At 40.2% G+C, this 114,553-nt stretch overlaps 1 protein-coding gene across 1 annotated transcript; it reads left to right on the plus strand.

Annotated features, from left to right (window-relative positions):
- Positions 1-40,138: 40,138 nt before the first annotated feature.
- On the plus strand, positions 40,139-113,670 carry LOC122154666 (contactin-associated protein-like 2; the record flags this gene model as incomplete). Its single annotated transcript, XM_042805009.1, has 3 exons — positions 40,139-40,315; positions 51,396-51,545; positions 113,499-113,670. Coding segments are annotated over exons 1-3 (359 nt in total), but the record flags the coding sequence as incomplete, so codon positions are not given.
- Positions 113,671-114,553: the final 883 nt, after the last annotated feature.

The following is a 114,553-nucleotide window of genomic DNA, read 5'->3' on the forward strand; positions in this document are numbered from 1 at the left end:
ATAGCAGAAACCAAGCATTTCCTTACACCAAAGATGGAAGAAGAACTGGAGACCCAGTAACTTTCCCCAGCTCTTGGAAATGCCTCATTGATTCAGTGCTAAATGTCAGAGGTGCTTTCCAGCACCTAACCCAGGGACTGCTCCCTTGGCTCACACTGTCTTGATGGCTAAGGTCAGTCTGTAAAGAAGTCAACCAAACATTTAAACTTGCTAGTTCACCAGCTGAGTTTAAGCAACCCTCAACCCTGGTTTTAATCTAGGAAAAAAAAAAAAAAAAAAGTCTGTGGCTCCCTGTTGCTCATCTCTCTACTTAAATATACTTCCAGCCCTTCAACCTCATTCATACACAGAAACACAATCATCTCACAAGCCATAAAACCCTCAGCAACCATTCTTACCGTCAAAACCTTGATTTGTACCATTCTAGCTTATGAATTATACTTGAAGCAATTAAAACAGTATTACCTACCTCCAGTACACAAAACCCCGGACACCCTGCTTTTCATGAACTGTAAGGTTTTTCAAAGATGTAGTAAAAATTTATATGTGCCTTTTAACACGCTCAGCTTTTAGGATGACAGTTGCAGGACTGTCACTTCTGCAGCTGTTGCAAAACAAAGGATGTTTGGGTGCTCCCCTCCTCCCCACACCCCCTTCCAGTCTTTGTATGTTGAACTGTTACAAAACTATTTCCAAATGTAACCATGCTGAATCGCCTATGTATCCAGGACACAGGCTGAACAGTTCATAACCTTCTTATATCCTGCTTAGCACAGGATATAAGGGACAGTTAAGCTGTGGGTAGTGGCAAGGCTTGAAAACATCGCCGGAGATACACTGTCATTCCAAATCCCTCCTAAGCACTCAACACAAGCAGCTGCCTTGTTCAGCACTCACACTCACTCCAAGAAACCTGACTTCCCCTCTCAGTTGTTTAAGGAGTTCAAACGCTTCAATTACTGCAGTTACACTCCAGGGCCAGGGTGACTCGAGCAGCATTCAGTTCTTTTGAACGTTAGCAATTCCTATCACAGGAGCAATCTCTTAAGAGCAAGCAGCTTGCAGACACTGGAATTCAAGGAGAAGTTTCAAGTAACATACTGAGAGCCAAAAAACAGGTGGTTCCCAGATACGTCCAGCAAAGTATCACCATGAATTTTAAAGACTGCAAAGTCTCTAGTCATAAGACACATTGCTGACAAGTTGTTGAGTGACAAGCTGAACGTCCTTCCTAGACTAAAACCTAAACAGTAGGTGAAATAGCAAGCTCCTTCTGTATACCAAGAGGACTTAAGAGAGCCTTCTCCCAGGTTTCCCCCTCTCTAATTGTACCTTCTCACACATAATTTCAGGGAAATTGCTCCCAGCAGCAGCAAACTAGCTCATATACATCAGCTGATTATGCATTACCATCCAGTACATAATTATTTAACCCAACAGGATGAGGGTGGTAATCACTAGGGGTGTCAGGAGCTCTATCTCCTGGGGGGGGGTATACCAACAGAAGAGCCCTTGATAAATTTGAAATTAAGTCCCAGGAGGAAGATTATGTAAAAGATACAGCCTGGGCTTTATGGGCCAAAGGCAAAGGGTTTTCAGTCCCAGTTATAAAGAATGTGTTAATACAAGGGGAAGATCAATATGCTGTTAATGATCTGCTGTTAATGCCAGGGGTAGGATGTAATTTGCTAGGTAGAGATTTACAAGTGAAGTTAGTAATAGGTGTGGTGCTGGATGAAGGAAAACTGGTGGTTAAATTACTAGAATTATGGGAGGAGAATCAGGGAGGATATTCAGGAACCAGAGCGTAAGTGTTTGGATTTTATAAGTTATCAAATGAAAATAAGAGAAGATCTGTTAGATGAACCTTTGCCCTATAGGGAAAAACTATTATTGATGGGTCCTCTCGATGCCTAGAAGGGAAAAGAATATTGGGTTATGCAATTATCGAGGGGCAGAAGATGGAAGTGTTTGAAAAGGGGAAATTACCTGCTGGGTGGTCAGCACAAGCCTGTGAAGTCTATGCCCTAAAACAAGCATTGGTATATTTGAGAGATAAGGAAGGGACAGTGTACACAGACACAAAGTATGCATTTGGAGTGGTCCACACATTTGGAAAAACATGGGAAGGAAGAGGCCTTATAAATACAAAAGGGAAGGAGCTAGTACACGAGCGGCTGATCAGAGAAGTTTTAGAAGCCCTGAAGCTCCCTACAGAAACTGCAGTTGTGCATGTGAAAGGACATCGGAGGGGAGCATCGATGGAAATAAGGGGGATGATTTATGGATGAAAGACTTCACAACTAAGGGTTGTAAAGCAGGTATGTTTATTCGGCGCTGGGCACATGGGGGATTGCTCCGCCACAACAAGCCTGTGTTCCCCGCCCCCCCCCCCCCCCCCCGCTGCTCCCGCCTTGCTTATATGTTACAAAGTGTTGCATATTCATGAGACATCTATACATATTCATAACCTATCCCCGCCTGCCCTCACTTCTTATTATAATTAGGTCTCCTCCTCCTTGCGGCTGCGCAGTGAGTTCCTTTGGTCCTGGCAGGGGTCGTGGGAGGAAGTATCTCCTCTACCTCAGTGCTGAACTTTTCATCTTGAATTCCTGCGCAGTCTTTGTCGCTCCTGGACCCGGGCCAAACCACAGAGCTAGTTTGTGCTGGTTGTGAGGTGATCTTTTGCTAATACACACTTATTTAAGGAAAGAAAATGGGGGGGGGGGCGAACAGGTAATAGAGGTAGAGCAATACAAACAATGTATCTTGTCTCGTGCAAGCATAATACCAAATTTGGTTAATATCCCATTTCAGGGAATAATTTAGCAGATGAAGTAGCCAGAAAAGCAGCTACAGAATCATCATCAGTAGTTTATTGGTAATAACAATGGGGGATTATGAGAATTTAGCCCCAAATTTCACAGAACAAGAGAAGGTTATACTTAAAAATAGTGGGGAAAAAGATCCAGAAGGAAAATGGACTTTACCAGATGGAAGGTAGATGTTAAACAAAACATTATCATGAGAAATTCTCTCATTAATACATCAGAAAATACACTGGGGAACGCAATCGCTTTGTGATCATTTTCTTAGACAATATGGGTGTATAGGAATATATACGGAGGCTAAACAACTAGTTGATCGATGTCTGATTTGTTAAAAAGTGAACCACAAGGTAATGAGAAAAAGGTGGCTGGGGAACAGGAGCTAGCCATACAAAGCCCCCAGGTAGACTTAACAGAGCTACCTCAAATACAAGGGTGTGATACAGGGCCTAGATAGGAACAGGGGATGTAAGGGTTAATATGGGAATAGCAAGAAGGGGATGACAAGGGAAATAGTCGAGATAAGAGTTTGCTTAGATCGAACAAGATAGATAGTGCTGTGTTTGTGTTGCTCGACCACTATCTCCTGTTTAAGTAAAAAGCCTCCTCCACCCCTGAGTAAGTGAAGATTCCCCACAACCGGCACAAACCTGCTCTGCGGGTCAGGGGGTGACAGAGACTGCGCAGGAATTCGGGGTGAAAAGTTCAGCACTGAGGAAGAGGAGATACTTCCTCCCACGACCACCGCCCAGTCCTTCACAACCCTGCCCAGGACCAAAGGAACTCACTGCGCAGACTCAACTGGGAGGAGACCATGGAAATGCTAATTTTAATACGAAGGGGGATAGGTGATGCATATGTATAGGCGTATTGCGAAATATTATGAATATGTAATCATTTGCTCTATAAATCTAAGGCAACGGTGCCACATGTCAGCATACACATTCGGGAGCGATCCCTGTGTGCCCAGCGCTGAATAAACATACCTACTTTACAATCTACCAGATTGTGGAGTCTGTTTTCCGCACGTCAGGTGGAAGTATTGTTGGTATTAGTGGCTCACTTAACTCACTGGGTGGAAGCAATCCCCCCACCGAGGGCAATGGCAACCATGGTATCCAAGGTGTTACTGGAAAACATTATCCCAGATATGGATTAATAGAAAGCACAGACTTGGACAGAGGAACACATTTCATTTCAAAAATTATGCAACAACTACCTGAAGCCTTACGGATCGCATGGCCGTGGCACCCCCGATGGCACCCTCGGAGCTCTGGGAGAGTTCTGCTCTGTGTCCCGGCAGGGGGAGAGCGCAGGGAGCTGCTCCCCCGGGGCATGCCGGGAGCTGCAGTCTGCCGGCACCGGACGGCGGGCGCCATGCTGTGCTTGCCCCAGGGCATGCCGGGAGCTGTAGTTTTCGCGGGCCCGGCCGCCGGACAGCTGCGCTGCTCTCTGTGGTGCGTGGCCCGGCGCAGCCCTCTCTACCGCCGCGGCCCCCGCAGCGGCTCGAGGTGCAGTTTTGTGCCGGTTTTGGGTGTTTTCCTGCGGGCTCCCGGCTGCTCCCCGAAAATGCGGTCCTGCAGCCCCGGGCCGCGCATGCGCGGTGGGGGCGCCCTCTGCAGCGATCGCTGCTGCCTCCGCGGTTACCGGCACCGTGACGCGGCGGTGCTTGCGGAGCGGCGCCGCCTCGCCCGTCGCTTCCTCCCGGTAAGGAGCCGCCGCCGCCGCCCCGTGCGCGGTGCCTCCGGGCGCTCTGCGCGCCGATCGCGGTCCTGCAGCCCGGCGTTCGCGCGCCGGCTCTGGCCCCTCCGGCGCAGGCGCGGTGCGCGGGAGAGAGAGGGGCGCGGCGGCGGCGGCGGCGGCGAGGCGAGCGAGCCCCTTGGGCTACATGGATACATTACCTGTAGTTATAGAGAAGACAGAGCAGGTAGAGGCATGTCAAAATGTCATGAGGAAAAAAGTATAAGAGGTTGCATGAAGAGAAATTTCAATTGGCCTTAGAATAAAAAAAAATACAATTAAAGTGTTTAAACAGCAGAATATGTTGCCTACAAAATGAAAATATTAATATCTCCCTTTCTGAGGATATTTGAAATTTGACTGGATAAAGTGTTCAAAACTCAACTGAAAAACTCCTGAGCAGCCTGAGCTAATTGGACCTGCTTTCAGTAGGGCTTTGGATTAAATGACCCTGGATATTCCTCTCGATCTAAATTACTCTGTGAATCTACAAAATAATACAGGCACTTAAGATTCTTCTTACAAAAAACACACATGGTATTATAATGATTCTTTCTTCGATGCTCAAACATGATCCAGATCTGGAGAAGGAAGACACATGCAACAAAATATTTCTAAACCTACTAAAATAACTTTTCTATCAGACTATCTAAAAAGATTTTAGAAAAAAAAAAGGGGTTAGAAATGGGTTTCTCCTTCCATAATGTTTCTTTATTCACTGACACTTTATTTTATTGATTTCTAGCCTTCCAGTAATTTGAATGATTTTTTCAGCGGGCCAATATGACATCTCACTCCAAACAGCAATTTTTTTTACTCAGGAAAGAGAAATTGAATTAGCAGTTAGATCAGATTTCAAAGCCTAAAGTAAACGATACCCCATTTTAAGGTTTAGGTTCTCAGACAATGCCCAGCTGTAATTTATTGTCCATGGTTAAACTTCAGTCAAGACTTAGGTAATATTTTGCCACTTCAGGAATTTTCAGATCAACTTAGGTGTTGGAGCCTTTGTTCCTACAGAGGGGACGTTTCTGCTGAGTCAGGGACATAAATCAGACTTTAAATTCAGAGCATTCTCAGGACTACCTGTCCTCCTGAAAAGATTTATTAGCTTTTAGTACTACCACACAGTTAGCCAAACTGCATTGGCAGTTACTTGAGGAAGTGCAACTCTGACGGACAGCCTGCATAGAAGAAAAATAATGGAAATTTGATGAATTCAGGTAAGATAAGTGATCTTAACAGATGAAGCAAGATTGTAACAAGTGATCAAAAGGGTATGTTAGCTCATACCTGAAGGAATATACTTTAACAATTTGCTATATTTTTTGGAAATAAGTGTTCCCAAGGTGTCTGTCCCTTTACAATGAATGGGAGATCAGGGTGGTTTCCTTACAGATACCATTTTAGCATAACAGAAGGTGAGAATTTGAAACCAGCAAGTAGTTTCTCTTGAATCAATTTCTATTTTTTATCTTATTTATGGTTACATGTTTCCTATAGTTTAACCTTCTAAAATGCCTTTTGTTATCTACCAAAAAAATGCTGGTGATAAGGCTATCTTCTACATTCAAAGAAAAAAATATTCTTCAGAGAGAGGTAAGGAGAAATAGTTCATACAGGCAGGCAAGAAGGGGAAGAAAGTAATGTGGGTTGACAACAGTAATGCAGGAACATGGAAGGCTGCATGATTGATCCATTGCATTTCTTATCTGACAACATTAAGGTTTTGACCAGAGTACAGAGGACACAATTCTGAGAGCTGCATAAAAACTGCAGATATTTTGAGAAGGAACATTTACCCAGATTATGGATATTTATTTATTCATACATATTCAAATTGATATATTTAAGCAATCACTGTAATGTGCTAGTATGCACAAAATATAGATACTTAAAGGCGGCCCATGCTTTTAGGAAAACACCAGCATGTTCTGCAACACACTTTATTTCATAAATTGTCAGTGTCCAGCAGTGAGAATAGCAATCACTTGCTCTATGAAAGATCTAGAATGCACTAGTCAAACAGGTTACCCAGCATGATACTCTAGTTTTTAGTGCAAGAAAACAGATCACAAATTTTTGCCTGTCATATTTGTTGTCATTTCTAAGATTTGAAGTTCCTTTTTTCTTAAGACAAAACTCTTGCATGTTAGTGAGAAGTAAATGTTTTGACCTGAAGCAAGACATAATAATCAAACTGGACTCATATCCACAGTTTTGAAGTTGTGTTGCATTACTCGAATTGTATTTTTTCTGTTGCAGTTTTTACATGACCTATAGCTACCAGCATTTGCATCACTGCAGAAACTAATATACCCTCTCTGTGCATGATCAGTGCTTCCTGCAGCAGAACATAGTCTGAGAGTGCTTAGTGCCTGAATGGGTAACAGCAAAAAGGGAGTTGGAAGACGACACATTTATCACCCCTGATTCTTAGATGGCACAGAGGTATTTATCAAAGGTCATATAAAAGCTCCCTGGGGGACGAAAAAAACTGAACTCATTTAGGCCATATGCTGAATTTAATGCTTTGCCAACACAATACCTTTTCCTCAATTCAGTAAGGAAAATTATAACCTTTAAACCAGTGACATGAATATACACTGGACTGGGAACCATATAAACATCTCCAAGCATTATGTATATTCCTGTCAGAAATGGTGTAGTGACTTGTTGGAGAATGGCTCAGAGACAAGGGTCCTGAGCCCACCGAGCAATTGTATGATCAGAGCCTGCTCTAGCTGCTGATGCTGAGCCTCACTAGGGTTTGCCTGCAGCTGCTCGCAGCTGCTGATACATGAGGAATGTCAAGGACGCTTCAGCCCTGTGTACCGTGGTGTGTCGAAAACAGGTTAAGGGGGATTAGGAATAGTGGTCTGAGAAACCTAGTGTTACGATAACGGTGGTCTGAGAAACATTGTGTTACGGTACTGTCGTGTATCGAAAACAAGTCAACAGGAATCAGAAATAGTAGCATGAGAAACTTAGTGTTATGAGAAGCTTGTGCTGTAAGCTAACTGCAAGTAGTTGGACCGTGCGAACACGACCTTTAGAGCTTAAGCCAATCAGCTAGTGACTAGTAGGCATAATAATTATCATTGTCTGTATAAATATATGTACCCTGGACCAATAAAGACACACCTAGATTGATGCTCTATCACCCACACTGAACCCGTCTCGGCGTGTCGTTCGTCCGCGGCTCCGCAAGATGGCGCCCGAACAGGGACCTGCATAGAAGAATAACACAGACGGAGCGGCGGACCCAGAAAGAAAAAACAGCAACGACCGAGGAATTTGAGAACGGACCCGGAGAAACACCAAATACAGCAGCGTTCAGGGTCCACGAGCTGAGACGGAGAGGTGCCGGCCCCAGCAGCCCCGGGGGAGTACGCGGAGAGAAGCCAGGCTGGACCGGCCCCGAGAGCCGAGGTGGAGCGGCCCCGAGAAACGGAGGCAGAGCGGCCCCGAGAGTGGAGGTGACCAGCCCCGCAGAGCAGAGGCAGACCGGCCCCGCAGAACGGAGGTGATTGGCCCCGGAGAGCGGAGGCAGAGCGGTCCCGAGACCAGAAGTGAGTGGCCCCACGAACGGAAGCAGAAAGACACCGGAGCTGACGTGGTAAGGAGCCGACTGCGGCAGCCCCGGGGGTGGATGCGAAGGGATGCCACAGGTGGACACTGAGCGGCCCCGGGGGCGGACGCGAGGGGGCGCTGGAGGCGAGCGCAGGGTGGCCCCGGAAGTGGAAGCGGGGGGGCGCCAGAACTGACGCAGAGGGGCGACGGAAGCTGACATGGAAAGGCACTGCAGACAGCGGCGGCAGAAACAAACACGGGGAAACATCAGAGACAGCAGCGCCTAGCCGAATCAAGAACGATTGGACAGTGGGCCTCCGACAGGTCGTTCCGAGGACGTGAACCGAGACAGAGGGTCGCTCTCTGCAAGGACTGCTGGCAAGAGCTGCAACTGGTGCCTTAGTCACGGAGCATCAGCAACATATCAAAGGGAGTATTTTAGTGCCTTAAACAGGGAGCACAAGCCGGCGGGAGTATTTTTTAGCGCCTTAAACAGGGAGCACAAGCCGGTGGGAGTATTTTTAGTGCCTTAAACAGGGAGCACAAGCCGGCGGGAGTATTTTTTAGTGCCTTAAACAGGGAGCACAAGCCGGCGGGAGTATTTTTAGTGCCTTAAACAGGGAGCACAAGCGGCGGGAGTATTTTTTAGTGCCTTAAACAGGGAGCACAAGCCGGCGGGAGTATTTTTTAGTGCCTTAAGCAGGGAGCACAAGCCGGCGGGAGTATTTTTTAGTGCCTTAAAGAGGGAGCACATGCCAGCGGGAGTAATTTTTAGTGCCTTAAACAGGGAGCACAAGCCGGCGGGAGTATTTTTTAGTGCCTTAAACAGGGAGCACATGCCGCCGGGAGTATTTTTTAGTGCCTTAAACAGGGAGCACAGGCCAGCGGGAGTATTTTTAGTGCCTTAAAGAGGGAGCACATGCCGGCGGGAGTATTTTTAGTGCCTTAAACAGGGAGCACAAGCCGGCGGGAGTAATTTTTAGTGCCTTAAACAGGGAGCACAAGCCGGCGGGAGTATTTTTTAGTGCCTTAAACAGGGAGCACAAGCCGGCGGGAGTATTTTAAGTGCCTTAAACAGGGAGCACAAGCCGGCGGGAGTATTTTAAGTGCCTTAAACAGGGAGCACAAGCCGGCGGGAGTATTTTTTAGTGCCTTAAACAGGGAGCACAAGCCGGCGGGAGTATTTTTAGTGCCTTAAACAGGGAGCACAAGCCGGCGGGAGTATTTTTTAGTGCCTTAAAACAGGGAGCACAAGCCGGCGGGAGTATTTTTTAGTGCCTTAAACAGGGAGCACAAGCCAGCGGGAGTAATTTTTAGTGCCTTAAACAGGGAGCACAGGCCGGCGGGAGTATTTTTTAGTGCCTTAAGCAGGGAGCACAAGCCGGCGGGAGTATTTTTTAGTGCCTTAAGCAGGGAGCAAAGGGCCGACGGTGCCTTAATTAGGGGTGGGTCGGCAGTAACGGTACTGTGCCTTATCCAGGGAGCACAGGACCGGAGGTGCCTTAAACAAGGAGCACCAGGTTGCCGAGATGGGACAGGAGGTAGCCCTGGATTTATTACAGCGTTTTTTAAAAAAGCGGGGAGTGGATTGTATAAAATCACTCGCAGGTTTAGTAGCATTAGGATGGGTCAAAGGATGTTTTCAGGACCCTAATTCTCTTTTTGATGTCGGCGAGTGGAGATGGTTAGGTGATATTTTATGGGATATGGCAATTGATGAGTATAAAGCTGCAAGGAAAATGATGAAACCATGGCGGGAGGTGGTGAATAATAGTAAGCGGTGTCAGCTTGAAAAGAACCTTGCAGCTGTGGCAACTGCAAAGTTGGGGGGGGAAAGTTCCACTGTTACCCCAGATAGTGAGGCATCCGGATCTATGCCTTTTGACAGTGATTGTATTCCTGTACCATCAACAGGAGGGCCAGTTACAGTTAATGTGAATAGGGAAAGTCCGGAGGCCAGCCCCCCCCCAGTATCTTTACAGTCATGCCCCTCCCCCCCCCCCCCCCCACCTCAGAGGCAGAGGGGGAGAGGGACTATGACCCCTCGCTAATATGTAGCCAACAGGATTGGCGCGAAGTAGGTGATTTATTGTGGGACGAGACTATCACTGGAGGCAATAAAGGCAGTGAAGCTCGACAGCACAGGGTGGTCTGGTGAACGATCGTAAAAGCCCTGAGGGAGATGCAAGCAGAAAAGAAAGTAGCTGCTGCTGCTATTGCAGCTATCGGAGCTATACCATCCCCACCGGTACCTGCCGAAACCACTTGTCCGTCACGATTAGCCACCTTCTTCGGGTGTAATCAACAGCTCTGCTCTATTAAGGGCATGTCACCAAGTATTCCTGTTTGCTCCACCGCGCAAGAAGCGGCAGAGAAATCAGGCGGCGCGGGGGGACAGGGGGGAGCAGGGTGCCACCATAAACTCTGCCCCCCCCCCCCCCCCCCTTCGGATGGTTCCGCCCCTGACGGCGCGTCAGCGTCTGGCTCAGAGAGAAAAGCGGCGGCTCTGTCCGAATTAAAGCAACAGGGTCACACATCGGTAAGGGACAGTGACAGAGTCCAAGAACTTGAAAGAAAATTACAGAAGTTGAGCTACAGAACAGAACTCTGCATTTACAATTACAAGATGAGGAAACGCTGTCGGCAGCCCCCACCACACCCACTCCCATCACCTTTATCAGAACCAGCTCTGCTTTTAGCTCAGTCCCGATGGAGTGTGGTGATTCGTGATGCCTTGTTAGAAGGGGACTGGCATGCTGCTGGGGCGTTGGCCTGCCCGGTAGTGACAACAAATGGGGGACACCTGGGAACTCAAGATCACAAAATTCTCCTCGGGGGGTCTGGAGACTCCTTACGAACTTTACAACTCTGAACTGTCATTGTATGTTGTTCAACATCAACACTGGTATCAAAAACTTGTTCATGTAGTATCAGGTTCATTGTATGTTGTGGGTTCATTGCAATGTTTAGAACATAGCATGGTGAAACCTGTATTACATTCTGTATTGCATATTCTGTTGTTACAGTTGCTGACACTTTTAAAACTGTAAGGATGGTTTTCTTGCTACATAAGACTGCATAAGATTGGAACACGGACTGACAGACTGGTTACGAGACTTGGGAATTTGGATAATGGACTGATAATGGTTGCAAATCTACAAAACTTGGAAATTACTGGGTGGCTGAAAGCTTTGTTGATGCATGGACTGGTAATGCTGATTGTCATTATGATTGTCATGATGGTATTGGGGTCTGTGTGGAAATGCTTTATGAATGCTATGATTCAAACGTCAAAAGGAGTCTGGATTGTCCAAAAAAGAAAAAGGGGAAAAACCTGGTAGGAATTTTTTTTTGTGGGGGGATCAGGGTTATGCACTGATCCTACAGGGTTTGGACAATCCAGGCTGGGTCTCTGATCAGAAAACTGCCACATGGTAATCCTGCCCTTGGGGTCACCTGGAAGGGCAAGAAGGAGGAAGTCAATCTAGTGCTTCCTCCCTGTTTTAATGCCTGGATGCACTAACCATAAAGTAGATTTAGTTTGTTCACGCGTGCTAACGATGCAGACCTATCACAGCACTTCCGGGTGCGTGATAAGTGCCTTTAGCCAACACATTGTAAGCTTCCATGCTTAAGTTGTGCCTTGTCATGTATTAAGAATATCTTTGAATGAACGTTAGCGCAGGCTCTGCTCATACAAAAAGAAAAAGGGGGAATTGTTGGAGAATGGCTCAGAGACAAGGGTCCTGAGCCCACCGAGCAATTGTATGATCAGAGCCTGCTCTAGCTGCTGATGCTGAGCCTCACTAGGGTTTGCCTGCAGCTGCTGATACAGGAGGAATGTCAAGGACGCTTCAGCCCTGTGTACCGTGGTGTGTCGAAAGCAGGTTAAGGGGAATTAGGAATAGTGGTCTGAGAAACCTAGTGTTACGATAACGGTGGTCTGAGAAACATTGTGTTACGGTACTGTCGTGTATTGAAAACAAGTCAACAGGAATCAGAAATAGTAGCATGAGAAACTTAGTGTTATGAGAAGCTTGTGCTGTTAGCTAACTGCAAGTAGGTGGACCGTGCGAATACGACCTTTAGAGCTTAAGCCAATCAGCTAGTGACTAGTAGGCATAATAATTATCATTGTCTATATAAATATATGTACCCTGGACCAATAACGACACACGTAGATTGATGCTCTATCACCCACACTGAACCCGTCTCGGCGTGTCGTTCGTCCGCGGCTCTGCAATCCCCCTTTACCAGACAGTCGTCCTGCTCTTCCTCCATGGGATCATTTGACTTGATGGGGTACACGGCCGTCCCTTCTTGGGTCCTTTGAAAGTCTGGAGGCCTCTGCCTCTTGGCCTGCTGTTCTCCTCTTGGATCTTTTGAAAGTGGCGGGGTTTCTAAAAAGCGGTTCTGTTGTTCCCAGCAAGAAGCACGCTCGTCTATATTTTATGCTTGCATATTCTCAATTTGATCCCAACATTCATCCCAATTATTATACAGCTTATAGCGATCACACATCATTTCAGATCCACACAGGGTACAACAATTACACTTATCACACCATATACTATTTTGACACCAATCATGCCTATGTTTTCCACACCCACAAATATCCCTGCCCAGTATGGAAAACTGAAGCATGTTACTTGAGATTACATCTGAAACATTCATTAAGACAGCACAGTGCTCTTCCTTTGACAGCAGTTAAGAACTGACCACTGCTATTAACACAGTGGTGCTGCCTCCACCATCTCATCCTCTTGTACCATAAGGAGGACTGTCCCTTTGCAAAGGGCTTAGAAATTATACCCTAAAGAACCTCTTTGGCCATTTAATAATTTACTCATTCACATAGGACATATATTTTCCTAATTCAGTACACCAAGTGACAACTTCCACAAATATTTTTTGAAAAACTGTTTTGACAGAGAATACTTCTATTTTAAAGCCATACAAACTAGCAAAGTTAATGGAGGTGAACAACTTCCTTAATAAAAACATGAGCTCTAATGTTAGATGAAAACTCTCACAGACTGTTTTGAGTTGCCACAGTTACTTGTACAAACTTCTTTGTATCCTGAAAGCTCCATCCACGGTGCTATACATGAAGGTTTTGGTTATCTATAATCCAGTTTAAAACTAGTGATTGAAAACCTAGGGAAATCCTTCAAGCTCCACAACTAAATTGTAAAATGGCAATTCCTACCTCGTACTCAACCACAATTTAGTAATCAGAACCCATACATGTAAAGAGTTATGACTAGTGTGGTACTGAAAATCTGTTTTCTGAAATGGCCTATTCCTAGTCCAGTTCCTGAACCTTCTTCTGCAAGCACTGGGAAACAAAAACAGACTTCCCACCCCATCCCCAGTCTTACTTTGTGGAAGTCTCATAAGAATTAAAGTCCTAGTCAATAGCGCAGAGAGAGACAATTTTCAGGACTAGCTGTTTCCTAAATTAAATTAAATTGTAAATTAGGACAGATAGCTTCAAGTCAAAACCAAAAAAATCAGCTGATTAGCTTATCCATTGCTGCAATATAGCAAAGTGCTGACTTTTGACATGATGAGATAAACTGCAGCACATAATCAGACATTCAAAATGACATACATAAAGCTTCACAGAAGACTGAAGCACCAAAGCCCTGTTACAGCAGCTTGCCAACTAGGTCATGCAGTGGACTACCACCAGTCCACTTAACTGGAAAAACAAAGTCTGATACACGTAGCAAAAAAAAGCTGTAAATATCTACACAGTGATTTCCTTTAAATGTTTGTTTTTCTACCTCTTAAAAAAAAAAAAAAAAAATCAGGAAAAGAGCAAATTAAGAAAATGGTATTTCATTCCTTGCCTGGAAAGAAGCTCCTAGAAAGTTACTGGAATGGCAAGAAGAAGGTTACTCCTGAAGACATGACAAACTTGCCATCCCCAGGCTTACAGAGCATCACATTCACAGCTGGCATGACTTAAATTGACAGAAATACTGCAAAAGTCAGCTACTTCCTGCCCAGCTGGTATAACCTGTTTATCAGGTAGAAGGTGAATGGCACAGGGAGGGAGAGGGCGTGGCAATAAAAATAGCCAGGAGGAAAAGGACCATGATAGCAGAAACCAAGCATTTCCTTACACCAAAGATGGAAGAAGAACTGGAGACCCAGTAACTTTCCCCAGCTCTTGGAAATGCCTCATTGATTCAGTGCTAAATGTCAGAGGTGCTTTCCAGCACCTAACCCAGGGACTGCTCCCTTGGCTCACACTGTCTTGATGGCTAAGGTCAGTCTGTAAAGAAGTCAACCAAACATTTAAACTTGCTAGTTCACCAGCTGAGTTTAAGCAAACCCTCAACCCTGGTTTTAATCTAGGAAAAAAAAAAAAAAAAAAGTCTGTGGCTCCCTGTTGCTCATCTCTCTACTTAAATATACTTCCAGCCCTTCAACCTCATTCATACACAGAAACACAATCATCTCACAAGCCATAAAACCCTCAGCAACCATTCTTACCGTCAAAACCTTGATTTGTACCATTCTAGCTTATGAATTATACTTGAAGCAATTAAAACAGTATTACCTACCTCCAGTACACAAAACCCCGGACACCCTGCTTTTCATGAACTGTAAGGTTTTTCAAAGATGTAGTAAAAATTTATATGTGCCTTTTAACACGCTCAGCTTTTAGGATGACAGTTGCAGGACTGTCACTTCTGCAGCTGTTGCAAAACAAAGGATGTTTGGGTGCTCCCCTCCTCCCCACACCCCCTTCCAGTCTTTGTATGTTGAACTGTTACAAAACTATTTCCAAATGTAACCATGCTGAATCGCCTATGTATCCAGGACACAGGCTGAACAGTTCATAACCTTCTTATATCCTGCTTAGCACAGGATATAAGGGACAGTTAAGCTGTGGGTAGTGGCAAGGCTTGAAAACATCGCCGGAGATACACTGTCATTCCAAATCCCTCCTAAGCACTCAACACAAGCAGCTGCCTTGTTCAGCACTCACACTCACTCCAAGAAACCTGACTTCCCCTCTCAGTTGTTTAAGGAGTTCAAACGCTTCAATTACTGCAGTTACACTCCAGGGCCAGGGTGACTCGAGCAGCATTCAGTTCTTTTGAACGTTAGCAATTCCTATCACAGGAGCAATCTCTTAAGAGCAAGCAGCTTGCAGACACTGGAATTCAAGGAGAAGTTTCAAGTAACATACTGAGAGCCAAAAAACAGGTGGTTCCCAGATACGTCCAGCAAAGTATCACCATGAATTTTAAAGACTGCAAAGTCTCTAGTCATAAGACACATTGCTGACAAGTTGTTGAGTGACAAGCTGAACGTCCTTCCTAGACTAAAACCTAAACAGTAGGTGAAATAGCAAGCTCCTTCTGTATACCAAGAGGACTTAAGAGAGCCTTCTCCCAGGTTTCCCCCTCTCTAATTGTACCTTCTCACACATAATTTCAGGGAAATTGCTCCCAGCAGCAGCAAACTAGCTCATATACATCAGCTGATTATGCATTACCATCCAGTACATAATTATTTAACCCAACAGGATGAGGGTGGTAATCACTAGGGGTGTCAGGAGCTCTATCTCCTGGGGGGGGGGTATACCAACAGAAGAGCCCTTGATAAATTTGAAATTAAGTCCCCAGGAGGAAGATTATGTAAAAGATACAGCCTGGGCTTTATGGGCCAAAGGCAAAGGGTTTTCAGTCCCAGTTATAAAGAATGTGTTAATACAAGGGGAAGATCAATATGCTGTTAATGATCTGCTGTTAATGCCAGGGGTAGGATGTAATTTGCTAGGTAGAGATTTACAAGTGAAGTTAGTAATAGGTGTGGTGCTGGATGAAGGAAAACTGGTGGTTAAATTACTAGAATTATGGGAGGAGAATCAGGGAGGATATTCAGGAACCAGAGCGTAAGTGTTTGGATTTTATAAGTTATCAAATGAAAATAAGAGAAGATCTGTTAGATGAACCTTTGCCCTATAGGGAAAAACTATTTATTGATGGGTCCTCTCGATGCCTAGAAGGGAAAAGAATATTGGGTTATGCAATTATCGAGGGGCAGAAGATGGAAGTGTTTGAAAAGGGGAAATTACCTGCTGGGTGGTCAGCACAAGCCTGTGAAGTCTATGCCCTAAAACAAGCATTGGTATATTTGAGAGATAAGGAAGGGACAGTGTACACAGACACAAAGTATGCATTTGGAGTGGTCCACACATTTGGAAAAACATGGGAAGGAATAGGCCTTATAAATACAAAAGGGAAGGAGCTAGTACACGAGCGGCTGATCAGAGAAGTTTTAGAAGCCCTGAAGCTCCCTACAGAAACTGCAGTTGTGCATGTGAAAGGACATCGGAGGGGAGCATCGATGGAAATAAGGGGGATGATTTATGGATGAAAGACTTCACAACTAAGGGTTGTAAAGCAGGTATGTTTATTCGGCGCTGGGCACATGGGGGATTGCTCCGCCACAACAAGCCTGTGTTCCCCGCCCCCCCCCCCCCCCCCCCCCGCTGCTCCCGCCTTGCTTATATGTTACAAAGTGTTGCATATTCATGAGACATCTATACATATTCATAACCTATCCCCGCCTGCCCTCACTTCTTATTATAATTAGGTCTCCTCCTCCTTGCGGCTGCGCAGTGAGTTCCTTTGGTCCTGGGCAGGGGTCGTGGGAGGAAGTATCTCCTCTACCTCAGTGCTGAACTTTTCATCTTGAATTCCTGCGCAGTCTTTGTCGCCTCCTGGACCCGGGCCAAACCACAGAGCTAGTTTGTGCTGGTTGTGAGGTGATCTTTTGCTAATACACACTTATTTAAGGAAAGAAAGGGGGGGGGGGGCTTTGTTTTGAACAGGTAATAGAGGTAGAGCAATACAAACAATGTATCTTGTCTCGTGCAAGCATAATACCAAATTTGGTTAATATCCCATTTCAGGGAATAATTTAGCAGATGAAGTAGCCAGAAAAGCAGCTACAGAATCATCATCAGTAGTTTTATTGGTAATAACAATGGGGGATTATGAGAATTTAGCCCCAAATTTCACAGAACAAGAGAAGGTTATACTTAAAAATAGTGGGGAAAAAGATCCAGAAGGAAAATGGACTTTACCAGATGGAAGGTAGATGTTAAACAAAACATTATCATGAGAAATTCTCTCATTAATACATCAGAAAATACACTGGGGAACGCAATCGCTTTGTGATCATTTTCTTAGACAATATGGGTGTATAGGAATATATACGGAGGCTAAACAACTAGTTGATCGATGTCTGATTTGTTAAAAAGTGAACCACAAGGTAATGAGAAAAAGGTGGCTGGGGAACAGGAGCTAGCCATACAAAGCCCCCAGGTAGACTTAACAGAGCTACCTCAAATACAAGGGTGTGATACAGGGCCTAGATAGGAACAGGGGATGTAAGGGTTAATATGGGAATAGCAAGAAGGGGATGACAAGGGAAATAGTCGAGATAAGAGTTTGCTTAGATCGAACAAGATAGATAGTGCTGTGTTTGTGTTGCTCGACCACTATCTCCTGTTTAAGTAAAAAGCCTCCTCCACCCCTGAGTAAGTGAAGATTACCCCACAACCGGCACAAACCTGCTCTGCGGGTCCAGGGGGTGACAGAGACTGCGCAGGAATTCGGGGTGAAAAGTTCAGCACTGAGGAAGAGGAGATACTTCCTCCCACGACCACCGCCCAGTCCTTCACAACCCCTGCCCAGGACCAAAGGAACTCACTGCGCAGACTCAACTGGGAGGAGACCATGGAAATGCTAATTTTAATACGAAGCGGGGATAGGTGATGCATATGTATAGGCGTATTGCGAAATATTATGAATATGTAATCATTTGCTCTATAAATCTAAGGCAACGGTGCCACATGTCAGCATACACATTCGGAGGAGCGATCCCCTGTGTGCCCAGCGCTGAATAAACATACCTACTTTACAATCTACCAGATTGTGGAGTCTGTTTTCCGCACGTCAGGTGGAAGTATTTGTTGGTATTAGTGGCTCACTTAACTCACTGGGTGGAAGCAATCCCCCACACCGAGGGCAATGGCAACCATGGTATCCAAGGTGTTACTGGAAAACATTATCCCAGATATGGATTAATAGAAAGCACAGACTTGGACAGAGGAACACATTTCATTTCAAAAATTATGCAACAACTACCTGAAGCCTTACGGATCGCATGGCCGTGGCACCCCCGATGGCACCCTCGGAGCTCTGGGAGAGTTCTGCTCTGTGTCCCGGCAGGGGGAGAGCGCAGGGCGAGCTGCCTCCCGGGGCATGCCGGGAGCTGCAGTCTGCCGGCACCGGACGGCGGGCGCCATGCTGTGCTTGCCCCAGGGCATGCCGGGAGCTGTAGTTTTCGCGGGCCCGGCCGCCGGACAGCTGCGCTGCTCTCTGTGGTGCGTGGCCCGGCGCAGCCCTCTCTACCGCCGCGGCCCCCGCAGCGCAGCTCGAGGTGCAGTTTTGGTGCCGGTTTTGGGTGTTTCCTGCGGGCTCCCGGCTGCTCCCCGAAAATGCGGTCCTGCAGCCCCGGGGCCGCACATGCGCGGTGGGGGCGCCCTCTGCAGCGATCGCTGCTGCCTCCGCGGTTACCGGCACCGTGACGCGGCGGTGCTTGCGGAGCGGCGCCGCCTCGCCCGTCGCTTCCTCCCGGTAAGGAGCCGCCGCCGCCGCCCCGTGCGCGGTGCCTCCGGGCGCTCTGCGCGCCGATCGCGGTCCTGCAGCCCGGCGTTCGCGCGCCGGCTCTGGCCCCTCCGGCGCAGGCGCGGTGCGCGGGAGAGAGAGGGGCGCGGCGGCGGCGGCGGCGGCGGCGAGGCGAGCGAGCCCCTTGGGCTACATGGATACATTACCTGTAGTTATAGAGAAGACAGAGCCAGGTAGAGGCATGTCAAAATGTCATGAGGAAAAAAGTATAAGAGGTTGCATGAAGAGAAATTTCAATTGGCCTTAGAATAAAAAAAAATACAATTAAAGTGTTTAAACAGCAGAATATGTTGCCTACAAAATGAAAATATTAATATCTCCCTTTCTGAGGATATTTGAAATTTGACTGGATAAAGTGTTCAAAACTCAACTGAAAAACTCCTGAGCAGCCTGAGCTAATTGGACCTGCTTTCAGTAGGGCTTTGGATTAAATGACCCTGGATATTCCTCTCGATCTAAATTACTCTGTGAATCTACAAAATAATACAGGCACTTAAGATTCTTCTTACAAAAAAACACACATGGTATTATAATGATTCTTTCTTCGATGCTCAAACATGATCCAGATCTGGAGAAGGAAAGACACATGCAACAAAATATTTCTAAACCTACTAAAATAACTTTTCTATCAGACTATCTAAAAAAGATTTTAGAAAAAAAAAAAGGGGTTAGAAATGGGTTTCTCCTTCCATAATGTTTCTTTATTCACTGACACTTTATTTTATTGATTTCTAGCCTTCCAGTAATTTGAATGATTTTTTCAGCGGGCCAATATGACATCTCACTCCAAACAGCAATTTTATTTTACTCAGGAAAGAGAAATTGAATTAGCAGTTAGATCAGATTTCAAAGCCTAAAGTAAACGATACCCCATTTTAAGGTTTAGGTTCTCAGACAATGCCCAGCTGTAATTTATTGTCCATGGTTAAACTTCAGTCAAGACTTAGGTAATATTTTGCCACTTCAGGAATTTTCAGATCAACTTAGGTGTTGGAGCCTTTGTTCCTACAGAGGGGACGTTTCTGCTGAGTCAGGGACATAAATCAGACTTTAAATTCAGAGCATTCTCAGGACTACCTGTCCTCCTGAAAAGATTTATTAGCTTTTAGTACTACCACACAGTTAGCCAAACTGCATTGGCAGTTACTTGAGGAAGTGCAACTCTGACGGACAGCCTGCATAGAAGAAAAATAATGGAAAATTTGATGAATTCAGGTAAGATAAGTGATCTTAACAGATGAAGCAAGATTGTAACAAGTGATCAAAAGGGTATGTTAGCTCATACCTGAAGGAATATACTTTAACAATTTGCTATATTTTTTGGAAATAAGTGTTCCCAAGGTGTCTGTCCCTTTACAATGAATGGGAGATCAGGGTGGTTTCCTTACAGATACCATTTTAGCATAACAGAAGGTGAGAATTTGAAACCAGCAAGTAGTTTCTCTTGAATCAATTTCTATTTTTTATCTTATTTATGGTTACATGTTTCCTATAGTTTAACCTTCTAAAATGCCTTTTGTTATCTACCAAAAAAATGCTGGTGATAAGGCTATCTTCTACATTCAAAGAAAAAAATATTCTTCAGAGAGAGGTAAGGAGAAATAGTTCATACAGGCAGGCAAGAAGGGGAAGAAAGTAATGTGGGTTGACAACAGTAATGCAGGAACATGGAAGGCTGCATGATTGATCCATTGCATTTCTTATCTGACAACATTAAGGTTTTGACCAGAGTACAGAGGACACAATTCTGAGAGCTGCATAAAAACTGCAGATATTTTGAGAAGGAACATTTACCCAGATTATGGATATTTATTTATTCATACATATTCAAATTGATATATTTAAGCAATCACTGTAATGTGCTAGTATGCACAAAATATAGATACTTAAAGGCGGCCCATGCTTTTAGGAAAACACCAGCATGTTCTGCAACACACTTTATTTCATAAATTGTCAGTGTCCAGCAGTGAGAATAGCAATCACTTGCTCTATGAAAGATCTAGAATGCACTAGTCAAACAGGTTACCCAGCATGATACTCTAGTTTTTAGTGCAAGAAAACAGATCACAAATTTTTGCCTGTCATATTTGTTGTCATTTCTAAGATTTGAAGTTCCTTTTTTCTTAAGACAAAACTCTTGCATGTTAGTGAGAAGTAAATGTTTTGACCTGAAGCAAGACATAATAATCAAACTGGACTCATATCCACAGTTTTGAAGTTGTGTTGCATTACTCGAATTGTATTTTTTCTGTTGCAGTTTTTACATGACCTATAGCTACCAGCATTTGCATCACTGCAGAAACTAATATACCCTCTCTGTGCATGATCAGTGCTTCCTGCAGCAGAACATAGTCTGAGAGTGCTTAGTGCCTGAATGGGTAACAGCAAAAAGGGAGTTGGAAGACGACACATTTATCACCCCTGATTCTTAGATGGCACAGAGGTATTTATCAAAGGTCATATAAAAGCTCCCTGGGGGACGAAAAAAACTGAACTCATTTAGGCCATATGCTGAATTTAATGCTTTGCCAACACAATACCTTTTCCTCAATTCAGTAAGGAAAATTATAACCTTTAAACCAGTGACATGAATATACACTGGACTGGGAACCATATAAACATCTCCAAGCATTATGTATATTCCTGTCAGAAATGGTGTAGTGACTTGTTGGAGAATGGCTCAGAGACAAGGGTCCTGAGCCCACCGAGCAATTGTATGATCAGAGCCTGCTCTAGCTGCTGATGCTGAGCCTCACTAGGGTTTGCCTGCAGCTGCTCGCAGCTGCTGATACATGAGGAATGTCAAGGACGCTTCAGCCCTGTGTACCGTGGTGTGTCGAAAACAGGTTAAGGGGGATTAGGAATAGTGGTCTGAGAAACCTAGTGTTACGATAACGGTGGTCTGAGAAACATTGTGTTACGGTACTGTCGTGTATCGAAAACAAGTCAACAGGAATCAGAAATAGTAGCATGAGAAACTTAGTGTTATGAGAAGCTTGTGCTGTAAGCTAACTGCAAGTAGTTGGACCGTGCGAACACGACCTTTAGAGCTTAAGCCAATCAGCTAGTGACTAGTAGGCATAATAATTATCATTGTCTGTATAAATATATGTACCCTGGACCAATAAAGACACACCTAGATTGATGCTCTATCACCCACACTGAACCCGTCTCGGCGTGTCGTTCGTCCGCGGCTCCGCAAGATGGCGCCCGAACAGGGACCTGCATAGAAGAATAACACAGACGGAGCGGCGGACCCAGAAAGAAAAAACAGCAACGACCGAGGAATTTGAGAACGGACCCGGAGAAACACCAAATACAGCAGCGTTCAGGGTCCACGAGCTGAGACGGAGAGGTGCCGGCCCCAGCAGCCCCGGGGGAGTACGCGGAGAGAAGCCGGCTGGACCGGCCCCGAGAGCCGAGGTGGAGCGGCCCCGAGAAACGGAGGCAGAGCGGCCCCGAGAGTGGAGGTGACCAGCCCCGCAGAGCAGAGGCAGACCGGCCCCCGCAGAACGGAGGTGATTGGCCCCGGAGAGCGGAGGCAGAGCGGTCCCGAGACCAGAAGTGAGTGGCCCCACGAACGGAAGCAGAAAGACACCGGAGCTGACGTGGTAAGGAGCCGACTGCGGCAGCCCCGGGGGTGGATGCGAAGGGATGCCACAGGTGGACACTGAGCGGCCCCGGGGGCGGACGCGAGGGGGCGCTGGAGGCGAGCGCAGGGTGGCCCCGGAAGTGGAAGCGGGGGGGCGCCAGAAACTGACGCAGAGGGGCGACGGAAGCTGACATGGAAAGGCACTGCAGACAGCGGCGGCAGAAACAAACACGGGGAAACATCAGAGACAGCAGCGCCTAGCCGAATCAAGAACGATTGGACAGTGGGCCTCCGACAGGTCGTTCCGAGGACGTGAACCGAGACAGAGGGTCGCTCTCTGCAAGGACTGCTGGCAAGAGCTGCAACTGGTGCCTTAGTCACGGAGCATCAGCAACATATCAAAGGGAGTATTTTAGTGCCTTAAACAGGGAGCACAAGCCGGCGGGAGTATTTTTTAGCGCCTTAAACAGGGAGCACAAGCCGGTGGGAGTATTTTTAGTGCCTTAAACAGGGAGCACAAGCCGGCGGGAGTATTTTTTAGTGCCTTAAACAGGGAGCACAAGCCGGCGGGAGTATTTTTAGTGCCTTAAACAGGGAGCACAAGCCGGCGGGAGTATTTTTTAGTGCCTTAAACAGGGAGCACAAGCCGGCGGGAGTATTTTTTAGTGCCTTAAGCAGGGAGCACAAGCCGGCGGGAGTATTTTTTAGTGCCTTAAAGAGGGAGCACATGCCAGCGGGAGTAATTTTTAGTGCCTTAAACAGGGAGCACAAGCCGGCGGGAGTATTTTTTAGTGCCTTAAACAGGGAGCACATGCCGCCGGGAGTATTTTTTAGTGCCTTAAACAGGGAGCACAGGCCAGCGGGAGTATTTTTAGTGCCTTAAAGAGGGAGCACATGCGGCGGGAGTATTTTTAGTGCCTTAAACAGGGAGCACAAGCCGGCGGGAGTAATTTTTAGTGCCTTAAACAGGGAGCACAAGCCGGCGGGAGTATTTTTTAGTGCCTTAAACAGGGAGCACAAGCCGGCGGGAGTATTTTAAGTGCCTTAAACAGGGAGCACAAGCCGGCGGGAGTATTTTAAGTGCCTTAAACAGGGAGCACAAGCCGGCGGGAGTATTTTTTAGTGCCTTAAACAGGGAGCACAAGCCGGCGGGAGTATTTTTAGTGCCTTAAACAGGGAGCACAAGCCGGCGGGAGTATTTTTTAGTGCCTTAAACAGGGAGCACAAGCCGGCGGGAGTATTTTTTAGTGCCTTAAACAGGGAGCACAAGCCAGCGGGAGTAATTTTTAGTGCCTTAAACAGGAGCACAGGCCGGCGGGAGTATTTTTTAGTGCCTTAAGCAGGGAGCACAAGCCGGCGGGAGTATTTTTTAGTGCCTTAAGCAGGGAGCAAAGGGCCGACGGTGCCTTAATTAGGGGTGGGTCGGCAGTAACGGTACTGTGCCTTATCCAGGGAGCACAGGACCGGAGGTGCCTTAAACAAGGAGCACCAGGTTGCCGAGATGGGACAGGAGGTAGCCCTGGATTTATTACAGCGTTTTTTAAAAAAGCGGGGGAGTGGATTGTATAAAATCACTCGCAGGTTTAGTAGCATTAGGATGGGTCAAAGGATGTTTTCAGGACCCTAATTCTCTTTTTGATGTCGGCGAGTGGAGATGGTTAGGTGATATTTTATGGGATATGGCAATTGATGAGTATAAAGCTGCAAGGAAAATGATGAAACCATGGCGGGAGGTGGTGAATAATAGTAAGCGGTGTCAGCTTGAAAAGAACCTTGCAGCTGTGGCAACTGCAAAGTTGGGGGGGGAAAGTTCCACTGTTACCCCAGATAGTGAGGCATCCGGATCTATGCCTTTTGACAGTGATTGTATTCCTGTACCATCAACAGGAGGGCCAGTTACAGTTAATGTGAATAGGGAAAGTCCGGAGGCCAGCCCCCCCCAGTATCTTTACAGTCATGCCCCTCCCCCCCCCCCCCCACCTCAGAGGCAGAGGGGGAGAGGGACTATGACCCCTCGCTAATATGTAGCCAACAGGATTGGCGCGAAGTAGGTGATTTATTGTGGGACGAGACTATCACTGGAGGCAATAAAGGCAGTGAAGCTCGACAGCACAGGGTGGTCTGGTGAACGATCGTAAAAGCCCTGAGGGAGATGCAAGCAGAAAAGAAAGTAGCTGCTGCTGCTATTGCAGCTATCGGAGCTATACCATCCCCACCGGTACCTGCCGAAACCACTTGTCCGTCACGATTAGCCACCTTCTTCGGGTGTAATCAACAGCTCTGCTCTATTAAGGGCATGTCACCAAGTATTCCTGTTTGCTCCACCGCGCAAGAAGCGGCAGAGAAATCAGGCGGCGCGGGGGGACAGGGGGGAGCAGGGTGCCACCATAAACTCTGCCCCCCCCCCCCCCCCCTTCGGATGGTTCCGCCCCTGACGGCGCGTCAGCGTCTGGCTCAGAGAGAAAAGCGGCGGCTCTGTCCGAATTAAAGCAACAGGGTCACACATCGGTAAGGGACAGTGACAGAGTCCAAGAACTTGAAAGAAAATTACAGAAGTTGAGCTACAGAACAGAACTCTGCATTTACAATTACAAGATGAGGAAACGCTGTCGGCAGCCCCCACCACACCCACTCCCATCACCTTTATCAGAACCAGCTCTGCTTTTAGCTCAGTCCCGATGGAGTGTGGTGATTCGTGATGCCTTGTTAGAAGGGGACTGGCATGCTGCTGGGGCGTTGGCCTGCCCGGTAGTGACAACAAATGGGGGACACCTGGGAACTCAAGATCACAAAATTCTCCTCGGGGGGTCTGGAGACTCCTTACGAACTTTACAACTCTGAACTGTCATTTTGGTGTTTCAACATAACACTGGTATCAAAAACTTGTTCATGTAGTATCAGGTTCATTGTATGGTGTTTCAACATCGACACTGGTATCAAAAACTTGTTCATATACTATCAGTTTCATTGTATGTTGTGGGTTCATTGCAATGTTTAGAACATAGCATGGTGAAACCTGTATTACATTCTGTATTGCATACTCTGTTGTTACAGTTGCGGACACTTTTAAAACTGTAAGGATGGTTTTCTTGCTACATAAGACTGCATAAGATTGGAACATGGACTGACAGACTGGTTACGAGACTTGGGAATTTGGATAATGGACTGATGATGGTTGCAAATCTACAAAACTTGGAAATTACGGGGTGGCTGAAAGCTTTGTTGATGCACAGACTGGCAATGCTGATTGTCATTGTGATTGTCATGATGGTATTGGGGTCTGTGTGGAAATGCTTTATGAATGCTATGATTCAAACGTCAAAAGGATTCTGGATTGTCCAAAAAAGAAAAAGGGGGAAAACCTGGTAGGAATTTTTTTTTGTGGGGGGATCAGGGTTATGCACTGATCCTACAGGGTTTGGACAATCCAGGCTGGGTCTCTGAGCAGAAAACTGCCACGTGGTAAGCCTGCCCTTGAGGGTCACCTGGAAGGGCAAGAAGGAGGAAGTCAATCTAGTGCTTCCTCCCTGTTTGAATGCCTGGATGCACTAACCATAAAGTAGATTTAGTTTGTTCACGCGTACTAATGATGCAGACCTATCACAGCACTTCCGGGTGCGTGATAAGTGCCTTTAGCCAACACATTGTAAGCTTGCATGCTTAAGTTGTGCCTTCTCATGTATTAAGAAAATCTTTGAACGAACGTTAGGGCAGGTTCTGCCCCTACAAAAAGAAAAAGGGGGAATTGTTGGAGAATGGCTCAGAGACAAGGGTCCTGTGCCTTTAGCCAGTAGATTGTAAGCCTGCATGCCTCAGTTGTGCCTTGTCATGTATTAAGAAAATCTTTGAATGAACGTTAGCGCAGGCTCTGCTCATACAAAAAGAAAAAGGGGGAATTGTTGGAGAATGGCTCAGAGACAAGGGTCCTGAGCCCACCGAGCAATTGTATGATCAGAGCCTGCTCTAGCTGCTGATGCTGAGCCTCACTAGGGTTTGCCTGCAGCTGCTCGCAGCTGCTGATACATGAGGAATGTCAAGGACGCTTCAGCCCTGTGTACCGTGGTGTGTCGAAAACAGGTTAAGGGGGATTAGGAATAGTGGTCTGAGAAACCTAGTGTTACGATAACGGTGGTCTGAGAAACATTGTGTTACGGTACTGTCGTTTATCGAAAACAAGTCAACGGGAATCAGAAATAGTAGCATGAGAAACTTAGTGTTATGAGAAGCTTGTGCTGTAAGCTAACTGCAAGTAGTTGGACCGTGCGAATACGACCTTTAGAGCTTAAGCCAATCAGCTAGTGACTAGTAGGCATAATAATTATCATTGTCTGTATAAATATATGTACCCTGGACCAATAAAGACACACGTAGATTGATGCTCTATCACCCACACTGAACCCGTCTCGGCGTGTCGTTCGTCCGTGGCTCCGCACTGCCTGTCACTACAAAACAACTTATAGTCATCCATTGTGATCCTCCAGTCATTTGAGTTGTCGCACCATGTTTCAGTCATTCTTATGATATCATAATTTTATGATTGGACATGGAGTTCCAGTTCCTCCTGTTTGTTCTCCAGGCTGCATGTGTTGGTATACATACACTTGAGGTGGTTGGTCTTCCAGTTGTCATCTTGGGAGGCAGCTGAGGAACATTTGTCACTGCTCCGGTTGGCCTGCTTTATTTCCCAGTTGGTCACAACGGCATGAGTGTTACCACTTTGGACACCACCCCCCAAGTCCCTCAGTTTAAATCCTACCTCACCATGTCGGCCAGCCTGCTGCCAAAGATTCCTAGATGTTTTTATTTATAGTGGATGAATATATATTTATGCTATAGCACAGGTAACTTCCAAGTCATCATACCCTCTGCAAGCTCATGATTTACTCCTGAATGTATTTGTCCCTTATCACGATCTCAAACAGAAAGCTAAACCAAACCCTGCCTTTTTAAAAACTTACTTATTCTGATTTTTTTTTTTTTTTTATGGTCCAATATTAAACTAAAAGAGCTGTTGAAATGAAAATAATTAAATCTATTCATTTTAGGAAGCTTTCTGTGAAAATTACAGACTTTCCGTGTCGATTTTGAGGGTATCATTAGTGTTTTGGAAATTCAGCTGCATCAATGATTTTTAAAGATAAATTGTGTCCTGAAGGATTGTTTATAAATATTTTTCTCAGATTATTTTATAACCTTGTGGATTCATGGTTTAAACTCCAGCTATCTGACAAAGATTTGTGACTCATTTTCTGCGTGTCTTTTTGGGTGTATAATCCAAGACTATTAGGAGAGCATATCTATCCTTCATTAACCTTGAAAACTAACTACTCTAATGAAACAAAAATGACACCAATAAGAACGATTTCTCTCTTTTATCTTTATTTTAATTGCATATTTGTGTGAAGTCTTGCCACTTTCTTGCAAGTTACCTGAAGACTTGAATTGTTGATTTTGTTGATAATTTAGCACAGATTTTTTGAATTCTTACTGTGGCAAAAAAGTATTTTCTTAATCTCTGTGTTGGAAGTGAACCAGTTGCATGCAATTTGCAGTATCAGAATTTTATTAGTTATTCTTACTGAGCTAAATTTTGGTCAGCATTCCTACATGTACAAATTTATATCCATTCACTGTTACCTTATTGCTCCAAATTAACCATTTTCCCCAAATAGCTGATGACACAAAAGAGCGCCCAAATATTCCAGAATTTTTCCTAGTAAGCAATGATGCAAACCTGTCCTTCAAATAAAACTGCTTTCATGTCTTGCAGAACTATAGAGCATTTCGTAAATATAAACAGGCTGTTTACATACTCTTTAAATAAACATATTTAAAACAGATGATTGCATGTGAGTCACTGCGGAGCCGCGGACGAACGACACGCCGAGACGGGTTCAGTGTGGGTGATAGAGCATCAATCTACGTGTGTCTTTATTGGTCCAGGGTACATATATTTATACAGACAATTATAATTATTATGCCTACTAGTCACTAGCTGATTGGCTTAAGCTCTAAAGGTCGTATTCGCACGGTCCACCTACTTGCAGTTAGCTTACAGCACAAGCTTCTCATAACACTAAGTTTCTCATGCTATTTGTTTTCGATACACGACAGTACCGTAACACAATGTTTCTCAGACCACCGTTATCGTAACACTAGGTTTCTCAGACCACTATTCCTAATCCCCCTTAACCTGTTTTCGACACACCACGGTACACAGGGCTGAAGCGTCCTTGACATTCCTCATGTATCAGCAGCTGCGAGCAGCTGCAGGCAAACCCTAGTGAGGCTCAGCATCAGCAGCTAGAGCAGGCTCTGATCATACAATTGCTCGGTGGGCTCAGGACCCTTGTCTCTGAGCCATTCTCCAACAATTCCCCCTTTTTCTTTTTGTAGGGGCAGAACCTGCCCTAACGTTCGTTCAAAGATTTTCTTAATACATGAGAAGGCACAGCTTAAGCATGCAAGCTTACAATGTGTTGGCTAAAGGCACTTATCACGCACCCGGAAGTGCTGTGATAGGTCTGCATCATTAGTACGCGTGAACAAACTAAATCTACTTTATGGTTAGTGCATCCAGGCATTCAAACAGGGAGGAAGCACTAGATTGACTTCCTCCTTCTTGCCCTTCCAGGTGACCTCAAGGGCAGGCTTACCACGTGGCAGTTTTCTGCTCAGAGACCCAGCCTGGATTGTCCAAACCCTGTAGGATCAGTGCATAACCCTGATCCCCCCCAAAAAAAAATTCCTACCAGGTTTTTCCCCCTTTTTCTTTTTGGACAATCCAGAATCCTTTTGACGTTTGAATCATAGCATTCATAAAGCATTTCCACACAGACCCCAATACCATCATGACAATCACAATGACAATCAGCATTGCCAGTCTGTGCATCAACAAAGCTTTCAGCCACCCCGTAATTTCCAAGTTTTGTAGATTTGCAACCATCATCAGTCCATTATCCAAATTCCCAAGTCTCGTAACCAGTCTGTCAGTCCATGTTCCAATCTTATGCAGTCTTATGTAGCAAGAAAACCATCCTTACAGTTTGAAAAGTGTCCGCAACTGTAACAACAGAGTATGCAATACAGAATGTAATACAGGTTTCACCATGCTATGTTCTAAACATTGCAATGAACCCACAACATACAATGAAACTGATAGTATATGAACAAGTTTTTGATACCAGTGTCGATGTTGAAACACCATACAATGAACCTGATACTACATGAACAAGTTTTTGATACCAGTGTTGATGTTGAACAACATACAATGACAGTTCAGAGTTGTAAAGTTCGTAAGGAGTCTCCAGACCCCCCGAGGAGAATTTTGTGATCTTGAGTTCCCAGGTGTCCCCCATTTGTTGTCACTACCGGGCAGGCCAACGCCCCAGCAGCATGCCAGTCCCCTTCTAACAAGGCATCACGAATCACCACACTCCATCGGGACTGAGCTAAAAGCAGAGCTGGTTCTGATAAAGGTGATGGGAGTGGGTGTGGTGGGGGCTGCCGACAGCGTTTCCTCATCTTGTAATTGTAAATGCAGAGTTCTGTTCTGTAGCTCAACTTCTGTAATTTTCTTTCAAGTTCTTGGACTCTGTCACTGTCCCTTACCGATGTGTGACCCTGTTGCTTTAATTCGGACAGAGCCGCCGCTTTTCTCTCTGAGCCAGACGCTGACGCGCCGTCAGGGGTGGAACCATCCGAAGGGGGGGGGGGGGGGGCAGAGTTTATGGTGGCACCCTGCTCCCCCCTGTCCCCCCGCGCCGCCTGATTTCTCTGCCGCTTCTTGCGCGGTGGAGCAAACAGGAATACTTGGTGACATGCCCTTAATAGAGCAGAGCTGTTGATTACACCCGAAGAAGGTGGCTAATCGTGACGGACAAGTGGTTTCGGCAGGTACCGGTGGGGATGGTATAGCTCCGATAGCTGCAATAGCAGCAGCAGCTACTTTCTTTTCTGCTGGCATCTCCCTCAGGGCTTTTACGATCGTTCACCAGACCACCCTGTGCTGTCGAGCTTCACTGCCTTTATTGCCTCCAGTGATAGTCTCGTCCCACAATAAATCACCTACTTCGCGCCAATCCTGTTGGCTACATATTAGCGAGGGGTCATAGTCCCTCTCCCCCTCTGCCTCTGAGGTGGGGGGGGGGGGGGAGGGGCATGACTGTAAAGATACTGGGGGGGGGCTGGCCTCCGGACTTTCCCTATTCACATTAACTGTAACTGGCCCTCCTGTTGATGGTACAGGAATACAATCACTGTCAAAAGGCATAGATCCGGATGCCTCACTATCTGGGGTAACAGTGGAACTTTCCCCCCCCAACTTTGCAGTTGCCACAGCTGCAAGGTTCTTTTCAAGCTGACACCGCTTACTATTATTCACCACCTCCCGCCATGGTTTCATCATTTTCCTTGCAGCTTTATACTCATCAATTGCCATATCCCATAAAATATCACCTAACCATCTCCACTCGCCGACATCAAAAAGAGAATTAGGGTCCTGAAAACATCCTTTGACCCATCCTAATGCTACTAAACCTGCGAGTGATTTTATACAATCCACTCCCCGCTTTTTATAAAACGCTGTAATAAATCCAGGGCTACCTCCTAGTCCCATCTCGGCAACCTGGTGCTCCTTGTTTAAGGCACCTCCGGTCCTGTGCTCCCTGGATAAGGCACAGTACCGTTACTGCCGACCCACCCCTAATTAAGGCACCGTCGGCCCTTTGCTCCCTGCTTAAGGCACTAAAAAATACTCCCGCCGGCTTGTGCTCCCTGCTTAAGGCACTAAAAAATACTCCCGCCGGCCTGTGCTCCCTGTTTAAGGCACTAAAAAATTACTCCCGCTGGCTTGTGCTCCCTGTTTAAGGCACTAAAAAATACTCCCGCCGGCTTGTGCTCCCTGTTTAAGGCACTAAAAAATACTCCCGCCGGCTTGTGCTCCCTGTTTAAGGCACTAAAAATACTCCCGCCGGCTTGTGCTCCCTGTTTAAGGCACTAAAAAATACTCCCGCCGGCTTGTGCTCCCTGTTTAAGGCACTTAAAATACTCCCGCCGGCTTGTGCTCCCTGTTTAAGGCACTTAAAATACTCCCGCCGGCTTGTGCTCCCTGTTTAAGGCACTAAAAAATACTCCCGCCGGCTTGTGCTCCCTGTTTAAGGCACTAAAAATTACTCCCGCCGGCTTGTGCTCCCTGATTAAGGCACTAAAAATACTCCCGCCGGCATGTGCTCCCTCTTTAAGGCACTAAAAATACTCCCGCTGGCCTGTGCTCCCTGTTTAAGGCACTAAAAAATACTCCCGGCGGCATGTGCTCCCTGTTTAAGGCACTAAAAAATACTCCCGCCGGCTTGTGCTCCCTGTTTAAGGCACTAAAAATTACTCCCGCTGGCATGTGCTCCCTCTTTAAGGCACTAAAAAATACTCCCGCCGGCTTGTGCTCCCTGCTTAAGGCACTAAAAAATACTCCCGCCGGCTTGTGCTCCCTGTTTAAGGCACTAAAAAATACTCCCGCCGGCTTGTGCTCCCTGTTTAAGGCACTAAAAATACTCCCGCCGGCTTGTGCTCCCTGTTTAAGGCACTAAAAATACTCCCGCCGGCTTGTGCTCCCTGTTTAAGGCACTAAAAATACTCCCACCGGCTTGTGCTCCCTGTTTAAGGCGCTAAAAAATACTCCCGCCGGCTTGTGCTCCCTGTTTAAGGCACTAAAATACTCCCTTTGATATGTTGCTGATGCTCCGTGACTAAGGCACCAGTTGCAGCTCTTGCCAGCAGTCCTTGCAGAGAGCGACCCTCTGTCTCGGTTCACGTCCTCGGAACGACCTGTCGGAGGCCCACTGTCCAATCGTTCTTGATTCGGCTAGGCGCTGCTGTCTCTGATGTTTCCCCGTGTTTGTTTCTGCCGCCGCTGTCTGCAGTGCCTTTCCATGTCAGCTTCCGTCGCCCCTCTGCGTCAGTTCTGGCGCCCCCCCGCTTCCACTTCCGGGGCCACCCTGCGCTCGCCTCCAGCGCCCCCTCGCGTCCGCCCCCGGGGCCGCTCAGTGTCCACCTGTGGCATCCCTTCGCATCCACCCCCGGGGCTGCCGCAAGTCGGCTCCTTACCACGTCAGCTCCGGTGTCTTTCTGCTTCCGTTCGTGGGGCCACTCACTTCTGGTCTCGGGACCGCTCTGCCTCCGCTCTCCGGGGCCAATCACCTCCGTTCTGCGGGGCCGGTCTGCCTCTGCTCTGCGGGGCTGGTCACCTCCACTCTCGGGGCCGCTCTGCCTCCGTTTCTCGGGGCCGCTCCACCTCGGCTCTCGGGGCCGGTCCAGCCTGCTTCTCTCCGCGTACTCCCCCGGGGCTGCTGGGGCCGGCACCTCTCCGTCTCAGCTCGTGGACCCTGAACGCTGCTGTATTTGGTGTTTCTCCGGGTCCGTTCTCAAATTCCTCGGTCGTTGCTGTTTTTTCTTTCTGGGTCCGCCGCTCCGTCTGTGTTATTCTTCTATGCAGGTCCCTGTTCGGGCGCCATCTTGCGGAGCCGCGGACGAACGACACGCCGAGACGGGTTCAGTGTGGGTGATAGAGCATCAATCTAGGTGTGTCTTTATTGGTCCAGGGTACATATATTTATACAGACAATGATAATTATTATGCCTACTAGTCACTAGCTGATTGGCTTAAGCTCTAAAGGTCGTGTTCGCACGGTCCAACTACTTGCAGTTAGCTTACAGCACAAGCTTCTCATAACACTAAGTTTCTCATGCTACTATTTCTGATTCCTGTTGACTTGTTTTCGATACACGACAGTACCGTAACACAATGTTTCTCAGACCACCGTTATCGTAACACTAGGTTTCTCAGACCACTATTCCTAATCCCCCTTAACCTGTTTTCGACACACCACGGTACACAGGGCTGAAGCGTCCTTGACATTCCTCATGTATCAGCAGCTGCGAGCAGCTGCAGGCAAACCCTAGTGAGGCTCAGCATCAGCAGCTAGAGCAGGCTCTGATCATACAATTGCTCGGTGGGCTCAGGACCCTTGTCTCTGAGCCATTCTCCAACAAGTCACTACACCATTTCTGACAGGAATATACATAATGCTTGGAGATGTTTATATGGTTCCCAGTCCAGTGTATATTCATGTCACTGGTTTAAAGGTTATAATTTTCCTTACTGAATTGAGGAAAAGGTATTGTGTTGGCAAAGCATTAAATTCAGCATATGGCCTAAATGAGTTCAGTTTTTTTCGTCCCCCAGGGAGCTTTTATATGACCTTTGATAAATACCTCTGTGCCATCTAAGAATCAGGGGTGATAAATGTGTCGTCTTCCAACTCCCTTTTTGCTGTTACCCATTCAGGCACTAAGCACTCTCAGACTATGTTCTGCTGCAGGAAGCACTGATCATGCACAGAGAGGGTATATTAGTTTCTGCAGTGATGCAAATGCTGGTAGCTATAGGTCATGTAAAAACTGCAACAGAAAAAATACAATTCGAGTAATGCAACACAACTTCAAAACTGTGGATATGAGTCCAGTTTGATTATTATGTCTTGCTTCAGGTCAAAACATTTACTTCTCACTAACATGCAAGAGTTTTGTCTTAAGAAAAAAGGAACTTCAAATCTTAGAAATGACAACAAATATGACAGGCAAAAATTTGTGATCTGTTTTCTTGCACTAAAAACTAGAGTATCATGCTGGGTAACCTGTTTGACTAGTGCATTCTAGATCTTTCATAGAGCAAGTGATTGCTATTCTCACTGCTGGACACTGACAATTTATGAAATAAAGTGTGTTGCAGAACATGCTGGTGTTTTCCTAAAAGCATGGGCCGCCTTTAAGTATCTATATTTTGTGCATACTAGCACATTACAGTGATTGCTTAAATATATCAATTTGAATATGTATGAATAAATAAATATCCATAATCTGGGTAAATGTTCCTTCTCAAAATATCTGCAGTTTTTATGCAGCTCTCAGAATTGTGTCCTCTGTACTCTGGTCAAAACCTTAATGTTGTCAGATAAGAAATGCAATGGATCAATCATGCAGCCTTCCATGTTCCTGCATTACTGTTGTCAACCCACATTACTTTCTTCCCCTTCTTGCCTGCCTGTATGAACTATTTCTCCTTACCTCTCTCTGAAGAATATTTTTTTCTTTGAATGTAGAAGATAGCCTTATCACCAGCATTTTTTTGGTAGATAACAAAAGGCATTTTAGAAGGTTAAACTATAGGAAACATGTAACCATAAATAAGATAAAAAATAGAAATTGATTCAAGAGAAACTACTTGCTGGTTTCAAATTCTCACCTTCTGTTATGCTAAAATGGTATCTGTAAGGAAACCACCCTGATCTCCCATTCATTGTAAAGGGACAGACACCTTGGGAACACTTATTTCCAAAAAATATAGCAAATTGTTAAAGTATATTCCTTCAGGTATGAGCTAACATACCCTTTTGATCACTTGTTACAATCTTGCTTCATCTGTTAAGATCACTTATCTTACCTGAATTCATCAAATTTTCCATTATTTTTCTTCTATGCAGGCTGTCCATCAGAGTTGCACTTCCTCAAGTAACTGCCAATGCAGTTTGGCTAACTGTGTGGTAGTACTAAAAGCTAATAAATCTTTTCAGGAGGACAGGTAGTCCTGAGAATGCTCTGAATTTAAAGTCTGATTTATGTCCCTGACTCAGCAGAAACGTCCCCTCTGTAGGAACAAAGGCTCCAACACCTAAGTTGATCTGAAAATTCCTGAAGTGGCAAAATATTACCTAAGTCTTGACTGAAGTTTAACCATGGACAATAAATTACAGCTGGGCATTGTCTGAGAACCTAAACCTTAAAATGGGGTATCGTTTACTTTAGGCTTTGAAATCTGATCTAACTGCTAATTCAATTTCTCTTTCCTGAGTAAAATAAAATTGCTGTTTGGAGTGAGATGTCATATTGGCCCGCTGAAAAAATCATTCAAATTACTGGAAGGCTAGAAATCAATAAAATAAAGTGTCAGTGAATAAAGAAACATTATGGAAGGAGAAACCCATTTCTAACCCCTTTTTTTTTTTCTAAAATCTTTTTTAGATAGTCTGATAGAAAAGTTATTTTAGTAGGTTTAGAAATATTTTGTTGCATGTGTCTTTCCTTCTCCAGATCTGGATCATGTTTGAGCATCGAAGAAAGAATCATTATAATACCATGTGTGTTTTTTTGTAAGAAGAATCTTAAGTGCCTGTATTATTTTGTAGATTCACAGAGTAATTTAGATCGAGAGGAATATCCAGGGTCATTTAATCCAAAGCCCTACTGAAAGCAGGTCCAATTAGCTCAGGCTGCTCAGGAGTTTTTCAGTTGAGTTTTGAACACTTTATCCAGTCAAATTTCAAATATCCTCAGAAAGGGAGATATTAATATTTTCATTTTGTAGGCAACATATTCTGCTGTTTAAACACTTTAATTGTATTTTTTTTTATTCTAAGGCCAATTGAAATTTCTCTTCATGCAACCTCTTATACTTTTTTCCTCATGACATTTTGACATGCCTCTACCTGGCTCTGTCTTCTCTATAACTACAGGTAATGTATCCATGTAGCCCAAGGGGCTCGCTCGCCTCGCCGCCGCCGCCGCCGCCGCCGCGCCCCTCTCTCTCCCGCGCACCGCGCCTGCGCCGGAGGGGCCAGAGCCGGCGCGCGAACGCCGGGCTGCAGGACCGCGATCGGCGCGCAGAGCGCCCGGCGGCACCGCGCACGGGGCGGCGGCGGCGGCTCCTTACCGGGAGGAAGCGACGGGCGAGGCGGCGCCGCTCCGCAAGCACCGCCGCGTCACGGTGCCGGTAACCGCGGAGGCAGCAGCGATCGCTGCAGAGGGCGCCCCCACCGCGCATGCGCGGCCCCGGGGCTGCAGGACCGCATTTTCGGGGAGCAGCCGGGAGCCCGCAGGAAAACACCCAAAACCGGCACCAAAACTGCACCTCGAGCCGCGCTGCGGGGGCCGCGGCGGTAGAGAGGGCTGCGCCGGGCCACGCACCACAGAGAGCAGCGCAGCTGTCCGGCGGCCGGGCCCGCGAAAACTACAGCTCCCGGCATGCCCTGGGGCAAGCACAGCATGGCGCCCGCCGTCCGGTGCCGGCAGACTGCAGCTCCCGGCATGCCCCGGGAGGCAGCTCGCCCTGCGCTCTCCCCCTGCCGGGACACAGAGCAGAACTCTCCCAGAGCTCCGAGGGTGCCATCGGGGGTGCCACGGCCATGCGATCCGTAAGGCTTCAGGTAGTTGTTGCATAATTTTTGAAATGAAATGTGTTCCTCTGTCCAAGTCTGTGCTTTCTATTAATCCATATCTGGGATAATGTTTTCCAGTAACACCTTGGATACCATGGTTGCCATTGCCCTCGGTGTGGGGGATTGCTTCCACCCAGTGAGTTAAGTGAGCCACTAATACCAACAAATACTTCCACCTGACGTGCGGAAAACAGACTCCACAATCTGGTAGATTGTAAAGTAGGTATGTTTATTCAGCGCTGGGCACACAGGGGATCGCTCCTCCGAATGTGTATGCTGACATGTGGCACCGTTGCCTTAGATTTATAGAGCAAATGATTACATATTCATAATATTTCGCAATACGCCTATACATATGCATCACCTATCCCCGCTTCGTATTAAAATTAGCATTTCCATGGTCTCCTCCCAGTTGAGTCTGCGCAGTGAGTTCCTTTGGTCCTGGGCAGGGGTTGTGAAGGACTGGGCGGTGGTCGTGGGAGGAAGTATCTCCTCTTCCTCAGTGCTGAACTTTTCACCCCGAATTCCTGCGCAGTCTCTGTCACCCCCTGGACCCGCAGAGCAGGTTTGTGCCGGTTGTGGGGTAATCTTCACTTACTCAGGGGTGGAGGAGGCTTTTTACTTAAACAGGAGATAGTGGTCGAGCAACACAAACACAGCACTATCTATCTTGTTCGATCTAAGCAAACTCTTATCTCGACTATTTCCCTTGTCATCCCCTTCTTGCTATTCCCATATTAACCCTTACATCCCCTGTTCCTATCTAGGCCCTGTATCACACCCTTGTATTTGAGGTAGCTCTGTTAAGTCTACCTGGGGGCTTTGTATGGCTAGCTCCTGTTCCCCAGCCACCTTTTTCTCATTACCTTGTGGTTCACTTTTTAACAAATCAGACATCGATCAACTAGTTGTTTAGCCTCCGTATATATTCCTATACACCCATATTGTCTAAGAAAATGATCACAAAGCGATTGCGTTCCCCAGTGTATTTTCTGATGTATTAATGAGAGAATTTCTCATGATAATGTTTTGTTTAACATCTACCTTCCATCTGGTAAAGTCCATTTTCCTTCTGGATCTTTTTCCCCACTATTTTTAAGTATAACCTTCTCTTGTTCTGTGAAATTTGGGGCTAAATTCTCATAATCCCCCATTGTTATTACCAATAAAACTACTGATGATGATTCTGTAGCTGCTTTTCTGGCTACTTCATCTGCTAAATTATTCCCTGAAATGGGATATTAACCAAATTTGGTATTATGCTTGCACGAGACAAGATACATTGTTTGTATTGCTCTACCTCTATTACCTGTTCAAAACAAAGCCCCCCCCCCCCTTTCTTTCCTTAAATAAGTGTGTATTAGCAAAAGATCACCTCACAACCAGCACAAACTAGCTCTGTGGTTTGGCCCGGGTCCAGGAGGCGACAAAGACTGCGCAGGAATTCAAGATGAAAAGTTCAGCACTGAGGTAGAGGAGATACTTCCTCCCACGACCCCTGCCCAGGACCAAAGGAACTCACTGCGCAGCCGCAAGGAGGAGGAGACCTAATTATAATAAGAAGTGAGGGCAGGCGGGGATAGGTTATGAATATGTATAGATGTCTCATGAATATGCAACACTTTGTAACATATAAGCAAGGCGGGAGCAGCGGGGGGGGGGGGGGGGGGGGGGGGGGCGGGGAACACAGGCTTGTTGTGGCGGAGCAATCCCCCATGTGCCCAGCGCCGAATAAACATACCTGCTTTACAACCCTTAGTTGTGAAGTCTTTCATCCATAAATCATCCCCCTTATTTCCATCGATGCTCCCCTCCGATGTCCTTTCACATGCACAACTGCAGTTTCTGTAGGGAGCTTCAGGGCTTCTAAAACTTCTCTGATCAGCCGCTCGTGTACTAGCTCCTTCCCTTTTGTATTTATAAGGCCTCTTCCTTCCCATGTTTTTCCAAATGTGTGGACCACTCCAAATGCATACTTTGTGTCTGTGTACACTGTCCCTTCCTTATCTCTCAAATATACCAATGCTTGTTTTAGGGCATAGACTTCACAGGCTTGTGCTGACCACCCAGCAGGTAATTTCCCCTTTTCAAACACTTCCATCTTCTGCCCCTCGATAATTGCATAACCCAATATTCTTTTCCCTTCTAGGCATCGAGAGGACCCATCAATAAATAGTTTTTCCCTATAGGGCAAAGGTTCATCTAACAGATCTTCTCTTATTTTCATTTGATAACTTATAAAATCCAAACACTTACGCTCTGGTTCCTGAATATCCTCCCTGATTCTCCTCCCATAATTCTAGTAATTTAACCACCAGTTTTCCTTCATCCAGCACCACACCTATTACTAACTTCACTTGTAAATCTCTACCTAGCAAATTACATCCTACCCCTGGCATTAACAGCAGATCATTAACAGCATATTGATCTTCCCCTTGTATTAACACATTCTTTATAACTGGGACTGAAAACCCTTTGCCTTTGGCCCATAAAGCCCAGGCTGTATCTTTTACATAATCTTCCTCCTGGGGACTTAATTTCAAATTTATCAAGGGCTCTTCTGTTGGTATACCCCCCCCCCAGGAGATAGAGCTCCTGACACCCTAGTGATTACCACCCTCATCCTGTTGGGTTAAATAATTATGTACTGGATGGTAATGCATAATCAGCTGATGTATATGAGCTAGTTTGCTGCTGCTGGGAGCAATTTCCCTGAAATTATGTGTGAGAAGGTACAATTAGAGAGGGGGAAACCTGGGAGAAGGCTCTCTTAAGTCCTCTTGGTATACAGAAGGAGCTTGCTATTTCACCTACTGTTTAGGTTTTAGTCTAGGAAGGACGTTCAGCTTGTCACTCAACAACTTGTCAGCAATGTGTCTTATGACTAGAGACTTTGCAGTCTTTAAAATTCATGGTGATACTTTGCTGGACGTATCTGGGAACCACCTGTTTTTGGCTCTCAGTATGTTACTTGAAACTTCTCCTTGAATTCCAGTGTCTGCAAGCTGCTTGCTCTTAAGAGATTGCTCCTGTGATAGGAATTGCTAACGTTCAAAAGAACTGAATGCTGCTCGAGTCACCCTGGCCCTGGAGTGTAACTGCAGTAATTGAAGCGTTTGAACTCCTTAAACAACTGAGAGGGGAAGTCAGGTTTCTTGGAGTGAGTGTGAGTGCTGAACAAGGCAGCTGCTTGTGTTGAGTGCTTAGGAGGGATTTGGAATGACAGTGTATCTCCGGCGATGTTTTCAAGCCTTGCCACTACCCACAGCTTAACTGTCCCTTATATCCTGTGCTAAGCAGGATATAAGAAGGTTATGAACTGTTCAGCCTGTGTCCTGGATACATAGGCGATTCAGCATGGTTACATTTGGAAATAGTTTTGTAACAGTTCAACATACAAAGACTGGAAGGGGGTGTGGGGAGGAGGGGAGCACCCAAACATCCTTTGTTTTGCAACAGCTGCAGAAGTGACAGTCCTGCAACTGTCATCCTAAAAGCTGAGCGTGTTAAAAGGCACATATAAATTTTTACTACATCTTTGAAAAACCTTACAGTTCATGAAAAGCAGGGTGTCCGGGGTTTTGTGTACTGGAGGTAGGTAATACTGTTTTAATTGCTTCAAGTATAATTCATAAGCTAGAATGGTACAAATCAAGGTTTTGACGGTAAGAATGGTTGCTGAGGGTTTTATGGCTTGTGAGATGATTGTGTTTCTGTGTATGAATGAGGTTGAAGGGCTGGAAGTATATTTAAGTAGAGAGATGAGCAACAGGGAGCCACAGACTTTTTTTTTTTTTTTTTTTCCTAGATTAAAACCAGGGTTGAGGGTTTGCTTAAACTCAGCTGGTGAACTAGCAAGTTTAAATGTTTGGTTGACTTCTTTACAGACTGACCTTAGCCATCAAGACAGTGTGAGCCAAGGGAGCAGTCCCTGGGTTAGGTGCTGGAAAGCACCTCTGACATTTAGCACTGAATCAATGAGGCATTTCCAAGAGCTGGGGAAAGTTACTGGGTCTCCAGTTCTTCTTCCATCTTTGGTGTAAGGAAATGCTTGGTTTCTGCTATCATGGTCCTTTTCCTCCTGGCTATTTTTATTGCCACGCCCTCTCCCTCCCTGTGCCATTCACCTTCTACCTGATAAACAGGTTATACCGGCTGGGCAGGAAGTAGCTGACTTTTGCAGTATTTCTGTCAATTTAAGTCATGCCAGCTGTGAATGTGATGCTCTGTAAGCCTGGGGATGGCAAGTTTGTCATGTCTTCAGGAGTAACCTTCTTCTTGCCATTCCAGTAACTTTCTAGGAGCTTCTTTCCAGGCAAGGAATGAAATACCATTTTCTTAATTTGCTCTTTTCCTGATTTTTTTTTTTTTTTTTAAGAGGTAGAAAAACAAACATTTAAAGGAAATCACTGTGTAGATATTTACAGCTTTTTTTTGCTACGTGTATCAGACTTTGTTTTTCCAGTTAAGTGGACTGGTGGTAGTCCACTGCATGACCTAGTTGGCAAGCTGCTGTAACAGGGCTTTGGTGCTTCAGTCTTCTGTGAAGCTTTATGTATGTCATTTTGAATGTCTGATTATGTGCTGCAGTTTATCTCATCATGTCAAAAGTCAGCACTTTGCTATATTGCAGCAATGGATAAGCTAATCAGCTGATTTTTTTGGTTTTGACTTGAAGCTATCTGTCCTAATTTACAATTTAATTTAATTTAGGAAACAGCTAGTCCTGAAAATTGTCTCTCTCTGCGCTATTGACTAGGACTTTAATTCTTATGAGACTTCCACAAAGTAAGACTGGGGATGGGGTGGGAAGTCTGTTTTTGTTTCCCAGTGCTTGCAGAAGAAGGTTCAGGAACTGGACTAGGAATAGGCCATTTCAGAAAACAGATTTTCAGTACCACACTAGTCATAACTCTTTACATGTATGGGTTCTGATTACTAAATTGTGGTTGAGTACGAGGTAGGAATTGCCATTTTACAATTTAGTTGTGGAGCTTGAAGGATTTCCCTAGGTTTTCAATCACTAGTTTTAAACTGGATTATAGATAACCAAAACCTTCATGTATAGCACCGTGGATGGAGCTTTCAGGATACAAAGAAGTTTGTACAAGTAACTGTGGCAACTCAAAACAGTCTGTGAGAGTTTTCATCTAACATTAGAGCTCATGTTTTTATTAAGGAAGTTGTTCACCTCCATTAACTTTGCTAGTTTGTATGGCTTTAAAATAGAAGTATTCTCTGTCAAAACAGTTTTTCAAAAAATATTTGTGGAAGTTGTCACTTGGTGTACTGAATTAGGAAAATATATGTCCTATGTGAATGAGTAAATTATTAAATGGCCAAAGAGGTTCTTTAGGGTATAATTTCTAAGCCCTTTGCAAAGGGACAGTCCTCCTTATGGTACAAGAGGATGAGATGGTGGAGGCAGCACCACTGTGTTAATAGCAGTGGTCAGTTCTTAACTGCTGTCAAAGGAAGAGCACTGTGCTGTCTTAATGAATGTTTCAGATGTAATCTCAAGTAACATGCTTCAGTTTTCCATACTGGGCAGGGATATTTGTGGGTGTGGAAAACATAGGCATGATTGGTGTCAAAATAGTATATGGTGTGATAAGTGTAATTGTTGTACCCTGTGTGGATCTGAAATGATGTGTGATCGCTATAAGCTGTATAATAATTGGGATGAATGTTGGGATCAAATTGAGAATATGCAAGCATAAAATATAGACGAGCGTGCTTCTTGCTGGGAACAACAGAACCGCTTTTTAGAAACCCCGCCACTTTCAAAAGATCCAAGAGGAGAACAGCAGGCCAAGAGGCAGAGGCCTCCAGACTTTCAAAGGACCCAAGAAGGGACGGCCGTGTACCCCATCAAGTCAAATGATCCCATGGAGGAAGAGCAGGACGACTGTCTGGTAAAGGGGGATTGCAGAGCCGCGGACGAACGACACGCCGAGACGGGTTCAGTGTGGGTGATAGAGCATCAATCTACGTGTGTCGTTATTGGTCCAGGGTACATATATTTATATAGACAATGATAATTATTATGCCTACTAGTCACTAGCTGATTGGCTTAAGCTCTAAAGGTCGTATTCGCACGGTCCACCTACTTGCAGTTAGCTAACAGCACAAGCTTCTCATAACACTAAGTTTCTCATGCTACTATTTCTGATTCCTGTTGACTTGTTTTCAATACACGACAGTACCGTAACACAATGTTTCTCAGACCACCGTTATCGTAACACTAGGTTTCTCAGACCACTATTCCTAATTCCCCTTAACCTGCTTTCGACACACCACGGTACACAGGGCTGAAGCGTCCTTGACATTCCTCCTGTATCAGCAGCTGCAGGCAAACCCTAGTGAGGCTCAGCATCAGCAGCTAGAGCAGGCTCTGATCATACAATTGCTCGGTGGGCTCAGGACCCTTGTCTCTGAGCCATTCTCCAACAATTCCCCCTTTTTCTTTTTGTATGAGCAGAGCCTGCGCTAACGTTCATTCAAAGATATTCTTAATACATGACAAGGCACAACTTAAGCATGGAAGCTTACAATGTGTTGGCTAAAGGCACTTATCACGCACCCGGAAGTGCTGTGATAGGTCTGCATCGTTAGCACGCGTGAACAAACTAAATCTACTTTATGGTTAGTGCATCCAGGCATTAAAACAGGGAGGAAGCACTAGATTGACTTCCTCCTTCTTGCCCTTCCAGGTGACCCCAAGGGCAGGATTACCATGTGGCAGTTTTCTGATCAGAGACCCAGCCTGGATTGTCCAAACCCTGTAGGATCAGTGCATAACCCTGATCCCCCCACAAAAAAAATTCCTACCAGGTTTTTCCCCCTTTTTCTTTTTTGGACAATCCAGACTCCTTTTGACGTTTGAATCATAGCATTCATAAAGCATTTCCACACAGACCCCAATACCATCATGACAATCATAATGACAATCAGCATTACCAGTCCATGCATCAACAAAGCTTTCAGCCACCCAGTAATTTCCAAGTTTTGTAGATTTGCAACCATTATCAGTCCATTATCCAAATTCCCAAGTCTCGTAACCAGTCTGTCAGTCCGTGTTCCAATCTTATGCAGTCTTATGTAGCAAGAAAACCATCCTTACAGTTTTAAAAGTGTCAGCAACTGTAACAACAGAATATGCAATACAGAATGTAATACAGGTTTCACCATGCTATGTTCTAAACATTGCAATGAACCCACAACATACAATGAACCTGATACTACATGAACAAGTTTTTGATACCAGTGTTGATGTTGAACAACATACAATGACAGTTCAGAGTTGTAAAGTTCGTAAGGAGTCTCCAGACCCCCCGAGGAGAATTTTGTGATCTTGAGTTCCCAGGTGTCCCCCATTTGTTGTCACTACCGGGCAGGCCAACGCTCCAGCAGCATGCCAGTCCCCTTCTAACAAGGCATCACGAATCACTGCACTCCATCGGGACTGAGCTAAAAGCGGAGCTGGTTCTGAGAAAGGTGATGGGAGTGGGTGGGGGGGGGCTGCCGGCAGCGCTTCCTCTTCTTGTAATTGTAAATGCAGAGTTCTGTTCTGTAGCTCAACTTCTGTAATTTTCTTTCAAGTTCTTGGACTTTGTCACTGTCCATTACCGATGTGTGACCCTGTTGCTTTAATTTGGACAGAGCCGCTGCTTTTCTCTCTGAGCCAGACGCTGACGCGCTGTCAGGGGCGGAACCATCTGAAGGGTGAGGGTGCGGGCAGAGTTTATGGTGGCACGCCGCTCCCCCCTGTCCCCCCGCGCCGCCTGATTTCTCTGCCGCTTCTTGCACGGCGGAGCAAACAGGAACACTTGGTGACATTTCCTTAATAGAGCAGAGCTGTTGATTACACCCGAAGAAGATGGCTAATCGGGACGGACGGTTGGTTTCGGCAGGGACCAGTGGGGATGGTACAGCGCTGACAGCCGCCATTGCAGCAGCAGCTACTTTCTTTTCTGCTGGCATCTCCCCCAGAGCTTTTACGATCGTTCGCCAGACCACCCCGTGCTGTCATGCTTCACTGCCTTTATTGCCTCCAGTGATAGTCTCGTCCCACAATAAATCACCTACTTTGCGCCACTCCTGTTGGCTACATATTAGCGAGGGGCCATCGTCCCTCTGCCCCTCCGCCTCTGAGGTAGGGGGGAGTGGGGGGGGGCATGACTGTAAAGATACTGGGGGGGGGCTGGCCTCCGGACTTTCCCTATTCACATTAACTGTAACTGGCCCTCCTGTTGATGGTACAGGAATACGATCACTGTCAAAAAGCATAGATCCGGATGCCTCACTATCTGGGGTAACAGTGGAACTTTCCCCCCCCAGCTTTGCAGTTGCCACAGCTGCAAGGTTCTTTTCAAGCTGACACCGCCCACTATTACTCACCACCTCCCGCCATGGTTTCATCATTTTCCTTGCAGCTTTATCCTCGTCTATTACCATATCCCACAAAACATCACCTAATCGTCTCCACTCGTCGACATCAAAAAGAGAATTAGGGTCCTGAAAACATCATTTGACCCATCCTAATGCTACTAAACCTGCGAGTGATTTTATACAATCCACTCCCCGCTTTTCTATAAAGCGCTGTAATAAATCCAGGGCTACCTCCTGTCCCATCTCGGCAACCTGGTGCTCCTTGATTAAGGCACCTCCAGTCCTGTGCTCCCTGGATAAGGCACAGTACTGTTACTGCCGACCCACCCCTAATTAAGGCACCGTCGGCCCTTTGCTCCCTGCTTAAGGCACTAAAAAATACTCCCACCGGCCTGTGCTCCCTGTTTAAGGCACTAAAAATACTCCCGCCGGCTTGTGCTCCCTGTTTAAGGCGCTCAAATATACTCCCGCCGGCCTGTGCTCCCTGTTTAAGGCACTAAAAATACTCCCGCCGGCCTGTGCTCCCTGTTTAAGCCACTAAAAAATACTCCCGCCGGCTTGTGCTCCCTGTTTAAGGCACTAAAAAAAACTCCCGCTGGCTTGTGCTCCCTGTTTAAGGCACTAAAAATACTCCCGCCGGCTTGTGCTCCCTGTTTAAGGCACTAAAAATACTCCCGCTGGCTTGTGTTCCCTGTTTAAGGCACTAAAAATACTCCCGCTGGCTTGTGCTCCCTGTTTAAGGCACTAAAAAATACTCCCACCGGCCTGTGCTCCCTGTTTAAGGCACTAAAATTACCCCCTTACTTTGATATGTTGCTGATGCTCCGTGACTAAGGCACCAGTTGCAGCTCTTGCCAGCAGCCCTTGCAGAGAGCGACCCTCTGTCTCAGTTCACGTCCTCGGAACGACCTGTCGGAGGCCCACTGTCCAATCGTTCTTGATTCGGCTAGGCGCTGCTGTCTCTGATGTTTCCCCGTGTTTGTTTCTGCCGCCGCTGTATGCAGTGCCTTTCCATGTCAGCTTCCGTCGCCCCTCTGCGTCAGTTCCGGCGCCCCCCCGCTTCCACTTCCGGGGCCACCCTGCGCTCGCCTCCAGCGCCCCCTCGCGTCCGCCCCCGGGGCCGCTCAGTGTCCACCTGTGGCATCCCTTCGCGTCCTCCCCCGGGGCTGCCGCAGTCGGCTCCTTACCACGTCAGCTCCGGTGTCTTTCTGCTTCCGTTCGTGGGGCCACTCACTTCTGGTCTCGGGACCGCTCCGCCTCCGCTCTCCGGGGCCAATCACCTCCGCTCTCCGGGGCCGGTCACCTCTGCTCTGCGGGGCCGGTCTGCCTCTGCTCTGCGGGGCTGGTCACCTCCACTCTCGGGGCCGCTCTGCCTCCGTTTCTCGGGGCCGCTCCACCTCGGCTCTCGGGGCCGGTCCAGCCGGCTTCTCTCCGCGTACTCCCCCGGGGCTGCTGGGGCCGGCACCTCTCCGTCTCAGCTCGTGGACCCTGAACGCTGCTGTATTTGGTGTTTCTCCGGGTCCGTTCTCAAATTCCTCGGTCGTTGCTGTTTTTTTTCTGGGTCCGCCGCTCCGTCTGTGTTATTCTTCTATGCAGGTCCCTGTTCGGGCGCCATCTTGCGGAGCCGCGGACGAACGACACGCCGAGACGGGTTCAGTGTGGGTGATAGAGCATCAATCTACGTGTGTCTTTATTGGTCCAGGGTACATATATTTATATAGACAATGATAATTATTATGCCTACTAGTCACTAGCTGATTGGCTTAAGCTCTAAAGGTCGTATTCGCACGGTCCACCTACTTGCAGTTAGCTAACAGCACAAGCTTCTCATAACACTAAGTTTCTCATGCTACTATTTCTGATTCCTGTTGACTTGTTTTCAATACACGACAGTACCGTAACACAATGTTTCTCAGACCACCGTTATCGTAACACTAGGTTTCTCAGACCACTATTCCTAATTCCTCTTAACCTGTTTTCGACACACCACGGTACACAGGGCTGAAGCGTCCTTGACATTCCTCATGTATCAGCAGCTGCAGGCAAACCCTAGTGAGGCTCAGCATCAGCAGCTAGAGCAGGCTCTGATCATACAATTGCTCAGTGGGCTCAGGACCCTTGTCTCTGAGCCATTCTCCAACAATTCCCCCTTTTTCTTTTTGTATGAGCAGAGCCTGCGCTAACGTTCATTCAAAGATTTTCTTAATACATGACAAGGCACAACTGAGGCATGCCGGCTTACAATCTACTGGCTAAAGGCACAGGACCCTTGTCTCTGAGCCATTCTCCAACAACCTACCTTCCTGTGTGTGTGTTTGTTTGTTTTAATACAGCCTATATATAAAATCTATAGATTTATTTAAAGCTGAACGTTGATCTTTTTGTGCTGTCATTAATTTGCAGAGAAAACTCAGTATAAATAAATAATCACCAATGGGCAAGATTTTGGCATGCTTCCAACTGTTCACCTTAAAAAAGAACCCTGAGCCTAAACATGAAGACAAAATTTGTCATAACTGTTTAGGTTTTGTTGGAGAACACAGTTTTCCATCATTAAAATCCCTTCAAGGGCTTCATTTCCCACTTTTTTATCTTATTGATCATCTGGATAGCTGAAAACTGAATAAAATTAAAAATGAAAAGGGCTTTTCTGAATCATAAATCCTAAAACAGATTATATAGTTAGATAGCTTATTGCATATAGTATCTAAATATTACCATAGGAAGAGCTGTGTTTTTTTTTTTTCCAGTTTAAAAATACGATTAGCTAAATACAGAAAAGCACAGCTCTAGTAATTAAAGCCTGGTGATTTTTTTCTTTTGACTGAATATTAATGGCATATATTGCTGTATATTTGAGCACAGCTGAATGTTTCAAACAAAATATTGCTGGTTTATTTTGCTATAGTCAGAAATACCAGTGCAAACTTGTACTGAATTAGAGCCATTAGGCAGGAATACCAACTACACCATCATCCACAGATGAACCATAGTGCTAGCTGGCTAAAATGAAAACAGTGACAGTGAGCCCCAGACAGGGTGGGTATTGCCATTGGCAGAGAAAATTTGACTGGATTTCAGGATTCCTGGATTACAGGGAATCCACACAGTCATTGCTGAATACCCAGGAAAACCTCCTCTCTTCCAGCACCTCTGAAGCTTGTTCATGTGTCCACTCTCTGCTCTTCTCTAGAGTCTTCCCACCTTGACTATTAAGGGTTTCATCTCCTAATCAGAATTTATAAGAAACTACAATATAAAATATTTACTACAACAGTAGGAACTAAAGACCAGTATGCAGCTTTATAGCCCTACATTGCTTTAGTGCTTCATGGATTGGTAATGATATTATTCTTTCCCTATTTTATTCTTAAACATTGTAACTGAATTTTGGGTTACATTCACACATCAAAATTACAAGGTTCTGATCTGATGTAGCAGATGTTATGTTGTTAACTTCAGAATAATTTTGTCAATGTATATCAGCAGACTATGTAATCTAGCACTCATTAATAGCCACTGAATGAGTCCGTGCCTTTTACAGGAAGATTTGATCACACAAGATTAACTGTATTTTGCTAGTTTTTGTAGTTTTCTTCAGTGCATAACTCGACCAGATGTTATCTTTCTAAATTCTCCATTATGTGTTAAACTCTTGTACTTTTTTGGTATTTGTTAATCTAGTCCTTCTTCCATGTCTGTAATAAGCAAAACATCTGTTCCTTCTTGTTCAATCAAAGTGCTTACCTCAAGAGTCCTACTTTTAAAATAATGTCATTTAAATAGAAATCCTAGATGGAGAGAATGCATTTTGTTAACATATTTAATTTGCATATGAAACCAGCTTTTCCAGAACTCAGCAGGGAATTTGTAGTGGCAGCAGTATGTTTCTTTTATTTCTCAACTTGTATACCAGAAAGTTACAGTAGAAAAAAAAAAAAAAAAAAAGAATGCAGATAAATATATTGATCATCTTAGATGAGAGAAATCAAACTGCAATGAGAAGTCATTGTTGTGCATTTGGGATGTTCTCCATTCTAAACATTCCAGCTGAAAATTCTTTGAATAGAGCTATATTCTAGCCTTAATACTCAGTCTTGGTTTATGGAAAGATCTGTTAAGCTTGACTTTTTTTAAGTTCAAACAGAAATAATTCCTCAATATATATGAGGTATGTAATAAAATATTAAAATAAAATTAACTCATGCAGCTGTACAAACTTACACCCTATAGTAGAATATACCATGTATCCCAATAACAATGTAAGTCCCTGGAACAGAGCATTACCCCATTAAGCAAGGAAGGTTGACACTACTACCTCTAAAACATGTGTAAGTAAAAAGCAGATAAAAAGAGTGGCAGAGATAGAAGGTGCTGAGGAGCACAGTTCTGTAAAGACAACAGTGAGCACTTGCTGAGTGATAGTGAGCAATCCTCATCAGCATTCATAAGTAAATTCCACAGTAAAATGTAGCAGTAAAAGGTTTGCTAAACAAACATAAAATTGCACTTGAATTTTTGTGTCAACTTTGTACCAGAACAGTTGAGAATGTTACTGTCATACTATAGAGATCCATAGGATGGTTAATACCTGTAGCTAAGAGGACAACAGACTTAACTCGTGTTCATTTTGTAGTTAATACAGTGAAGAGTTCATAAAGCAGAAACAGTGTGATTTTTCAGGAATGCACAGGAACAATGCCAACTTGTAGAAGCAAATATGCTTAATATGGGCAAAATACAAGGGCATTTTTAAGTATTTTCTGATAAACTTCAGTTGCAGTAACACACACTGTAACAATTTTTGTTTGGAAGTCTATAAAAAGGTGTATCTTCCTTTCTGAGTGTATTATCAGTAGAAATTCATTTTATCTGGGTTTTAATTATGTGGTTTTCTTTTTCTTCTTTGTTTGTCAAATGTAATGAAAGTGAAAAAAGAGCTTATAAATTAAGAAAACTTTTCTCATGTTTAGTATATTAGGTTTTTCATCTACTCTTACACCAGATTGAACAAGCTTTGGTAGAAACATTTCTTACTGATACATTTTTTAAGAGGCTTCTGAGTCTTTTATTCACACTGATGAATATTCCAAGAGTATTCTAAGGTATAATGCTCCATGTTATTTCAGGACTTGATCTTGTATCTTAGACAAATATGTGGAAGCAGTGGGAAAAAAATATTAATTAAATGTTGAGATATATCTGTTTGCCATTAATATTATTCCTTGTTCATAGAAGATAACATTCTTTTGAATATATGGAAAGTTTATCTTTCATGATACTTCTACTGATATTGTGTATTCCCCCTAATTTTAGAAACAGCTTATTGTATTGCTCTGTGGTTTATTCTGGCAAATGACATTTTGGTAAGGTGACTTAGCACCTTTATCTAGGTGGAGAAAACATCATGCCTAAGAGGTGTTATAATTTGGAATTTGCTTTTAGTAGAGTGTTTGCTACTTACTTGTCGACTCAACATAACTTGCCTACACAGTAATGACCAGAACAAACACTCTTTCACAGTTCTTCAATGACAGCTTATCATGTCAGGCAAGCTGTCCTCCTGCCAGATGCTACAGGAAGTACAAGAAGTATATAAATTCTGCTTTCGTTTTAAAAGATCTGGGTGAATGAACATATCCATATGCTTCACTGCTGTCAGTATTGGGAGGATGGTGCTCCCCTAAGATTATGGGTTTTGGCAGACATTTGCTGATTTTGCAGTGCCTCTGTGATGATGTCTTCATCTTTGGTGACTAGCCTCACACCACAATGACAGGATTAGTTGTGAGCTCACCTTCCACATGAGCCTTTCTCCTTCCTATTATTGATTTCCATTTTCTTGGAAATATCTAGCTTTTTAAAAAGGCAGCAATCACAAGCATAATGTGCCCTTTGGGCTTGTTACTATATTTAAATGGATTAATTAGTATTTTTCTTTCCGAACTTGATCATAGAAATAGTTAAGACATTCTTTACTACTAACTTGTGGCATATGGCCTTTTGATGGGAAAGGTGAGTGATAATATCTGTAGTTAGATACAATTATACCTGAAAATGTGGACTCCTTGGTAGTTCCAAGACTTGTATTTATGATATAATGTTATTTTTTTTTTGTAATATTTACTTTAATAACAATTCCTTGTTATCACACCAAAATGATTTCATTTCTGCAATAGCCTTCATTAAAGCTTGCATAATGAGCCTGAGACACACAAAACACTTAAAGATAATAAATACTGGACTAAGTAAAATGTTCCAATGTTTTTTTTGTTCTTCATAGGCTCTGGTCTCAGTGACAGGCAGTGGCATGAAGTGCGATTCCTAGCTAAGGAAAATTTTGCCGTCCTCACCATTGATGGCGATGAAGCTTCAGCTGTTCGAACAAACAGCCCTCTACAAGTTAAGACTGGAGAGAAATATTTATTTGGAGGTAAAAAAATATCAAAACAAGTACCTGCTTAAAGTGCTGTTCTCTTTTAATCTACTTAATAGGTGAAATGGAGATCAGGATGTAATTAATTCACGTAGGTCTTAATATGTCTAAAATGGCTGGGTGCTGCTCATCAAAACATAAAACACTAAACTTTATTTCACTTTTAAGAATCTTTCTACACCTCCTCATCCTTGCAAAAGAAACTCTGAGAAGTTCTGTAACAAGAGTCAATCTAGCTTGCAATGATTTCTCAGATCTCTGAACTGAAAGGGGAACCTCCCATTAGTAGTTCAATTATATGAACTGAGAAGAGAGATAAACTTATCTTTTAATGTTTGGAATCCTGAGAACAAAAACATCTGGTCTTAACTTTTTGCTGATTTCTTTAACAGCTGTCATGACTATGGGTAATTAAGAAGCTCTTATAAATTGAAGCCTTAGATTGTTCAGTATTTCTATCTGTTGGCAGTCCATATAATCAAGAGTTCTTGCAAATTGTAGCTTAATATTTATTCCTCTTGCTCTTCTATGTTAGCATTTTTGAAAATGAAAAAAGGCCATCAAAACTCTTGGATTTTTAAAATATATATTTAAATTTCTATAGTAAAGAAAAATATTTAGCATGCCAAGAATATTTTTGTTACACTACTAACTTAAGGGGGAAGGTTGTTAAGTGTTTTTTAACTTAGATGTATTACTTTTTGTAGTGCTAGACAGGTTTTTTAAAAAGCATCCAATGCAACAATGACCTGCAATCTTGGGCAGTATTCTCAGCAAGCTCAAATGTGCTAAGATCAAAAAATGAGTTGTAAATTGTACTTTTGAAGTATCTCACGCATGTGAAGTTGCATCTGAAAGCTTCAGGCAGAAAATAAAAATTTTAAATGTAGAATTTATCAGTATTGAAAACTGTTTGTTTTTTCTTTTTTTCCCAAACTCACAAGGTGAATATCTAATCAAAATAAAATATAACTGTGATGCTATAATTAGTAATAATATTACATCTTTTCCAATATCCTTAATTCAGCTAATATCCTGAATAGGGTTTTTTAGCATATTGCTTCAAATAAGAGTTCTAGCATAGCCAGTTGCCACATGCTAAAGCATGAAGATTATTCTGTTGTCAAAATATAGTACCTTCAATTTGTCAGAACAGTCTGAGACATTCTCAATAAGTTATTAAGCACACATAGGAGAAAATGAAAATAAATGCCATACATAATACATCCAGTATTAAGTTCTGTTATTTTGATAAGTAAAACCCCCAGACCATTATTACATTTCTGGAGAAAGATTGATTGATTTCTTCTGAAATGCCTTTTACCTCTGACTCTTGATTGCAAGGGACAAATTGTTAATTTCTCCAGGTCGTTTTTATACCCTTTGTCAATCAAAATATTGGTTGATTTCTTGTTATTTCAGTTGTATTCTGAAATCTGTTTGATCTGTAATTGTTGACCTGTATTTTATAATTCTACCTTCCTTCCATAAAAAAGTGTGCATGCAGATATTGTTCCAATGGGGTATGAAAGTCAATCATGAATTCACTGAAGTGTTTTTCCGAGATCTGTTCACCCAAATATATGGTCCCATTGTGTAAATTATGGTAAATTTTTTCCTTATTATCTTTTATAATCTGAAAGCTCTTCTAAAGCTATATCAAAACTCTAGCACTGTCCTCACCTTCATGTCCAATTTTATTTCAAAATAAGACGTCTGCATTTGCAACACTGTGCTTTTATGTTTTAGTTGACTGTAGCTGTGAATCTGACAAAGCTTTATTTCTGAGTTGGATCTGAGGAATGGATTTATTTTAGTATGCTCTCACATAAATATTGCTATATATATATATGCTAGTTATTTTGCTATATATATCTGTTAACTAAAGATACTTGCAATTTAAAGACAGTCTTTTGGATACATATTAGAAACCAAATTTTTATACTCATGATCTGCATCTTATGAGGCAAATGTATTTTTGTTGTATTCCCTCTACACATATGTGTTCCTCCTTATTTTTCTTCCATAAGCATTCCAAGTTATGGCTGTTAATAAGTAACATTTGCAAGAAGAGGATGTAGAGGTGAGAATAGTGGGGAACTTCAAACCTTTGCACCGCTTGGTAATTGTCATCAAAGGAGATGTTCTCATTAGTTTCATTAGGAGTAAGCTCAGATAAGAAAGTGTCAAATATTCTTTTTCTGCGAATATGTATAATTGGTTAGGAAAGGGACAACTGCCTCTTGAATTCAGAGGGTAGAAATTTGGGGTTTTTTGCAAACTGCTAGGTGGCTAGCAGAAAGAATTATCAATCTCTGATGATAAATTTTAAATGTGAAAAGGAATCCAGTAGATTTCTTTGCTAGAGGTCTGAATACAATAGTTACAGATATTTTGTATATCAAACCTTTGTATTATTAAAATTCAAACATACATCACAGATGCAGAAGTTAAATGATCAGTTTTAAAGATCAATGTTGTGATATTAATCCTATCCCACTGCCATATTTCTTGATCTTGCAAAACACTGAGAAAGCGCAGTCCATTGAATTAGTGTTTGTAGCATTTCTAGAAGTCTCTGAACACTCTTCTGATTTAAATTTTCCCATTTCATCTTTGAAAGAGATACCACACGTATGCAAATATTTTGTTCTCCAAACTTTACCTTTCCCTAATTTCAAAATAAGTATGTGTCTCTGTATTCTGGTCTCCTGGTGTCAATATAGCAAATAGATACTATAGGCAATGGTGTTGTCTTTACTGAAGAAAAGGTGTAAAGGTTGCATTTCACTGCTGCAGTGCAATATTTTCTCAAAAATATACTGGAGAATTTAAAGAGAAAAATAATTATGGTAAAATGGGTACTGCTTCAAAGTATTAAGGCAGACACTTGATAGAGCTTTTATGTGAAAATAACTACAGCTTTTATTGTAAGATGATTACCACATATTTGAATGTGAATTTTTGAGACAGTGTCTGTTTTTAAGGAAAATTATAATTTTCATATGTTGTTGTCATAACTTTGCACTGGATATATCCCATAATATTAGTTTATTATAAAGTAGACAATCTATCAAAATTGGAAATGGATTAAAGATTGAGTGGGCAAGAAGAACCAAATGTATGCCAAATGTAATGATGAAAATTCCAGACATATTGGAAATATTAAACTGACTTTTACAAAGATTGGTTTGCAGTGATATCTGAAAAAGTCCGTAATATTATTCGCAGTATTTTGATTAGAATTTGATTATGACTCAGTCCGTTATAACTACATAATAATAGGGGAATGCAGAGACTTTAGACAGTTGTGTGTTTATTCCTGACATCAGAAAATTTGGCACAGGCAGGAACAAGCCTGAGTCAGAGTGTTCCCTCCCTCTTCTGTACAGGCAAACGGGTACAATAAGAGCCAGTTAAACACTGTGTGGACACTGAAGGCCTTAACTAAAGAATAACTTGCTTAGACACCGAATGGTATGCTAGGCCTCGAAAGTCAGCCCTCGCTGTCTAGCAGCAGCCTCCAACTACCAATTTGTAAAAGTTGGCTTTTTAGAGAAGCCAGACCTGATTGACACTCAGTTTCCGTCAAACTAGTTCCTAAATATATTCTGGTTATTCCTTAGTTTATTCATTCATTTGAATAGAAATGCTCATCACTGACCACCAAATCCAGAGATTTACATCATGTACAGCAATATTTGAATAACGGAGATGTGGAAATTGGAATCTTTTGTGACTTCTGCTCATAGGACTGACTTTTCTAGTTTTGAAAAATCATAAGTAAACCATAAAAATAAATAATGAAGACTCTTTATTTCTCTGTTAGAGAATAAATTATGCTCAGTACTGTTATATTTGTGGGGTTTTTTCTTCCTTTGTGCCTAGCCTGTACTGTCTCCCAGTACTACTAAGATTCTCCCAAAGGACAGACAGCAATGATGTTTTATTCAAGCCTAAGAGTTAGGGGAAGCTGTAGATCAGGCATTTCTGTAGACTGCATGAATGAGTGCTGGTGTATGTGGAGTGTGGGTGCTAATTGCCTATTGCCCTTCTGTATAACTATTCTTCTCTTCCCACTGGTTTTATATTCCTTCTCTTCCTTGTCTTGAATTTGGATTTTTGGAAAGAAGTGAACTTCCTTTCCCTACTAAGCTCTAGAGAATGATGTTTCTTTGTTGTTTCCAATTATCTGCATAAAACAGAAAAGAAGAACAGAGAATTACAGAGTGAAAATGAGTCCATTAACCTTATTTGCACTTTTGGAGATAAAGGGCTTTTGTGAGGCATCTTAAGCTTGCACCAAAACACCTAATAGCTGCCTAGTGTCCAGAGGAAATATTTGATTAGAGATGTAATTTTGACTCGTTTCTATTTTACAGCATTTCTTTTTAATTGTGTTTATTTTCCCTTTCATTTTCACCGGTTTAAGGATGGGGGAGTTTTTAGTATGAGTGATAAATCTTCACTGAGAACAAAGGTATGCAGTGAGCATCTGTCAATCCACTGTGTGCTGCTTTTTCTGACAAGCAAAGATGAATGGCCTATGGCAGTAAGTTTCCTGTGGGACACCCATCTATGGCATATAGAAAATCCTTCTTTTCTCTACAACTATACAAACGCACTCTGTATCACATCTTGCTCCTGTAATAGAATTAATTTGTTTCTGAAAGTTGTGTTGGGCTAAAATCCCATAGAATTAGAAGTGGCAGAGGAGGGGGAGGAAGGAAGTCAAGCGAAAGAGAAAAAATGCCTTCCTTATATTTATATGTTCTCTGCTCTTCCATGTGGGAATCTTCCCTTCTTAAAACCTGTAGTCTACAACCAAAGCCTTTGAACGGTGTGCTTACATTTTTTTATCAAGTTATCCATTGTTATCATTGTGCAAACATGGTCATTAACAGCTGTTATAGTCAGGCTCAGACTTCCTAGGTAGTGTCACTGGGATCTCAAAAGTACTCAGGCTATCGTAAGTTCAAGTATTATCAGATAGAAAAGAGTCAGGGGATTTTTTTGTTACTAAAATTCAAATGTGTTCCGCAAAACTGAAGTTGAGTTATTGATGTTACACGACAAATGAACAAGACTCAACCAATGGCAGCTCAGGTTGTCTGTTACCTAATAAAGGAAATTAAAGTCACTGCTGACATTATTTTCTCAAGCCTACATCTTCTCACATCTCAGTAACGATGATGTTTGGTTGTATTTACATTTCTGCAGGTTGATCAGATTTTTAATGTGTCAGGGCTTCAGTATTGGTGGCCACTTCTTTCTTTTCTGTGTACGAACACAAGACTAGATGGTCAAGTTTACATCTATTGTGGAAAGGGTGTGATTTGAAATCTTTCTCCTCATGATCATAGCCCTACTATAAGCTCAAATATAAATCCATGAGAACACAAAGCAAGTTCAAAATAACTCAGAGTATAATGTGATATTGAGTATCTTTAGGAATCCTCCAAGGTCAGTCCTACAAAATAATGATAAACACAAGAAATTGAAATAAGAGAATTAGAATAGCTTGTAATTTTTAACAGCCCTTGTACATTGCATGAATTTTTAAATCCAGAGTGTTTATAAACCAGTAGATGAGTGAAGAATGCAGATGTACAGAATGTATAAACCTGAGCAAAGCAAGGAAGTGGTGGTATAGTAATTAAAAGCAAAAACAAAACAAAAGACAGGCAATTATAGGCACCTAAGCCTCTCGCTGCTATTTAATACATGATTCGGGTTCTTTATCTGCTCTTTTCAGCTATGAACATCATCTGAATTCACACTCCTTTTATACAACTGCCAGAATTGGAGTTGATCAACATTGCCCATTAACTCTTTATATGCTTTTTTCATCATGTTTAAAGTTTTATTTTTTCATTCAGATAATTTGAATGTTAGACAAATGAGACCAGGTAAAATAATGGTGACATTCTGTAGTTAGTTTTAGTAAAGTCTGTAGTATTGTTAGTGATGTTATAATATGTCAATCCACCAACACATTCTATACAACAGTACAAGCAGAAATACAGGAGATAGATTGATCTGCCAAAGAAAAACAGGTGCAGACAGAAAACTGATACTTTGTGCAAGCAAATAAAAGTTCAAATATATGATAATGTGAGTTTAGGAATGTGTATATGGGAGCATGAGACTTTCTGGAATGACTTTAGCTTTTTAGCAAAGGCCTATTAGAGATGAGAAATATCTGCTCACTGAAAAATGAATGAATGAACATTTGAGATATGCTGTGCTTGTTACACAACATGAATCTCTTGCTAACCTGAAGATGTTAGCCACAGAGTATATATCTAGAAGTTTCTCAGATAAATAAAGTGAAGGAAATTAATCTCTTTTGCTTTGTTTTCTTGCAAGAACTAGAGCAAATTTCTGTGTGCATCAGATAAGAGAATAACACATTTTTCAATACATTTTCTTTTCTCATATTGGCATTTAAAACCAAGAAATAGCAAAAAATGACGAAGAACATGTACCATAGAGAGTAAATCTGCATGGACATGGGAAGGCATCAACAGACCTAATGGAGCTCTGTTGTCTGTAATTCTGTGTGTATGTAATGTTTCCTTTTTCACTAAGTACAGCAGTCATATGGTTGCCCCAGTCTCAGTCAGAAGCAAATTGTATAAAAACTCTGAATATTACAGAAAAGTCAATTGAAAAGAGGAAATTCCTAACATGCTATGGTTCTTCACTCCAAAGGGAAAGAAAAGGGCTTGTAAAAATCAGTAACACTTCTGAAGAAAAACTTTTGTAGAAGGAACTGCATGGTGAAGACCCAGAAGAGAGCTATTGAAAACACACTCAAAAGTGACAATTCTACCTATGTTATATATGTCCCTCTTGCTGGTGCTGTAGTAGGTCTATCTACAAGCTCTTTGGTACCAGTAGCTGAAAAAAATGCCTACATGAGGGGAAAGGCAGATATTTCAACAAGCAGCAGATGTTGGGAGGAATGTTAACCAGTACTAATTACTAGGCAGTAATAACTGGAGTTGTATGGTTTTAGAACACTGAAAATCATGTAGTCTATTGATAACATTAGGAATCACAAATACGTCTATGTGAATGTGTTGAATTGTGTTGTGAAAAATACGCACATGTGCTTTCCCAGTCTGTGAAAATAATCACACTACTAAGTAGTGGAGTATGCTAATTAATATTTGAATAGCACTTCCACCTGTTCTTCAATGATATCCTGGCTCTGCTTCTAGATGTATGAATGTTCTTACTGTTCACAACCACAATTCAACACACCTACAGAAGAAAATAAAAAAAAAAGGTAAATTCTTGGTGCCATCAATAGGCTATACTGTTACCAGAGGATTTTCTCGTTTTGGGGATTGGGTGTTTTCAGCGGCTTTTCCATAGTTGTTAAAGTATCTGTGATTTTCCTCTTTAAAATAATAGAACCTTGTTGGAAGTGTTGGAGGCACAAAGCAGTGGAAAATTGCAAAGCCCAATGTTGCTGAACACCTGGTGCCCAGAGCAGAGACACAAGATAGGGTGAAGATCCAGTAATTTGTACTGTCATGCACTGGGGAGAAACACCAAGTGAGGTGAAAGCCATGCAGTCCGTTTTGCTTTTCTCAATAAAAATTTTGCACAACTGCTCAGAAGTTATACCTAGAAATGTTTTGTGATGTTGCTCAAGGAATGGTGGCTTGACCACAGTCCCCCCACACACACACACTTGACATGCTTGGCAGTATGGTGGCTGTATATCAACCTGAGTTCATGCCTAACTTAGAGGGATGAGAATTTGATACCAAATTGCAGGGACAGATCAATGGTTTGTTCTCCTCACCCCTACTCAGAAAGGATGCCTTCTGGTAGGATTTGTGACCTTGGCTACGCCAAGAGCCTACCTGGGAAACTGAGCCTGTGATTGCTATTGGTTTTGTCTGTAGACCTATATAGCTCTTCTGCAGTTCAGTGCATTTATTGCTGGCAATCTCAAAGAATCTGCAGGTGTTGCATAAGAATAAAGCTTACTATTCATGAACCTGACTGCTCTTTTTGAATGCAACCCAACCTACAGCAGACAGGCTGTTTCTGTATCTGGTGTCAGGACTACAGTCATGACAGTAATTGGCCTACCTGTTAAGGGATAAGTCCAGCCATCTCTAGTCTCTGAGTACGGGCTAGAACACACTCTTACTAAATTTATCCCTCACTTAAATCCAACAAGCCTACATCAACCTACCCTTTTCCTCCCACATCCCCTAAAAGTGAGACAAATTTTCAATTGTATTTCAATGTTTTACATATGTAGATGAGCACCTATTAATGTAAACAACACTAAGCAAGAAGATGCCTACCTGACATTGATTGTGGTGGTAGTCAGATAACTGACTCGCATGTTTCAGAACATCTGTATAACTGTAAACATGAATAACTTTGGAAATCTAGTTTAATGAGTCATAAATGCATAACAGGAGAAAAAATATCAGAATATGTTCCAGAATTCACCAAAATATGGTGTCTGTGAAAGTGGGAGATGGAGCAAAAACATAATTACTCAGATAAGAGGTCTGCCTGACTCGTATCGTCTGAACTGAGAGTGGTTCTCAGTTCTGATTGTAAATACTGGCTCATGTATGAAACCTGACTGGAGCTCCAATTAAATTTATAATTACTGTCTGCTGCTTCTACTATATAAGTAAACTGCATGCAGCCCTTTGTGTTTAGGGCAGGCTGTCAATTAAATCCTTGCATGCCTACAGTCCCCGGTTGTTATTATCACCTTTCACTGAAGACAACAAATCCCATCATATAAAAGTCGCAGTCAAAGGCTCTAACAGGAACACTTATTAGTGATGCTTTTGTAAATCATGAAGTAGACTTTAAGGGCCTATATCTTTCTAAAGAAAGAACCTTATTGAATCTCACAGTCAGTGGCTTAGAGCTGATTTATCTGTATAAATTGGCAAAACTGAACTGTGAAGCTGAAACAGAATATTTAAAGCCTTGTTTTTATCTTTTCAGCAAAGCACTGAACTTACTTGTGTAATATTTTGAAGTGGGAAGTAACAAGTTGGAGATGCACAAATGTCCAGTGTGAACTGCTGACAACTGGCTTATTGCCTAGTTTAAGGGCATTAAATTACCTTGTCAGTGTTGAAGTATATTTACTTTAAGTTTAATTTGGGGTGGATAAGGTTTTGATAATGCAGTACTGAGTAATATTGGTGATCTCTTTAACCAGCAAACTGTTAGACTGTTTCAGGTTATTCAGTCCTGTCAAAGATATTGTCATTCAGTTTTTCACTGGATGGCCACAATCCCCTTTTTTTTTTTTTTTTTTAATCTGAGTTTGGACAACTGGCATAAATATTAACTGTAGAACTGTTTAAAAATCCTGTGTTTATGAATGAAGAGAAGAAATAGGTCACTTATGAAGCATGATGGTTACTATCAAGGTTATATTGTAAACTAAACAAAAGCGAAACAGGAGGAAAGTGAAACTAGGACAGGTGCCATAGCAATAATGAAACATACTCTTAGCCTCTTTGAGTTCATTACCCATTATACCAAGTGTACGCACAACTTGAATGATTCTAAGATGTGATTTTACAGACTTTTTGCTTCCAGACTGAGAGCTGCATGCTTACCACTTGATCTTGTCCCGCAAATCCAAGTGAGATTAGACACTGTGACTATTAATACACAAAGACTGAAAATCCTTCAGTAAACAAACTTTTATTTAACAATAAGAACAAGACAGATAGTGGTGTAGAATAGCATGATGTTTGTGTTTTTGTGTGGGAAAAATCTTGCTTTAATCTATAATGACAAAAGTATTCTTTAGATGATACTAAGGATATTTATTTGTGAATCTTCTTTGAGGAAGATGAGCCCTCAAAAGGAAAGAAGCTTTAATGATGCTTGAAAATGCTTCATCTGCCTATTGCTCTTACTTAATTTTCATCGTTCTTACTGACCAGATGTCTCAAAACACTTTCTGTTCATGCTTGTCATTTTTTAAATCGTCTTTTTATACCAACAGACTGATGTTAATTTTTTGATAACTGATAAACCGATTCTTATATTTGATTCTATAAGTTGGAAGCTTTCTTTGGAGCCTTAGAATAAATTTTTTTTAATTAATTAAACCTATGTGGTTCCACTGGCATCAAAACCAAACTGAATGGAATTTTGAAAAGATAAATTCAGATCCTGTGTTCCTATGATTTTAATTTATAGGAACAGGTTGCCCAAAGTCTGGCTCTCTTGATTTTTTCCAAACTCATTTATACTTATCGTTGTCTTTGCAATTCGTGTTCTCTATAGACTTGATAAGAACTTTTCCTTGTTGCATTTGGCTTGATTGCATTTTCAATATTGCTTATTATTAAGAACTTAGATAAAGGAGAAGACATGAATGGGAGGGAAAGTTTACCATCTTTTATTATTTGAATGTCTTAAAGATCATGGTGTGAGTGAACAGTGCTCGTGCTGTTAGTGACTCACAGTTATTCTGTAGATATATGATGAAAAAGCCTGAGAAAGAAAAGAGATGGAATGCTGCAAATCTTGACACATGTTGAAGAAAGGTCACTGAAGAATTATACAATTGGAATAACTAATGGAACTTAAATCTTTTTTGAGAATGGTGGAGGTCTTTTTGTAAGCTATATATTCCTATTTAATTTTAAAATAGATTTTATTATATTTATGATCACAACAAAAGTCAAATAGGACAGGACTTTATAATGCAGTGAGTGATCTTTTCAGGAATCCTAAAAATATTAGCAACAAGATTTTAATTATATCTCATGGTAGTGCCCAGAAATATAAAAATATCACGGCATCACATCCACCTATTATTTTCTAAAGTGGAATTCTCATTTGGGTTGATGGCTATATTTTACTGCATAAAAATAGTCGTTCATGTTTCTGCTTTTGAACTGTGTCGTAAACCTCTGGGACATATCTACAAAATGATACAACCATGTGTGCACACATGTGCGCACATTAAAAATGTGTTGAATGGAACCAGTTTAATTTTATAAAGAAGCTTAAACACTTTCTCCTAGTGCTTCAACATTTTGATGTTCAAACAAAGGTGCAGACTCCATAGGTGGTGCAATCTACCTGTAGAAACAAGTCCTGAATGTCATACAAGCATGTGAAATTTGAAGCTTTCTGTTGCTGTTTCCGTTCCATGCTTGGACCTGTAATAGGCAAGTACTTACACTAGAACTAGATTATGCCCTATGCAAGGTCATTTTAGCTTTCCATTGAAGCCTTTCAGCATTATGTTCAGGCACTGTAACTGACACCTGTCTGCAAAAAATTGACTTGGTTTGCATGCATACTTTGTATAATTAATATTCTGACATCTGAAATTACCTCATAATGTAAAATTGATAAAGACAGATTTTCAAAAATCACATTTGATTAGGAGAGTAGAAAAGTACTGCAACCAAAGATCTCCATGGCAATTTTGCAGTAAAATTTTTGTTAATTGTGTTGGAGAAATTTCACAAATTTTTAATATCTTTTGAATGTGTTGTGTACATTATAATATTGCTATTAGAAATGTACTTGCAGCTACTCTTGACTCCACTGTATTCTTTACACAGATATATTTAAGAAAGACTTTGACTAGTAAATCTATTTAGTACATCATTACAGCTAGGCAACTATCCTAATCTTTATAGTTTACCCTTTACATTTGTTTCCTTAATCAAGAACAAATGTGCAAGGGCTCCTCTTGGCTCTCAGTGATAACTCAGATTTTACTGTGTTGAAAAAAAAGTTAGTCTTTTCAACATTGTGATACTAAAATTCAGGGTAATCTTAAGGAAATTTGTTTCTATCCAACATATTTTTAAAGTTTGGAATGTTGCATGAAGAACATTTTTCCTTAACCATCATTTTTCTTGAAACTGCTCTGAAACTAGTTTCATTTTCACAGCTCACTCCATTTTCTGCTTTGCTACTTTCAGAAAGTGCAAGGGCAAGAAGAATCTGATTATTAGCAGTTTCAGATGCAGCCTTAGAGTTTACTGCTCTACAGATCACAATGACTGTGACTCACCTTTTTAATGCTATTGTTCTGTAGTTTCATTAACTTTGAACATCTTACAAGCTTGCAAACTATATGTAAGATGTCTTTGCTTAGTGAAATAAATAGTAATGTTTTGCCTGTATCATAAGTCCAAGAATGTTTCAAAAATACTTTGCTTGTAATGAAAGTAAAAGAGAAATTAAGATAATAATAATTCTACAAAGTGCATGTATAATTAATTAGAAAGTAGATTACTATATGTGTAGGGTTTACAATAAAAATATCTATTAAACAAAAAAATCACTAATACAAACATGTATAAAACTTTTTTTAAAAAATACATGAGTGTATCTCATTTTTCTGCCTCATATTGTCAAGCTCACTACTTAAAAAGATGAGGTGAATACTTTAATCTGCATGGACTTTAATTTTGTGCTTCAGGCAAAGCTTTTGTTTACTTTAATGAACCCTGATATTGTATAATGTGTTATGTTATAGAAAAGCACTATTTATAATTTTTAAATTATTGTATTTCATCACTGAAATGAAAATTTCCTAAAAATCTTCTCTAACATAGTGGAGTAATTTTGTATCTATTATCTCTGGTAACTAATTTCATATTTATCTTAGTTGTTAAGTATGTATTTGATCTTTTCAATAATTTGTTTTCTAGCCTAAATTAACAATTGCAATGTAAAAGTGATTTTCCCTTTTATTCTCCTAAAAGTCTACCCTGAGGGAAATAAAGCTAGCAATTTGGAGAGGGTTCAATACATTCTAGCATGTCTGTATGTGACTCTTAGCAAGACGTTTAATATCTGCTGTTCAGCTCAGTTACCTAAAAATTAGATTAAAAGTACTAATTTGATGATGACTAATTAAAAAATGGCTGTGGACAACTTTTAATTTGGCTCTATTTGCAATACTTGTGTATTAATTTTCCTTGAATATTCAAGTTCTACTTTTTTATTACTTGAAATAATTATAAAATGGTTATTTTAAGCCCCAATGACTGCATATTTACTGAAAGTGTTTTATGTTCGCCAGTTTCAACATCTGAGCTGTTGTAAAAGCAATACTGCATGAAAAAAGGAAGAGTTTTATGAACAAATATGCTGTTTGAAATATAAGTTGTGTTTGCTAGATGTGTAAAGACATTTAGAATTGTTTGTCCCCATTTTGGAAAGCTTATATTCTTTCCAGAAATAATGAATTGCAAATTGTATACACATATATATGTGGTATAAAAATACCGTCTTGTGATTTCCAGTTTGTGATAGGTTAGTTAGTTATATAAATGACTCAATCAGATAACGGGGACAGTACTATGTGACTTACGGACAAAACCAAAGCAGAATGAAGTTTTAATTGAAAGTATAATTTCACTTTGTAAATTGAAAACAAATTACTTATTTACCCACTGATGAAATTCAGAAATCATTTCCTATAATAAATAAATCCAAGAATTTTATTATCTCTTTTATGAACAATTTGCTGACTTTTTTTTCCCATTGAAAACATTTGCTGCATATGTATCTTTTGATAAATTACTTAGGGTTCCATTTTAATATATTAGAATTTGAGAGAATTATTGAAAGACTTGTTTATGAGGTATTTGTGAGTCAGTTTAGATTTATAAGAGTGACACAATGCAAATAAAATTTTCAGTTATTGTTACTGATACTAGTATTATTACAAATTAATCATATTATGCACAAGGGATAAAGATAGTACATCCAGGAATATGCTTTTAAGATGCACTGAAATGAATACTCTTGAAAGAGTAATATGACTGAATCTTCCTACTTAATATATTTTTGACAAGCAGTTAATTTACAGAGATTGTAGAAAGAGATTAGTATTAATAAAATATCTAATAATATAAAAATGATACTGTTCAAGAAATAAATAATTTTAGGTAAACATAAAATATAATGAATTCTTGTTTTACTAATAGACAAGGACAAGATATTTTTTAAGCTGAGGGAAGGTTAATTTTTTGACTCAAGAAGAATAAAATAATAGGTATTTTATAATTTTATGAGATTTTCTTCTGTCTCCTAAATAGCAGTTGTATAGAAAAGAAGAAAAAAGATATACTTCATTATTCAGGCTCGTTATTTCACAACTTATAAAGACAGGGATACTTCAAGAAAAACAAACCTTGTATTTCTTCTAAGAGTTTTTGTGTCATGGAGTTATATATTTGCATATCTCAAAATCTTATTTGCAAATTGATAGGTGGTAGTAATTGGCATGAAAGACTTCAATATGCTGTATTGTGTATATCCATAATGAAACAGATTTAACCTTAGAGGTAGTGAAGGGATGCACCATTTTTTCACAGCTAGGCTTTGTGATGTACTGATGCTGCCAAATTTTACAGAATCATTGCCAAAATATAAGTGCCAGAGATAGATGATGAAGTAATATTTAGGGGAAGAAAAGAAACGTCATTCTTAAAATATTACTTTGAATTATATGAAAGCTCACAATCTTAAAATGTTCAGTCTTGCAGTATAATAGAAATTACATTAATTAATCTGCTTAAAGCATTACTGAAAAGTGCTTAGCTCTGTGATCAGAACACTGTATAGATTACAAACGGGGATAAATGCTGTAGAAATCAATTATTATTTTCAATGTATATTTTACCATGTCCACTCATCATATGAGCAAATTCTGTGTTTTCAGGAACAATGTGATTGAAGGGATGCACACCACTTACTGGCCTCTAACTTCACGCTAATGCCAAGACAGTATATTTTATAAGAGAGTGATTAGAGGGCCAGATTGTATTTATTCTTTTATTCCATACTCTGTATTTGCATACATTTTAAAATAAAAATAATTTACCTTTTGTGGGAGTTCAAAGGTGAAGGATAAAAATTATTCTGATACTTAAGCAGTCTGTATTTCAATCTGTCTTGGAAGCTGAAGGAAAACTGGCACAATAAAACTTGTGGTATATAAAGGATGTTGAACTCCGCAGATGCTAGCACCATTGTTCTGTGCGCATGTGAATTACAGATGGAGAAAGAAGAGTGTAGCCAAGTCATTTCTGGGTGTAGACAAGATAATCTAAAGCTGTAAGTAGACAGTTATTCATAATTTCCAGTGAAATCACAACTAATATCCAGGGTACCTTCAGGACTTTGCTTTCTGAATTCATGACCATGCTGCTGTCTCTACTGCCTTTCTACAGGAGGTATAGAAGCAAAAGCCAGTTAAGGGGCACTAAAATAGTAACAGTGTCCCAGAACTAACACATTTTGTGTGTCTGTCATTGAGGCAGTTCTTTTATAAGAATTAGTGCTCCTCGATGCTTTCTGACTTAAAACTAACAAAAAATGTCTTGCAGCTTTTAAGAGTACAAATGTAATCAAACTTAAATTCTTTTGTATTTTTATTTTTTTACTTTAATTCATTATTATTCAGGTCATATTGTAGACAGCTGATTATGGTGCGATGAACTTACTAATTTGTCAGTGGAAGGACTCTTTTTTCAAGCAATTCAAACATCTCATTCCCACTTAAATCTAAGTCTGGACAATGTATGCTGGATAATGTGTGCATCTCATAATTTCTTCCCCTTCATTCTCTGGGTTAATCTGATTCTAGAAACACATTTATTTCTTAAATAACTGAAATACATTTTTGAGAATGTGCATTTACTTTGTATTCTGTCTCTACACATTATCATGATTTTTTACTTGGAATTGGTTATGAGGCCCTGAATTCCTTTAGCAGAATTCTTCCTACTATTCTGCCTTGCACTTTTCTTCCCTCCCCCTGATTTTTGACTCCATCTCCTCCCCTCTTTCCTGGAACACTGCCCAGTATCTCTCAATCATGGTGAAGAGATGAATGGTTTCTACTGCAAGAAGAGAACATGAAGCCCGAGCACAGTGCACTCTAATTTGTCTCCTGTCTGAATGTAAAGCAGGCTCTATCACCCAGGCTGCCAGGCGAGCTTGAGGGATGGTAGCTCTGATAGGTTTATCATGTGTTCTCATCTCTAAGGAAGCTAAATGAAAACATAAAGTTCCCAGGCATTGATTGGGTACATACTTATAACATATTACTGCTAGCACTAAAATTTAGATCCACACTGAATTGTCAGCATCTTTTTCTTTTTAAAGGAACAGGATGTTTGTACTTACAAAGACAGCAATTTGGATGAAGTTGTCACATGTCAATACAAATTAATTTAAAAATGTAAAATATTTTACTGAACAATTATTTTCTTTTTGGATGGAGGCAAAAAAACTTCACTTTCACTTAAGCATACTCCGTACACACACCATCTCACTGAATTTTTAAATTACACTTTGGTGTATAGGTTGGAAGGACTGATGCTAATGATGGCCCAGAATTGGAAGTTTGCACATTTTTCATAAGTCACAGAAGACTGCAGGAGAATCAGCCTGTGAGACAGAAAAAAAAAAAAAAAAAAGGTATATGAAGAAGTATAGTAAGCCACTGCAAACACAGTCTTATCACCAAACTTCCTAAATTAACTTCTCTTGTCTCTCTTGGATTTCCCCCCACCCCCTATTGTTTCCTTCAACAGGTTGAGTTGTTTTGTTTTTTTTTTTTTTCATTTTATTCCATGTCCTTCTCTCTCTGCCTTTACATAGAAATACTTTTCAATCCAAGCTGATTTTTTCCTCTTACTGAGAAAAATGTGCTACAGCTCCACTTAGGAAAGATCCCTAAAAGATTTAACTACTGACCACTTTGGAATTAGCAATGTTTTTACTAACTTCACTATAGTGATAAATCTTGTGGAAAACTGTACTGGAAAACATAGGTATTGCTTAGAAATTTAACAGGGTGATTTCTCCTTGTGTGTATTTTTACTGTGCTTCAAAAACAAATGGACCAACACTGGTGAATCATAAAATGGCTAATTATGCTATTTAATGGCTGAATTACACCTACAGTAGGGACTATTTCCCTAGTAAATTCTAGATAGTTCTGACTACCTCTGACATAATTTCTGTGCTGTACCATCACATGCTACAGAAGTCCTTTAACATTAAGGCAGATACAGCCTGAGAAATTACAGTAAGAAGAGAACTAAAGATTTTGCACATAGGAACGATGCTTTCCATGAATAAAACAGTCTTTTGTTGAGAGGTAATCACAATAAATTTAGATTTCCTATATCCAATTGTTTTGTTTTCCTTAGCTGAAAATATAGGCAGTTTCTCTGTCCCCTTGTCCCTCCGGAGTACATACAGTGATCTGGCAAACAGGAATGCAGATGCCAACAAAAGGCCAAATGTAAGGATGACACTTCCCAGAGGCGAAATTAAAATATAGATTAGGTTGATATTTTTGGATAGACAAGAGTGCCACAGGAGGAACTAAATAGCCTGTTCTATGCTTATGCTTTAATTCGGAATGCTGCTGTTGTTGAACCTTGATTATTCTCCTCTCCATGTTTTAGGAGTATATATTTTCTAGCATGTATATTTTATAGATTACTAAGATAAACAGTAAATTACTGTTAAACTTAAAGAGATGTTCCTTCTTCTATAAATCATCTGTAAATGAACAGTTGAAACTTTCACATTAAGGATCTTATTAGATCAACCTCAGAATGTCAGTTGAACAGTGCAGTTGTCTTTTAGTCTATACCTCTAGGTATCCACTTTCATAGTTTAATTTTTACTGCAGAGGAGAGTTGGAGAATGCAACTCTCCAGTTCCTTGTTTGGCTGTAGTACTCTGCAGCAGATCTGATAGAATTTGCATTCCTGCAACTTTCTCTTTTGAGTGTAAGACTAGTAGGTCATAAAATGACATGATTTGTTTTTTTCAGGAAAACTAATGATTCTGGAGAGAAAGGAATACTCTAAAATTTCAACAAACTAATCAAAGTATATATGAATGTATCTCTATTAATGTCATGCTGCTCTGTTTACCTGAACTCATAGCACCACAGAGATGTGACCATCCCTCAGGGTGAAAGGAACTGCCTCTATTTTCAGAGATCTATCCCATTTCATCCTACTGGTAGTTTTGTTTGTTTGCTTGTGTTCATCGGTTTTCATGTTCTATGCAAAAGTTATTTTAAAGGTTGACTGGACAGAAGGCAAATTCATCAAAGCTAATAATTCCGGTATTGTTCCTTAACAACTCTCAAATGTTTGGTGAGAAGAGGCTTTTGTCATTTTATTATTTCCTGTCTTTTCCCCAGATAGCTTTCTTTTGCATTAACCCACACACTTCCACAGTTCGTACAATTCTCAATACCCAGACAAATAACAGTTTTTATAAATTACTGCAGAACTGCTCTAAAATCCATCATTCTCCTGTAATAACCTCAAGTAAGTGTAAGTATAGGTCCACCGAAATCCCTAGACCTGCCTGCTTAGGCTGTTTAATTAGGCATGCAGTGAAGAATCATGCTTACATGGCCTGACATTCATGTCTCCAGAAGATGAGCAGTAGCTATGTGATGGGAAATACATGTGGAACAAAGAGCAGTGATTTGTGATGGAAATTAAAAAAAAAAAATGCCCTGATAAAGTTAATTGGCTATCATTTATTCTTTCTGAAGAAGTTATATGTAACAATTTCATTTTTAGAAGACAGCTAATTAGGTGATGCATTGCTTATCAAATGCATTAAACTATTGATTTCTTGTGAAATCAGTGTGGGACAAAAATAGTCTGTAGTCCTAGTAAACAAAAACAGAGGAACTCCTTCTGGCCCTGAAGATTAAAGGTGATTAAATAAAAGATGTGATATTAGCGATGATGAGAAGGTTTAATCTCACAGTATTAAATAGTGCAGAGAAGATGAATTAGAACTGAACTTTTTAACAAAACAAGGGAGAACTCCAGTGTAACATCCAACAAATTAAAAATAAAAGTGTCAGGGTCATGCAACAATTAGATTCAAGTGCTCAAATTCTGGTATGTTTTTCAAGCTTGTATTTTACTCTGTTCTTAATTTGTTTGGCAGCTTAAGTCTCTTCCCTTTCTGTGTGTTGTGTTGAGAACAGTAGCTCTTTTTTTTTTTTTTTTTTTTTTTTTTTTTTTCCTTTTGCAGTCGGTTTTCTTGAAGATGGATCATACTGACATCCAAACCAGGAAAAGACCAGACACCACGAGTTCATAAAACTGTTGCCAGTGTTTTCTGTTATTCAGAATTTGGAGGTGCAGGGCTCTGAAATACTAAACTAATCATTGCAATTTACTGAATGGGCTCTGCAGTTTCTTGGGATAGGGTTATGCCAGTGAGGTGGCCTCAGATGATAGAACCTGTTCACAACAGTGGTCCTGAAGTGTTTGGTTTTCTTCTGTCTTCTACGCCTCTCAGAATCTGGGGCTACAAAAGCAGATGCAAAGCGTTTGCCTCCTGACTTACATCCAAATATGTTAAAGGATGGCCCAAGAAACTTAAAGCCTATTTGATTAATAAAAGGAATTATTCCTAAGTGTGATATCTGCTTAATTTGGATTTTATTAATTTAATTCTTCCTTTACATTGTTTAGTTGTTTTTATGTTCATGTTTCTTGACAAATCATCTTTGTGTTCTTGAGGTTAGACCATTTCAATGTGTTAAAATTGTCCTCCTTTGAAAAAGTAAAAGATACTGTATAAAACTCCAGGAAAGGATCAGAGTGCCTGAGCTGTGACTGTGTGAAAAAGGTTCTTCTTGTGGGTAACTAACAACATAAACTGAGCTTCAGGCCCTTATCACTCTGTTCCAGATTATTTACTTTATTTGAAATCATAGACAGTGTATTGTTGGTAAAGGTGCTTGTCATGTATCTCATGGCTTATCAAAGGTTAGTCATGCAAAAGGCTGGGTTTAGTTATATCTATTAGAAGGTTTTGTGAAGGGGTTAATGTATGTCTGTCCTCTGGTTAGATCTCAGCTGGGACCTTGGTCTAATGTTTTCTTAGATTATGAATATTAGCCTTTCTTTTGAATAGAGCTAAGATATATGGAAAATCATCTCAACTACTTGTCTCATGGGGAAAAATTTAAATGTCAAGCAATAGGATCAAAAGCCTTTAAAATTGGATCATGTTCTGCAAACAAACATGTTTATGAGCACAGCAATGTTTCTTTTCCAAAAGTGCCTACAGCCTACATAACTAAAACGCATGCTGCTTTCACAGCCTGTGCTAGATGTGTTCAGCTATCAGGAACCTGTGAATCGTTTCCTGGATCTCAACTACCACAAAAAAGCTGTGACATTTGGCATCACAGTTTGCAGTGTGAACTGCATGATTTGACATAGGCAGTTCATTATTCTTGACCCCCTGTTCACCATTTGCCATGCACTAAAAATAGGAATACATGGAGACCCCTCAAAGAATTGATGGTTCATCTCATGTAAGAGAAAGTCCTAAAAATACAGCTTGAAGGAATGTAGCAAAATGTTTTCATGATATAAAGAGAAAGTTGTTTTGGTTGTCACTGCTCTGCCTTTCATAAACTTCCACAAATTCTGGGAAGGATCATATGGAAACCCCATGCCTTGTTCCTTTTGGCAAGTGATAGGGGAAAAGGAGTCGTTGCTTTCATTGATGTGTGTGCTTCTGCTTGGGACTGCCCACTTTCTCTTTCTTCCAGCACTTGTCCTCAGTCATTGTAGTTTCAGTGTCATTCTATTCACAACCAGCTTCTCTGAATTATCATCTCAAATTGGAACAGATAAAGTGGCAGAAGTATAACTCCAACCTCTGACCTGTAATGAAAGGGATGGAATGCTCTGATGAGCCCTGCTCCTGGGCTGCACCAGTCTAAGCTGTGTGGCAAGAGGTCAGATGTGCAGAGATCATCTCAAAGGTCTTAGGTTTAACTTCTCTGAAGTCCCAGTTTTGGTATAATTTGCTCAATACATTACTAGGTATCCATGTGTTCACATAAAACAGTAGTAGATGGTTGAATTAGTCAGGACATGGATCACAGCAATTGGAACTCTCTAAACAACCACCAGCCTGGGATATTTGTGATGAGGTACTCATGCAGGAAGAAAACAGTCTGGTAACTGCTGCTCTACTCTACTATTCCTCTACTTTCTGTAAGTGAAATTCTTCTTTTTCTAATTTTATTTCTTAGTGATATATTTGAACTGCTTTAAATTGTATTAAGTAGTTAAACGTGAAAGGAAATTAAATTTATCAGAAACTTTGGGAGTCCTGATGGAAGTATAGGGCAGGGAGAAAGCTCTCAGATTATGTTATACTGACTTCATAATTGAAGCAGCTTTTTGCTGTTGCCTTCTTCTTGCTTTTCTGGATCACATGGATATTAGGTTATGGTTATCCTGTCAAATTAGACCCATCTCCCATGTACATATGCCCTACAGATACCGTTCACATTTTTTTAAGAGTTTCTCCTCAAGAGTTCTCTCTCTTGTATATTTTAGAGCTCCATAAGCAGTTTTCAGTGTTTACTGGAAGGAAGCTTGTGGAAAATATTTTTGTATATATTGAAACTGGGTTTGTATAATCTATGAAATGAATAGAAATTCTGATTTATCTTGACATTCTTTCATGTAGAGATTTAAAAAAAAGTTGTGAACAATGTCTGTAGTCTGCCTCAGACTACTAAAATAAGGTCGCAAATGAATGTTCATCATCATCACTGTAGGCAACATCTCTGTATCAGGAATAAATTCAAGTAACATCTGGAAGGTGACATGAAAAATAGTAGATCTGTGTTAGTTTTATTCAAGAGTATAATGTAAAATTAAGAAATTAACTACAGATACTTGTGCATTCATGACATTTAGCTTCACTACTCCACATTTTCATAAAGGAAATATATTTACAGAGTCTTCTTCCTTGAGGGTACTTTCTACTTTCTTACAAGCTACATAGAGTGTTTTCAGTAGTCATGGCAACTTTCCACCTTCATCTGAGAAAGCACTTTGACATTTTTTCTTCAGTATTGTGTTTAGGCCCAGAGGAAAATTGAGCACCAGCCAGCCGCTCATTCCTTCCCTCGTTGCAGAGATGGAGTGGGGAGAATATGGAGCAGGAATCCTCAAAGAATCCATCTAAGGACTGGGGAAGAAAAAAGAAAACATCACGTTAATTCAAATGCTAACCAGACAACACTTAACAGACAAGGTGGGGACAGTGAGAACCACCAACCACATCCAAAACCACCTCCCCCACCCCTCCCTTCTTCCCGGGCTCAGCTTTGCTCCTGATGTCTCTGCTTCTGCCCCCAGCAGCACAGGGGCAGGGGATGGGGGTTACAGTCAGCTCGCTGCTCCTTCCTTCTCGGGAAGTGAGGTGAACACCGCACACCCTCCCCTGCCCGTGTGGCTCCCCTCTCACTGGAACAGTCTTCCACAAACATTCTCTTGCATGAGTCCTCCCCACAGGCCATTGTTGTTCCCATGCTGCTCTAGCGTGGGTCACCCCTGCATGTTGCAGTCCTCCCAGCACTGAACCGCAACAGTGAGGGCCACTTCTCCCCTGAGGGTCCCAGCTCCTTTAAGTGCAGATGCCTGTCTTGGTGTGGGGTCCTCCACAGGCTTCTGGTTGGCCTCTACTCCACCTTGGACCTCCATTTGTGTCAGGGTGGGCAGCCCTACTTTCTCACCACAGGATACAGGGGTCTCTGCTCTGGTGCACCTCTCCCCACATCCTTCTGCTGACCTTGGTGTCTGTCCTTCTCACAACTCCTCCTCAGAAGGTCCCCACCCTCTCTCCGGTTCCCCTTCTTAAATACATTCTCACAGAGGCACAGTTCGGCCTGGTTAGAGGTGGGTCCGACTTGGAGCCGGGGGAGCTTTCAAGAAGCTTCTCACAGGAGGCCACTGCTGTGCCCCCTCCCCTGCTACCAAAAAAGAAAAAAATGTTCCACAGAAACCCAGCACACAGGACATTGACAAAAGGTCTGTTACCCTCAGTTTTGGTTACTACTAAGCAAAGGAAACAAAATTTGGAGTACATTTGGTAAAAGAAGAAACATTCTCACGTGCCTCTAATCAGGTCAATTACAGTCATGATATAAATATACTGATTTTTAAAATTACAAATTATATAACCACTGATAAAAATACAGTATCTGAAGTTATATATTTTGCAATAGTATCAAGTTATTAATTTTTCTTTAGTCATTCATTGACTGAAGAGCGTCATGCATTAAAGCCTAGTGCTTTAAAGAGGAAGTAACATTTGAAGTTAGAGCAGATGGAAAAAGGAAACTAACAACTCTTATTTGGTTATTTTGTTACTTTGGCTGTCTTTTAGTAATGTTACTTTTAGAGGATTAAACTGTAAAGCATCTTCGGCATATTCAGCCACATGAAGCATTTGCACTAAACCCCAAACCATGTTTAATTAACTTGGTTTCATTAAAACCTTTCACTAAAAGCACAACATTCAGTCTATTTCGTTTCAAGATTTGTGACTCTCCTCTTAACACAAATAATTTTCACTGGGGAGGGATGTTTAATATATGGTTTTTCCAGCATTTTGGTGGGAAGATGAAATGAAACTCATCGATCCCTGTGAGTTTCACTATGAGACAGTAATTTTCTTTAGAGAAGTCCTGTATGTGGATAGACGCAAACAGAATTTTAAAGATATTCATGCAGTCCAGTGTAAATTAACCTGTTGAAATTTATATATAAACATCTTGCCCATTAAAAATCTGGATAGGCTTAAAATGTAGTGTGAGTAAGAGAGAGTGTTAACTGAACTGATGATATACTTGATGTTAGAGTTGGAACAATACAATTTTTAGGAACGGAAAAGAAGAAACAAAGTGGAAATTACACTTCCATTTGTAAAACTTTGAAGAGGAAAATCTTTTTCTTAATGCATTTGCTGGCTTTTCATGACACCAGATGCAGTGCTGCATAAAGTTTGGTGAATTGTACTGTCTTAGTTTCATTTTAGTCTACCACCTTTATTGCCATGTGTAGTGTATCATCTTATCTAAAATCACAAGGTGCTAAATAATGTCACTCATACCTGGGAGTGACAGTATATACATCCAGGGATCAAAATGCTCAAACATTTAGCACAACATATGCTGCCTGTGTAAATTTTCAATGTGAAAATACCTGATTTATCTCTGAATAAAGCAGCAAAAAAAGAAATCCACAGTTACCACTCTTCATCTCTGCTGTTCCCAAGTGACAGGCTAAACAAACAGGAAAAAAACCCTTCTGTTCTCTATTCTCCTCCCTCTCTCCCTATCACCACCACTGCACATAAGTTTTCACTGTCACATTACAAAATGCAGGAACAGAACGCTAACACAGTTTCTCACTTATTCAAGATACCTAATGATATTGGCGAGTTAGCCAGGGTGTCCATTAATTCCCTCTGTGGTCATATATGGGCAGCTGAATATGATCCAAAACCACCGAAATATTTTACACTCTAGGCTCTAGAAAGCTGATACGTTGAAGATTAGGTGACCTATCTGAAGGCTTTACAGACTGTGAATGAACAGACACTTCTTATTTGCTGTTCATGCTGCAAAATCTTCATCATGCCACTGTGTGTTTTTTAAGTTTTCTGGGGACAAAATGATCTTTAACAGAATGTGCTAGTGTTACTATGGGTTCACAAAATGATCTTTAAGGTATTTTTATTCTCATGTGAATTTACTGTTAATAAACACTAACTTATTACTATTAATAATAGTAATAGTATATACTATTTAACAGGATACTTCCCACCTTTTGTGTATTCCGATGGACACAGCACCTGGCATAATGCACATCATGACTGGATGTCACAGATGCTATCAGCATTGCTTACAAAGGAATAAGTATTAATGCATCTGCCTTGTGCAGGTAGCAGATAGGAGACACACAGTAAGAATATGTGGTCATTGCCACAGTGGAAAGAGTTCACTAGTGGAGTCTCAAAATAATTCTGTACTGAGAATTTTTACATGTTCACTAAAAAAAAATTGAAAGACTGAGTGAATAGCCAGACCACAAATTTTGCTTTCAGTACTGTCACATTCTGGGTAGTGAAGTTATTCAAAAACTAACAGTGAAGAATTTCAGAATTATCTTAAAAGATTGATGAAATAATAAATGTAGATAAAATTTGATGTAGAGGAAATTTGAACAACGCACAAAAAAGGAATCTCTACTTTATAAATAAATTAATGGGCTCTAAGTTGGCTTGCCATTTAGGAGTGTGTTCTTGGGGTATAGCAGAAAATAAATCAGAACTCTGTAGTGGTTAAAAAGGTAGCTGACATGATTAATTGGGAAAGACATAGACAGAAAATTAGAGAACAGCATTGCATAAAGGTGTGGAATGCCTCTATCTTCAAATCAGAAGGTGACATAATCACTTATGAGACACCTTCTGTACAAAAAACCAAAAATGGACTAAGACTGGAAAATGTGACTGATATGATAGATCTCTTTAAAATCAGAAGCATCTGGGTGAAGAGGTTGTGGGGTTTTTTGGTACAAGAATTAGGAGACATTACATGAAATTGGCAGACTTTTGCCTCAAAACTCAGAAAAGAAGGTGATCTTTCAGATGTTGTGTAGTCAAGCTATGGCACTCCATGGCATGAGATGCTGGGAATGATAAAATGTGACCAAAAAGCAGCTGTATTTTTTTCCTTTTATTCCCATTGAGAACTATTAAAAAACACCTTTGATTCAGGCAGTCTCTGATCAACAACTTTCTGAAGGTCAACAGAATATTATGGAGAAGTATCATTGCACAGTAAGGCACTGCTAAAGAGAGAGTTTTGGGATGGATAGACCAGTATGGCATTTCTCGCCTATGTAAAAATTTAAATGGACAAAAGCCAAATTCTTCTGTCCTTATTGGAATTGATGTGAAGGTGGTGTGTTCATACTCAGGAATGATCTACTATGTCATTCTCAGAGGCAATCTATCAGTCTAAACCACACTATGTGCTAAATTAGTTCAGCTGGTTTTCACTCAGTTTGAAATATTAACAGAGCAAAAGTACAGCTTTTCAGTGCATTTTAAAAAGAAGCTCATGTTTGTTATCTATACATTAGGTAAATTGAGTTTTTAAGATTTTAAATGTGTTTTCAGTCCTCTTCTGTAAGATTCCATAGAATAATTATTTGTTCTTACTAAGGGATGAGTCTAAAATGATCTCTGTCATGGCTCATTTCTGGTACATCGAAAATGCCATTTAAAAAAGTTTTAATATGACCGAGGAGAAAGTCTGATAAAAGAAAAATAAACATATCGATGTGGTTTACTCTTTGTGTATACAACTAACACTGCCACTATTGTCAACAGTTTTAAAGATGCCAAGTATTTCATAATCTGGATTACAGGCAGTAGACTTTACTTAAAACATATGAATGAAATAGAAAGGTCTTGGTCATGCCATCTGGCACATGGCACTTGTCCAAGTGAGAAAGTTCTAAATAAAGAGGAGATAAGGCCAAATGGCTCTAAGTGCTAATGATATATTTTTCTGTAAATAACGATCATGTCAAACACTGTGAGTTTTGTATATTCATGGAAATACAGAAGGTGGACAAAGAATGCACCATCCTGAGGAAACAGCTGTTGCAGAAGTCATGCTATATCTATCGATTGATCGATCCATTCAATAGATACAGGGGCTGTAGTCCTGGTGCTTTTCTAGTTTTTTTCCAGGCAAAACCACATGAAGATAACATATGTAAATATCATCCAGTTATCATAGTTTTTATTTTCTGTTTCATCACTGAGCGACCCTCAGCTCTGTTGCCAGACTTGGCCTTGGATGCATCAGTATTGTGTGGCACCATGGCTATGTAATGCTTTGGAGTCTGTCAGCTACTTGAGCTTTTCAGTTCATCTCTGAAGGTTATGGTCCCCACAAATAAAACAATTAGACTGGATTGTATATGGGCACTCTAGAACTTCTGTAGTTTCTGATAGTTTTCTAGTATCTTGTCCATCTGCCTGCATACTTTCCTGAGCGACTGGCCTTCATACTTCACCAGGCTTTGGGGATTAAAGGTAACAGTTTGAGAGTTAAGTACACTCTTGACATTATGTAATCACCTCTTCTACCCACACAGCATTCTACACTGTGATTTCCACAGTGCATCTACATATTTTATGAAAATATATAAGCTGTTCTCTTTTGATCCTGCGATCTCAACTTCAGCTCCACATCCCTTATTTTAGGACAAAAATACTGCAGAGGAATCATAATAAAACAGTAAGAAACCTGCTTTCATGCTATCTGGCAAGACATTAGCTATCAGCTGCGTGGGCTTTGGATTGATACACACATTTTTGTCCTACATGAGCTTGCTGTTTCAGTTTTAGCATAGCAGTAGATGAGCTACCCTGCAAGTAGTCAGGCTGGGGTACTAGAGTAATCTACCGATGTCAGTACAGAGCTCAACATGGTCTAAGCATCTGCTTATTTATGTAAGAGAAAAAGGAGATAGGGGACTTACTGGCAAAGGCATCTGACTTCCATGTTGTATTTTGTCTGCTACTGTTACAGTAGCTAGCTTATTTATGGTAATAATTTCAGTGTAGATTAGCTTCTTGTCTCTGAGTATGTTTAATTGACTCCAGAGGATGGCCATCTCTTTCAACCTCCTCACTCTAGTTTTGATAGGATTTCTTGCACAAACAAGCACTTTAAACTGTCCTTGGGGGATTTCTGGGGAAGGAAGTCTGTCAGCCCTGTTTACCTGATTTACTTGACCTGAAGTCAGACAAACTTAGCATTAATGGGACAGGTACAACCATTCTTGTGGAACCTGGTAGCACACAGCAGATGTCAATGTAATTCTTCACTGTGTCCATGTTTTTAAAGTCCTTGCATCTGTGACATTACTGGAGATAGCTATTGGCTTAGAGTACCAGATAAAAAATATTCTTCCATAAAGAAAATTCTTAGTACTGCTGTGTTCTGACTGATGTCCCCCTCTGCTCATCTTTCATAAATAAGCAAACGTCACGCATATTCTCATGTCAATTTCCCAGTTTTGCCACTGTAAAAAAGCCAGTGCATGCAGGCTGGACAGAGACACAGACAGAGCACTTTCCTGGTTAAAACTGGTTCTCACTGCATCTTTTGAAGGTAAAATAAAATCCTTGGATTCCCAGCTCTAAAATAAGCCCAAATGAGTAGAAAACATGTGTACATGTGTCCTTCTTAAAGAAAGAAAGCTTGATAAAGATGAATGAGTGGATTATTATATTGCATAGGTAGTAATTGCTTTCATCATATTGCAGAATTATGTCTGTGTTGGGTTTATGTGTGGTGGGGTTTGATAGTGGGGGAGGGGGCTACAGAGGTGGCCCCTGTGAGAAGCTTCTCAAAGATCTTCAGCCTTGGACTCACCTCTGACCAAGGCTGACCCAATTAGTGACGGTGGCTGTGCCTTTGAGATTACGTATTTAAGAAGGGAAACATGGGAAGGGGAGTTGGAGTTGTGAGCAGGACACCTCTGCAAACACTGATGTCAGTGGAAGCAAGGAGGTAGGAAGAGGGGAGGTGCACTGGAGCAGAGACCCCTCTGCAGGAGAGGGCAGGCTGTGCCCTGCAGCTCATGGAAGTCACCAGTGGAGCAGATGCCCACTTGCATCCTGTGGAAGACCTAACGCTGGAGCAGAGGACTGTGCCTGGAGAAGGCCAGGACTCTGAGAGAAACCCATGCTGGAGCAGTTCATCACTAGGATGACTGCAACACATGGGAGGTACTCACACTTGGAACAGTTCAGGAAGAGCTGCAGGTTATGGGAAGGGCCCCACATTGGAACGGGGGAAGAGTGTGAGGAGTCCTCCTCCTGAGGAGGAAGGAGTGGCAGAAAAAATGGGTGATGAACTGTCATCATTCCCCATCCCCTGCCTCCTGCTCTGCTGTGGGGCAGAAAGGACAGAAATTGGGAGCAAAGCTGAGCCTGGGAAAAAGGGAGGGATGGCGGGAAGATGTTTTTAAGATATGGTTGTATTTCTCACTGTCCTACTCTGATTGGAAAATTAAGTGGTGGTGGTGTTTAGATTAAACTGATGTTCTTTTTCTTCCCCTGAGGAGTCTGTCTTTTGCTTGTAACCATAATGGGTTAGCCATCCCTCCCTGTCCTTATCTAAGACTCCTGAGCCTTTTGTTTTATCTTCTTCCCCCCATCCCTGAGGGGGAAGGAGTGAGGGAGCAGCTATGTGGTGCTCACTTGCCCTCAGGGTCAAACCAGGACAGTCTTACATTTTATTTTGGAGAAATCACACTTTGCTCCTTTCTATTTTGAATATAAAAATGGGGTTAAAAAATAAAATCATTAATTCATAAGAAGTGGTTTCTTGATGGAAATTGAATTGCTTATGGACGTACAAGTTTTTGTAGCTACCTCCAAAATAACTGGGGTCACAGTTAATGCAGTTCCTTGTGCAGACTACTATCCACAGGAATGCTAAATATCACACGATGCTATATGCTGAGCAAATTATCTCCATTAATGCCTTTTGGGGATGTGATATGCATTGCCAAAGACTGCAAAATGGATTTGTCTCTCAGAACAGCACCCTTGCTGGAGGAAATTAAGACTTTTTTTTCCAGACAGAAAGCCAGCAATACACTAGCAAGCACTACAAACAACCCATTTATAACAGATAAAAGTGTGGCTAAATTCTGTGTAATAAAACATTCAGATGTTATCACGCAAGTACTGAGGAGTAACTAGCCTATTATATTATTATTATTATTATTATTATTATTATTATTATTATTATTATTATTATTATTATTATTATTATTATTATTATTAATTATATTATTATTATTATATAAGATATAGCAACAAACCACTTAGTGAATAGTTTTGTCATAGAAGAAAATCCTCAGTTAAGAGTGACAAGAGGAAGTTAGTATATACCTAAGTATGTGAGTCCCTAGATATCCATATCTCTAATTTCCATGTGAATGGCTGCTTACTGTAGGTTGCTCTTGCCAGTCTTCTGATTGTTAATACTTGTGCACATGCTAGCCTGTCCCATCCATACCACTCACTGACATATAAAGCCTCTTAACATAAGAATCAGTGCATAGCTCTGTTTTTCAATTGCCTGTTTAAATCACTTTCCATAGCAAAGCTTAATCACCTGTTTGCAGGAGGAGGGAGGGAATAAGGGGGGATGGGGGAATGGGGTGGGATGAGAATGGTAATGGGATCTGGGTTTTTCAGTAAAGGTTTTCTTCTGATTCAGATAGCAGTTTGCAAGTGAGTGGCTAAAAGGGGTCTAGCCATTTGAGTTGTAAAGTTTTTGACATTTCTGGATAAATGCCCTTTTAGAGGCATTTTTTAAATTTATGCGACCTTTAACATAAGCAGAACTATCAAGGCCATGTTCTTTTCTGCTTTTCTCAACAAAACCATTCACTTCCTTTCCTTTAATTTCTCTTTCATTTTTCTGGAAACTTCTGTTACCAGAAGTGGTCTTTAGTCTATCCTTTTAAGTAAATTCTGCAACTCCAGGTGAAGAACAAGATTTCAATATCTGTCTGCCAGATGAGAAGCACTTTATATAAAAAAAATCAGGATCACTTGTACTATTTTGATTTTAGAGAAGGTTAACGTTCCTGAATTTCTTGGCTAGCTCTGATGAAGCAGTACAGCTTGTTGGAACTTAATAGTTTGTTTTGAACGCACACAAGCCTGTTTTTTCACTTGTTAGCCTTGTAGCACATTTCTGTGAGTACTATGACATTTGGTGTTCAAGGACAAACCATGCACTGTGTTTTGTATTGAAATGTGAATCAACATCCCTAAACCTGTAAATGTTATTGAATATGTTTGTTAAACTGGCATCTCTGCAGAGACCTGAATTGGAGAAGATGCCATCAGAGCAATTGTTCCTTTCCATAATTCATTGAGAAACCAGATTCTAAGTATGGTAAAATCCAGGGACTATTTACTCAATAACAGTAAGTCTAAGTGAAGTCTGAATAGTATTAAAACATGTCCCTCTCTGTGTCCTAAAAACAAAAAGGAAAGATGGACTGGAAAAGATAGTTCTAAAAAAACTATAACCTAATTATGCTATATACTTTCATGAAGTAAAGATGTAAATATACAAGGTATCCTTTTCAGAAGAACTCTGCATTGTAAACTTATTTTTCTATTTTAAGAGTAAAATATTTTGCTGCAAATAAGATATTTACTGTTATATTTACTTATTTTTAGGTTTGAAAGAGATTATTACATTTAATTCTAGACATAATTTAACAGAAACAGAAGTCCCAGGTTTTTCTAAAAGGAGCAGAACTATGAAACCAGGTTGGTTATGGACTGTAGCCCTCCATGACAGCATTGACCAGGTTTTCCTCATTTCTCTTGTGGGCTCACCTCTGTGGTATTCTCATAACTCCCACTTCTCTATTTTCCTTTTAGTTTCCAAACTGCACAAAACGGATTAAAAATGGGAAGGAAAGGGGAAATTAACAAGGATGTCTGGTGAGCTTTCCACTGAGAACAAAAAACAAACCAAACCAAACAAAAAAAATATTTGTTTCATGTGACAAATAACTGTGGTTAGTTCTAGAAATCACCTGCTCCAACTCAGTAGTGAAGAATATATGTATGTGGTAGATGGTATATAGTGACATACTTGAGGAGTGAGGAAACCTGATGCATAGGTTGATATCAAGACATGGATCACATTTAAATTTATTTTAAAAGCTGTAACTCTATGAAAGGCTCATTCAGTGTGATTTCTAGAGGTCTTAGCTTTAAAGTTATAGGCTTCTTCACAACTGTTTTTGTTTATATTCAATGGTCACTGTATTTTAATTATTTTTGCTCATTTCCCTTTGTGTTAATAAGAAGCTAAAAGAAAATAGAAATAAATCAAACTGTCTTCAAAGCAGTTATTTAACATTCTAATAATGTGCAGAAAGACAATTAGAAATCCTGTTGTGTGTAAAACACTAAAAATAGAATAATATTTAGTTTCTGTTGATAAATGCATAAATGGATTGTATAGCTCATTGGTTAGGGATTGGAGACAATTATTTAATCAGTTTGGCTTTAATTATTGTGCAAAAATAAAAGAGGATCTATAATAAACCCAAGAGCTCAGTTAGGATAATATAGATAATATGTGCATACATTACAATAGAACAGTAATTCCAGTTCAGTATTTTTCTAATACAGTGTAGAGAAAAATCTATATTGGGAGGTAATCGGTAATCTTTATTTTCCAGGTGATATCCTTAAAGAAGTTCTGAAGGCTCCAGTAAATCTTTTTTATCTTTACTTAAAGGTAAACCTATGATCCCCGAAAAATTTAGCATATGAAATTCTTAAAGTAAGGAGAGATCTGTGGCTAAACTGGTTCTAAAATTGTGTCCAACCTTTGTTTATGTAACTCTGTTCCTTAGAGCATCTATAATTAATTAGAAATTAAAATTTGTAGATCAAATTGAATCAGGTGGAGGTTTTCAATCATTCTTTTTTTTTTGACATAAATTCAGGTTATTTAGCTTTTATAAGCAAGGAAATTTAAGAAAAGGTCTTGATTGTTTTATTGGTAAATATCCCTTTTCAGCAGGGCTAAAGGGCAATCAGCTCACTACATTGGGCTACTAAATCTTTAAAACTTTGAAAAAATATCTTTTGGATTATTTTTACTTTATATAAACACTATAATGAGATGAGATGTTATCAGTATTGGAGAACATTGTGTTTGCTGAAATTTACTGGCCTAATAGTTCCACATCACTGGCTTTTAAAATATTTTTGTGACTATTAGCAGTTTTTAATTGTTGAATGTATTATTCTTTGCCTTTCAAAAAAAATGGTGAACATGACAGCAGAATTGTCTCTTACTGTCTGAAGTACTGAATATTTGTCATGATTTACTAAATTTTTACTCATAGACTTGAAATTAGACATTTAGGAAGAAACTGGTAATCTGGACTTTTCCTGCGAGAAAGTTGAGGATGAAATCTCATTTTACCATTGCTTGACTGGTTTTAGGCAAGATACAAACTGATATCACTTATGCCCAATCATAAACAATATTTTGCCAATTAAAAATGTGTCCACTCCTCTTTTAATTCATATTATTCTGTGTCAGTTTTAACAGTTTTAACTCATTTTTCCTCTCAGTTTTTCTGATAAGTAGTGAATATATTTTTCTTACCAAATGCTATAAGGCCTGTTTTAGACTTCCTAATTAATTCCACATGCTATTCCTTTTAAATATATGGAGAGAAAATAGACTTTCCAGTTTCCTTCAGTGTATTACAAATACTTTTAAATTAATTCTAGATTCACTAAGGGTGGAAGGGACCTCTGGAGACTGTCTAATCTCTCTGCTCAAAGCAGGGTCAGCTAGAGCATGTTGTTCAGGATCATGGCTAGGAAGGTTTTGAATATGTCCAAGGATGCAGATGCCATCTGTGCAGCCTGTCTCGGTATTTGACCACCCTCATAGTAAAAAAGGTATTTCATAGATTTATATGGAATTTCCTGTGTTTCAATTTGTTCTGTCACTGGTAGCAGAGGAACTGAGAAGACTCTGTCTCTCTGCTCATTACTCCATCCCAGCAGGTATTTGTACACATTGAAGGCTTCCTTGAGCCTTCTCTTTCTGAAGTTCCTTCTCTTCCATTGTTCCTAAACAATGTCAGCTCTCCCTGGATCTCCTTATCAGCTGCTCCAGTCTCTTAATCATCTTAGTGGCCCTGTGCTGAACACACTCTGGTTGGTCTGTGGCTTGTTTGGGTTTTCTTTTGGCTGTACATCTGAGAACCGGACCCAGCACTCCAGTTGTGGTCTCACCACTGCTGAACAGAGGGAAAGATTACCTCCCTTGACTTGTTGGCAGCGCTTTTCTTAAGGCACCCCAGAAACTGTTGTACATCCTTTCTGCAAGGGCATATTTCTGGTTCAGCTTAAGTCTGGCAGGACTCTCAGGTCCTGTTCTGAAAACCTACCTTCCAGCTGGTCAGCTGAAGTGTGTATTGGTGCATGGGCTTATTTTTCTCCAGATTTGGGACTCTATGTTTCCCTCTATGAACTTAATGATAACTGTCAGCCCATTTTTCCAACTTGTTGATGTCTTTCTGAATGGCAGCACAACCATCTGGAGTGTCAACCACTCTTCCTAGTTCTGTATCATCTGCAAAATTGATGAGGGTGTACTCTGTCCCATCAGCCAGATCATTAGTGATGATGTTAAGAAGTATTGGCTTCAGTATTGACCCCTGTGGTATACCACTCATGACTGACCTCAAACTGGACTTCATATGGCTGATCACAATCCTTTGAGCGCAGTATTTAAACAATTTTGTTCACCTCACTTTTCACTTCCCTAGCCCTTCATTTGTTTGTGATGATGTATTGGGAGACCAACCAAAGCCTTAGTAAGGTCAAGACAGACAATGTCCAGTGCTCTTCCCCATCCACCGAGCCAGTCATTTTGTTGTGAAAGCCCATCTGGTTGGCCAATTGTGATTTGCCCTTTGTAAATCCATACTGACTTCTCCTAACTGCCTTATTGTTCTTCGTATGTTTCGAAATGGTTGTCAGGATTATCTGCTGTACCACCTTCCCAGGGATTAAGGTGAGGCTGACCAGCCTGTCATTCCCCAGTTCCTCCTTCTTGCTCTTCTATAGGTAGGAGTGAGATTTGACTTGCTCTGATCCTCAAGAACCTTTCCTGCTCACCGTGACCTCTCAAAGATAATTGAGAGTGTCTTCACAATGACATTGGCTAGCTTGCTCAGCACTCATGGCTGGGTGCATTCCATTAAGTGTCATGGATTTATGTGTATGCACTAATACAATCCTCCTGAACCTATGGCAAGTCTTCCTTGCTGCAGACTTTTCCACTGGTCACAAGGATCTGAGTTTGCTGAAGGAAATCTTACCAGCAAAGATCAAGGTGAAGAAGACATTGAGTACTTTGACTCCCTCCATGTCCTTTGTCACCACATCCTCTGCCCCATTCAGCAGCAAGCCCACATTTTCTAGAGTTTTCCTTTTGCTGCTGATGTACTTCTAGAAACCTTTCTTGTTGTCCTTCATGATCCTTGCCAGATTTAATTCCATATGGGCTTTGGCTTTCCTGTCTTTGTACCTGCAAACTCAAATAGTCTGTCTGTATTCCTCCTGGATCACCTACTCCTGCTTCCAGCTCTTGTATGGTTCCTTTCATGCTTGAGTTTTGTCAGGAGCTTCTTGTTGATACATTCAGTCCTCCTGCTACCTTTGTTTGATTTCCTACATGTGAGGATAGACCATTCTTGAGCATGAGGTTGTGATCCTTGAAACCAGCTCTCCTGGATCCTTTTCCTCACCAGGACTTTATCCCATTGGATTCTTCATAGTATAATGGTTTTCTTTCCTCAAGTCTACATTTGTCATCTTGCTTTTTGTCTTGTTCTTTCCTCACAGGATCCTGAACTTTGCCATCTCATGGTTGCTGCAGGCAAGGCTGTTCCCAGTCTTCATTCTGAGCAGTTCTTCCTTGTTTGTAAGTGTCAGGTCCAGCATAATGTCTCCCCTAGTCAGCTCCTTGAACACTGTGTCAGGAAACTGTTGTCAACGCACCCCAGAAGCAATGAATTTACAAACCTGGATTGCTTTTGCCCTGCTGTGTAGTGCCTCCAGTGAGTATCAGGGTAGTTGAAGTCCCCCATGAAGACCAGAACATGAGAAGAAAGCTTCTTCTACTTCTTCCTTATTGGTTGGGCTGTAGCAGACACACACAACAGTGTCAGTTACGTTTGTGTGCCCTTTAACCTTGGCTCATAAGCTCTCAGCTGGCTCATTATTCATCCCGAGGCAGAGCTCCATGCATTCCTGTTGCTGACTCACATACACGATAGGTGTATCTCCTTGCCCACATGACACACCTTTCTTAAAACACCCTGTATCTATCCAATGTAACATTCCTGTTGTATGAGCTATTACACCACATCTCCGTGATCCAAATGAGATGATAGCTCTGCAATTACACATCCACCTCAAGTTCCTCCTGACTATTACACATCTCACACGCGTTAGTCTACAGGCACTTCAGATGGGCACCAGTCATGCTGATTTCCCAGAAAAAAATGTAAGAGCTTTAGGCATATCAGCCTAAATATCTCATCATTTGTCTGTCTGTCAACTGAAAGGCCATGGTCGTTAAATTGTCATTACCATTGAAGTTATTAATGGGAAGAACCTTGAAAGTTTGAACGTTCGTTTGAAAATCCCAAAGCTTATTAAACTATTTTAAATCTGGTTAAAATATCACTCAGAAAATGGCTTTATGTATGATTTCTCAGAGTTCTAAAAATGGTCTCTGTCTGCTTCTAACTGATACCAGAGAGTTTATGTGATTTTGAAGTAAAAACATGAAATATATTTCCGTTAGAACAATATTGATCTTGGACTTTAAAGGTTTTAGACTTCTAGCAGATCTTTCACTGAGCATGGACTGAGTTCATAATAAAATCCAAAACACAGAGAAGGCAAGTGGTTTTGAGTTCTGCTGTGAACATTAATACAGCGCTAGTTTGAGTCCTTGTTAACAGAGCAGTTTAATTCTCTGTTGTTAGTCTAGTGAATATGTATAAATTGCAGTGCCAAGAGTAAGTAGCATAGTAAAAAAATTGTCCCTTAATTGTAACAGTTTTGAACTGCTTGATAATAGTTGGTATCTTTTAGCTGGTTAAAGCATTTATAGTGGGAAAATATTTCCTGGTAAAATGACAGTGGATTACACAATAGTTGGGTTCTGAAGCTTCTGTCACTTTATTTTTATGGGTATTAACATCTAATTATATACTGCTTTAGTCTGATCAGTTGACAACAATTTGCAAAGGAATTGATCAGAAACTTTGGTCCAGCATTACAAATTCCTCCCCATTTGCAATAGTTAAACACAACAGCAAGTGCACAGAATGTTTTGTGCATCCAACTATTTGGGAGAGTAATGCTTTCAGTTGGATTCCTTGGCCTGTAAATGTAACTCTTCCAAAGGGGCAGAAGGAATCTGTGTGTGAGAAATATAATCTAATTGTGTCTGTGTCAAGGTTTGGTGACTTCAGTTCATGTTTAGAGTATATGGGAAAAAAAAGGAGGCAGAAAGACCAGACTGAAGTAGGATTTGATCTTTCTCTTTGTAGGTGTTCCCCTAGGGAATTAAGAGTCATTTACCATCCTGTTTTGGTAATAGGATACTGTTTTCAAACTTTCTGTAATACAATAATGCAAACAGCAGCAAGTAGTGCTATTATGTGTTTCTCAACCAAAGAAGTTTCACTTCAAATATCTGCGGTTTGCTTCAACTCTAATAAATAAGATTGTAGCACTAGCAACAAATTAATTCTTAGTGTGTATTGATGTGATCATGTATCCAGAACTCAGTAAACATAAAACAAAGTGAATCAAAAAAATGCCCAAACAATAGGCCTCAAACCAGTTGACTTCTGAGTGAATCCCCCGACCAGCAATCAGCACCTTATCAGCAGCACGAAGCAACCAGCATCTTATCAGCGTGAAATGCACCCCTGGGAACAATCCCTGGGAACTAAGTAAACAACAGGAACTAACTCTAAATCCCAAATGTAAAGAAAACCAGAAACTGCTCAGACGTTCCCGGATCCTGGCCAGATCCGGACACGCCTGAGTGAGGCACGTCAATCTACCAGCTATCTCCCCTGCATTTTGTACAGATTTGTTTGTTAATCTGTACAAAAGCCGGGCCCCCTCCCAGCACAGACGCAGACCTCCCCTACGAGCGGACGCCCTGCGTGGGACTTCCCAGCTGCCGGGACAGGCTCTGCGACCCTTGGCTGGGACGGGGCTCCCCAGCTGGTGCACGGGCGGGGGGACGGTGAAGTAGGAGGGCAACTGGTGATGGATCTTTATTAATCACTATAGCCAGCTTTATGTAGTAATGACTGGGTGCATTACCTCGCTTATTCTTTCTGCTGCTTTAAACTAAATAAAATAAGCCTATTTATTTAGCTTGGTGTCTGTGTCCTTTGTGTTAACCCCATCAATTGGCAAAACACAAAGATATATAATAGTATAAAAATATTCTATTAATATATAAATAGATAAATGTGGTCAGACAGAGAAGGCGGTAAGTTGTTGAAATATTTTTTCTAGTTTTTCAAATTTATGCTTGATGAAGTCAGAACCTCATTATTAATTTTAAAACTTGGCTTTCAATGGTATAATATATTTCTTCTGCAAAGACAAGGGAAGGGGTTAAATATTCCTATCCTTCTGTTATCATTCCTGTCACTAAAATAATCTGGAGTTTGGACCTAAGAACTGCATAAAAAGGAACACATTCCGAGGCCTTGCTCCCTGAAGTCACACCTAATTTTATGCTATTAACTAGTAAAATTGGAAATTGGAGGAGCAGTAAAGACCTATTCATGATAACTAACAGTGGCAGAATCAAGCAACTGACATCTACAGGTTTCCAGAAAGAGCAAAGGTGAAAGCTGAGCATTCTTTACTGAAAAATAATAAATAAGATAGTATATATAGGCTTTTATAATGAGAAACACTTCAGTAGGTAGTGTTTCTCAAAGGAGACAGAAATAATGGCATACTAATGTCTGTATTTAGAATATCTTAATAATTTACAATAGATTCAAATGTTCAGTATTTCATCCGTTGCCAAATGTTGGACTCTGGGTTTTACTTTGTTGTTTGTCTTGCTGATTGATTCATTTCATCACTGGACTCTGTTAGCTTAGATCAGCTGAATATGCATCTTCTCAGTCATTCTGAGTCCAAAATTTGCATTATAAAGTTCAATTCATGCTTAAAATCGTAGAGTAGTTTGTTTGGAATGTGCCTTTGGAGGTCATGTGGTTCAGTTCTCCTTGTTCACAGCAGAGCCAAATTCAAAGTTAAATCACATTTATATAGTGTGATGGGTCTAAAACCCACTGTAAGCCTTGGCTTCAAACACAGGAAATGCAGCTACTGAATTTCTCACAGCTTATCTTATTTTGTGGCCTTTTCTTTCACTAATGCTTCATAACTAATACTGTAATGAGAGTGAAATGCAAACAGTAATCCCTGAGTGATCTGACTTCACTCACCTTAGAGTGTTCCAAAATCAACCCACACTATTTTTCCAGAAAAGTATTGTTGATATTAAATTGCTAGCAACATGGTTTTTAAATCCTTGGAGTCATTAAAGTCTTTGCCTAATAAAAGACTTCAGGCTTTGGCTTCTGTGCAAATCTTTGTTGGTGAGGCAATTTAAAGACTTTATTGAAAACTGCATATTCAGAGTAACATCTCTAGATATTGCATTTAATTTTCTTGAAAATGAATTAGTTCTCATAAATGAGTGGCTCAGTTTGGTCACTGCAAGAGCAATTCCCTCCTCTGTTTCTAAAGCAAGGAACATTCCCCTGCAGATTTTCAATTTTCAAAGGCATAGAACTTGTGGAAAAAACATTATAGATTCACTTAAATAGTATTCATAAGAATCTCCCTGTCTCCCGTCTTTTACTGTATTCAAGAGCAATGGCAGGCAAGTGTATGTTTATAAAAGATAAGGTGGTAGCTCAGACTGTTGCATAAGCAGTCAGTTGAAGCAATGGGTCCACCCTCTTGTTAAGCCCAATGCCATTGGATATTTTTTAGTTTTCTTTTCCTGCTATTGCTTCCTCATGCCATCAAGGTCAGACCTGCCAGTAGAAGTGATTCCTCCAATTTGTCCTCCTTTGGAACCCTGTATAAGTACACTGAAGTGAATTTGCCTATGTTTCAAGGTTACAGAAAACACAGTGAGTCTTAAGTTTAGGAGTTTCTAGTGGCATGTTGCTACTAAGGTATGTCAAGTGGTCTGAAAATGATTTCCATTCTCAAACTGACCTTGCAGACACTTGCATTCATAAACTGTCCTCCAAAATCAAAATACATTTAAGGTAACTATTAAATCTGCATGTTTCCCACAGTTATGAATTAGCCTCTGTGAATGGTGGACTTAGGACTCAGTTTATATTTTACCTATTCTCACTTTATAAAACTTTTTATAAACTGTTAAAATAATTTAACAAAATTTAAGTCAATTGATATTTGAGATGTCCACCCTGGAAAGAGGCCCCTATCTTCAAGTATCCGTTAATGTATGATTCAGCATCAACACAAATATGCCTACACACTAAGCTGGGATTGAAAATACAAACCACACTAATTCTGTTCCTGCTGAAGTAGTATGCTCATTAAAGCTTCTTTGCTTTGCTCACTGGGAGCAAACTTGAACACATACTGCATAAAATACAATATGCATACCTTGTACAAAATATGCAAATCTGAAAGGCAATGATCCTGTGGTTAAATAGAAAGTGAAATATGAAGGTTTTCCAATAATGTTATGATAATTGAACTATGTATTCATTCCCACCTGGCTGTGAAATAAATTGCTATGGATTTGCAGTAAAATCTAAATGTCCCTATATTATTAGGAAAGCAGACCTGAAACTATTTCTGGGAAGATCTTTCATTAAAGACCCTTCATTTAATGACAACAAACATTAATGACAAAATATCAAAATGAAATATGGGAAAATAGTAGTAATGTAGTTATGACTAAATGTCAGTTGTTGACAATTATTTTCCATTTAAAATAATCTCACTTTTAGAAAATAACTCCAATTGTTAAGGTTTCTAGCTCAATATCTTTGACCATGTTAATTTTGCTAACTCCAGATCTTCAGCCACTGTTTGTGTCTTTTTCCTAGTTTCAGTTCAAAATGGTTGTGACATTCAGCACTAATGCACATGCTTCATGTAGCACAGAGCATGCATTCCTGTACTGTGACTGAACAGTCATCTTGGCATTCACTGAAGCTTATCAGTTTTTTCCTCTCTTCATATTTAATAGAAACCTTTCCTCTTTCTCTCTCTCTCCCTGCTGAAGTACACACAGATCAATTCCAGATGTGTTGTTTGCCCCCTCGTTCTCCATCAAATGTGCATCTCTTTCCTGCAGGTCAAAAGACAACATTTCATACAATACAGTAACTGGCTGGCAGAGTCACAAGCAGCTGACCCTGAGGGGATTCTTGCAATGATATTCCTCTCTTTTTTTCCCATTGTTGGTTATATAACAGTGAGTCTTCAGACACTTGTTTTTTCTTGGGTTTGAGTCCTCTTGATTTACAAACTTCTAAAGATATAAGCTCTAACAGTTCAAAATATAAAAGAAAATAATAGACTTAAAACAGTAATTTGAACATTAGCATTATTTGGGGGAAGAAGTGTTTTCTTAACACTTTCAGTTATAATTCTGTAATTAGCACTTTTCCAAAAAAATACCCCTCAGTGTAACAGAGAATTGGGGTTTTTAAAATTTATCTATTGAGACTTCAGTGGAGGCTATTTGTTTACTTATGATACTAGAGTGGTTGTATCCTGAGCCCTACAGCACTAAAAGAAATTAAATCTGGTTCTCTGCTCTGTTTTAAAGATCTGAGTCCATCATCTCCAGTGCACAAAAAGAACTGAACCCTAAAATGAGCTCTTGATTTTTGATTTCACCTTATAGAGATACATAGTAGACACCTAAGAAATTATTGCTGAAGGGAAGTTTGAGAGAGATTAAAAGGACATCATAGATGTTTGGGAGTACTTTTTAAAAGATTTAAATGCTTACGTAGCAGAAAAATATTTGTCAGCTTAATAAAAAACTAATATAGGTCCTTAATAAACCATGTCATTTTAGTCATACTAGGTTTTATTTACCTGTGGTTTTATTTTTTTCCCTCTCATGCTTGACCCAGAATTTAAGTGAAAAATGCTACTGAAATATGACATTGCAATGTTGTCCATCACCTGTTTTGTCTACTGAAATGTTGCCTGATTAAAAAAAGTCTAACAATATTTAAAACATAAAACTCAAATCAACATTATTTTACAGGATTCTTTTGAACTGTACTTTGAAAACTGTATAAATAGTTGACATCTGGGGTATTTTTATTGTAAAAGAATTAGAGTATCTTTTTTTTTTATATAATCAAAGAGAATAAGTTAATATAGGAAAGATAAACTTTCATATATTCTGATACATCTCTGGTCTGGGGATACCTGGGACTCAGGAGACTTAGACAGCACCTGGGCTAGCAGAATTCAGATTTCATACTAGAAACTGCCAGATAACATGCAAAAAATGGAAGTGTGGATATGCATCAACCAGAAGGATTGTGTTGAAACAAGGAGGAACTGAGAGATCCAGGGATACGTAGTTACTGCAGTGAAGGGACGCTTTGAGTACCTAAATGAAGAAACATTTCCAAGAGCAAAGACCATTCACCAGCGAGTTCTAAAGGCAGACAGATATGAAAAATAAGCAACTATTAACTGATTGCTTATCTCTCTTGTCAGTCAGTGTTCTAGTAGTATAGAAGCTGGGAAAAGTGACAACACTTTATGAAGGATAACAGGAAGGGCATGAGAATAAATCTGATTTCTGAAGTGAAGGCAAATCAGTAAAAATCTGATATTGAAATACTTTTTGCATGGAAAAAAAGAATCTACGTGATTCTTGTAGAGGGGCTCACAGCAATTCATGGCAGTCAGTAAGCATATGAGTAAACAACAGTCCAGCTGATACACCTGAATTTCAAAAAAAGCTTTAGACTTAGTTCATTCTCACAGGTTCTTCAAGAAACTGAGCTGACAAGAGATAAAAATGGGAGCTAATACCACTATAAATGAGTGATGTATCCTCACCTTTTGAATATTTTGCGCATTTTGATATGGTCAGCTCATGTTAGAAAGATATAGTAGAGGTAGAAAAGGCTTATGGGAGGGGTGACAAAACTGATCAAAACTTTGGTATGAGAAGAAAAGAAGAACAGAAAAGGCTCCTCATTTTGCTCTTATATCAGGAGGGGTGTGATCTGGTTTGCAGTCATGCATGGCATGGAAAATGTACATAGGAAATGATTATTCTGTGTTTCTCACAATCCAAACACTAATAGCATATTTTAAATGAATGCAAGTATATTCAAATGTAAAATACTTCTGCAGACAGTGTAAGTGATTTCAAAGAGCAGTTATTTCACTTCATAGAAGAAAAGTCCATCAACAGCTATTAAATAGAAGTAAGGTGTGCAAACTGCCTCAAGGTGTCGCTTTATTGCACACAACAGGAATTCAAGAGAGAGTACACCATGGGACATATCACCCTGTGCTTGCTGTGTTCGTATGTTTTTTCCTGAGAATCTACTTCTGGTCACTCTTAGGGACAATGTGGTTATTTTTATGTTTATACAAGAATAAGAAAGTTGAAAAAAAAGTTGTTATTGGAGAAAATGGGAAGTAATAAACAGAAAAGAAAGAAAGCAGTGAGCCATGGAATAGAGATGCAGATGGGCAGAAGGCAAGATTGTGGCAGCAAATGGAGTGAAAAACTGAGAGGGGAATTTGCAAAAAGGTAGAAAGATTAAATATACATTAAGGAGAATAGAGACTTCAAAGAATGGTGAATGAATACATGACAGTGGAAATGGGAGAAAATCTTGTCTATCTGAATAGTGGAAATTCACAGTAGTGAGGAAAATGTTTTATTGCTTTTTCTTTTTTATTGTATGCAGAGTCTTTTCAGATCATCTGAATATAGTAGCATGTTATGCATGGCTTAATAAGAGAGTATGATACTTTGGAGATTAAATTCTCATGTGCTTGGAGCCTAATCTCCAGTCAGGGCTATTCATCTATATGCAGGGGAATTTCACTTGTAGCACCATGTCAACCAAACAGCTGCGTTTCTGGACAACTAGGGTCACCTATAAAGTTCAAATTCTGACAAATCTAATAAGATAATATCAAATGCATTCAGATCAAAGCTGCCTACTTCTAATCTTCCTGTTTCCAGTTTTAACATGAGTCTCAGGATGGAGTAGCTCAGCTGAAAACAAAAATGACATGTATCTCTGCATAGGATAAATCCCTAACATATAAAATCCTTGCATTTTAAATCTGAGAAACAACCTTGTTCTAAAATCCTTATTAACTGTAATTCTTACATTACTTACTGTTCACATTACCAAAGTACATAAGGGAATAGTCTTTATTACCATATAAAGTTTTTCACAGTTCAATGTAAACTACCAACAGAAGTCAACCTAAGAAGACATTCTTTTAACTATGGAAGAACAAAGCTAGTTCTCAGCTCGTGACATTCCTCTAGGTTGATTAACAGTAGCTGAAGGTGTAATGTTGGTATGCTTTTCTTTTCCTCTTTGCAGATCAGTTGTTTGCCTTGATACAGTACTCTTTATGCAAATATATAAGCATGATTAATCAGTATGAATTATTAGAAAGAGCTTGAAAGATAAATTTTCAGCAGAATGTTTAAATGCTTCCTAGAAGATAGAGTTCCACAAATTAGGGCAATAGTGGGCAAGTAATTAGACATCAAATGCGCTAGGGATGCATTTCCTATCCAGTCTGCATGTGTAAATGCCATTAATTGCAGATATGCACACACCTTGACAGCAAAATTTGCAGCAGGTGTGCAGAAAATGATAGAACACAACTTTGCCTTTCTTTTCAGGCTATGGAAATGGTAAATTGAGGGCAAAACTTCTGAAAGGTTGTATTTGTTGCTTTAATCATAACAATATCAATGCTTGTCAACAGATATCCCAGATATCAGAAGTATCAAGACCTACCAGCCTAAGGAAGAGGTGTAGATCCAATATTCATACAGTTTCCATGGAGAGTGTTAGGGTTTTGCAGGGGCCAGTCAGCAGACTTGCCACGATGGTGTCTTCTAACACCGTTCTGTGAAATAAATTGAAATAAGTTAAAATACTGCTCAACGTGTCAAGTATACTTGATTACAACCCAGATAAAGAAGGACATATTACATATTATTTCTCCTGAGAGTAATATTATAATTTTTATTAGTGTAATCATTTTAATTAACTATTCATGTTGTGACAGCTTCTCCTCGCCTGGACCTAATCATTAGACAATATTTTAAATGGCATTTTAAGTACACAGTGCTGAAATTCAATACTGGTGTCAAGTCAGATGTCTGTGTGCTTTATGGCATTTTCAATATAATTTTACAGTATTAACAGTGTAGACTCCTGAGGGAATGCACCCAATAAAAAAAAGCAGTGTAGAAATGTGGCTAACAGAATGTTTGTGCATGTTATCCTGTTGACATTCTTTATTCACTCAAGTTAATGGGTAGAAGTGTACAATTTCCTGTAGGAAAAGACAGCAGAGCCAGTGCCAGTATAAAATTCCCAGTGCTAATTAGAAAAACATCTGTAGCTATTTGGAAATAGAAGTAATCAAACTTAATTATGAAAATTTATTTAAAAAAGACTTTTGGCATATTCTTTCGATTTTGTTCTATCAAAGAACTACTGATAGAATGACAGAAAAGGGAAGTATCTGTTAATTTTTTGTAACCTAGTGTCAGCAAAAATGTTAATCAAATTAGCCTATGTTTTATAAGTTGCTGCACACAGCTACAGTGTTAAAACTCATCTTTAAAAACTTCCTTATGTTTTGCTACTTGTGCCAAAAAAATATTGAAGTATGTTTTCTCTGCACAGAATCCTAAATTTGAGCCTTTGTGGTCTAGATACTGGGATTTTGAAGGGAAGGAAAAATCTAAATTATTAAAAGGTATATTCATTATTAAATATTCTCTACACTTTCAGATACTGTATCTCAGATATAGTTTAGAAACACAGGGCTAGAGAGTCATGGTCTTCTGTTTCCTTTAATTCTGTGTGGTAGATACTTAATCCAAGAGGTTCTGGGCCATTTTCTCTACATGAATTAATCTTCCATCATAAAATTCCCAGTGCCCTAGTCCTGACTTTTGATCACAATGCAAATTAATAAGACCTGAATATTAGTAATGACAGCAAAAGAATTGGAGAGATCATGAGGCAGCACCAATGGTCTAATCCTGCAAGAGGCATTGATAGGTTTGAATTTTCCCATGATCCTGGTGAATAGATCTTGCCTTCAGAGATCTTACCTTTAAGCCACTCCAGAAATATCTGTCATTCCAGCTAGCTGAGCATTTTAAATGAGCAGGTCAAGGGGATTCACTCGAGAACTTAAAACCTCTGGGATCACTGTGTCAGATTTAGTCTTGCTGTGGCAATTTAGTGCTTCACAGAATGGTGAAAATACATTGAAAGTCTACTGATACATCAAGGAGGTTTTTTTAAAAAAAGCAACTTCCAAATCTATATATGCCCTTACAGGTAACCAACAGAAGATCTGAAGTATTGTATTAGTACAATACAAACATGGTATAAACATGATGAACAGAGAAATCAATTTTTTTCTCTTCTCCTTCGGAATATCAACAATTTACACAACAAAGGTTTCATATCACAACCTTGATTCAGAAGTTGAAAATCACCCTAAGCTGCCATTAATTTCTCAAATATATCTTAAAACACTATAAATCCTTTCCCCCTGTTATCTGATTTGCTAAGTCATCCCTAAGTTTTCTCTCTGAATTATTAGAAAATATCTATTTGTGTTCCTGAAAATAGAGTGTGTAAGGAGGAGTAGACAAAATACGTATGTGCAAATATAATAATAGGTGCACATCTGTTGTACTGAACTTAAAATCTGCCCTTGTTGGAGAGTAGGATATGAATAACATTTTGGGAGATGGTATTGACCTAGGAAGCTACATTCAAGAACTTGGTTGAATAGTTTCAATGTAAGCGTTGCTCATAGCTTTGTTGACTTGTAAATATTTGTGAAGGCGTCAGGGTTGGAAAAATAGGGAACATCTCTGTTTCTAAAAAGTAATGCTTGTATTCTATAAATAGAATTCTGATTTCACTGTTGTATGACAAGTTAATATTGGAGTCATGTAAATTCGATAGTTATTGTTTCTGTTTTTTTGCTATAGTTACCTAATTTTCTCAAAACACATAATTAAAATTTCATTTATAAATCAGGGTAGATAATTTATGTAAGTTTTTAGTTTTCAAGTAATCATATTATTTTCCAAAGTTTTTCTTCTCTTGAGCAGCAGCTATATAATTCTTATAATGCGCTTTCTGCTGCCTGTGGAGAATCTTCACTCTCCAGCCAAGTGTTCCTTGGCTTGTGTGTATCAAAATATTTACTTACCTTTTGTTTGTAAATTAAGTGACAGAACTGAATGATGTCACCTCTTAACTCATGAGATTTTGAGTTAAAATTGCAGTGATGTAGTGAAATAACAGATTCTGTTTATGTGGTCAGTGTTAGCTTTGATAGCCGGTGGCCTTAGAAATGAGCAGGTAGTACATCTCCATCTGTATCACTGTGTTTATTGTTCTGATAATTAAATTTAGGTTTTTTACTTGAGATCATTGCTATCCAGTATTTTCTCTGTAATGTTTTTTTGATAGACTTCAAAGTCTTTCAAAATTATATAAGTAGCTGCTTTTTATCCTTGCCAATCAGATAAATTTGGTGGAATCTAGTTGACATAACTCCTAAAAATGCATACTGACAAAGCTCTCACCTCTTTCCTGAAGACCAACACTGATATAAGTGTGTATGTATTTTCCACATTTTCCAGTGATATACACCCATCTGCATCTTTACTTGATTGTAACAATGGATATTTGGAAGATTCTTGACAATAACTGAACTTTTTGAGTGCAAATTCTCTTTCATATGTGCGAATATATGCATGTGTGTAAGTCTTGTGTGCAAGACTTCAGTTTTTACATAGTCTCTGAATGCCCTCATTTAGATAGGTCTTGGCAAGACCTTTGCATTGAAGTGCTTTATTAGACTCCAGTGACTAGCCTATGAATCACAGAAGCCTTCACTCTCTTCATGTCTTAAGTGGACACACTTAAATTAGTTCTCAATATAAACCTAATTTTTTTAAAATAGATTAACTAGGTTTTTTTATAAGGTAGGATGGCTCTTCTAAGAGAATTCAGATGTCTGTAATGGTTACCTGGATTACAGAAGACAAAATAATACAGGCAGTATAATCTGATCATTCTTAACTGGAGTTCAGATCAAGAAATTTCGGACTTCCCATTCTAAATGCTATCAATTTCTGCCTTTCTCTGTCCTTGTCTTAAAAATAGGCCTCTGCTAACACCTCTTCCTTGTGCTTAAGTGTAATTGGATTTAAATGTTAAACATTAATGATTGGCAAATCATGTTTTTTGCCGAGTTGTATTTTCCTCAGATGCACTGCCCAGACCAACTTGAAGAAATAAATCTTGATAATTATCATTGTATGTGCAGTTGCTTGACTCTAGCAATGTGCTGCTTTCTCCCTTTCACTTTTTCTCTCCTTTTTACTCTTGCCATATTTACATCTCGAGGAAAATTGAGTACAAATATTCCTATGTTTGTCTCTCAGATTAGAACTGGACTTTAATTGTTTCTTTTCCTTTATGAACATTATAATAAACATCAAAATATACCCGAATATTCCTGCTTAAAAAATGTGTCCTATGTATTCTTATCCACAAATCAGTGTTGTGGTTGTTGACTTCTGCAAATCACCAACATGGGAACTACATATACCATATGTAGACATATAGAAATAGAACCTGATTGTAACTGGCATTGTGCACAAGCACACTGATTTCTGATAAGAACATGAAGAGTGAAATGCAAATACATGTTTCTGTATGTAGCAAAGTTATATGGTTGTTGGGCTAAAAAATCTATTTCACACTGATTGCTGACTGTAATAAAAGAAAGCCTCTTGTTTATTTCTGAGGAACACTAGAAATGGTACAAGGAAAAAAAGGAGAGAAAAAAAAAAGTTAGATCTCTGGATATGTGATCTGACGAAGCCTAGAAATTATATACACAGTCATTTGCCACCTGTCTGGATAATTTATTTAAGTATTGTTTGTGTCATGTTTAAGGCTAGCTTTCAATCACATGTGCGATGAGGACTTCACTACTGCTACTATATCCTCTCAAGGTAGACAAAATTTGTTGATAATTAAATCAGATAGAACGTAGTGCTGGTCTCCTGTGCTCTGTTGCCTGTGCTATTTAAAGCCATAATATCAAGACAATTCTACCTACAAGATAGGAAGATAAATAATTTGAGAGAATAAGCCTTTTATATTGAGCTTCCATACATAGACTTATGTATATGCTTGTGCTTGCTTGAATAAAAACTTGTGGGCTTAAACTACATATGTAAAAACATTCCTCTTTTTTTCAGTGACACGTATGATTTTAGCCACATGAAACCCTACATGAAGTCAGTGGAGTGGTTTAGATTCTCTAAGCCTCTTTATTACTTTGCCAAGAGGTGCTAAGTGTCATATTTGTTTTCCTTTGTGATCATTTGATTACACATATTTGCTGTTTTCATCACTTCAGGTACAATGCACAGAAAGCTGGTCTTTCACTTTAAACAAATTCAGAGGCTCCAAGCCATACTCAGAGAAAATCATTGCATTTATCTTAGTCTTTTCAAAAGCAAGCAAATCTTTAAATGTTATTTTGTTAAGATACAAAATTATGAATCAGATGGGTCTGCTCAGTCAGTGAACAAGTTAGTGATTCTTAATAGCCATGTAAGCCTCCTGGTTCTCAGCTGTTTCATCTATTTTAGCTTAATTACTTCGTGAAATATTTTGGTCCCTCTCTCTGTCATGGACATTCATTTGCTGGCTTGTCCCAGGCTCAAATTCCAGCATCTCTGTAATAACCTTTACAGTCTTTGTCTTTCTCTTATCTCCCCTGAAAAAATCCTTATGTTCCAAATTAAAGCAGTCACCCATGTCTTACACAACATAACTCTCCCCTAAATCCTGCAGTCTACCTTTTAGCAGAGTTCAGCTAGAGTTAAATCCCTCATCTTTTTGCCAAGCTTCCCAAAAATGCCTGTGTTTCACAGACAAGAAAAAATTATATCATCCACAGTTCTTACCTCCTCTGCTTCAATTTTAACAAAGATCTACTAAGGGAATCCATTCTCCTCCCTGTAACGAGGAAGTCTGTTCACCCCAGAAAATGGAAGTATAATCCTGCACAAGATTTTGATAAAGTTGCCATGGAGCTTTTTTTTTGTGTAGTTTGGCTCACCACAGCAGAAAAGAGAGAAAAAGGACTGGAGAAAGGCAACCCTGTTTTGCCAGATGAGTAACAGGGTCTGCAGAGCCTGTCCTCAGCTAAGTTGTTGCTCTTTTCCTCATTGTCTCAAAGTAAATGTTACTTTGGTTTTGTGATTGAGAGACAAAGAACAACAGAAGGATAGGAGGCACAGAGGTTAGATGTAATTCTCCTTTCTTCCTTCATCCCTTCCTTTCTCAGCCTCTTTCCTCAGATGCATTTCATACTCCTTTTAACTACCAATGCATTATGCTGTTTAGAGTTTCAACTGTGTAGGAAAAAACCCTAACTAGAAAAAGTTTTTAACATTTGGCACTTACCAAAAATACCCTGAAGTCTCACTCTGCAAAGAACATAACATGCCTGCAAAGAACATAATATGAACAAAGTGGACATTAGGACAATTTACATTAAAATTGATTTTTTTTTTCTTTCCCAATGGATACTAGAGAGTGTGTGTGTATATGTCTGGAATTTCATGGCATCCATACAGTCAAAGTGAAAGAAAACTCTGGCCTTTTTGTATATTTTAACGGATCTATTTCAATAATTTATATTGTTTAAATGAAACTATCATAGCTATAGGAAAAAGGGAACACCTGACTGAGTTCAAATGCAAAAATGAAACAACACACCAAGCAGAAGCAGTGTGAGGGTTCAAAAAGGAACATAGAGTCATTGCTCAAGCATGCAGGGTTGGAACTGGGAAAGCCAAAACTCAGCTTGAGTTGAAGGGATATGACAGCAGGGATGTGACAACACCAAGAAAGTCTTCAGTAAGTATAACAGCAGCAAATGGAAATGAAGAAAAATGTGATTCCACTGATCAGTGGGATAGAGAGCTAGGGACAGAGGACATGGAAAAGGCTGAGATACTTTTTGCCTTCCTTCCTTTGGCCTTTCTTGGTAAAGTTTGCTTTCTGGCCTCCCAAGCCCCTCTGACTAGTGACAGAGCCTGGGGCAGTTAAGTCCACATCACAGAAATACCAGATCAAGGACCACACATGCAAATTGGATGTAGAGAAATCTGTGGAGTCAGGTGGGCTGGATCCAAGAGTTCTGATAGAGGTAGCCAACCTCATTATAAGGTTGCTGTTAATGATCTTTGAAACGTTATGCTAATTTTGGAAGATACCTGAGATTGCTCTCTATCTTTGGCTCCATGGATGAGATAACATTGAGAATAGTGAAGATTGTATACCTTGAGCTTAAAAAGGCCTTCAACACAGTCTGCATAGAATCTTTATAGGACATTGGTGAAATACCGACTGGATAGATGAACTATAAGGTGGGGGAAAATTGACTGGACATCAGGCTCAGATGGTGGCGATCAACAGCACAAAGTCTAAGTGGTGACCAGTTACTAGTGGCATTCTTCAGGGACAGATGCTGGGGCTGATACTGTTTGATGTTTTTATAAACAACCCGGGTAATGGGATGGAGTGCACCCTCATCAATTTGTGGATGATAGCAAACTAGGGGAAGTGGTTGGTATGCTGGAATTTAAGGCTGCTATTCACTTGGACCTCAATGTGCTGGAGAAATGAGTTGACTGAGATCTCCTCATTTACAGTAAAGACAAACTCAAAGTCCTGCACCAGGACTGAATAATCCAGCACATCAGTCTGATCTGGTCATCAACTGGATAAAGACTTCTGCAGAAAAGAACCTTGGGTGCTCAGGGACATGTTGAACATAAGCAGAAGTTGTGCCCTTGTGGTGAAGGCAGCCACAGGCATACTTAGCTGTACCAGCAAGAGCAGAGTCAGCACACTGCAGTAAGTGATTCTTCCCCTCCATCATCCCTGGCAACACCACATCTGGAGCTGTGATGGTTTAATCCCAGCTGGCATCTCAATCCCCCCGAGCTGCTCGCTCATTTGCTCCCCATAGGTGAGATGAAGGAGAGGATTGGAAGGGTAAAAGTGAGAAAACTTGTGGGTTGAGATAAAAACAGTTTAGTAGGTAAAGCAAAAGTGGTGCATGCATGCAAAGCAAACCAAGGAATTCATTCACCCTTCCCATGGGCAGGCAGCTCAGCCATCCCCAGGACAGATGGGCTCCATCACATGTAACAGTGACTTGGGAAGACAGACTCCATAGCTCCAAATGTCCCCCCTTCCTTCTTCTTCCCCAGCTTTTCATTGCTGACCATGATGTCATATGGTATGGAATATCCCTTTTGTTAGTTGGGGTCAGCTGTGTCCCCCCCAAATTCCTGTGCACCCTCAGCCTGCTCTTTGTTGGGTGGAGTGAGAAGCAGAACAGGCCTTGACTCTGTATAAACATTGCTCAGCAATAAGGAGAACATCTCTGCATTATCAGCGCTGTTTTTAGCACAGATCTAAAACATTGCCCCATACAATCTACTGCGAAGAAAATTAATTCTATCCCAACCAAAACCAGCACAGGAGCACATTGTGTTGAGTCCCCCAGTACAAGAAAGGCAATGACATGCAAGTCATTGCAAGTCAAGCAGAGGATCAGCAAGAGGGTTAAGGGCCTCAAGCACTGATGTATGAGGAGAGGCTGGCAGAGACAACTGGGTTTATTTAGCCTCCAAAGAGAAGGCTGAAGGAAGATCTTCTTGCTGTCTACAGCTGCCTGCTGGGAGGGTGTAGAGAAGATGGATCCAGACTATTCTTGATAAGACAAAAGGGAACAGACTGAAGTTGAAATGTGGCATATTCTGTTTAAATACAAGGACATTTCTCAACTGTGAGGGTGGTCAAACATTATAACAGTTTGTCTAGAGAGGTTCTGAAGTCTGTATCCTCAGAGACAGTCAACTGGACTGGATAAATCCCTAAGTAACCTGTTGTAATTTGACCTCCTCTGAAGAGCATTTTGGATCAGATCATCTCCAGAGGTCCCTTCTAAAGGAAATTATTTTATGATTTTATAATAATTGTTTTTTTCATAAGTGACTGTAAATTAGGTCTTTATTTTCACACTCTCTGATGCATCACTAAAACAGCCAATATCAATACCAATTGAAGGTAACTGCCTGATACCTGTTAAAGATTTTAGTTGAGATTCTGTTGAAAATAAATCTTAAAATTCATCCATCATAATTTCTATAATTATTTGGAACTTTTAAGAGTATAAATATTACATCAAACAACAAAACAGAATTTGGAAAGTTAAGATTTCTTTTATATTTGGGCAGCTGTAGTATTCTTTATGTCGCTTTCGTCAACACACTGAATTGCTTCAATCATTTTGGAAGGAATCATTCAGTATTACAGAAAGAAGAAATCTATCCTGGATGTGGCATATCAATAAAAATATTGTCATTGTGTACTTACCAGAGTATATTTCCAAGAAAACAAAAACCAAACTTTATTTCAAGGAAGTAAGCACAATTCTTTTAATATATAGCATATTTTCTTCAGATGTGAGTCAATCAATATATACTATCACACATTTTAAAGCACTTTCAAGAGAAATTTTAATGAGCCTAATACAATTTGTCACAGTTAATTCTTGTAACTTGTTATTCAAAAAAACTCACATTGACTTTGAGCCACTATTGTATGATGCCTTTGCTGCTATGCCTGCTGTGCATTTGAATACACAGAGTGTTTAAGAGATCTCCTTGGCTCCATTGGACTTGATATTAATACTGCGAGTAAAATAGAATGTTAAGGGTTATGCTTCTTAAGGGATTATTTTGTGGTTTCAGTTTAAACTTACATTCAAGTTCTTTGAAAACAAATTGCCTGGGGATTTTTTATTAAAAAAGGATAATGAGGGTAAAGTAGTTTCTGTATATTACTTTCTAGTATTTTCCTACTGTACACACACCTTGTTTCAAGTGAACAGACTTGTAATAAAGTAAAAGTTCAGTGATCTGAGAAAGTAGAAATGCACCAATGCACCATAACCCAACAGCTGGAATTATTTTCTTTAGTTTTCTGATTGTACAAGGTCAAAGACGAGTTTCTAAAATGATAGTATTTTCATCTCTTTTTTTTTTTTTTGAGAGAGAGATAGAGCATCAAGTTTGAAAATGATAACAAAATGGTGATCCTTTCTAATAATCAAATTTTAAGAGTAAGAGACAAGTAGACTTTTGTTCCTTTCCATTTAGTTAAATGTTTGCACTCATAATAGCTTTAAATAATTATGGAGATAACAGAAAATGGATTTTGTTGTTCTTGTTGTTGGCTAGAGTTCATTCTGATTTATTATATGGATTGCTTTCTATTATTAATACAAGTTGAATATGCACTGCTGCAAGAGTGCTTTCCACTTATAACAATGTTAAGGGTTGCTAATTTTTCACGTGAACTGCAGGTACAAATTATGTGCTACAGATAAATTAGCTCTGATTCAGAAAAGAGAGTATGTGTATTTACATTGTTGAGATTCTTTGTTATTTCTTTCTAAGTTTGGAAAGACAATCTGCTGGCAATCTATTTTTATATTTGTGTTTCTAAGTATAAATAAGGTTAAATATTTTTTAAATCATGACCACCTTAAAAAAACAACCAACCAACCAACCAATCAAAACCAGATAAAAAGTTCCATTCTACTACTGAGTTAAAGATGTGCAACACCTTATTAAGTTAAACTATCCAGTTTGCCCAAATGGGTATGTAATTCCAAGAGTTTGTAAATATCTCATAATACAAGCAAATGGCGTAACTAATCTATTAAAAAGTAGGACTATTAATCACATTGCTATGTATACTTTTAAAGTATTGGAATGACCTTGTTATTTTCCCTCTTTATCCTGCTATTCTTTCATCTTGTCTTCATCTAATTCATAGTAAAAAATGTAACTGATAAAAAAGTACCATGGTATGTCTTTACAGTTATTATAAAATGAAAATGTAATAAGTGAAAATTTGTTATAGTTTGTAATGCTAAGATTTTAAAATTAATTACCTTTTTTTTGCATGTGATTCTAATAAGCTGTAAGGATAGCCATTACTATGAATTTATTGACTGTTTATAGAGATTCTGTTAAGCACTACAGAACTTAATGTACTTAATTTCATTGCTCAGATAATATAATTTAATGTGAATCTAAGAACAAAAATATGATTAATCAAGGAAAATCTAAGCTTTGCAAAATATGAAAATTATTAAGATAGCTTTAAAAATATCCAAATAATTATTTTTTAGTTTGTTCATTAAAGATTAACAATGTTAATCTTTAAATCTACCTGGCATATTTAATGGACATCCTTAATTTTGACCTCTAGAAACTATCTATATGGTTATATACTTGTCACCAATGGTTAAAATGCTAAAGTTAGTTCTGGAAGTCTGAAAAATAAATTTAAGGTGTTAAAAGTCTGGAAGGTGCTGCTAGCAGAAGTGTCAGAATAGACATTTAAGATGTGCTGATTATTTGAATGCACTTCAAATCAGATCGCTCTTCAAATTCTAAATATGTAGAAACATTTATTAGCAGCAAAGCTCCAACAAAGTCTTTGTGACCAAGAGATAATTCTGTTGGTTATAGTTGATAGTAGAAGCTAAGTGAGATAATTTGGAACACTGGCAAACATGGAGTGAATGGAATGAAACTAGCAATGGCATGTTTAAGGTACCTAAACAAAAACTCAGTTCTGAACTGGTGCTGTTTACCACAAAGTGATGTATTGCTGTCATACAAACTGTAGCTCACAGTGATTTTGCTTGGGTGGCTAGCCACTCACCACTAGATACTTTCATTTTGACATCTTTGTTAACTGAACTGGGAAAAAAAAAAAAAAAAAGTTCGTTAAAATATAAATCTCTTAGATGAAAGTTGGTGGGAGTATATAACATGAATCTATAGCTGAAGTGGCCCAGCGACTTCTATACTACTGTTTGAGACTGAAGTAAATACACTTTAGTGATATTGTAGCCAGAACTCTGTACTACATAAAAATACAAAATAAGTTCATGTAGGAGCAGCAGATAAGATTACACAATTAATGCCAATAGTGTAACTTCCACACTGTACACCTCTTAAAGGCAGTAAACAGTGATTGAGTATTTTATGCTGCTTATATCTTCCTAAGTATAATTATCTCCAGCTGTCCCTAGACATTTCTTGTCTTTATGGGGGATTTTCTGTAGAAGTAAAATAGAACTTTGAAAATCTAGTGAACATTTATTCTCTTTGTTATAAAATTGAAAGCCTATGAATAGCATATTGTATGAGTGAAGTACAGACTTGCTGCAATTTGACCATTACATGGCTTTCTGTATTTTCTAATATATCCAATAAAATACGGTAGAAATTGCAAGAAAGCATTAGATTGACTTAAGTTAGCTAAGACTGCTAATAATGATTATTCTTACTGCTTCTCTCCATGTCAAAAAGTGATGACTGAAACTTGCTGCTATTGCTCTTTTTTTCCAGTTATTTGAAGGAGGATTTTGTCTAAACAGGAAGATCAGGACAGCTTTTGAGTTTATTTCAAAACAGAGTTCTTGCTGATTTCATATTTTAGGGTTTCAGCCATACATGTACCACATTTATTTCATGGGAACTCACTTGTAAGGGTAATAAAATTTTCATTTTAAAAAAGCAGAAGACATTTACATTGGTTTTAATTTGTCAGATGATACACAAAGAATTTTATTAATTTGTTTCACTGTTCCTGCACCATGAAACAGAATTGCCCTTGTACTAAAAACCACCAGAGCATAAAACTGTGCTTGAATGCTTCATAATAAGTGAACTGTTTTCTAACAACGTATTTTTTTTTTTCATTTGTGTCCCATTTCAATATATTATTTATATTAACTTTATTACAATCTCAGTGTCCAGATTGTTTTGATCACTGTCAGTAAGGGATTAAAATGTATGTAAAATTTTCTCTTTTATTTTAAAGTAGTTGTTTGTCTTTTTAATGTACTTTTCCTGAGGACTCTTTATTTACATCTTAAGTGGTTGACTACTCTTGAACTCCATTGAAGTATGCAGGAAGTGGAAGTATTTAACAACTGGCAAAATCAAGAAGTTTCTGAAGAAAAAGAGAAAAAGCAACCTCTAGCCACTTTAAAAAATGAACTTCCCTCAGTCAAGAAAACAACACCCTACCTCGCATTCAACATCTGTATTTCTACAAATGAAACAATTAAGGCAATAGTAAAGATTAATTTATTAGAAAATGCCTCATTCAAGAAGTTTGGAACTTTCTCTGCAAACACACACAGAAAAATTTTAGTTCCCATTCTGGTTTGCCTTTTTGCACTCCACTGAACTGGGAGACTCTGAAGTAATGTTTATTTTCGGAATAGTTCATACAGTTGCTAGACATGGGATCCAAATGTCTTGGCAAATCCCATCCTTAGTCCTCATATTCCCTAATACAGAATTATGAGTGGAGTTGAGACATGATTGTTGAAACCTCCTGTACTGGTCCCATATTCCTTCAAATACTTGTAATGTTTATGTGTGTGCTTTTTTGAACATTTCTGTAGCTCTACAGAGATGCAATTAAATGAAAAAAAAATACTTATTTTTAATACACGCTGTTTATCACTTCTGCAGTTTGTTTAGTTTATTTCATGCTCTTGAAGAAGGAATACTTCTAGTTTTTCAAAGTTATAATTAGGTGTATTCATTTAAAGAAGTAAAATACCAAGAACCATCTGTATACAAACATCAGCCCATCATTAGCTTAAAATAAAACAAAAGACAAAATAAAAATATAATGATGTAGTATTCTTACAAGCTGTGGAGAAAAACTATCTTCTTGTCACAATAGAATCTGCATTTTGTTTCAATGGATATCAGTGTTTCACATAGGGATACAAAATAATCTCTAATTGTATATTCAGAGTCCAGTATGATATTTCATTCTTATGTCAGATCTCAGAAATGAGTAGTGCATCAGATGTTTAATGACATGTTTTGACTGTATGTTCTTTTGCTATTATACCACAAACCTGAATGTGTTCTTCCTTCAACTTCCTTTCTTATAATGTCTTTGATAGAATCTTACTCAGTTGATTGGAAGAGAGACAAATAGATCTTGACACTGGAAAAGAAATACTGGGTTTTGTTTCATAGGTATTTTATTATACCTATTAAAATTATTTGATTATATTAAAATGATATCTAACATAGAATATAGTATGTATCAAAACTATAGATTTTCTAATTTTTCCTGCAAGTTTGAATTAAAATCAGGAATTGGATCTAGAAATTTGGCTGTTCTGTGTTTGGTAGGTCAGAACGAAGTCCTGGAAACAAATTTCCTTGAACTTGGGAAAACTGAGATTCAATTGGCGTCTGACCTTTGCAGGATAGTCCATCTCTTTGGAGATACATAAAAACCTGTCCTCTTCTAGTTCCTTACATGACTAGAGACAGCACAGGCAGGATCAGGAAGACAGGCAAAGACATGAGTGAGCCAATTATAATCTTCATCCATTGATAGATACAGCAAAATTCAGAATCCCAAACTGACTAATGCTCAGTGTACACCAGTCTCCTGGGTAATAGAGGAAAGACTGATTTATGTAGTTATGGTAGGAGTGGCACCACCACAAGCCAGTCCAGCCGATGACTCCTTCCTACCCCAGACCGTGGATCCCAGCCTAGGGACCCAGGGACTTGGGATCTCTGCCCAGGCTGAGGGATCCAGCTGCTCCTTTCCTGTTTGCAGGTTCAACCAGTAGCAAAGTACAGAATGTGTCCCAGAGACCAGCAATAACGATGTGCTAATATAGGGTCAGTCAAGAACTGGTACTTCAGATTCAGTGAAGCTGAGAATCACATATTGAAATGCTTCTGTGGTTAGTTCTCAAATGCTATCAGTATTGGTAGTAATTTGTTGGAACATATAGCTGAACCTAATCATACATTAGTGGCTTAGTTATTTGGTTCATACATTTTTTGATATGAAGAGTGAATTGTGGCTCTAGGTTTTGATCTTTTTTTCAGTTAGTTCTTGAAGGATGGTGGATAATCTTTCATTATATTCAGATATATCCATATAATGTCCTTGGCTTTGCTGGATTTGTATCAATATTATTAGGAGTTTACCTCAGTGTTGGTAACCTTGAATTTAATATTTAAAACAAAGGAATTGTGGAAGTGCTTTGAACCAGAAGATGATACACAGGTTTCCTGCACAGCTCTGCTAACGCACTGACAATCATAATGACCATATGTTTGGTGTTAGTCTGGGGCTCCTGATGAGGAGTTATAGTGTAGTTTCAGTGACAGTTTGAAAAACAGACAATTATACTGAAAGTGTGAGCTGTTTAAATATAATTGGAGAAAGCATCTGATAGGAACATGCAAATATTGTGCTTGCATTGACCAAACAAATGAGAATTAACTTGTACTTTCTGTCGCTCTCTACTGTTGTCTGTAAAGCCTCAGATGAATCAGTTTAATCAGTCACTGGAAATAACAAGTTAAAAAAGTGGAAGGCAGGTTTCTGAAAGCCCTGTCCTCTTTTCATCAGATAGTCATTAGCCAATGCACATGCTGGGGAGAAAATATAAATCCTGTCCCTACAACCTGACTGTTCTGCCAATCCAAAATAACGATTCCCACAGTCTAGGACTATTTTGGTGGGGGGCAGTTGGTCTGATGAGGTTATTATGCCCTAGTTAGGCAGTTGGGGGATCGCTAGGACTTTTTCCTTCTCCATCTGATGTGTATTAGTGTGAGACGGTTATTTATCTTTCTCATATCAGTTTTGGCTCCCTGTAATAATGTCATAATTTTTCTCCAAAGGTGATATGACCTCAAGACAAACCTTTGCCCAATTTCTTGAAATACTTGTCAGAGCTAACTTTTAGCATGGTCAGTGCTTAATTACTATAACATCATTGATTAATTCTGTGGCCCACCAGTGAACTCTGAAGTGAATGCTTATTGAAGTGAGTCAGGAAAATTTAGGAGCTACCAGCAGTAATTTTAGCTGATGGGAAGACAGTTTTAGAAAATTTTAATAAACATTATTGGTCATATGAATGTTCTGGCAAACCGTTTCAGTTAAAATTGGTCTTAATTATATTTTTAGGAAGACTTATGTGTATCTGGGCTTTTTTTTAGTAATAGGTGCCACATTAAGCAGCATGTGTCCTCAAGTCCCAGATGCTTGTTTCTGCTGCCTGTTCATTTCCCTCTCTTTAGTCAATCTATTTGTGTGGCACATGAGAAACTGTATTCAGGAACAGAATTTAAAATTACATTAATTCCTTTTTCCTGCTGCTGTTCAAACAGTATCAATTTAATAATCTGTTATTCTCTTGTCTCCACAATAGCTGTTTCCATGCTATTGAAGAAGTCAGTGAGGCATTAGGGATCAGGAAGCTGAATAAGAAAGTGGGAGCTGTATAATCTGTTTTAGCTACCAAAAGAAGTGTGTGTGATTTTTTTCACCTGTGTCTGTCAGCCATGCAGAACTGTAAGGCTAGTCATTTTCCTAGCTGAAATTTGCAAAACCATTATGCATTTTTCAGACTTTTAACCTTCTTTACCAAGAAACATTTGTCAGCCCCTCTCTCTTCCTTCCTGCTCTCATCTTAAACAGATTCTGTCGAATTATTTTCTTGAAGCTTTTTCAGGGAGTTCTTTGTCAAAGATTTATAAGTAGCGTATGAGGCTCTCCACTTACCAAGGGCATTTTTCTCAAGTAAATTAACACATTCACTTCTGAAGGGCACTGAGTTAAATAATTACATACAAACATCCTCTGTCTCCCTGCCTTTTAGCCTGAGTGAGGAGAATAACGAACTCCAGCAATTCTATAAGAGTCAATTGAAATTGTGTATTGCCGATACAAGTGCGTTTATATATCTTCCTAGCAACTGATCACACATAAACAGGCTTGATTGGTTACATGCATTCTTCACACACTGTCCACGTGCCTAAGACTAACATTTGATTGGTTATTACTCCCTGTCCATAATACGCCAGACAACTCATTGGCTACAAGTTAGTTACTGCTATCCTAAGCCTATTGGTTAATTAAATCTTACAAGCACAAACACAGTGTTCTATACACTTTTATCTCAGGGCAGAAAACTTTCCACTGTTTAAGAAACGAACAGATGTTTTCCATTAACCGTCACCTTGCACCTTTTCTTCAGACAAAGCTCTTGTTTTTCTCATTCCTGTTTGATACTCCTAAGGTTTCTGGCTGACGAAGGTCAAGATGTCCTCATCATTCAACAGCTATACAGCACTCTCAGTTCTTCCTCCTCTTTTTGCGTCCCTTTTGCAATGTAGCCAAAGTCTTGCTCTTGTCCAATGTGTCCTCCAAAAACAATCCCACAGCCTGAGTCAAGATACTAGTTCATTCTCACCACTTATAAACCACCTTCAGAAAGACAGGCAAATGAATATTCAGAGCAAAAATAAAATACTACAGAACATCCTCAGATTCCTCAGAAGTGGGTGAGGACATTAGATTTTAGGGTTAGTTTTAAGTTTACAGAAAGTTTCCAGTACAGTTATTCATTGCCCAGCGGCTTAGTTCTAGAGAAAGCTGAACTGGAAATTCACTTCATGGAATATATGGAATACATTTATCTCAGAAAAATGAGAATGTGATTCCTAGAATATAGCAAGGAGATGAATCATTTTCCTATTCCTTTAATGACTATATGAAAAGTAATGAGAAACAACAATAATGGGCTAGGAGAGAAGAAGGGTAGCAGAAGACTTTCATCCTGTACACAGAAACTAATGAAAGTATCATTAGCTGTGCTTTATAAATTCTTGCAGGCAGTTGCCAATGATTTAACTCAACAGCATTTCAATGTAATCTAATAACTGTATAATATTTCCTTCCCACCTTGCCTTTCTCTTCCCCAGCTAGAAAACCTGTCATTTTCTGTGAAAAAATACTGGCTTGAGTAATAGTATATGAAGTTAATAATGCTTTTTATTCTGCTGGTCTGCAGGGTTTCCTATACAGATGAATGACTCGGATCACTCGCTATTTCAGCATTCATTTCAAGGATGCATGCAGTTTATTCATGTGGATGATCAGCTGGTGGATTTACACGCAGTGGAGCAAGGCCAGCTGGGAAGCTTTGCCAATGTCACCATTGACATGTGTGCCATTATTGACAGGTAAGTTGTGGAGACATCACTGACACTCTGATACACTGATACCTGTCTTGCATATTCTGAAAATATACAGTGATACAGGAAAGGTGGTTCTGACGCTGCCAGTGATCACATCAAGGCAGTCCTACCTTTTTAGCAGTGGGAACCATGCTTAGATGATGGAGATTATGGCTTTATGTTGTAGATCAGCCAGGGTGCAGTGGAAAGCATACCTCCAGTCTCCCACTCAGGCAGAGAAGGAGTTGAAAAACTCTCGTAAAACAAATTCAGCCCACAAGTCAATAATATGGCTGCCTTGAAGAGAAGGAACTCTCCCAAAAGGTCACAGTTTGTCTGTTTCTTAGATGAATGTTATGGAGATCTTTTTGCAACTAAAAGTTGTTCTTCCTGGCTTCAGTGCCTTCTTGGCTTCACTGAATTCCTTAGAGAACTAAAATATGTCCACATACTTGCACAACTGTACATGTAATAAATGCTCAATCTTTATTAAAATAACGTTTAGTGGGTGGGTTTTTATCAAACTGAGAAGAGTAATTAAAATTATGGCAAGCTTTTGCTTTGAGTCTTACCTTTTCAACCACTTACCTGTGTTAATTTCTGTTGCACCTGATAAATAGTTTTTTTCTTTCTCGGCAAAAAAGAAATACTAGTAAAGACAGAGAAAGGGCGAATAGCCCAACTCCTGAACACAGGAAAATTGGTTTGTCATGAAAATTACCTACATATTAAACCCATTGCAAGTCTGCTGGAAAGCTGAAAATGGCTTTTCAGAATTCTGCTTTGGAAGAAGAAAAGATTACAAGAGCATTGAACCCTAGAATAATTCAGGTAACAATCAACACTGGGATTCATGTGCTCTAAGTCCTGCTCATGCAGGGCCAGTTTC

The sequence above is a fragment of the Tyto alba genome, unplaced genomic scaffold (assembly GCF_018691265.1).
Source record: "Tyto alba isolate M040663 unplaced genomic scaffold, T.alba_DEE_v4.0 Super-Scaffold_43, whole genome shotgun sequence".
NCBI classification, from domain to species: Eukaryota; Metazoa; Chordata; class Aves; order Strigiformes; family Tytonidae; genus Tyto; species Tyto alba.